Source organism: Salmo trutta, chromosome 1, assembly GCF_901001165.1.
Source record: "Salmo trutta chromosome 1, fSalTru1.1, whole genome shotgun sequence".
In the NCBI taxonomy this organism is placed as follows: Eukaryota; Metazoa; Chordata; class Actinopteri; order Salmoniformes; family Salmonidae; genus Salmo; species Salmo trutta.
Window position 1 is genome coordinate 39552131 of NC_042957.1, and position 126149 is coordinate 39678279.

Genomic DNA, 126149 nt, shown 5'->3' on the forward strand with positions numbered 1-126149 from the left:
ACCGCCAATGCTTGAAAATGGTTTTCGCAGATCAGGGGGCCAGCCAAATCGAACTCTATGCACTGTATTGTGACGTTTTATTGATAAAGGCCTATGCAACAAACTAAGAAAAATCTTTGCAATAAATCACTTGCACTGGTAGCATCTTGGCTCTGCAAGCATCTTCCTTCCTTTAAAAAATAAATCTTCCTTCCTTTTCCTCCCTTGCTGGTAAAAACTACACGGCGAGCTCTGATTGGACGTGGAGCGGCACAGCCTGCGGAGAACCAATCAGCGTGGGCCACGGTAAGATTTTGTCGCCCTCTCGTCTAGCGCTGCGCGAGACAAGAAATTGGAGAGGTGCACAGAGAACCATGAGACTTTTACTTGGTAAGAAAGTCTAAACAGCTTGTGTTCAGATGTTTTTGTATTATAACTAGGTTAATATCATGGTGGCCATAATACGATGTGTGCAAGATTGCTAACGTTAGCTAGCTATTGAATCAGGTTACATTTTGCTTCACTGTAGCTAACCATATGAATGTTCGTGGCCTTGTAAACTAACTAACAATGACAGCTACAAGATGGCTTAAAAGACGACCAGCAAAATGAATACCTGATGACGGCTCAAACAGCTCCTGTATTGTAAGCTAACTAACTAGTTAAATAGGTATTTGCAGTTTGGCTTGATGTGCCAACTTTTGTAGCGCTAGCTACCTATGCTAACAAGCTAGCTAGATAGATACTTATTTTTTCTGCTGAACTGTAGACAATGGAATTGTTGTGTTAATTTGCTTATGTATGCAATATGACAATGTGAACAGACGCATCTCACATTCAGCTCCTTTCCTATTTCCAACCAGTTCTGTTGGGGTGTTCCCTGGTCTTTATGGTCCAAGGCTTCTACTCTGCTAGCGATGATGTGGTTGAACTCAACCCCTCCAACTTCAACCAGGAGGTTCTTCAGAGCGACAGCGTATGGCTCATCGAATTTTACGCACCTTGGTGAGTGGTCGAATCTTCTCTAGGCCCAATGAGATACAGACAACTTGCTCGAGAGTGAAATTGCCACCAAGCAGTAGTTAGTGTTGTATGAAATCTCCTTATCCCAATAACCTGTCAAGGAGGGACACCCAAAACTGTTTGTAGACCTGGGGCGCATTCAGGAGGGTGTAACATTACTAAATGTTTAGATAGAAATGTCTGGTGTAGAATGGATTACGTTGTCTGTCAGGCAGAATAGGGAATTGTGTCAATTACATTTCTGCAGCTTTCTGATCACTTCACCTCACTGAATTACCCCCCAGTTTATAGGGGTCAATTATGACAATGATAAAGAAGTTGATATATTAGTAAACCCATATTCCCTTTGACATGATCTTGAAGCCACTGCATGCATCCTGTCTTAAAAAACATCTGTTGCAGGTCTTTGCAAAACCAGAATTACTCACTATCCTTCAGATTGTTATGAAAGTCTTTGATGGGATTTGTGTAGACTTCACTTTGCCGATTTGCGGCTGTGTGTAGTCTGGTGCCTCAGACGTAACTGTTTCTCTCCACAGGTGTGGCCACTGCCAGAGTCTGACTGCTGATTGGAAGAAAACAGCTACAGCCTTGAAGGTAAACTGCACATTTGTTATTGCAGTGTTATGACACTGTCTTTTGGTTTAATATCACCAAAATTAGTTAAACTTAAGATGTTTTATTACAGTGCTATGTCACTAGCGACATAGACTGCACATTACTACAGTGCATTCCACATACAGCGATCACAGCTGTGCAGGACAATTTGATCACTAACTGAATTCACAATAAGTGGAGTATACCTTTTCATGACAACTGACAACTTTGTGAGATTGCTATGGTTTGGGTGTATATCTTTCTAGTTTTGAGTACAAAACAAATAGAACTCACTAGCACTCTATGAGCTATACCAATGACAATAGCCTCTCACTGTTTTCTCTTCCCTCAGGGGATCGTTAAGGTCGGTGCGGTGGACGCCGACCAGCACAAATCGTTGGGTGGTCAGTACAGTGTCAGAGGCTTCCCCACCATCAAGATCTTCGGTGCCAATAAGAACAAGCCTGATGATTACCAAGGTACGCCTAGTAGCTTTTCAATTAATACAAAATCTGTTTCTTATTGGTTCAGGTAGTCCCTCCCTGTTTCAGTCCCGTTTTCTTCCGTTTTGTGCCTAATGAACACAACCCTGGGTTTGTATTCATTAGTGCACACCCATAGCAAAACGTTTTGCAACGGAAAACAAAAACAAGCTCAGTTTATCCATCCCTATTTTGGTTCGTTTTATTTATTTTGGTGTCTAGTGCAGTGGTTTCCAAACTGTGGGGCGTTTAGGAAACAGTGGTGTTAATAATCTTTCTCCCTCCCTCAGGTGGGCGCAGTAGCCAGGCCATTGTGGACGGGGCCCTGAATGCTCTTCAAACTCTGGTGAAGGACAGGATGAGTGGCAGGTCGGGTGGCTCTGACTACAGTAGACAGGTAACTACTACTTACACCTAGGCTGGGTCATGTTCAGTAGGAAGAAAATGTTTAGAAATGGCGAGGTACTATCTGATCTCGTCCAATAATTACAGATTGTTGTTTTCCGTTACAAAACGTTTTGCTACGTTGTACCCTATTGCACATGACTCCAGTGTCCTACAACATGCATTTAGCCACCTGTTGAAAGAATTGTAAAATGACAGTGTGTGTTTTAAGAATCATGTCAAGTCTCTTTTTGTTGAAACATACAGTGATCTATGTAATTATTTGGACAGTGACACATTTGTTGTTTTGGCTCTGCACTTCAGATTTTAAATGATACAATGACTATGAGGATAAAGTGCAGAATGTCAGCTTTAATTTGAGGGTATTTTCATCCGTATCGGATGAACCGTATAGAAATTACAGCACTGTTCCCCCCCCCCCCATTTTTTTAGGGGACCAAAAGTATTGAGACAAATTCACTTATCTGTATTGTAGTAGTCCAATTTTGGTATTTGGTCCCATATTCCTAGCACGCAATGATTACAGCAAGCTTGTGACTCTACACACTTTTTTGTGCCTAATAGAAATGAATGGTAAATAATGTGTCCTTTTGGAGTCACTATTATTGTAAATAAGAATAGAAGATGTTTCTAAACACAACCAAAACAAACAGCAAATGCATTTAACAGGATTGTAGAGTCAGTCACAAGCTTGATGTAATTGTTGCGTGCTAGGAATATGGGACCAAATACTACACTTTTGATTACTTTAATACACATATGTGAATTTGTCCCAGTTCTTTTGGTCCCCTAAAATTGGGGGATTATGTACAAAAAGTGCTGTAATTTCTAAATGGCTCACCTGTAAATGGATGAAATACCCTCACATTAAAGCTGACAGTCTGCACTTTAACCTCAGTCATTGTGTCAGTTGAAATCCAAAGTGCTGGAGTACAGAGCCAAAACAAGAATGTGTCCCTGTCCCAATAATTACAGAAGGCACTGTATATTTTGAGCAGAGTGTAAGTGGTACGTCTAAGTTAACGTATCTTCGTGGTTGTCTTTCTCTAGAGTGGAGGCGGCGGTGGTGGTGGCAGCGGTAGTAAGAAAGATGTTGTGGAGCTGACCGACGACAACTTTGACCGGCTGGTTCTGAACAGTGATGAAGTGTGGCTAGTGGAGTTCTTTGCCCCCTGGTGTGGCCACTGCAAGAGCCTGGAGCCTGAGTGGGCGGCTGCAGCCTCGGCCGTCAAGGAGCAGACCAAGGACAAGGTCCACCTTGGAGCAGTGGATGCCACCGTGCACCAAGGTCTGGCCAGCCGCTACGGGGTGAGCAGGAAACACCCACCAAAACACCACACCAGTCAGATACTATCAGTGTAGCTTCACCACTGATGTCTGTCTGTTCATCTGTACACAACAGCGGAAAGTTTAGATGGAACGAAAGATCTAGAAATTAAGGAATCACGTCCGCCTATTCATGACATCTCTATCGGCAATGTTCCACCAAGTTTGCCAACTGAACGTGGCCATGGACTGAGGTTTGTCCTGTTTCTCTCTCTGTATCTGCAGATCCGTGGATTTCCCACCATTAAGATCTTCAAGAAGGGGGAGGAGCCTGAGGACTACCAGGGGGGAAGGACCCGAGGTGACATCATTGCCGGGGCTCTGGACCTGTTCTCCGACAATGCAGCTCCTCCGGAGCTGCTCGAGGTCCGTGTCTACGAGTCCGTGTCTGCATGTACAATAAGATAATTTACTTTGATGGAGAGCATAAAAACAAATGTATATATTTTTTCTTTCCTCTACAATTTCGTGATTATGATCTTGTCTCATCGCTGCAACTCTCCAATGGGCTCAGGAGAGGCAAAGGTCGAGTCATGCGTCCTCCAAAAAAACATGACCCGCCAAACACCCGCTCGCTTAAAACCTCTCTGGGACATGTGGGACGCTGGCTTCCCGCGGTACAGCCAGTGAAATAGCAGGGCGGAAAATTCAAAACAACAAAAATCTCATAATTCAAATTTCTCAAACACACAAGTATTATACACCATTTTAAAGATAAGATGCTCCTTATTCCAACCACAGTGTCCGATTTCAAAAAGGCTAGATTATGTTAGATTATGTTAGGACAGCGCCTAAACATGAAAAACCACACAGCCATTTTCCAAGCAAGGAGAGGCGTCACAAAAACCAGAAATACAGCTAAAATGAATCACTAACCTTTGATGATCTTCATCAGATGACACTCCCAGGACTCAATGTTACAAAATACATGTATGTTTTGTTCGATAAAGTTCATATTTATATCCATAAACCCCATTTTACATTGGCCCGTGATGTTCAGAAAATGTATTCCCACCAAAATCTCTGGTGAATGAGCACATCAATTTACCAAAATACTCATCATAAATGTTGATAAAATTTACAACAGTTATTGAAATAATTACAGATACACTTCTCCTTAATGCAACCGCTGTGTCAGATTTTAAAATGGCTTTACGGCGAAAGCACACTTTTCAATATTCTGAGTACAGAGCTCAGCCATCAAAGCAAGCTATACAGTTACCCGCCAAGTTCTGGAGTCAACTAAACTCAGAATTAATATTATGAATCTTCCCTTACCTTTGCTGATCTTTGTCGGAATGCACTCCCAGGACTCCCACTTCCACAAGAAATGTTCTTTTTGTTCGAAATACTCCATATTTATGTCCAAATACCTCAGAGCGTAAAACCAGAGACAAAAAGTCAAAATGTTCCATTACCGTTCGTAGAAACATGTCAAACGATGTTTCCAATCAATCCTTAGGGTCTTTTTAACATAACTTCGATAATATTCCAACCGGACAATAGCGTATTTATTACAGAGGAAAAAGAAGGAGCGGCGCGCCAATGTGCCCGCGCAGTAAACAACTCACTGGTCCCAGGCAGTCCACTGATTTGACTGAGCTCCTATTCTCTGCCCAGTAACAGTAGAAGGATGAAAGAAGTTTCTGAAGGCTGTTGACAGCCAATGGAAGACTTAGGAAGTGCAAAATGACCCCACAGACACTGTAGTTTGAATAGGGATTAGATAGAAAAACTACAAGTCACTTCCTGGTTGGATTTTTTTTCTCAGGTTTTTTCCTGCCATATGAGTTCTGTTATACTCACAAACATCATTCAAACAGTGTTAGAAACTTCAGAGTGTTTTCAATCCAAATCTACTAATAATATGCATATCCTACCTTCTTGGCCCGAGAAGCAGGCAGTTTAATTTGGGCACGTATTCATCTGAATTTCTGAATACTGCCCCTATCCCAAAAAAGTGAACCCGGAAGCCAGCCACACCAATGTATCGGAGGAAACAACTGACAACTGGAGTCAGCCTGCAGGCGCACTGCCTGCCACAAGGAGTCGCTAGAGTGCGATGAGCCAAGTAAAGCGCCTCCCCCCCAACTCGGACGACGCTGGGCCAATTGTGGGGCGCCCTATAAGAATTCCGGTGACGGCCGGTAATGACACAGCCTGGGATCGAACCCCAGGCTGTTGTGATGCCGCAACACTGCGATGCAGTGCCACTCGGGAGGCCCTAAGATATTGTTTTATTGGGCTCTAACGGTACACATTCATACCAAACCACGGTGCACACTGTGAATTCGAATGAATACATATATACTGAACAAAAATATAAACGCAACCTACAATTTCAACCATTTTACTGAATTACAGTTCATATAAGGAAATCAGTCAATTGAAATTAATAAATTAGGTCCTAATCTATGGATTTCACATGACTGGGCAGGGGCGCAGCCATGTGGGGCCCACCCACTGGAATTCATTTTCCACCACAAAAGGGCTTTATTACAGCCCAAAATACTGTCTGGGTGGTTTATCTCAGACGATCCCGCAGGTGAAGAAGCCGGATATGGAGTGCCTGGGCTGGCGTGGTTACACGTGGTCTGCGGTTGAGAACCTGGTTGGACGTACTGGAAAATTCTCTAAAACGACATTGGAGGTGGCTTATGGTAAAGAAATGAACGTTCAGTTCTCAGGAACAACTCTTGTGGACATTCCTGCATTCAGCATACCAATTGCACGCTCCCTCAAACCTTGAGATATCTGTGGCATTGTGTTGTGTAACAAAACTGCACATTTTAGTGGCCTTTTATTGTCCCCGGCACCTGTTTAAGGATCATGCTTTTTAATCAGTTTCTTGATATACCACACCTGTCAGGTGGATGGATTATCTTGGCAAAGGAGAAATTCTCACTATGCTTTTTGTGCGTTCAGAACATTTCTGGGATCTTTAATTTCAGCTCATGAAACATGGGACCAACACTTTACATGTTGCATTGATATTATTGTTCAGTATATAAATCTGAACACCAGGCCTATAGCCTATGCCTACGCTGCGTTGTATGCCATTGCCTCATGAGTAAATTCTGCGCTGAAAACATTGTAGGGTGTTCTTTTAAAACAACTACAGCCTATGCACACGTTGTAATCAAAATTATAATCTTAATTGGTGATTTCAAACTATTCTTTTGTGAGGTGCAACCGAGACCAGTAGATGGTGGGATTGATAAACCAGAATTGGAGAGGATCCTACATCATTGTTTAAATCTACATATTTGGGAACATATTTTTTTTTAGGGGGTAGATCAGCTTTAATATTGCAGATTGTGCCTTCCATTAATGTCATTGTCTGCATCGTTCCCAATCCCCCATATTTTTTCAAATAGATTGTCCTTTATTATTTTCCTCTAACCCTACCACCCGTTCGGGAACATTTTGGCTGCACAGTCGATTACAATGGCGATGGACAGAGTTGTAGATAAGTTAATAGTCTGTTCTCCACTGCTCAACGAGAATAGCCTATGCAGCTTGTTGTCGCCAATCACAAGTCATCAAAGTGCCACTACAGTCATTTTTTAATTTTATTTAACCTTTTATTTAACCAGGTAGGTCAGTTGAGAATAAGTTCTCATTTACAACTGCGACCTGGCCAAGATAAAGCAAAGCAGTTCGACACATACAACAACAAAGTTACACATGGAATAAGCAAACATAGTCAATAATACAGTAGAAAAAGTCTATATACAGTGTGTGCAAATGATGTAGGATAAGGGAGGTAAGGCAATAAATAGGCCATGGTGGCGAAGTAATTACAATATAGCAATTAAACACTGGAATGGTAGATGTGCAGAAGATGAATGTGCAAGTAGAGATACTGGGGTGCAAAGGAGCAAGATAAATAAATACAGTATGGGGATGAGGTAGTTGGATGGGCTATTTACAGATGGGCTATGTACAGGTGCAGTGATCTGTGAGCTGCTCTGACAGCTGGTGCTTAAAGCTAGTGCAGGAGATACGAGTCTCCAGCTTCAGTGATTTTTGCAGTTTGTTCCAGTCATTGGCAGCAGAGAACTGGAAGGAAAGGCGGCCAAAGGATGAATTGGCTTTGGGGGTGACCAGTGAGATACACCTGCTGGAGCGCGTGCTACGGGTGGGTGCTGCTATGGTGACCAGTGAGCTGAGATAAGGTGAGGCTTTACCTAGCATAGACTTGTAGATGACCTGGAGCCAGTGGGTTTGGCGACGAGATGAAGCGAGGGCCAGCCAACAAGAGCGTACAGGTCGCAGTGGTGGGTAGTATATGGGGCTTTGGTGACAAAACGGGTGGCACTGTGATAGACTGCATCCAATTTGTTGAGTAGAGTGTTGGAGGTTATTTTGTAAATGACATCACCGAAGTCAAGGATCGGTAGGATGGTCAGTTTTACGAGGGTATGTTTGGCAGCGTGAGTGAAGGATGCGTTGTTGTGAAATAGGAAGCCGATTCTAGATTTAATTTTGGATTGGAGATGTTTAATGTGAGTCTGGAAGGAGAGTTTATACAGAATGGTGTCGTCTGCGTAGAGGTGGATCAGAGAATCACCAGCAGCAAGAGCGACATCATTGATGTGTAAAGAGAAGAGAGTCGGCCCAAGAATTGAACCTTGTGGCACCCCCATAGAGACTGCCAGAGGTGCGGACAACAGGCCCTCCGATTTTACACACTGAACTCTATCAGAGAAGTAGTTGGTGAACCAGGCGAGGTAATCATTTGAGAAACCAAGGCTGTTGAATGTGATGATTGACAGAGTCGACAGCCTTGGCCAAGTCGATGAATACGGCTGCACAGTAATGTCTCTTATCGGTGGCGGTTATGACATCGTTTAGGACCTTGAGCGTGGCTGAGGTGTACCCATGACCAGCTTGGAAACCAGATTGCATAGCGGAGAAGGTACGGTGGGATTCAAAATGGTCGGTGATCTGTTTGTTAACTTGGCTTTCGAAGACTTTAAAAAGGCAGGGTAGGATAGATATAGGTCTGTAGCAGTTTGGGTCTAGAGTTTCTCCCCCTTTGAAGAGGGGGATGACCGCGGCAGCTTTCCAATCTTTGGGAATCTCAGACGATACGAAAGAGGTTGAACAGGCTAGTAATAGGGGTTGCAACAATTTCGGCAGATAATTTTAGAGAGGGTCCAGATTGTGTAGCCCAGCTGATTTGTAAGGGCCCAGATTTTGCCGCTCTTTCAGAACATCGGCTATCTGGATTTGGGTGAAGGAGAAATGGGGGAGGCTTGGGCGAGTTGCTGTGGGGGGTGCAGGGCTGTTGACCGGGTTGGGGGTAGCCAGGTGGAATGCATGGCCTGCCGTAGAAAAATGCTTATTGAAATTCTCAATTTCAATCATAGAGCCGCCGTGTTTAGCAAAGCAAGTTAGGAGATGCAATTAAAAGTAAAATGAGAAGTATACGCTACAACAAACAATAGCCAACAGATAGGCTGCTATTTAGTAATTTGAATGTAGGTGTTATTTAACTGTAGGACAGGAAGAAAGTGCTTGAATATTAAATTAGCCCGGCTAGCTAACTTAACTAGCTGTTTTAGCCAACTAGCTTCTCTCGGTTTGTTGGAGTCAACCGGTACTACGTAAGCATATTGGATGATAAATAACCTAACTATGACAAGTTCGAAGTTAGTCTACTAGCGCAAGTTGGATCAGTTGGTTGCTGCCTCTACCTCCATCCTTGCTCTTGTTTCACTCGCTCACAGTACACACACACACACCGCAAGGCCCCACTTCCGCCTGCTCTCCCTCGCGCTGTATCAGCTCTGGTTAATAAAGTAGCTCACAAATGGACTCTTCTGCTGCTTCCCTTACTCTGATCCAACCACGTTTATACAGAACTGGTCGTCCTCGGGCCTGTTCGGAACGTGTCTCTATATTGAAAAATGTATTAATGCATATTTGTTCTGGTGGGAAAGCCCGCCGTCCATTTCGGAAAGGGTCCAACTTTATAAACTTCAACAGAGGCCCAATTTAACGACCCCTGTTACAACAGACCATGCCGGTGACTTCGTGAATGATGTCACAGAAACTGTACTTGGGCCACAAATAGGGTGCTTTTTTAATTTTGCCAAATAAACAACAATTAACTACAGTAACTGTTGGAATTTCATTTTTCCGCTGTACCACACCCGAACCGTGACCCCCAAAACATCAAAGTACTGAATCGTGGGTTTGGTGAACCGTTACACCCCTATTGTTTTATGCTCTGCAGCTGAAAGTTAATTAGAACAAAAACATATATTTTAAATAGAAGACATCTAATTTTGACGTTTAGTGTGTTTTTCTTCTGACAGATTCTGAATGTGTGTGTGTGTGTGTGTGACTCTCTCAGATCCTTAATGCAGATGTCCTGAAGAAGACCTGTGATGATTACCAGCTCTGTGTCATTGCTGTGCTTCCCCACATCCTGGACACAGGTTAGATGGAACTACTCTCTTCAGTTAGTCCCCTGATCACGTTCATGCTTATATTCTCAGGCTGTTTAATATGGCACGTGGAGTTGTACCTCATGATGCATTGATTTTGCCGTTTTGGATCTGTACAAGACTGACCTGTCCCTTTCTTGCCTCGTTGCAGGTGCAGCAGGCAGGAATGGCTACCTGGAGGTGATGATGAAGATGGCAGAGAAGTACAAGAAGAAGATGTGGGGGTCAGTATATAGAAAGAGGCATTTGAACACATCACCGACTGAGCAGACAGACTGATATACAAGTTATTTTGTCCTATATTACTACTCAATAGGAATTGTGGATTAGCCAATGCAATTGATCTCAAATGCACACAACTGTCTGTGTGAATGATTTTGATCTCTGACTGTGGATGAATTAATTTAACCCAATATAACTTTGTTTGATTAGCAATGCAAGTCTTCTCTCTCTCTAGCTGGCTGTGGACTGAGGCTGGTGCTCAGATGGAGCTAGAGGCGTCGCTGGGCATCGGAGGGTTTGGCTACCCTGCCATGGCGGCCATCAACGCCCGCAAGATGAAGTTCGCCCTGCTCAAGGGCTCGTTCAGCGAGACTGGCATTCACGAGTTCCTCAGGTAGGGGCGCCCTCTCATTTAGTGTTTTACACAGTATAGAGAATGCGTCCTAAATGGCACCCTATTCCCTATATAATGCACTACTTTAATAGTGCCTATAAAGGAAATAGGGTGCCATTTGGGACGCAGCCCTTACCCAACCCTCTTCCTGGAGAGCTACTGGGTCTAAAGGCTTTTGCTCCAACTTGATTTAGCAAATTACGGTCCTGGTGAGCAGCTAATCGGGTGTGGTACAGTATCATTCTAAGGAATCTTTTCTCTCTTATTTTTAGGGATCTGTCTGTAGGCCGCGGCTCCACTGCTACCGTTGGGGGTGGGGCTTTGCCTATTATCAACTCTGTCGAGGCCTGGGACGGCAAAGACGGAGAGGTGAGTGGGAGTGGTCACAGGGTGGATGAGATGCGGCGCTCCTCATACCATAATACAGTTTTGGCTGAACGAGGTGATTTGAGCTTTTCTTTTTAAATAGTGAAGAAGGGCTTTACCCAAGTCTTGCCTCGGGCCAGTTCATGATGATGTAACGTTACAGAACATCTAGATAGAAATAGTGTAGAACCGATATGATGGTATGTCCAACAGAATAGTTTCACCCCACTGAATACACCACAGGGTCGTATTCATTTGTGCACATCATTGGGAACATTTTCGCCACAGAATAAGTTGTGCAAAAAAGTTAAAAGTTTTGGTTTGCTTTCTTACGTTTGGTTTCTAATGAATATGTTATATTGTTTGTCTGCCTAGTCCTCAATCCTCTCTCTCTCCTCTTTTATCCCCAGCTTCCCGTGGAGGATGACTACGACCTGAGTGACGTGGACCTAGACGACAACTTTGGCAAGGACGAGTTGTGAGCCCAGCGTTCCGGTTTGACGACATCTTGTCTGTCTGGTCTACCTCGGCGTGGCCAGTCTCTCCTCTCCCGTGGAGCAAGTTGGAGACTGGGTCGCCCTGTTACTGAAATACCCCAGAAGATGAAATAAATTTAAGAGAGCGTGGCCCTGTTGAGAAATGCATTCTTCCCTCTGTTTCCTTTCAGGTTAACACAGATCTATAAGCGATTAGAGACGTGTTAGGAAGCTTACCACCCATTTACTTCCATCAGTCCAACAAATTCAGATCTGAGACCTTCAAAGAAGGTTGGAAAGACGCAAGGATGCATTGCTGAAGTAATTGAACCACAGGAGGCTGCTGAGGGGAGGTTGGCTCATAATAATAGCTGTAACGTTACAACCATGTGTTTGAGTTCGATACCATTCGAATTATAACGTTCCAACCATTACTATGAACCCGTCCTTCCCAATTTAGATGCCACCAACCTCCTGTGAATTGAACAGGGTCAGAAAGACACCTGCAGCTTCTCGCATCGGTCGAGTTCTACTGCTTAGATATTGCCAGATCTTACAACGCCTGGATAGGTAAAATACCTATGAGTTATCGATGTCTGTAAGATTCCGCCCTTGTGGATTAGCCAATGAAGGGATTTCTGAATATGGCTGTCCAGTTGGAACATTCTTTTCTGCAACCGTCCCCTCTTCCTTGTTTCGCCACTCTGACGTCAAGCTAATCAGACATGGTTGTATCCGATTTCACTTTCATGCCCGGCCAGATGTGACTATATATATTTTGGGGATTTAGTTGTCGTATTTTTATTTTATTCTGTCGGTAAGAACGTCAGTGTCTGTGCAGGACAAAGGACAATACCGTGGGACTTCTTGTTTTTCTTACAACTTTATTTAGATTGTGTGAAAACAAAATGACATTTTTGTTACAAAATAAAAAGAGAATACTGTTTCATCATCATTCATGTATGTGTATTCTGTGTTGGGAAAAGACAAGCTTTACTGTAAATGTAATTTTAGCTAGGAACACAAAATAAATCTTGAGTTTTTCACTTTAACAATGTACCATTGCTGTAGCACAGGTATTTTGAAAAATACATTTTTATTGCCCCCAACTGTACTGGCAGTTCCAGTGTATTAAAACCAGTATCTTGTAATCTTTTGCAGTTACTGGTTTGTTTAACTCCCATAGGGATAGAGGTCATTCACAGCCATGACCGTAGTGAATCTCTAACCCTGAAACTAGACTGCAAACGTTTCATATCCGTTTTTCAAACTTTAGTCGCCCGTAATGGACACGCTATCTACACAAACCATAGAAGCAGCATTTCACCAAGGCTTGTGTTGCATAATCTCTTTACATTACAAGTCTACTTCTAGCACAAAGACATGTGTCTGAGAAGTGAACACAACTCATAGTCGCTTATGTTCTTTTTTTCTCTTCTGATGCTTCTGGTGGAGCAAGCTAAAAACAACACACACATTTGCAGTGTAGTCTTCGGGGTGCGTATCCCCAGTGTTTCCTTATTGAAAATGAGTTTATCCCCTGTAGAGTTAAACAAACCAGTGACTACAAAAGATGACAATATCCTGTTTTTAATACACTGGAACTGCCTGTACAGTTGGGGGCAATAAAAAGTGAATTTTCAAAATACCTGTTCATTGTGAGAAACTTGTGTTCATAGCTAATATCACATTTACAGTAAAGGTTGCAATAATACTCAGGATGGTTAATATACAAAATATTAATTTTGTTTGATTTCTTCTTACCATAATATGTACAAGTGTAATACATTCATTACAAATATTAAGATATGGCACTTCACTTTGACTGAAGTAAGGCAAGTAAAAATAAAACCTTAAGCATTTAAACATTTGCACGAAAATGTAAGAGTATCAGTGGTACTGTGGATGTAGAATGGGATGTTTCATAACGGAAAACATTACTCGCTGTAGGAAGCATTTTTCAGACCGCTGCATTGGGATATGGGAAACTGCTAGTCTGGTCCCAGATCTGTTTGTGCTGTCTTGTCAACTCCATGCAAACAGATCTGGGATCAGGCTAGGGAACTACTGCTAATGTAAACAATAATACATGGAATAAGGTATGGGTGTTGTAACGACAACTGAACCTCTTCCACCTCTTTCTCGTGTGAACTATGTGGTTGGATGGGGGATGATACAGGGTCCATCTATCTGCTTTCCTGTGTTCAGGACTGTGTGCGGTTGTCCATTTGTCTTCAGAACTAGCGAGAGGTTCCCTGGTCAGATTGCAGGAGCCGGACGATGGAAGGGTCACTCTTGGCACCTTTGATGAACTCCTCCAGAGAGAGTTTGCCTGCAGTCCAGAAGAGACCCCAAGTTAGCAACACACAATAGACTATGAACATCAATCTCATTTGGCATAGCAGCAGGCAAAAACCTTTGAACGAGGACACCAGAAATCCATACTGTTTCAAAACAGAAATGTCATATAAGAGCCCAAGTGAAATACCCATTCAAGACAATATAGGCTTGGGGTTATGACAGTGGACTCAAGTTTACACTGTAAATTCGGTGCCACTTTACGTTCCAGCTCGGGAATAATGGGTAATAACTATGTATTTACTAGGTAATTAATGTTCTTAAGTGGCTTAGTTACAGGATGCACCTGAGCTCCATTTTGAGTCTCATAGCTAAGGGTCTGAATACTTATGTAAATAAGCTATTTCTGTTTTTTATTTTTAATACATGTCCAAACATTTCTAAAAACATGTTTTCGCTTTGTCATTATGGGGTGTTGTGTGTAGATTTATGAGGAAATACATTTTAGAATAAGGCTGTAACGTAACAAAAACTGGAAAAAGTGAAGGCGTCTGAATACTTTCCAAATGCACTGAATGTCTTTGTAAAATGACACAAAATTGCTATGGCGTGACAAACAAAGCCCAGTTGATAATATGGTTCTTTATTGACACAAAATAGACTCCGTATACCAAACTTTAGGAACATCTTCCTAATATTAAGTTGCACCCACCCCTTTTGCCCTAAGAACAGCATCAATTGGTCAGGGCATGAACTCTACAAGATGTCAAAAGTGTTCCACAGGGTTGCTGGCCCATGTTGACTTCAATGTTTCTCACAGTTGGGTCAAGTTGGCTGGATGTCCTTTGGATGGTGGAGCATTCTTGATATACACTGGAAACTGTTGAGTGTGAAAAACCCATCAGTGTCAAACCGGTGCGCCTGGCACACTACCATACCCCATTCAAAGGCACTTAAATATTTTGTCTTGAATGGCATAAATACACAGTCCATGTCTCAATTGTCTCAATTGTTCTTGAACCTGTCTTCTCCCCTTCATCTACACTGACTGAAGTGGATTTAACAAGTAACAATAAGGAATCATAACTTTCACCTGGTCAGTCTGTCATGGAAAGATAATGTGTTTACTGTATACTCAGTGTACACTACCGGTCAAAAGTAGTTCAAGGGTTTTTCTTTATTTTCACTATTTTCTACATTGTAAAATAATAGTGAAGACATCAAGACTATGAAATAACACATGTAGTAAGCAAAAAAGTGTTAAACAAATCAAAAAATATTTTATATTTGAAATTCTTCAAATAGCAACCCTTTGCCTTGATGACAGCTTTGCACACTCTTGGTATTCTCTCAACCAGCTTCACCTGGAATTCTTTTCCAACAGTCTTGAAGGAGTTCCCACATATGCTGAGCACTTGTTGGCTGCTTGTCCTTCACTCTGCGGTCTGACTCATCCAAACCATCTCAAATGAGTTGAGGTCGGGGATTGTGGAGAACAGGTAATCTGATGCAGCGCTCCATCACTCTCCTTCTTTGTAAAATAGCCCTTACACCGCCTGGAGGGGTGTTGGGTCATTGTCCTGTTGAAAAACAAATGATAGTCCCACTAAGCCCAAACCAGTTGGGATGGCGTTTCACTGCAGAATGCTGTGGTAGCCATGCTGGTTAAGTGTGCCTTGAATTATAAATAAATTACAGACAGTGTCACCAGCAAAGCACGCCCATACCATAACACCTCCTCATCCTCCATGCTTTACGGTGGGAAATACACATGCAGAGTTCATCCGTTCATCCACACCGCGTCTCACAAAGACACGGCAGTTGGAACCAAAAATCTGTAATTTGGACTCCAGACCAAAGGACAAATTTCCAGTAGTGTATCTGCACAAGATATGACTAATGATGGATATGACAAGTGACATGATGTATTCCCCCCCCCCCCCCCCGGTGATATCAATGTTATAGTTTTAAAAAATTATTTGAGGCTATAAAGTATTTGTTTACATTTATTTTGTTTACAAACATTGGAGTAAAACAAGCTTATTTTGGTTTCTGATGGGATATGACACTTGAACTAGGCTCATGAGGCATTTATAAGTTATATTCTTCAGGAATCAATTGGTACATATTAATTTATAAGCCAAAACATGACTGTAGCAACTGGATATTGCTCCTTTAAAAAATAAATAATAATAATTGGTACATAACCTTCACCACAGTGTTCTCCACTCAATATAATATATGTTTATAGATGTGTTGTTGTTTATTTGATGTATTGCTAAAATAAAGGTTCAATATAGTAAGTAATAAACTTGAGTTTTTACTGATTTCTTTAGTGGTAAAGACTGACTTCAAAGAGGGCATGTTGTAAGTACAGTCATTGTAAATATGTGTACATTTTATTCTTATTTTTTATTTTTTTACTTTGTGTTTGTGGTGTGTTCACTTATGACATTAGATCAGTGTTGGCTGCTAACTTGGCCCTTATCTTAAATATTTCACTGTGTATGAAAATATTGGATTAGCATTATTGTCGGGTCTCCTGTTAGTACATTTTATGTAGGGAAGCTAATGATCCATAATGTTTGACATTCCTGGGAGTGTGTAAACTTGTATTTTTTATTAGCATAGTATTTTTGTATGTTTTCTATAGTTATGTTCTTGAAAATGTATCAATTTACCAATTCGGCCACTTAGGTACATTTGGGCAAATCGTGATGGACACCTGGGTGATTTCATACTAAATGTCATGTATCTTGCGCATTCTTCAAGTTATCAGTCTGAAACTTTGCACATACACTGCTGCCCTCTTGTGGACACCATCCCAGACACACAGAGTCATTTCTAGACTTGTGACCTTTCACTTGAATTTTAGAGATGATGGTACTACAAAAATACAAAAAAAAACGTTTTTTTTCTTTGTATTTTCTTCTACCAGATCTATTGTGTTATATTCTCCTACATTCAATTGTCATTTACACAAACTTCAAAGTGTTTCCTTTCAAATGGTACCAAGAATATGCATATCCTTGTTTCAGGGCCTGAGCTACAGGCAGTTAGATTTGGGTATGTCATTTTAGGCAAAATTTGAAAAAACACGGCGCTATCCCTAAACATCTGTAACTTTCATTTCCTGAAACCTACAGACCCAAATTAAATAAGAAAGTTAGCTAACATGGCTAGTAACCTAATTGACAGTGTTTGATCCTCAAACTATTTGAGGTGGTCCCAATGACATCATCAAATTGTTCTAGGTTATGAGGTTAATGTTAATATCCTACAAATAGAAATAAAAAAGTCAGCAGTTTGGACACCTACTCATTCCAGGGTTTTTCTTTATTTTACTATTTTCTACATTGTAGAATAATAGTGAAGACATCAAAACTATGAAATAACACACATGGAATCGTGTAGTAACCAAAAAAGTGTAGTCCATGAGTTTGGTGACATTTGAAGGCAATTGGAGGGAGTTTTAATTGAGTGAAAAACTGCTTAGTATTTTCCCCATCGTAAGTAAAGGAGGTTGGCTAGGTTGCTAATGGTTTACATGTAAAATAAGGGATTAAGATGGCCCCCAAACTTTTTTCAACAACGTTTTAGCTCCAGTTTAGTTCAGGGAATATATGTAAATATGTGATGTGACGAGAAGATGTGTTAAAGTGTTGATATTTGTAAAAAAAAAAATATATATATATATATATATGTATTTAACAGTTTGTTAGCTTTATGCTAACCAAATGTAGCTTTCCTAAGCATTAGCTAGCTCTAGGCTAGTGGGTTTCAGCTACTGTTAGCTTAGAAGGTTTAGAAGGTAATGGTTGTAGCATTGTTTAGCAAAGGCCTCCAGTCATTTGTAGCTTTTGAAAATTGACACTGCTAGTATAGTAAGTTATATATATATATAATTTAATGTAACCTCTTTTGATGGTTTTTACAATGCAAATATATTTTGTTGCTAGATGCTAAATACTACTGATTGAATAGCCTCAGATTATATGGAATATTGATTTGAACATTAGTGATAGGTAATATGTGAATGTGTAGATGTATGGCGATAGTTTTTTGAACTTGTGACCTTTATTTTTCATACTGAAATGTGGAATGTAATGACGTAATACTACATTGGAATTGTAATGTGGAATTGATTTTGACAACAAAAACACTTACAAAAGAGAACAATATTTTAATAAATCTTGGAGAAGGCCTACTATTGAACACCACTACCGTTTCTCCGTCTCGTAATTTTATCCTGTAATTCATGTTTATTATTTGCTGACCATGTCCGAGGAGTGTAACACTTGCTGACTGTACACTTTACAGCATGATTATAGTGGGTTTACTAATGTGTTAGCTCTAGTAGCTATGTTGACTATGACGTTAGCTAAATATGGCTGTGTGAAGTGTTTAGCGGTTATGAGATGAAGGTTTTGCTTGGAATATTTTTTTTGCCTGGTCACAGACAACTGATGTGTAGTGCACTGAAGTCCACAAGCAAAGAGAAAAGGTGAGAGGAGCAGAGCGCGTAGATGCGAGAAGGAATTATGGAACAAGAAAAGTGATCATGCTGTTTGTATGTGGCTGCCATGAAAGTGTGTTTGTGTATGATCAAGGGTGTATTCATTCCACCAATTCCGTTAAAATGTTTATTAAATGGAAGCAAACAGAATGAAATGGGGATAAACATTAATTTGTCCAATAGAAACTCTCGTTTGCAACTGTTGTAATGATTACACCCTAGATGCAGGCAAGAGTGTGCAAGGTGGTATTGAATGGTGGTATTGAATGTGGCCCTACTCCAATTTTTCAATGGCTATAGTTATAACATGTTTTACGTTTAAGCTGCTTTTGAAAGCAAAAGTCGAATTGAAAACATTATTGGCATAGCTGAATTAAATGTTCATATTAGCAAGCTACGACTGAGGGTTTAATTAGCTAAACTAGCAAGTTGGTTTGTTTGGTTAACAAGGCAACTAGCTACTGTTGCAATCAAGTAAACTTGCTAGCTACTTCAGTGGATGTTGAACACATTTCTAATGGAAAATGTGTTAAATTTTAGTCTGATATGAAAGAGAAACAACTCGGGCCTCTTGATGTTCTCTGGAAAATAATGCAGCTCTGTGGAAGGTAAGTTCCATGACGCGCTACACCCTTCCACGTTGTTAATTATTTTCCAGAGAACGCATAGCCCCTTGTTGATTATTTACATTTACATTTTAGTCATTTAGCAGACGCTCTTATCCAGAGCGACTTACAGTAGTGAATGCATACATTTCATACATTTTTTTCCCCCCGTACTGGTCCCCCGTGGGAATCGAACCCACAACCCTGGCGTTGCAAACACCATGCTCTACCAACTGAGCCACACGGGACCCGGGATTATCACACGGGATTATCCCTTACATAACCTCTAATTCGCTAAAATCACAACATTAGGAAAGGATTCATGAAATTTACATAAACGTGTTCTAGCGACACTGTTTAAAAAAAGAAATAATAATAAAACGAGCTCAAACTGGGAAACATCGTTTTGAACGGTCATCCAACTCGGAATTCCAAGGGCCCGGTTTCCCGAAAGCATCTTAAGGCAATGTTCATTGTTAACTATAAGATTATTTGGGGAAACCAGGCCATGGTTGTAAACTGTGCTTTGTTTGTCATGTCATAGCAATTTTGTGTCACTTTACAAGGACATATATCACTGCTAAGTTATGTTTGTTATGGGGAAGGGATATAATGGTTTAACTATTTCCAGGTAACAACCATGGGCTGGTTGGGATATTTAAAGGGATATAACGGTAGAACTAAAGAGAAACAGGTAAAGTTGCATTTTCCAGCACTGTTCAGCGTTATTACATAGAACTACCATCTCTGTTTCCAGGTAACAACCATGGGCTGGTTGGAATGTCAGGAAAGAATATTGGTTAAAACAACATGGTAACTACTAATGGTAATTACATAGTTCTTACCGAGCTGGAATGTAAACTGGTACTGTAAATTCTTATGTCACTATGAAAAGTCGAATTAGAGGTTTAACCTCTCTAGGGTAGGTGGCACCAAATCGTCCCACCTACGTAACAGCCAGTGGAATCCTGTGGCGCGTTATTCAAATACCTTAGAAATGCTATTACTTCAATTTCTCAAACATGACTATTTTACAGCATTTTAAAGACAAGACTCTCGTTAATCTAACCACACTGTCCGATTTCAAAAAGGCTTTACAACGAAAGCAAAACATTAGATTATGTCAGCAGAGTACCCAGCCAGAAATAATCAGACACCCATTTTTCAAGCTAGCATATAATGTCACATAAACCCAAACCACAGCTAAATGCAGCACTAACCTTTGATGATCTTCATCAGATGACAATCCTAGGACATTATGTTATACAATACATGCATGTTTTGTTCAATCAAGCTCATATTTATATCAAAAAACAGCTTTTTACATTAGCATGTGACGTTCAGAACTAGCATACCCCCCGCAAACCTCCGGCGAATTTACTAACAATTTACTAAATTACTCACGATAAACGTTCACAAAAAGCATAACAATTATTTTAAGAATTATATATACAGAACTCCTCTATGCACTCGATATGTCCGATTTTAAAATAGCTTTTTGGTGAAAGCAAATTTTGCAATATTCTAAGTAGATAGCCCGGCATCACAGGGCTAGCTATTTAGACACCCAGCAAGTTTAGCCTTCACCAAACTCCGATTTACTATTAGAAAAGTTTGATTACCTTTGGTGTTCTTCGTCAGAATGCACTCCCAGGACTTCTACTTCAATAACAAATGTTGGTTTAGTCCCAAATAATCCATAGTTATGTTCAAACAGCGGCATTTTGTTCGTGCGTTCAAGACACTATCCGAATGGTAAATAAGGGTTACGAGCACGGCGCATTTCGTGACAAAAAAATTCTAAATATTCCATTACCGTACTTCGAAGCATGTCAACCGCTGTTTAAAATCAATTTTTATGCCATTTTTCTCGTAAAAAAGCGATAATATTCTGACCGGGAATCTGCGTTTAGGTAAATAGACGACAGAAAATAAAGCACGGGATAGACTCGTGCACGCGCCTAAGCCCATTATCCTCTTATCGGCCACTTGCCAAAAGCGCAAATGTGTTTCAGCCTGGGGCTAAAATGACATCATTCAGCTTTTTCCCGGGCTCTGAGAGCCTATGGGAGCCGTAGGAAGTGTCACGTTACATCAAATAAACAGAGACAAGAAATAAACAGAGACAAGAAAAACAAGATCTTGTCAGACAGGCCACTTCCTGTTCAGAATCTTCTCAGGTTTTTGCCTGCCATATGAGTTCTGTTATACTCACAGACACCATTCAAACAGTTTTAGAAAATTTAGGGTGTTTTCTATCCAAAGCCAATAATTATATGCATATTATAGTTACTGGGTAGGAGTAGTAACCAGATTAAATTGGGTACGTTTTTTATCCGGCCGTGTAAATACTGCCCCCTAGCCCTAACAGGTTAAAAACAAAAAAGACTCACCATCATTGTCTACATCCATCTGTCTGAAGATCTTATCTGTCCGTTTCTCCGGTGTCGACTCATCTTCTGGCATCTTCATCACTGAGGACACCATCTTGTAAATCGCCTGCAGAAGGAAGAACAATATTGACCTTGGGTAAGAGAGTTGCACTAAGCTCATAAGGCATTTAGAAATAACATTCTTCAATGTGTATACAATCTACCATTAATGACCATTAAACAACAAAGTAACTTCCAAATAGTGCCTTTAACAAATAATACAATATTCTCTGTCAGAATGGAACTATTCTCCTAGTTACCTATGCAGTCAGGTTACCGCCTGGAAAATTCATCACGATTCTCTGGCTTTATAAAAAAAACAAGGCATTTGAGCCTAACACCAATGAGACGGAACTGAAATTTCCATCCCTAACTATAACATTTTCCGACAAGATAGAACTGCCAAAGGGGGTGGAGTTGCAATCTACTGCAGAAATAGCCTGCAGAGTTCTGTCATACTATCCAGGTCTGTGCCCAAACAATTCGAGCTTCTACTTATAAAAATCCACCTTTCCAGAAACCAGAAAGTCTCTCACCGTTGCCGCTTGTTATAGACCACCTTCAGCCCTCAACTGTGCCCTGGACACCATATGTGAATTGATTTCCCCCCCCATATATCTTCAGAGCTTGTACTGTTAGGTGACCTAAACTGGGACATGCTTAACACCCCGGCCACTCTACAATCTAAGCTAGATGCCCTCAATCTTACACAAATGATCAATGAACCTACCAGATACAACCCCAAATCTGTAAACACGGGCACCCTCATAGATCTCATCCTGACCAACTTGCCCTCTAAATATACCTCTGCTGTCTTCAACCAGGATCTCAGCGATCACTGCCTCATTGCGTGCATCTGTAATGGGTCTGCGGTCCAACGACCACCCCTCATCACTGTCAAATGCTCCCTAAAACACTTCAGCGAGCAGGCCTTTCTAATCGACCTGGCCCAGGTATCCTGGAAGGATATTAACCTCATCCTGTCAGTAGAGGATGCCTGGTTATTCTTTAAAAGTGCTTTCCTCACCATCTTAAATAAGCATGCCCGATTCAAAAAAATGTAGAACCAGGAACAGATGTAGCCCTTGGTTCACTCCAGACCTAACTGCCCTTGACCAGCACAAAAACATCCTGTGGCATACTGCATTAGCATTGAATAGCCGCCGCGATATGCAACTTTTCAGGGAAGTTAGAAACCAATATACACAGGCAGTTAGAAAAGCAAAGGCTAGCTTTTTCAAACAGAAATTTGCATCCTGTAGCACAAACTCCAAAAAGTTCTGGGACACTGTAAAGTCCATGGAAAATAATAGCACCTCCTCCCAGCTGCCCACTGCACTGAGGCTAGGAAACACTGTCACCACCGATAAATCCACGATAATTGAGAATTTCAATAAGAATTTTTCTACGGCTGGCCATGCTTTCCACCTGGCTACCCCTACCCCTACCCCGGTCAACAGCCCTGCACCCCCCACAGCAACTTGCCCAAGCCTCCCCCATTTCTCCTACACCCAAATCCAGATAGCTGATGTTCTGAAAGAGCTACAAAATCTGGACCCCTACAAATCAGCTGGGCTAAACAATCTGGACCCTGTCTTTCTAAAATTATCCGCCGCAATTGTTACAACCCCTATTATTAGCCTGTTCAACCTCTCTTTCGTATCGTCGCCTTTCTAAGGTCTTCGAATGCCAAGTTAACAAACAGATCACCGACCATTTCGAATCCCACTGTACCTTCTCCGCTATGCAATCTGGTTTCAGAGCTGGTCATGGGTGCACCTCAGCCACACTCAAGGTCCTAAACAATATCATAACCGCCATCGATAAAAGACAATACTGTGCAGCCATATTCATCAACCTGGCCAAGGCTGTCGACTCTGTCAATCACCACATTTATTGGCAGACTCAACAGCCTTGGTTTCTCAAATGACTGCCTCGCCTGGTTCACCAACTACTTCTCAGACAGAGTTCAGTGTGTCAAATCGGAGGGCTTGTTGTCCGCACCTCTGGCAGTCTCTATGGGTGTGCCACAGGGTTCAATTCTCAGGCCGACTCTTTTCTTGGTATACATCAAGGATGTCGCTCTTGCTGCTGGTGATTCTCTGATCCACCTCTATGCAGACCACACCATTCTGCATACTTCTGGCCCTTCTTTGGACACTGTGTTAATTAACCTCAAGATGAGCTTCAATGCCATACAACTCTCCTTCTGTGGCCTCCAACTGCTCTTAAATGCAAGTAAAACTAAATGCATGCTGTTCAACCGATCGCTGCCCGCACCTGCCTGCCCGCACCTGCCCGCCCGTCCAGCATCACTACTCTGGAAGGTTCTGACTTAGAATATGTGGACAATTACAAATACCTAGGTGTCTGGTTAGACTGTAAACTCTCCTTCCAGACTCACATTAAGCATCTCCAATCCAAAATTAAATCTAGAATCGGCTTCCTATTTTGCAACATTGCATCCTTCACTCATGCTGCCAAACATACCCTCGTAAAACTGACTATCCTACCGATCCTTGACTTCAGCGATGTCATTTACAAAATAGCCTCCAACACTCTACTCAGCAAATTGGAAGCAGTCTATCACAGTGCCATCCGTTTTGTCACCAAGCCCCATATACTACCCACCACTGCGACCTGTATGCTCTCGTTGGCTGGCCCTCGCTTCATATTTGTCGCCGAACCCACTGGCTCCAGGTCATCCATAAGTCTTTGCTCGGTAAAGCCCCGCCGTATCTCAGTTCACTGGTCACCATAGCAGCACCCAACCGTAGCATGTGCTCCAGCAAGTATATTTCACTGGTCACCCCAAAGCCAATTCCTCCTTTGGATGCCTTTCCTTCCAGTTCTCTGCTGCCAATGACTGGAACGAATTGCAAAAATCACTGAAGCTGGAGACTCATATCTCCCTCAGTAACTTTAAGCATCAGCTGTCAGAGCAGCTCACAGATCATTGCACCTGTACATAGCTCATCTGTAAATAGCCCATCAAACTACCTCATCCCCATATTGTTATTTCTTTTTTTGCTCCTTTGCACCCAGTATCTCTACTTGCACATTAATCTTCTGCATATCTATCACTCCAGTGTTTAATTGCTATATTGTAATTATTTCACCACTATGGCCTATTTAGTGCTTTACCTCCCTAATCTTACCTCATTTGCACACACTGTATATAGAATTTTCTATTGTGTTACAGACTATACGTTTGTTTATTCCATGTGTAACTCTGTGTTGTTGTTTGTGTCGCACTGCTTTGCTTTATCTTGGCCAGGTCACAGTTGTAAATGAGAACTTGTTCTCAACTGACCTACCTGGTTAAATTAAGGTGAAATAAAAATAAATATAAAAATGGTCTGAGGACTTTAACAAGAGAATGTGTTCACTTCTATCACCACCACACACAATCGCCTGAGTCAACACTGATACGGGACTTGCTGCTCTGGCCACGGTGGTGGGGAGAGCAAATATGACCATGTTGATTAAGGGAAACAAAAATAGAATGAGCTGCAGCCAATGTCCATGCTGAAAATATGTTTACGATATCATGGACATGAGTAATAAAGAACGTATCATTCATTAGATAAATCACAAAGACAAGTAAAAAATAGGACGCTGAAGTGAGCAGAGAACATATTGGAGGGTGTTCTGCCTAAATCCACCTGTAAAATCCACCACAGGAAGTTAGCAAACACTTTTATCCCAAGCAACTTACACAACTGTAAACTATCCACAATGAACATATTCATAGTATGTGGTCCATGCAGGAATCGACCCCCTGATGATACCTGCACCATGCTCAGTTTCTAATCCATTGAACCAACTCATTCTCATCTCAACTCACCTGTACGATCTCCAGCATCTCAGCCCGGCTGATGTAGCCATTCCCATCCAGGTCATACATGCTGAAGGCCCAGCGCAGCTTCTGCTCCAGGCCGCCGCGCGATGTGACACTCAGCGCGATGATGAATTCCCGGAAGTCGATGGTGGCATCGCCGTTGGTGTCAAATGTCCGGAAGACGTGCTCAGCAAACTTGGAAGCGTCGCCATACGGGAAGAAGTTGGCGTAGATCTTCTTGAACTCTTCGACTGTCAGGTGGCCCGTTGGGCAGTCTTTGAGGAAGCCTCGGTACCACTCCTGGAGCTCATGGTCGGAAAACTCTGTGTTTTCGCGCAGGTCGTTCAGCACTTCAGGCCGCAGTTTGCTGTTCTGTTTCCCCATGATGGCCCTCTGGAATGGGGTTTCAAACCTCAAAGGCCTTTTCTGGTTAAATGAAGGTGAAATGAAATGTGGAGCCTCTCCCACAGTCAGCTCTGCTATTAGTCTTGGAACCTTATCTCCACCACACAGGACTGTAGGTCCCCTTCTGCTCTCCTTACGATGTCTGTCTGCTGGCTGGCTTGCTGGCTGCTCAATCTGCGTCCTCTTCCTCTGTTCCTACGGGAGATTGAACACTCTTATTATGAACATCAAGTGAAACACTCAAGTGATAAATTGGTTTAATCCAAACCTCATCTGGATGTTGCGTTATACTGTAACTCAAGAGGTAGAAGAACCACCTCAAATAGCCCAATGTTGTTTCATACTGAAATATGGTTATTATAACGTTTGACTGTAGAGGCTTTAAACAGCCTATGAGCAGCGGCAGAGTGAAACTGATAAGATGACAACTGAAATGTTCTGAGTGCCACATGGGATGGTGAGGCCTGGTCTCCGTGGACACCATTTACATCCCCTCGCACTGTGAGGATTTATTTATTGACCGTTCGCCAAGTGGTGGAGGGAGAGTGTCCGGGACCATTCTAGGCTTCAATAAGTCAGTCTCTTGTCTCCAAAGGTCAGCATGGCACAAGAAGCTAAGGTTGTTACCTCAGAACTCAGGTAACCATTAGAAAATCCAGGCAACTAGGTTAGGATGACACATGGGAGACAGTCACACACACAGGCATGGGTTTTCAGCTGTATGTGTATTAAATGTTACTGGAAAAGTAACACATAGGTGGGAAAACCATCATGCATGCACATGGCACACATTTAATGACACGATATACACTGCTCAAAAAAATAAAGGGAACACTAAAATAACACATCCTAGATCTGAATGAATGAAATAATCTTATTAAATACTTTTTTCTTTACATAGTTGAATGTGCTGACAACAAAATCACACAAAAATAATCAATGGAAATCCAATTTATCAACCCATGGAGGTCTGGATATGGAGTCACACTCAAAATGAAAGTGGAAAACCACACTACAGGCTGATCCAACTTTGATGTAATGTCCTTAAAACAAGTCAAAATGAGGCTCAGTAGTGTGTGGCCTCCACGTGCCTGTACGACCTTCCTACAATGCCTGGGCATGCTCCTGATGAGGTGGCGGATGGTCTCCTGAGGGATCTCCTCCCAGACCTGGACTAAAGCATCCGCCAACTCCTGGACAGTCTGTGGTGCAACGTGGCGTTGGTGGATGGAGCGAGACATGATGTCCCAGATGTGCTCAATTGGATTCAGGTCTGGGGAACGGGTGGGCCAGTCCATAGCATCAATGCCTTCCTCTTGCAGGAACTGCTGACACACCCCAGCCACATGAGGTCTAGCATTGTCTTGCATTAGGAGGAACCCAAGGCCAACCGCACCAGCATATGGTCTCACAAGGGGTCTGAGGATCTCATCTCGGTACCTAATGGCAGTCAGGCTACCTCTGGCGAGCACGTGGAGGGCTGTGCGGCCCCCCAAAGAAATACCACCCCACACCATGACTGACCCACCACCAAACCGGTCATGCTGGAGGATGTTGCAGGCATTAGAACGTTCTCCACGGCGTCTCCAGACTCTGTCACGTCTGTCACATGTGCTCAGTGTGAACCTGCTTTCATCTGTGAAGAGCACAGGGCGCCAGTGGCGAATTTGCCAATCTTGGTATTCTCTGGCATGTCGGGCCGTCATACCACCCTCATGGAGTCTGTTTCTGACTGTTTGAGCAGACACATGCACATTTGTGGCCTGCTGGAGGTCATTTTGCAGGGCTCTGGCAGTGCTCCTCCTGCTCCTCCTTGCACAAAGGCGGAGGTAGCGGTCCTGCTGCTGGGTTGTTGCCCTCCTACGGCCTCCTCCACATCTCCTGATGTACTGGCCTGTCTCCTGGTAGCGCCTCCATGCTCTGGACACTACGCTGACAGACACAGCAAACCTTCTTGCCACAGCTCGCATTGATGTGCCATCCTGGATGAGCTGCACTACCTGAGCCACTTGTGTGGGTTGTAGACTCCGTCTCATGCTACCACTAGAGTGAACGCACCGCCAGCATTCAAAAGTGACCAAAACATCAGCCAGGAAGCATAGGAACTGAGAAGTGGTCTGTGGTCACCACCTGCAGAACCACTCCTTTATTGGGGGTGTCATGCTAATTGCCTATAATTTCCACCTGTTGTCTATTCCATTTGCACAACAGCATGTGAAATGTATTGTCAATCAGTGTTGCTTCCTAAGTGGACAGTTTGATTTCACAGAAGTGTGATTGACTTGGAGTTACATTGTGTTGTTTAAGTGTTCCCTTTATTTTTTGAGCAGTGTATAACACTTCCACTCTCTCTGCTTTACCCATAAAGATTTTATTGGCCAGAGAGAGATAAAGTGAGAGAGAAAGAGAGGTAACGTGACCATTTCTCTCTCTGGTCAATAAAAGCTTCTGTTTGCCTCTCTTTCTCTCTCTCTCCGAGATTATTGGCCCAGGACAGATTATATCAGAGACCGGAGCGGAGGACAAAGGAGGACAGCAACTAATTGTTGGTTTGTGTCTGTGCTCTAAGAGGTTTCTAGAAAGTTCTCATCTTGGAAAGAGTCATGTCCACACTCCAAAATCTTTAATGTCATTTCCTGCAGTTTCCTCGATCTGAGTTGCAATACAATGCAAGATGAGAGCTCTAAGGGGGAAAGTGGACTGGGAGTAGCCTACACTCCCTCTGACACACCACCACCCCCCTTAGCTTGGTTTGCCAGACTTACAGGAGTGCACAGCTGGGAATGAGACATCACACACAAACACACACACGCACACACATCCAGAACCCGACCGCACCCCCTACGGTTTTTTACTGTACCCAACTTACGGCGTGCCATGTAAAAGGCACGGGGACGAAGACCAAACAAACACTATACAAAACACAGGGTAGTAACACAAAACAAAAGAGAGAGGAGTACCTTGAATAAATAACAAACTCGCACGATGATTAACACACGGGACGAGACCCGTAATCATCTGCGCAATCCACAAGGGTACGAAAGCCCAAAACACACAGAACAGGTACTCACACGCCCCAACGGACATTGTAACAATAATCGACCCCCAATGGAAACCAAAGGGCACATATATACAAATACTAATCAGTGGGAATAGGGGACAGGTGTGCGTGATGAAAGTTCCGGAGGGATCCGTGACATGTTTTTATAGCTGGAGCCTTAGCCTAATATTGGCAATTCCAATTAAGTATTCAGTGCAGTGAACAGCAGTTGGGATGGCAATCTAGCCCTGTTTTCTTGTCTATAGAAAGTATTTGGCCAGAATTCAAACAAACCATAATGTGCAAAAATGGCACTGCACTTAACAAATAATTCAAGCTTGAGCAGCCATCAACAGCTTTTACCACGAGAAATTGCCTTAAGTCAAGTTTAGTGCGACATCAGTCCAATGCGGTTTATTTGCATCCCAGTCTTTGTTAGAGAACGTGGGACTATAAGGTTCTATCTGTATTTTTGTTCTGTTAGACATAGCCTTGTTCTTTTCAATGTTCTCTACCTATATACAGTAGGACTCTTTCGTGCAGACGGTTTGTTGCGCTATCTGAGGTAAGATTATGCTTTTCCCCTCAATTCAATGTTTTGTTTGGTTAGTGTGTGTTTTCATTTGTGGATAGAACCACACTTTGTATATGTTAGGAGGAAAAGAACAGGCCTTACTAAATTCACATATGACCTCCACTGAAATCCATTAGGCCTTTGTTTTGAGATTGTGAAACAGGTTATCCCTAATGAGCCTAGATTCCTTCCTCAGCCCTATGGGCCATGGTCAAAAGGAGTGCACTACATAGAGAATAGGATGCCATTTGGGACACAGGCAACATCTGCTTATCCCCTCAGTTACACTGCAACAGTCTTTCCCTTGTCGGTCTGACTCTGCCACTTACTGTAGTCTGTAGAAGCCGCCCTGCCCCCATCCCTCTCAACCCTTCCCCAATAACTATGGCTGTTATGGTTCCACTTTTTCCACTAGCTAATGAGAATGTTTCACACAGCTTCCAGATTCCACACACTCACACGACATGTGTTTCCCCTAAGGCCAATTGGGAGTCCTTGCCCTGTCCCACCTCTGACTCCCCGAAAGTTCCACTCTCAGGCATACAAACATAGTTTTTCCCTTCAATGCCACCAACAATAGGATCACACCAGGCAATCATTAGCCTTAATGTGTCCAAGCAGCCAGAGCTAATTTATCCATGCATCCAGGAAAACCCCATGAACCTAATTTTAGTTAAAAAGTGTGCATGTTTGCGTGTGTGCGTGCTTGTGTCCGCATCCTCCCACACTGACAGGTATATGACAAATCATCATGTCCAGTAAATGATACATAAAACATGACTCTAGTAACCCCTAACCTCAGTATCGGCGACCGTTGCCTTAGAGCTTGCTATGCTACACATATCCCCAGGCTACAGGTAGGCTTAGTGACATCATGACATGACAGGGGAGACCCTGACTAGTGTCAAATTATCCCCCCCCCCAACGTAAAGCACCATATTTCTCTAGCTCCATTCAACCAGATGACCAGTTAAAACAAACAGCAGGCTGCATACCCCCGGAATAGCATTGTTGGTAATGGCGCTCCATTTAATGATGTCTGTCAAGGGGGTCAACATGTACATTTCCCATCGCTGAATACTGCTGCCGAGATGGATTGAACTGAGAAAATATTTGGGCCGTCTGTATTTATGGTAGCATCTTGATAGGAACACAAATGACGTAGTTTCATGTGATGTGCTTTGGGCAGAGAACCCAGCTTGACATAGCTAGAGACTGTTACTCAGACTAACATTCCAAAGAGACTGGCCTTTCAGCAATCTCAACGTTCAATATGCGCTGGATTTACAGTGGAGTTGCTCATTGGTTGTTGGAAATAACATTCATATTTTCCATGAAAACATGTGGAGCCTCAAAAAAAGGTTGGAATTGCAGTATGTATTTACTTTGAGAATTTAGACATGAGTTATCAACTTTTGACAGATTGGTTTCATCTAGCCTCTCTAGGGTAGGTGGGACGAAATCGTCCCACCTACGCAACAGCCAGTGTAATCCCGTGGCGCGATATTCAAATACCTTAGAAATGCTATTACTTCAATTTCTCAAACATATGACTATTTTACACCATTTTAAAGACAAGACTCTCGTTAATCTAACCACACTGTCCGATTTCAAAAAGGCTTTACAACGAAAGCAAAACATTAGATTATGTCAGCAGAGTACCCAGCCAGAAATAATCAGACACCCATTTTTCAAGCTAGCATATAATGTCACATAAACCCAAACCACAGCTAAATGCAGCACTAACCTTTGATGATCTTCATCAGATGACAATCCTAGGACATTATGTTATACAATACATGCATGTTTTGTTCAATCAAGTTCATATTTATATCAAAATCCAGCTTTTTACATTAGCATGTGACGTTCAGAACTAGCATACCCACCGCAAACTTCTGGTGAATTTACTAAATTACTCACGATAAACGTTCACAAAAAACATAACAATTATTTTAAGAATTATAGATACAGAACTCCTTTATGCACTCGCTATGTCCGATTTTAAAATAGCTTTTCGGTAAAAGCACATTTTGCAATATTCTGAGTAGATAGCCCAGCCATCACGGGCTAGCTATTTAGACACCCACCAAGTTTAGCCCTCACCAAAGTCAGATTTACTATAAGAAAAATGTTATTACCTTTGCTGTTATTCGTCAGAATGCACTCCCAGAACTTCTACTTCAATAACAAATGTTGGTTTGGTTCAAAATAATCCATAGTTATGTTCAAATATCCTCTGTTTTGTTCGTGCGTTCAAGACACTATCCGAAGGGTAAATAAGGGTGACGCGCCCGACGCGTTTCATGACAAAACATTTCTAAATATTCCATTACCGTAATTCGAAGCATGTCAACCGCTGTTTAAAATCTATTTTTATGCCATTTTTCTCGTGAAAAAAGCAATAATATTCCGACCGGGAGTCGTTGTTTTAGTTCAAAGACAGAGAAAATAAAAACATGGGGTCGCCTCGTGCAGGCGCCTCAGTCTCATTGTCCTCTGATAGACCACTTACCAAAGGCGCTAATGTTTTTCAGCCAGGGGCTGCAAAGACATCATTCAGCTTTTTCCCGGGTTCTGAGAGCCTATGGGAGCCGTAGGAAGTGTCACGTTACAGCAAAGATCCTCAGTTTTCAATAAAGAGAGTCAAGAAGCCCAAGAAATTGTCAGACAGGCCACTTCCTGTAAGTAATCTTCTCAGGTTTTTGCCTGCCATATGAGTTCTGTTATACTCACAGACACCATTCAAACAGTTTTAGAAAATTTAGGGTGTTTTCTATCCAAAGCCAATAATTATATGCATATTCTAGTTTCTGGGCAGTAGTAATAACCAGATTAAATCGGGTACGTTTTTTATCCGGCCGTGTAAATACTGCCCCCTATCCCTAACAGGCTAGACAAACAAAAAATGGTTGCTTAGCATACAGAGTTCAAATATTTGCATAATCGTTGTGATTGGAGAATAGCTTTAAAGGTGATCGAATCAGGATCAAATCCTCGATTCTCCTCGAGCTCATTAATTATATAATGTTCATACTTGAAGATGGCAGATAGGCCAGTCTTTTTGGCACATGACATGAAGTACAGGGAGTGGATTAGCTAAAGAGACTAGTACACAGGCTAAACTTGACAGCCTTCTGGCATTGAAAAGCTCATTACCATAGCGTGCTGTGAAGCTGACTGTGATTCAATGATGTAGGACTAGGATTTTATTGGTAATGTGTCGGCCTCTAGGGCCCGATTCCGACATAGGAAATTACGGCTTTCTTACACAAGCCTTTCCTACGCATTTCTCAGTAGTTGTATTCAGACTTACCTCATTAACATGTGTAATGGGCATTGCAGGCGTGGTTACCTTGCGTGCACTGAATAAATGTAATTAAATCGCTTAAAACCCTCCCACTTGCTGACCAACAGATTTTCTCGTGGAGTTTTCATTCAATAGGGTTTTCAGTATATTTATCGACATCCCTTTAAATACAGTGTACATTTAATTGCAATTTTGTTGACAGATTAGAATACATTGAGAGAACGGGTTCAGAAAATAGGGATCAATGAAAGAATGCCATCTATGCATCTTCGTCTCCGTTTCAGCACCAACTGGTAGATTTAAAAAATACTCTGATCTTGTAGATTATTTAGGCAAGTTTTAGGGTTAGGAAAGTATATACTGTATGAATCATTAAAGATGCCGAAATTGCTCCCGCCATTTCCTGGTTGCTAAAATTCTAATAGTTTGCCTAATTTCAGTTTGTGACAAAACAAGCAAGTATAGTGTAGACAATCGTTGTACCATCTAAACCACTGTGAAATACATTTTCCATAACCAAAAATATTGTATTTTTTAGCTGTTTGAAGCTGGTGTACAAACCTGAAAGTAAAAGACACAAAAAGAACAGGAAGCATATAAATAGTGCACATATAACAAATCTACTGCTTCTTAGACTTGCTTTCGATGAGAATGACAGATCTATAACTCACATTTCTATGGCAATTTGGTCAGGTCGCCAAAAAAGTTACACATTGCAGATAACAAAAAAACATGTTTGGAGAGCCTTTACATACAAAATATATTAATGAATAAATAAATACAGTGCTTTGATTCATCCTGAAATTTGTCATATTCAATTTCAAGCCATGAAATATTGGAAGGTGGAAAAAAGTGTACAATAGGGGTTGAACAATAGTCCTATAAATCTACCCTAATTCTCACGAATCATGGAACTGTATGACAACGGTCCAGTCATCGTGAACCGTGCACCAGGCTCCAGGTTTAACCTGCCACGTGTGGTCTGAGATCCATAATGATTCAAATAGGCTACTTATCCCAAATTATTGCACAATGTTAGCGTAAAATGATCCACTAATTCTAGCGACCCTGAGGAACAACTTGCATGGACGTGACAGAAGAAAGAAAGATGAACGGAACGTAATGGAAGGATGCAAATTGAAGAAAAGTAATACTAAAGTGACAGTTATAAATGTATGTGGGTATTACTGGCAGTAGCTCCCGATAGTGGCTAATAATTAACATGATTGTTTTACAAATTGTAAAAGAAAACGGAGAAAAGCCCGGGCATAGGCTATAAACATTCTAAAGCGCATACATCAACTCAGCAGGTTCAGCCATACATAAACCTAGAGCTTGGGTGTTCAAATTTCATCCATGCAAATTATGAAGGCACACAATTACAATTCGGAAATAATGGCACAGCTATTTAGAGCCTATTTCACTGTGGAGAAGGGGCCGCAATACATATCCTGTTGATATGATTTTCAGTTTGCTTCCATATGGCTGGTTTCACATTCGTCTCCAGTGATCATAAGGAAAAATAATCTAAAACAATTGCTATGTTTTTACAATCCCCTTCTCAAATGGATTACTTATTTTCCTAGCTCTTTGAAATGGCTCTTATCCATTTATAAATTACACTACATGGAGTATGCTGTTATTTCTATCAGAAAAAAATTGAGTAGAGTCTTTTTCCACTTGGAACCGGCAGGTTCGCTCGACCTTATTCATGGTTTGCTCACACATAAAGGTGGTGGAGTTATCAGGGAATTAAGTCAAGGTCAGAATAGACACACCTCCACCACACCTTCATTTCTTGGATCTCCATCCTGAATGAATAGCGGGGTGAATAGCACGCTATTCTAATGCTTAAGTTGTAGGTAAGAATATGCCTTGAGAGAAAAGTGCATAAAAATTGAATAATGTTCAATTTACATGCGCTTAACCAGGTCGGGATCGGGGCCTAATGAACTGTTTGTTATATGGAGCAAAGGAGGATGGTGGCACCTTAATTGGGGAGAACGGGCTCGTGGTAATGGCTGGAGTGGAATTTGTGGAATGGTATGAAATACATTAAACTGTTTCCATGTGTTTAATGCTATTCCATTCCATTAGTGCCATTCTATGCATTATTATGAGCCGTTCTCCCCATGGCAGCCTCCACTGATATGTAGGACTAACTTCAAAGTGACTTGGTCACACCTCTCCATCAACGTTGACTGTGAGGCAACTTTTGAGAAAAACTAGGGAAGGAGGTGACCTAGTATTTGGTTGAGAAGGAGAAAAGGCATTTCCAAATCATTCTCACTTCCAGTGTGAGGTTTACTGAGGCAGTGTCAGAGAGAACCATAAACTGTATTGGTAGTAGCCTATAGTCCCTTGACACACCCGTCTCCACGGCAACACCAGCAGTGCTAAGGCTGGTTTATGCAAGGGTAAGTGGCAGTAACTACCCCACTGGGGCACATCTTCAACAGGGCACAGCGTTCAAATCATTGCAGACAGAAATGGAGCGTATAGAACCGCATACACACTTCCATATTCCACTTGTTAGATGTGTTATTTCTATAAGTTCTACCTGTTCTGTCTCCAAATGAATTATAGTGACTTGAAAAAAAAACACTGTCGGATATGACACAATGTGACAATATCTGCTGGAATACGACACAAATCTTCATCAGTGAAGTGGTAAAAAAAATAGGTGGTTAAACTGATCACCGGTCGCAGATAAAAAAAAGTTACGCTCCCTATAGGCCTACTTTCAAAGCATTTTTCCCCAAAATGTGGATAAACGGTAGGTCAAAAAAGTGTGTAAACTGCATTTACCCTCCACTACACCACTGACTTCATCCATAATCTTCCCACATTTTGGGATTATAAATCAGTTAAAAATTCTGTCACGTCCTGACCATAGTAAGATGTTTTTTCTATGGTAGAGTAGGTCAGGGTGTGACAGGGGGTGTTTTTCTATGTTTTGTATTTCTATGTTCATGTTCTAGTTTTGTATTTCTATGTTGGTTTTGTTTGGGATGATCGCCAATTAGAGGCAGCTAGTCCTCGTTGTCTCTAATTGGAGATCATACTTAAGTAGGGTTTTTTTTTTTCCACCTGGGTTTGTGGGAGATTACTTTTGAGTAGTGTCTGTTTCATCTCTGCGTCACGGTTTGTTGTTTTTTTGTCATTCAAGTTTATTTATGTATTGCATAGTTTCACAGTATAAATAAAATGTGGAACGACACACACGCTGCACTTTGGTCGCTCATTCCTACGACAACCGTGACAAATTCCTGAAAAAACTATAACATAAATGTTGACCATTGCCACAACAGATAATATGCCATTCTATTTTCCTGGTCCATAACCCCATATGAGATTCTCTCTGCTCCAGGCAAAAACACCACTCTGCCAAGATAAGCTACATACGCATATCAGATACTGTTTCTAACCATGGCAAGAAAGTTTCCATTTTAAACTAGTCTGAAGGACGCGTAATTACGCACGTAAATGCATCGCCAAATTAGTCATCTGATTGAACCAACATCGAGTACATAAACCGACAAAAATAGATATCGAACTGTCAACAAATTCAAAGTTGTATACTTAGTCCTGGCTTACGATGTTGTATTATCCTTTGAAGACGGTTAGGGCTATCCAGTCCTGTCGTGTCCAAGATGCTGCTCAATAACGTTAACGTTTATTTCTAACGCTTCAATAGAAAACTCAACTTAAGCTACTGGCAAAAGTAAAGTAAGGTTACCCAATTACCTTGAGATGGTATAAGCAACCTTATACAACTATCTGTGAAGGAAGTTTTCAAATATATTCAGAGATCGGCATAAAATTCATTGTTCTTCATGCAGCGCAGTTTCATCATTTTACAGAGATTCGACGTACACGGCTGTTCGACTTTCACTGGACTCGCCCAGTTCTCTGGTGGGGGATGGCCGTTCCAACGAATTGCAGTCGTTTTTAGTTTAGCTGCCTTCGAGTGGCATTTGCTAGGCTATAATAAACGAGCATTTTCCGTCAATGGAATCTGTGTATTTATGTACGGGCGTACAATAAATACTCGAATATGTATGTCCAATAGGCCACTCATGCTTGGATATAGAACAATCCACACTCATATACAGATACAGTAGTGGGAACGTAATTGTAACTGCTGGGTCAAATATGTGGTCAAATGGCAGGTTAGCTGATAGGTGTGGGTATTTAATTGCACATTCTGGATTTGTTTAAACATCAGGTTTAGTCCTGCAACCGTAGCCAATTACACTCACTATTAATGTTATAAGTTCGGAATACTTTACTATACTAAATAATTAAAGACATGCTCTGGGACTTTGGAAAATTGTGCTAAACTATGTCAGTGTTTTTTAAACCTCCCGTTTTGGGCTGGGTGATTGTGTCAATGTGTATTTCATGCATGAGCAGATCTAAGAGCAGAATTACTGGGGTGTTCTGCTGCCCAGGCCCTGAAACTTGCCAGATCTTACAATGCCTGGATAGGTACAGTGCATTTGGGAGAAAGTATTCAGACCCCTTGACTTTTTCCACATTTTGTTATGTTACAGCCTTATTCTAAAATGGATTCAATTGTCCCCGTACTTTGCTCCGTTCATATTGCCTCGATCCTGACTAGTCTCCCAGTCCCTGCTGCTGAAAAACATCCCCACGTGTTGCTGCCACCTCCATGCTTCACCTTAGGGATGGTGCCAGGTTTCCTCCATATGTAATGCTTGGCATTCAGGCCAAAGAGTTCAATCTTGGTTTTGTCAGACCAGGGAATCCTGTTTCTCATGGTCTGAGAGTCTTTAGATGCCTTTTGGCAAACTCCAACATAAAGGCCTGATTGGTGGAGTGGTGCAGTGATGGTTGTCCTTCTGGAAGGTTCTCCCATCTCAACAGAGAAACTTTAGAGCTCTGTCAGTGACCATCGGGTTCTTCCTCTCCAAATGTCTGTCTCATCCTCTGCAAGCCCTCTCGACCGTGCATCTCGACCTAATAGAACACAGTAAATAAATGCATCAGTCTCAAGTCATGCATATTCATTTAATTCATATACAATCTGAACTGTACCCCTTCAAACACGTAATAAGGCCATGTATGCACCAGGAGTAATACAGGAGTAATAAACCTAGTGTTACACGGAAACTACTTTTATAAAAAGGCTTACCCGCGTTCTCCTTTGGCAACGCTTCTTTGCATTGTTTCCCAAAATAGTGTCTGTAAAAAGAGCATTAAGCCTTTGAGAGTATTACTCTTTTTCCATGTTTGAATGAACAGAGAAAATTAAGTAAAACATTAACATCTGGGGACGTGTTCGTTCACAAAGACACATTGTGTCGCTGTAGCACCTTCCACCTCAGATGCGGAAGGCCAACATAGGCAGATGTGGTGGATTGCGACACAGGCCATGCAAAAAACATATCTCCAGCTTAAATTGAATGATTTTGATGCAGATTTTTTTATTATGTAACTTACGTTGATGCTTGGGTGCATCAATAGACTATTTTTAACTGCTAATTGACTGACATGGTGGTGTAGCAGGAAGATCTGAATGTCATGAACCAAGAGGTTGTGAGTTCAAATCCCAGGTGAAGATGTGTTGAATCATAATTACTGTATAAATGAACATGCACAATGTAATCATGTATGTCAAAGTGTGTAAAATATGTATGATGAAAGCACTGTGTGTAGGTATCCCTTACCTTGCCAATAGACAGGTTCACCAATCAGGTCCATGATGGGCTTGGCAACAGTAACGAGGCGTAATGTGAATTAGATTTTTTTTGGTAGAACGTTTCTTTGGGACCATCAAGTGACGTCCTGACAACTGATACACAGAAGTGGTCGAGCAACGTTCCCATGAAACGTGTCTAGAACATTAATATCTTACATTCTGAGAGCATGGCAACCATGTTCTGTGTATGTTTGGTGGGATGTTGATGGAATATTCTCCTAACCCTTAGAAAACTGGACACATAAATGTTCTCACCACGTCCCATAAAATGCATCCAGAACATTAATGTTGTATGTTGTAACCATGTTCTAGACAAGTTCTTCTTGACATTAATGGAATGTTCTCTTAATTTTAACACCAAAACATGCAAAACAGTTTCTCAATGTTTTTGCTAACATAGAATGTTCCCCCAACTAAAAGCACGATGGGTACATTACAGGTAACATTACAAAAACGTTCTCTCTCCCTATAATTGTTAGCTGGGAGGTTCCAACTCATTTCCAATTAATCCAAAACCTCCAATAAAATAACTTGAGAGTTCTTGATTGCAGTTATTCACACACTTATTACTCACAAGGTCTAGTTTGTCACTCAGTTCTAAGGTTTGGGTAATGAAGACATTGATCGTAAGCAGGTTATTTGAAAAGATTCGAGAACGATAAATGATGAGAAAAAGCAAACTAAAAAACAGCACAAAATGACTCAACAAAAACGCTAAATGAAAACAAAACGTAAGATATGAAATTAAAAGGACACGGTTGAAAACGCTACCTCTGCTTGGCGTCTATGAAAGTCAGTTCCACCGGTTGCATTTATCTGATGGCAGCCCTCTTCCCAGTTATCCCATTAAATGAGGTTCTAAGTTGTGGTAACATAAATGGCCAGCAGGTGGAACCATAACAAGGTTTCTATGAACAAACATATTTACTTTTAGCAAATAATAGTCTAAATACATTTCATAACGAATTGTTAGACCTTTTATATAAAAAATGCTATTTACAGATCCATTCACAGCTCTTTGTCTGTTGGCAATGTTAGAGACACCCACACAAACAGTGCTTTTAACAACTTACATACTTTACACACTTTGACATACAGTTGAAGTCAGAAATTTACGTACACTTAGGTTGGAGTCATTAAAACTCGTTTTTCAACCACTCCACAAATTTCTTCTTAACAAACTATAGTTTTGGCAAGTTGGTTAGGACATCTAATTTGTGCATGACACAAGTCATTTTCCAACAATTGTTAACAGACAGATTATTTCACTTATAATTCACTGTATCACAATTCCAGTGGATCAGAAGTTTACATGCACTAAGTTGACTGTGCCTTTAAACAGCTAGAAAAATTCCCGAAAATGATGTCATGGCTTTACAAGTTTGATAGGCTAGTTGACATAATTTGAGTCAATTGAAGGTGTGCCTGTGGATGTATTTCAACGCCTACCTTCAAACTCAATGCCTCTTTGCTTGACATAATGGGAAAATCAAAAGAAATCAGCCAAGACCTCAGAAAAAATTGTACACCTCAACAAGTCTAGTTCATCCTTGGGAGCAATTTCCAATCGCCTGAAGGTACCACGTTCATCTGTACAAACAATAGTACGCAAGTATGAACACCATGGAACCATGCGGCCGTCATACCGCTCAGGAAGGAGACGCGTTCTGTCTCCTAGAGAGGAACGTACTCTGGTGCGAAAAGTTCAAATCAATCCCAGAACAACAGCAAAGGACCTTGTGAAGATGCTGGAGGAAACAGGTACAAAAGTATCTATATCCGTAGTAAAACGAGTCCTGTATCGACATAACCTGAAAGGCTGCTCAGCAAGGAAGAAGCCACTGGTCCAAAACCGCCATAAAAAGCCAGACTACAGTTTTCAACTGCACATGGGGACAAAGATCGTACTATTTGGAGAAATGTCCTCTGGTCTGATGAAACAAAAATAGAACTGTTTGGTCATAATGACCATCGTTATGTTTGGAGGAAAAAGGGGGAGGCTTGCAAGCCGAAGAACACCATCCCAACTGTGAAGCACAGGGGTGGCAGCATCATGTTGTGGGGGTGCTTTGCAGCAGGAGGGACTGGTGAACTTCACAAAATAGATGGCAACATGAGGCAGGAAAATGATGTGGCTATATTGAAGCAACATCTCAAGACATCAGTCAGGAAGTTAAAGTTTGTTCGCAAATGGGTCTTCCGAATGGACAATGACCCCAAGCACACTTCCAAAGTTGTGGCAAAATGGCTTTGGTATTGAAGTGACCTCAAATACTAATTCAATTTTGTATTTAGTTTTCAGTAACAGTAGTTTTTTATACTATTTATACATTTGTATCACATAGTTTGTAAACATTTATAAACATTTTCAAGCATTTCTAACATAGGTAATAATAATATATGAAATATTTATAAGCATTTATACATATAACCAAGTTTTCTAATGTACCTCTCACTGCTATGTTTTAACAGCAGGAAGTGTCCTTCATGCCCTCTGTGGGAGTGGAGTTCGTCACCCAGATGGGAGTCCACATCCCAGAGTTCGTCATCTCCGCTGTGGAGATTCACACTAACATGTACCACGAGAGCGCCGCCAATGCCAAGATCACCATGGAGCAGAACCAGATCAAGCTGAGAATTCCCGCTCCTCGGGGCTCCACCCAGCTCATCAGAGTCAGGTAAAAGAAAATGTAACTCAAAAAGTAAAACAAAAATTGCTTGTTTTCTATTGAGTAAATGTATCAAAAGTCATATGATTTGTCAGTGATTTTTGTTCATCTGCACTTCTTCAACAACAGTAACAGAATGCTGACAGTGACCTCTGGTCAGGCTACTCTGATCCCCCCCCCCCCCCCCCCCCCCATGGATGAGGGCAGGACCAATGTCATGAATTGCAGCCCTCTCTTCTCTGTAGTGAAGTACTGCACCACCGTCCGTTACAACATCGCTGGTGACAACGCTGCCGCTCCCTATTTCCCTCTCAATGGAGAGACGAAGTAAGTACAACATTTGAGGGAGTTTGGATGTGTTTATCGAAGGTTATTGCTAATCTGCCATATTTGAAGGTCACACTAGCATCATACTAAACAACAGTCTCTCTCTTAGGTTTGCTGTTGACATCCAGCGCACTGGCGAGGTCTCGGAGTACACTGCCACCTTCGCCTATGAGCTCCTCAGCGAGGGCAAGGAGGGACGTCAAAAGGTTGACACTGTGATGATGATCCTGAGAAAAGAGGTTAGGAACATATCTGTCTAAGCACTACATTGTCCCTGGTTCATGCTTTGGTATTTATCAGCAATATATAGCAGTGGTATGAATCAGCTCACTTTGTGTGGTTAACACCTTTAGACGGAGCAAACCTAGAAAGAGCCTCGGCCCTTAAAACATAGCTAGCCGCCTGCTCACCTGAGCAGAGCAACTAGACCCTATCTTTAATTATGTCTTTAAGTTGTCACTCAGCCAGCAGAGGGTACCAAATCTATGGAAACAGTCTACTGTGATCGCAGTCGCCAAAAACAACCACCTAAAGGTTTTTAATGACTACAGACCAGTCACCTTGCCCTCCTCGGTCATGTCCTTTGAGAAACTGATTAAGAAGGAGATTTTGAATAAGACACAACACCTTCTTAATCCGTTTCAGTTTGCATATAGGGCTAAATGGTGTGTACAGGATGCTACTGCCACACTACTTGACCTTCTATGCAAACATCTAGAGTTCTGCTTTTAACACCATTCAACCCCACCTGTTAGTGAACCAATTCACTAATCATTTTGGTGTAGGCTCTCATGTAGTGGGCTGGATTCTTGACTTTCTAACCAACAGAATCCAGAGGGTAAGTGTGAATGGGTACTTGTCAGGGGAGCTGTCATGAACAGGCTCACCCCAGGGGTGTGTCCTCTCAGCATTCCTCTATATCTTATACACTGATGATTGTCCTAGCCAGTACGAGAACCGACACATACTGAAGTTGGATGACTAAAATGGACGACTCTGTAATAGTCAGTCTCCTTCATGCCGATGAAACTGCCCACGGACCTGTTGTTGATGATTTTGTACATTGTTGCATTCTTGCAGCTGTATTGATTTGAGGCATCAACCCCTTACCCCTCAGAACCCTATCATCAAGGGCCAGGTGGTCGACACTGTAGACAAATACAAGTATCTTGGCACAATGATTGATAATACATTGAACTTTGAGTGTAACACTGACATGTTGTGTAAGAGGGGCAATCAATGCCTTTTTTTGTCACAGGAAACTGGCAAAGTTACAGGTAGACAGGACCTTGATGACTCTCTATTATAAGTCGTACATAAAGTCTGCCTTAACATTTTCTTTGATTTGCTGGTACGGCAACCTAGGTGTCAAAGAAAAAATGCACTAGCTAGAATAGTGAAAGGAGTCCAGCAGAGTAGTCAGTCTGATCCGTACAACAGATAAGTGGTGAGGAAGGAAGAATCCATCCTGTTTGACTGTGCCCACCCCCTACACTATGACTTCCAGGACCTACACTCTGGCTTCCTGTTTAGATGACCCACTATTAAGACTAACAGATACAATAACTCCTTTAACCCCATGACCATTGCCATTTTGAATACAGGGAAGAGAAGAAGATAGGCTAGGGATTAGGATGATGTTGAGGATGGTAATATGTTGTTGTTGATATTGATGATGATGATTTTTGTTTTAGTCAGCACATTGTTCATATGTTGTTGATGAGATTATCTAAGAATCAGTGGTGGAAAAAGTACCCAATCGTCGTACTTGAGTAAAAGTGAAGATACCTTAATAGAAAATGACTCAAGTAATTGTGAAAGTCACCAAGTAAAATCCTATTTGAGTAAAAGTCTAAAAGTATTTAGTTTTAAATTTACTTAAGGATCAAAAGTAAAAGTATAAATAATTTAAAATTTCTTATATTAAGCAAACCTGAAGGCACCATTTTCTTGTTTTATTAATTTATGGATAGCCAGGGGCAGTATCCAACACTCACACTGTTTAGTGAGTCTGCCAGTTCAGAGGCAGTAGCGATGACCAGGGATGTTATCTTGATAAGTGTGTGAATTAGACAATTTTCCTGTCCTGCTAAAATTTCAAAAGGTAATGAGTACTTTTGCATGTCAGGGAAAATGCATGGAGTGTTACGGGCGTCATACAGAGGAGACCAAGGCGCAGCGTGTAGAGTGCTCATCGTTATATATTTTAATGGAAACGAACACTAGACAAAATAACAAAATGACAGCCAACAGTTCCGTCAGGTTTACAAACTAAAGAGAAAGCAACTACCCACACAAACCAAGGGAAAAAGGCTGCCTAAGTATGGCTTCCAATCAGAGACAACGATAGACAGCTGCCTCTGATTGGAAACCATACCCGGCCAAAACATAGAAAACAAAAACCTAGAATGCCCACCCCCTATCACACCCTGACCTAACTAAACATAGACTAAACAGCTCTCCTAGGTCAAAGCGAGATATCGAGTAAAAAGTACAAAATTGTCTTTAGGAATGTAGTGAAGTAAAAGTTGTCAAAAATATAAATAGTAAAGTACAGATACCGTGAAAAACTACTTAAGTAGTAATTTCAAGTATTTTTACTTAAGTACTTTACACCACTGCTAAGAATGCACAGAACACTTTAATTATTACGCAACTTTGGCTTGCTCTGCTTTTTTGCTGCTGCTAATGTCGATCACTAGTAGGCCTACTGTATATACATACACTATATATACAAAATTATGTGGACACCGCTAATTAGTGAATTTGGCAATTTCAGTCACACCCATTGCTGACATGTGTATGCAATCGAGCGCACAGCCATGCAATCTCCATAGACAAACATTGGCAGTAGAATGACCTTCTTGAAGACCTCAATGACTTTCAACATGGCACCGTCATAGGATGCCACCTTTCAAAAAAGTCAGTTAGGCAAATTTCTGCCCTGCTGTAGCTGCCTCGGTCAACTGTAAGTGCTGTTATTGTGAAGTGAAAACATCTAGGAGCAACAACGGCTCAGCCGCGAAGTGGTAGTCCACACAAGTTCCAAACTGCCTCTGGAAGCAACGTCACCACAAGAACTGTTCGTCGGGAGCTTCATGAAATGGGTTTCCATGACCAAGCAGCCGCACACAAGCCTAAGATCACCATGCACAATGGCAAGCGTCAGCTGTAGGGGTGTAAAGCTCGCCGCCATTGGACTCTGGAGTAGTGGAAATGTGTTCTCTTGAGTGATGAATCCCGCTTTCACCATCTGTCAGTCCGACGGACAAATCTGGGTTTGGCGAATGTCAGGTGAATGCTACCTGCCCCCGATGCATAGTGCCAACTGTAAAGTTTGGTGGATGCGGTATAATGGTCTGGGGCTGTTTTTCATGGTTCACAGAGAAGGGAAATCTTAACCCTACAGCATGAATTACATTCTATACGATTCTGTGCGATTCTGTGGGGAAGGCCCTTTCCTGTTTCAGCATGATAATGCCCCTGTTCACAAAGCGAGGTCCATACAGAAACGGTTTGTCGGGATTGGTGTGGAAGAACTTGACTGGCTTGAACTTGTGTTTGCGTGGGTTGAACAGCTCTCCTCCAGGAACGCTGGAGGAACGCTTATTTTTTTTTTTATATCAATGTATTATTAATGTGTTACTCATTGCATTGTTTGGGTGATTTGTTACGGTTTCCTAATACGGTAAGATTTATTTTTGTTACGGTTTCCTATTACGGTAAGATTTATTTTTGTTACGGTTTCCTATTACGGTAAAATTACGGTAAGATTTATTTTTGTTACGGTTTCCTATTACGGTAAGATTTATTTCGTTTCGACAGCTCCAATGAGTTGTCGAAACGCTAAAGAATGAAGAAATCGCAGGACCGAAGCGAACGAGATATGAACACGCGAGCAAGAGTAGAAGGGGTGCAGGCTGAGCATTTCATCTGACCTCAACGCCATCGAAAACCTTCTGGGTTAATTAGAATGCCGACTGCGAGCCAAGCCTAATCGCCCAACATCAGTGCCTGACCTCACTAATGCTCTTGTGGCTGAATGGAAGCAAGTCCCTGCAGCAATGTTCCAACATCTAGTGGAATGCCTTCCCAGAAGACTGGAGGCTGTTATAGCAGCAAAGGGGGACCAACTCCGTATTAATGCCCATGATTTTTGAATGAGATGTTTGATGAGCAGGTCTCCACATACTTTTGGTCATGGTGTGTATTTGTATTGATGGCTGTCAGCCCTATGACTTGATATACTAGCTCATTGTATTCAGTATAACTGTGTGGCATTGTGGATTTTTTATGTTCAATGTTGTTTTTTATGCTCCTTTGCGGCAAAACCAATTGCCCTCTGGGCTAAACACTCTCCTCCTCGTCCTGACCACAAACATCCAGATCCCCAACTACGATGTGGAGGCAGGAATCAGGGTTGATCTTACCGACAGCACAGCCAATGGAAAGTCCATCACCATTGACATCACCAACAAGAACATCCCTCAGCTGTCTCTGATTGGCCGCGCCAAGTAAGTAATCACAAAATCCCTCCCCATTAGCCACATTCATTGGTCCTTGTCTTCATAGATCAGCACACATTGGAAATGAATTGAATCACTAAGAGATTCTGATGGTTTTCTTTCCTCCAGGCTTGAGACTATAACCGACAGTATGGTGCACATCCAGCTGGTTGTTCCTGCACCCAAGACTGACGCAGCTATAATTGCCACCATGAAGAGTGCAGAGGAACTCACCCTGGAGCTCAGGAGCGACGTCAAGCTCCCCGAGACCACCTGCATTCAGGTAGTCATTTTAAAATATGGTACGCTAATTCTCCAAATTAGTAACACACCACTGTGTGGGGTGGAGGGCTGATCTTTATGTGATATGTTTATTTCACTTGTATGAATTCAACCAAGACAAAAGAAGCAAGACAACAAAATGGCTTCAAAGTTGAATGCACTAATAATACAGCATGTGTTCCTTTTAGATGAGAACAAGGTTCAGGTTCAGCTGGTGTCCAACATGGGCTCCGAGATCCAGAATCTCATCCCTTACACTGAAGCCCTTCAGGCTTGGCTGAAGCAGCTCTCTGAGGACATTCTGGACCAGCAGGTGGTCACGACAGACATGAAACTGCGTCACATCTTCATCAAGTCTCTTGAGGTAAGACATAACACCTAAATCCTTTTCACACAGTCACCTCAATTCTTTTCATTTTTTATTCTTTCATAGAAGTTAAACCAATGGTGGCGGAGAAACACATAACAAAATGCAGAACATTTTTTAACAGGCCGGCAACAATTGGATGGACAAGATCACCATTGATGTTCCCATGGTTGAGACACTGAAGGACAACATGCCAGAGCTGGCAATGCCCGCTATGCCCGAGAGACTGGACCTGAAATCGTAAGTACATCTGAAAGAAGTTAACAATTTTTTTGTCCAATTTCTTTTGCCTGGTAATCTATGTGATGTCATTGTCCAAAAAGTCCATCCATAGTAGACATCTCATTAATAGTAACAAACTATTTCTTTCAACAGTGAGAGCACATTCAAATACCAGTTCAACAAGGACCGTGTCATCCTCACCATCCCCATGCCACTCGAATGTCATCGGAGGAGTTAAGGATCCCTGCCATGCTGATCACCCAAGTCTGTCTGTGCCCCAGGTCGGTCATGAGCTTCATCCCCTCCAACTATGACCTCTCTGTGCCACTCTTCGGAATGGTCGAAGTGTCTACTAAGGAAAAGAGCAACTACTACAACTGGGAGGGCATGGTCTCTGGTGGCAACAACTCTGGAGTACTCCAGCTACATTGCTCAGTTTAAGGTGGTCGCTGACAGTCCAATTGAACTCCTTGCTTTCACATCTGAAGGTAAACGTTTTCTCATAACTTTTTTTAACCTTTTGTATTTTTTTATAACCTTATCAAAAGCATATACAGTGGGGGACAAAAGTATTTGATCCCCTGCTGATTTTGTACGTTTGCCCACTGACAAAGAAAGGATCAGTCTATAATTTTAATGGTAGGTTTATTTGAACAGTGAGAGACAGAATAACAAAAATATCCAGAAAAACGCATGTCAAAAATGTTATAAATTGATTTGCATTTTAATGAGGGAAATAAGTATTTGACCCCCTCTCAATGAGAAAGATTTCTGGCTCCCAGGTGTCTTTTATACAGATAACGAGCTGAGATTAAGAGCACACTCTTAAAGGGAGTGCTCCTAACCGCAGCTTGTTACCTGTAAAAAAGACACCTGTCCACAGAAGCAATCAATCAATCAGATTACAAACTCTCCACCATGGCCAAGACCAAAGAGCTCTCCAAGGATGTCAGGGACAAGATTGTAGACCTACACAAGGCTGGAATGGGCTACAAGACCATCGCCAAGCAGCTTGGTGAGAAGGTGACAACATTTGGTGTGATTATTCGCAAATGGAAGAAACACAAAAAAACTGTCAATATCCCTCGGCCTGGGACTCCATGCAAGATCTCACCTCGTGGAGTTGGAATGATCATGAGAATGGTGAGGAATCAGCCCAGAACTACACGGGAGGATCTTGTCAATGATCTCAAGGCAGCTGGGACCATAGTCACCAAGAAAACAATTAGTAACACACTACGCCGTGAAGGACTGAAATCCTGCAGCGCCTCCACCATCCTCCTGCTGGAAAATGGAGACTCCGTCGAGACCAACCTGGACAACAAGATCACCAGTAGTCAGACTCCTCAGGAGCAGTATGCCTCAATAAAGATGACATCCAAACTGAAAAACCATGAATTCAACCAGGAACTTAGCGCCATGAACAATGCTGAAATTATGGGAATGGATATGACAGGAGCTGTCTTCACCACCATCTTGAACAAGGCCAGTGAAAACCAGGAATATGCCATCTCTGGCTCCCTGAAGTACAAGAAGAATAGTGACAGCCATTTCATTCAGCTGCCTTTCGTTGAGCATATGCCTGCAGTCATTTAACAAGTCAAAATTGCAATGATGATGATGACGATGGAGAAGAGCAAAGGCCTGCTGCTGGATATTGACACCAAGTATGAAATCAGAGCCAAGATCCAGGGAAAAGTGAGTGAACTGAAACAAGTTGTTGAGAGCTTCGACATCAACCTATTCATTCAGGACCTGAAGAACTTCATCAACTCCCTTGAAAGCCACATTCCTACACTGATGGCCAAAATTCCCACTGAATAAATCATGAGTGTCCTGAAGTTAATCAGGGACACCGTTGTGAGTTGGATGAAGAAAAATGACATCACTGGCAAGATGAATGCTATTTACACCAAAATGTATGAGATCCTGTCCAATTATGAGGTTGAAAAGATGGTTTAGAACATCATGGATGAGGATGTGGAAATCATGAAGTCCCACCAGCTAAGAGAACACATTCCGTCAGCAATCAATGATCTTAAGTCTATTGATATCCAAGCCCCGCTGAAGAAAATCATGGCACACGTGAACAAATTTGTAAATGAACTGAATGCCTTTTACTTCAAGCAAATGGTAAACGACATGAGTGTATAGTTTGAGAAGATCATGTCTTTCAAATATAACACATTCGCAGAAGAGCTGAAACAGAAACTCATCGAACTGAGCAGGGTCCCCTGTTTCGGAAAACTCAACGGAGGGTTCAGAGTCACCTCACCTGACTACAGCATGAGCACCACTGTAGAGTTCCGAAACGGCACAACTGCCAAATGACGCCAGAGTTCTAATTTATCTTCAACTCTCAGGCCAGTTCTAGCTCTGATCTGCTTGACTACACCCTGGATGCCAAAGCTGACATTGCTCTGCCCAAAATGAGCCGCATGTCTCTCTCTGAGAACATCAAGTTTGTGCACACCGCTTTCTCCTTGGACCATCAGGGAACAGTTGCTTTTTACGGTGCACCAGCCCAGGCTTCATTCAAGACCAATGCCAAGGCCATCACTGAGTCCTACACTGCTGAGCTGGTTAATAGAGAATGGAGTCTCTACCACACTGGAGACTACCTACAACCACAAACCTGCCACTTCTCACCATCTTCAATGAGGCTGCCATGACTCAGAAGGCTGTTGCTCTCCTGGAAGCTGGCATTGTCACTCTGACACTCACCAATGAGGGCAACGGGAAATCTGTCATCCAGGATTACTCTGATGAAGGAACCCACAAGTACGTTATGCAGATTGTCATGAACCTCAACACTGTCAAACACGACTTCACTGGGGCAACTGACACCAACAAGCTGAAACTGAAGCATAAAGTAAATGTTGAAACTGCCATTTTCAGTCACATCAACACTGAGACTGAAACTCCCTTCATCAAGAGCAATGTTGCTGAGCTGAATGCAGAGGCTAATGTGCAGGATCTGCACATTAGAGCTTGTAGGTGAAGTTGAGGGAATTATTTCCAACTCAATCAACTTCGTCGCTACACCCTATGAGTTTGTGTTTGACACCAAGAACAAGGAAAACACCTAGGTTGCACTCCCCTCCAAACTGACTGGAAAGATTGATCTTCAGAATGACTTTGCCATTACTCTCAACTCTGGAGTGCAGCAGGCTAGCTGGACTGGACTGGCACGATTCAACCAGTACAAATACTCCCATTACTTCACAATGGACAACGATGAGCAGGAAATCCAAGTCTTCACCCAGATCAACGGAGAAGCAAATCTTGATGCGTTGAGGGAGCCCATCACCATTCCTAAAAGGTCTGATAAATTCATCAGTAGGACTGAGTTCTCTCTGTGGGAGGACACTAGTCTGAGTGCGCTCTTGACCACACCACAGCAGACCTTTGACATGGATGCCAAGCTCACATATAAGAAGAACCCTGAGATTATCACCATTGACATGGAGCCAATTGTCAAAGCCATCAACAAGCACACCAAGAGTCTGAACAAGAACATGATCGTTGGAAGGGACAAGGCTGTTGCCCTCCTCTTTACCTCATTTGACCAGGCAAAGGCAGAGTACGAAAAATACAACATTGAGCTGCCCAAAACCCTCAATGTTCCGGCATACACAGTTCCAGTGCTAAATATTGAGGTGTCTGGATTCAACATTCCAGTGTCGGACTTCTGTCTCATCTCAATGCCTAATATGCACGTTTCATCTGCTCTGAGCAAGCTGACCCTGCCAAAAAACATCATGATCCCTGTCTTCGGCGACCTGACCTACGAGTTCTCAATGAAGACAGCTGTGCTGACAGTGAAGGCAAATGCTGGCTTCCTCAATCAGGATGATATCATTGTCTGATTTGACGCTTCACCTCTGAGTTTGATGTTCTGAAGGCCAAGATTGATGGCATCAGCACCTTCAACAGGAGCAATGGAGTGAAACTGGCCTCTATCCTGAATTTGGAAGCCATGTGTGTTGAGGGCAGCCATGACAGCACCATCAGCCACAATGGGGAAGGTATGGATGCTTCCATCACAAATACAGCTAAGTTCAATGTCCCTACCCTCTGGACTCTGGAAGTCAACCAGGAGGTCTTTGGAAATGGCCAGGAGGGCCTCATCCTCTCTGTCCTCTCCAAATGCCGGAATCCTCAGAGTCCAGCTGCAGGCCAAGAAACCAGCCCAAGTGAGAGGAAGACTATACGGCAGATACCCGATAAAACTCATGTATATTTCAAGGACTTGATAAGTACTATTGCAATGCGTTTATGACAACCAGGTAGAGCATGTTACAATCCTGTTTCAATCTCCTATTTCTGTTTCTGTTCGGTTTTCATTGTCTCATGCAGTCTGAACCCACCACTGATGTGGATATCATGGCCCTGAAAATGTCTGTGATCAACTCTGAGAAGCGAAACCTTCAGACCACCTGGAATATGGAGGTTCCCACTGAGATGCTCCTGGTAGTGAAGGAGAATGTGCCTGAGATCATTTCAGCAGTTCCTATTCAAGGATATCCTGTCTGCTCCCCAGAAGATGGCCAACAAACTTGAGAGTAGCATGGATCAGGGCAAGGTCATGTACAAGAGGGCTGTGGAAAACGTTGCAGTTATGGACGTTACCGTGGTCACTGAAAAGCACTCGGTCAGCGTGATGTTCATCCTCAGGCAGTACCAGAAGAACATTCAGGTTTGGCTCGATGCTGCCATCAAGTTCCTGAGAGAGACCCAGTTCCATATACCTGGACTTGAGGGGAAAATGTCTGATCTTGAGGCCTACCAGAAACTGAGTGGATGCTTCACTGAATTGGTTGAGGAAGCTATCAGGAAGGTTCCAGAATTCTTCACCTTCTACGGTGCAGCTATCCTTGAACAGATCAGAAACATTGAATTCAATCTCCCCGGCTCCAGCAATCTTGTCAGCGGGAGAAAAATCTTGGATGACTTGATGGCCATCATGGAGATGATACAGGAGCAGTTGATCGTCATTGTGAAGAAAGTTTGAGATATCACTCTGGAAGATATCATATGCAGGCTGTCTGTATTCCTGCGCTTAACTGTGGAGAAAACCAAAGAGCTCATTGTCTCCCTGAAATCCCAGGATGTGGAGAAACTCACCATGTGGATGAGGGTCTACAGCGGCACCATCAACTCCTGTGCCATGTCTGATATCACACAGCAAATCAAGGAAGCCAAGAGAATCATCAGAGAATACTTCCACCCTGTCAAACTCAAGCTCGAAGACCTCTTTGCTGAAATGTCCATTGAGCAGCACAACGCTGATATCCAGTCCTGGATTGACTCCATAATTCACCGCATTAATGCCATCTACACCAAGGTCATTTCGGTTCCTTCAGCACATTACCATAAATGCTGAATCTTTTGTCACAGTGAGTGACAAACACATGGAAATTGAAATTTGTATTCCATTCATTGCACAGCTTGACATGTAAAACATATATGCTCAGCATACACACATAACTGTTATTCTCACATACAGTGTAGCCTATTCATATTGTAATGCATTTCAATTTATTTTTTGTAAATTACTAATTTAGTTTATTATTCACAAGGAAAGACAGCCACCTTGACTGGTCTTACTTTGCTGCATTTGTATCTTGTTCTATTTAAAAACTTAAAAGAAAAACATGAATAAAGACCTTTTGTACTGCAAATGACAAAATACATTTTCTATATCACTCCCACGCCCATTCATATCCTTTCATCCATCTTCTTTGACCACTATCAATAACAGCAACCGCGTAAGCCTATGTCATCTTATCCTACACAGTAAATGGGACTGATGGGATCTACACAATCTAATATGACCCCCTAATTAGAACAACATAAAGTAAGCAAAAATGCTGAGTCATCAAGCTAGATAAGAGATCATTCTTAAATGTTAAAGTGATTGATAAGACTGAACTAGATCAATGATGATTATTGAATTAATATTGGGTTGCAACTTGCACCTTTAACCAATAGCCAAACAAATGAACAACTTACACATAAAGTACAAATACTTTTGATTGTCTTTATTAAGACACCCTCCATATCAAATTCGTGGGCCATGAGTCTAGCCAATAACTCAACTCTCTTCCTTTCAAACTTTTTTTTCTTTATGTCTCAAGGAAAGGTCTGGAAAACAAAACTTTTACAAAAACACAAACACCTACACATTAACACACAGAAAAAGTAACCCTCCATATAATTCATATAAAATCAAAGCAAAGTTTATTTGTCACGTGCCGAACACAACCGGTGTAGACCTTACAGTGAAATGCTAACTTACAAGCCCTTAACCAACAATGCAGTTTAAAGAAAAAAAAGAAGTAAGAATAACAAATAATTAAAGAGCTGCAGTAAATAACAATAGCGGGTCTATATACAGGGGGTACCAGTACAGAGTCAATGTGCGGGGTCACCAGTTAGTCGAGGTAATTGATGTAATATGTATATGTAGAAAAGTGACTATGCATAGATAATAACAGAGAGTAGCAGCAGGGTGGGGGGGTGGGGGTTGGGGATGCAAATAGTCTGGGTAGCCATTTGATTACCTGTTCAGGAATCTTATGGCTTGGGGTTAGAAGCTGTTTAGAAGCCTCTTGGACCGAGACTTGGAGCTCCGGTACTGCTTGCCGTGCGGTAGCAGAGAGAACAGTCTAATACTAGGGTGGCTGGAGTCTTTGACAATTTTTAGGGCCTTCCTCTGACACTGCCTGGTATTAAGGTCCTTGATGGCAGGAAGCTTGGCCCCGGTGATGTACTGGGCCGTACGCACTACCCTCTGTAGTGCCTTGCCGTCAGAGGCAGAGAAGTTGCCATACCAGGCAATGATGCAACCCGTCAGGATGCTCTCGATGGTGCAGCTGTAAAACCTTTTGAGAAGCTGAGGACCCATGCCAAATCTTTTCAGTCTCCTGAGGGGGAATAGATTTTGTCGTGCCCTCTTCACGACTGTCTTGGTGTGCTTGGACCATGTTAGTTTGTTGGTGATGTGGACACCAAGGAACTTGAAGCTCTCAACCTGCTCCACTACAGCCACATCGATGAGAATGGGGGCGTGCTCGGACCTCCTTTTCCTGTAGTCCACAATCATCTCCTTTGTCTTGAACACATTGAGGGAGAGGTTGTTGTCCTTGCACCACACGGTCAGGTCTCTGACCTCCCTATAGGCTGTCTCATCGTTGTCGGTGATCAGGCCTACCACTGTTGCGTCATCAGCAAACTTAATGATGGTGTTGGAGTCGTGCCTAGCCGTGCAGTCATGAGCGAACAGGGAGTACAGGAGGGAACTGAGCACGCACCCCTGACGGGCCCCCATGTTGAGGATCAGCGTGGCGAATGTGTTGTTACCTACCCTTTCCACCTAAGGGTGGCCCGTCAGGAAGTCCAGGATCCAGTTGCAGAGGGAGGTGTTTAGTCCCAGGATCTTTAGCTTAGTGATGGCATTTGAGGGCACTATGGTGTTGAATGCTGAGCTGTAGTCAATGAATAGCATTCTCACATAAGTGTTCCTTTTGTCCAGGTGGGAAAGGGCAGTGTGGAGTGCATCATCTGTGGATCTGTTTAGGCGGTATGCAAATTGGAGTGGGTCTAGGGTTTCTGCGATAATTGTGTTGATGTGAGCCATTACCAACCTTTCAAAGCAAGGTTGCCTTTGTGTTCTTGGGCACAGGGACTATGGTGGTCTGCTTGAAACATGTTGGTATTACAGACTCAATCAGGGACATGTTGAAAATGTCAGTGAAGACACCTGCCAGTTGGTCAGCACATGCCCGGAGCACACGTCCTGGTAATCCGTCTGGCCCTGCAGTCTTGTGTATGTTGACCTGTTTAAAAGGTCTTATGGAGAGCGTGATCACACAGTCGTCTGGAACAGCTGATGCTCTCATGCATGCCTCAGTGTTGCTTGCCTCGAAGCGAGCATAGAAGGGATTTAGCTCGTCTGGTAGGCTTGTGTCACTGGGCAGCTCGCGGCTGTGCTTTCCTTTGTAGTCTGTAATAGTTTGCAAGCCCTGCCACATAAGACAAGCGTCTGAGCCGGTGTAGTATTATTCAATCTTAGCCCTGTATTGACGCTTTACCTGTTTGATGGTTCGTCACAGGGCATAGCAGGATTCCTTGTAAGCTTCCGGGTTAGAGTCCCGCACCTTGAAAGCGGCAGCTCTACCATTTAGCTCAGTGCGAATGTTGCCTGTAATCCATGGCTTCTGGTTGGGGTATGAACGTACAGTCACTGTGGGGACGACGTCCTCGATGCACTTATTGATAAAGCCAGTGACTGATGTGGTGTACTCCTCAATGTCATCGGAAGAATCCCAGAACATGTTCCAGTTTGTGATAGCAAAACAGTCCTGTAGTTTAGCATCTGCTTCATCTGACCACTTTTTTTATAGACCGAGTCACTGGTGCTTCCCGCTTTAATTTTTGCTTGTAAGTAGGAATCAGGAGGATAGAGTTGTGGTCAGATTTACCAAATGGAAGGCGAGGGAGAGCTTTGTACGCGTCTCTGTGTGTGGAGTACAGGTGATCTAGAATTGTTTCCCCTCTGGTTGCACATTTAACATGTTGATAGAAATTTGGTAGAACTGATTTAAGTTTCCCTGCATTAAAGTCTCCGGCCACAAGGTGTGCCGCCTCTGGGTGAGTGGTTTCCTGTTTGCTTATTTCCTTATACAGCTGACTGAGTACGGTCTTAGTGCCAGCATCTGTCTGTGGTGGTAAATAAACAGCCACGAAAAGTATAGCTGAAAACTCTCTAGGCAAGTAGTGTGGCCTGCAATTTATCACAATATACTCTACTTCAGGCGAGCAAAATCTAGAGTTCCTTAGATTTCGTGCACCAGCTGTTTACAAATATGCACAGACCGCCCCCCCTCGTCTTACCGTAGTGTGCTATTCTATCTTGCCAATGCAGCGTATATCCCGCTAGCTGAATATCAATGTCGTCATTCAGCCACGATTCCGTGAAACATAGGATATTCAAGTTTTTGATGTCCTGTTGGTAGGATATTCGTGAATGTACCTCGTCTAATTTATTGTCCAATGATTGCACGTTGGCGAGTAGTATTGACGGCAACGGCAGCTTTCCCAGTCGCCTTCTCCGGGTCCTGACCAGGCACCCGGCTCTTTGTCCTCTGTACCTGTGTTGCTTCCTCTTGCAAATAACGGGGATGTCGGCCCTGTGGGGTGTTTGGAGAATGTCTTGTGCATCGTCCTTGTTGTAGAAAAAATCTTTGCCTAATCCGAGGTGAGTGATTGCTGTCCTGATATCCAGAAGCTCTTTTTTGCTGTAAGCTATGGTTGCAGAAACATTATGTACAAAATAAGTTACAAATAACGCGAAAAAAAACACAATTGGTTGGGCGCCCGTAAAACTGCTGCCATTTCTAGGTTTGTAGGCCTCCTTGCTCGCACACGCTTTTTCAGTTCTACCCACACATTTTCTATAGGATTTAGGTCAGGGCTTTGTGATGGCCACTGCAATACCTTGACTTTGTTGTCCTTAAGGCATTTTGCCATATCTTTGGAAATATTCTTGGGGTCATTGTCCATTTGGAAGACCCATTTGCGACCAAACTTTAACTTCCTGACTGATGTCTTGAGATGTTGCTTCAATATATTGTGGCGCACAGCAGGTCAGCCACCAGGGGGAGACTCTTCGAGGCCTGGTAACAGATAGAGCCATCGCCTCGTGATGTATACTCCATCTGCTGGACGTGCTAGGTCTCGATGGGCTCTTCAGCCAGGACTAATTGGGGCTGATTGGGAGCTGGTGAGTAATCAAGGGCAGATTGCTCACCAGCTGTGCAAGGCCCATAAAGCTGCCATAAGGGCAGCACACAGGGAGATTGGGGGAAGAAAGGACTCCTGTGTTATTGTTGAGTTCAGTTTTGTGCCCGACAGGATACAGCCAGACCCAGAAGACGGTGTCCCGGAGAGGGTCTCATGGAGGAGACCTATCCTTTTCTTTTTGATCTATTATTTAAATAAACACCCTTGAAACTGAGCTAATCCTTCTCTGTCCGTGTCTGATATGGGTAAACGTCTTGACCAAACCCCCTGGTCTGCCACAATATCCACATAATTTCCCTGCCTCATGATGCCATCTATTTTGTAAACGTCTTGACCAAACCCCCTGGTCTGCCACAATATCCACATAATTTCCCTCCCTCATGATGCCATCTATTTTGTGAAGTGCACCTTTCCCTCCTGCAGCAAAGCACCCCCACAACATGATGATGCCACCCCCGTGCTTCACGGTTGGGATGGTGTTCTTCGGCTTGCAAGCCTCCCCCTTTTTCCTCCAAACATAACGATGGTCATTATGGCCAAACAGTTCTATTTTTTTTCATCAGACCAGAGGACATTTCTCCAAAAAGTATGATCTTTGTCCCCATGTGCAGTTGCAAACCATAGTCAGGCTTTTTTATGGAGGTTTTGGAGCAGTGGCTTCTTCCTTACTGAGCGGCCTTTCAGGTTATGTCGATACAGGACTCGTTTTACTGTGGATATGGATACTTTTGTACCTTTTTCCTCCAGCATCTTCACAAGGTCCTTTGCTGTTGTTCTGGGATTGATTTGCACTTTTCGCACCAAAGTACGTTCATCTCTAAGAGACAGAATGCGTCTTCTTCCTGAGTGGTATGATGGCTACGTGGTCCCATGGTATTTATACTTGAGAACTATTGTTTGTACAGATGAATGTGGTACCTTCAGGCGTTTGTAAATTGCTCCCAAGGATGAATCAGACTTGTGGAGGTCTACAATTTCTTTTCTGAGGTCTTGGCTGATTTCTTTTGATTTTCCAATGATGTCAAGCGAAGAGGCACTGAGTTTGAAGGGAGGCCTTGAAATAGATCCACACGTACACCTCCAATTGACTCAAATTATGTCAAATAGCCTATCAGAAGCTTCTAAAGCCATGACATCATTTTCTGGAATTTTCCAAGCTGTTTAAAGGCACAGTCAACTTAGTGTATGTAAACTTCTGACCCACTGGAATTGTGATACAGTGAATTATAAGTGAAATAATCTGTCTGTACACAATTTTTTGAAAAATTACTTGTGTCATGCACAAAGTAGATCTCCTAACTGACTTGCCAAAACTATAGTTTGTTAACAAGAAATTTGTGGAGTGCTTGAAAAACGAGTTTTAATGACTCCAACCTAAGTGTATGTAAACTTCCGACATCAACTGTATGTAACCTGACTGGGCATCCAAGAACTTCTGTGTCCTACAAAAAAAGTCCCCCCTCTATGTTGTTCCTGCATTATGTTTTTCATGTCTCTTTCTCCACTGCACCTGTTTCTAGACAATGTATTGTAGTTTTACAATTATTGTGTAATATCCTGACAGTTCTCTTGATAGAACCATCCCAAAACATCCCCATTTTAGAAACAAACTGTCTAATCTCCCCAGTTTAAACCAATAACGTAGACAATACAGTAGAAGGGGAAAGAATTGTGTCATTGTCTTAAACCACTAAGCTGACCACCGCAGTCCACCTTCACATTTAGTAGGCCTACCAGTGCTTCCAGTCGTTTCTATGTAGTTGGGGTGTAATGGAAAGCAGTCTCCCAGTCATCCTGTTTGCCCTGTCTTTATCTGTGTTTTCTGTCCTCTGAGCTCATTTCCTCTTATTGTGCTGTAATACTATTTCCAGTATTGTTTTTTTCTGTTTTATTTCTCCTCTTGCTTTTGATAGCTTTCCACACCACCCAACCCCTTCCTGCATCAGGGGTAATTGGTGTTGTCCTGAATTGTGTTGCCATTTATCCTAAACAAGGCTGGAGTGAAAACATGCATGATGTGGGTGAGCTGCCGCTAGCAGTAAGCTATAGTTGCATTGCATAAGTTGATTGCTTTGTGACCCTGAGGAACACGAGACACATAGGTCAGCGTTGAAAGATTATTATTTATTTTTTTAAATCTCTATATTGATGGATTCCTGACTTTGGAGTTAATTCTTGCTATGATGATCCACTATGAAACTGTCCCTATCAATTATGGGACAGATAGTTATACACAAAAGTAAAATAATTAGGTTTTACCCATGTGCATTTACAGTTTACATCACCAGCAGAGGCCAAACAAATGGAATTCAACTGGCAGTAGGCTATACATTATGATCATATCTTTATTTAAAAATAATTGAAATAACTGGGACACAAACTTGAAAACATAAAAATATATTGCAGTATTGGGGTCTTTTTGAAACTCCATATACAATATGTGAAATAAATGCATTCATTCTTTACCCAGTGCTGCAGACCCTGTCATCTTAATGCAATGTCAACAATTTACACAAAAAAACCCACTGGAGGCAGGATGGACAGCCTTTTTGATCAGTATGAGAGCAACTTGGCCAAAAAAATGTAGTCTAAGGCTTACTCTTCAAAACAGTCAAGTAGCCTCCAACACTTTGAGCAAGTAGAATCTTGGCTTGGAAGTTGGGCAATAACCTCTTTCACATTAATAATGCAATGTGACCATATAAGGGGATAAAGCTTCAGTAAAACTCGAGGTTGTACGTTGCTTTTCCCTTTTGAGCACTGCTTTCTGCTATAGGGCTACATTTCCCTCCACAGATTCCATAAATTGCCAAACACACTGGTTGCTTATCAACAAGCCTTGGCCCCCGACACTCAAGTAGGCTACTTGGAACAAGATCCTCAAAGACTACAGCATCATTTCTGGCAGAAACTTGAATATTTGACAAACGTATTTCTTCAGTAAATTATAAATCACAGGGAGTGTCCGTTGTACTTGATTGTATATTCGAATCAAATAAGGTACATTGGTCAGAATAGATCCAGATGATGATCCATAATCAGATTATCATTTATTTTGAACATTATGCTACTGGCTCGCAAGAAAGTCTGATGGGAGACACGCACAGTTGTTTTTTGTTTCAAGCACAAGGACAACAGGTCTTGATGGTGTTGGCAGCCGTGGGGCTACATTATCGCGTACGTCAGCTGTTCATTCAATCACAACAACAAACAGCAGTTTACACAACCGCTGGAGGGTTTTGATCTCTTCTGTAAAGCTGCACGTGTCGCAGTGTCGAACACCTCCCGAATACCATCCTTTGTTTTAGCAGAACACTCCAAATAGTCATATGCACTAATTCGCGCGGCCATGGCGCGCCCGTCCTCTGTTTTCACGGGTTCCTGTTTCATTCTGGACAGCTCGGTCCTAACATTGTCGTCGTTACGCAAGTCTCTCTTGTTGGCAACTAAAATAATTGGCACTTTGGGACAAAAGTGCTTAACCTCTGGCACCCATTTCTCGGGGATGTTTTCGAGGGAGTCCGGGCTGTCCACGGAAAAGCACATCAGGATGACATCGGTGTCCGGATAGGACAGCGGGCGAAGGCGGTCGTAGTCCTCCTGTCCAGCCGTGTCCCATAGTGCTAGTTGGACTTGCTTGGTGTCCACTTCAATGTCCGCCACATAGTTGTCAAATACAGTTGGCACATAGACCTCAGGAAACTCGTCTTTGCTGAATACAATCAGCAAGCAGGTTTTCCCACACGCGCCGTCACCGACGACGACCAGCTTTTTTCGTATCTCTGCCATTTGTTGCTTTCGACACAGATAGACCACTTTCCCTTGATTCTAGCTTTTAAACAAATATGACATTCGAAAACAATTATGTATCAGCTGTCTTTGTGTTAGCTAGCTACGAATTCTGGCTATGAGTCTTGTTAAACTTCCCTGAATGTATGCTAGCGCGTTTAGCCGCTCGACTCGATAATTCCCAAATATTTTCCCCTGTCCGACCGCTGAAGCGCTAGCTTTATAAAGAGCACGGCGCTTTCCTAATATAGCAATCCAATCGTAACTACCGATGTGATATCATCATTTCGAAAAAAGCAGGTGATTGGATCCCAGTCCTGCTTTGTCGGTAGGGGAGGGTAGTGTACCACGAGGATCATGTCTCGCCCAGATACCGACCTGGGATCAACTAATTTGGCAATGTCTTTGGCATATTTCCTACATTTTTTTTCAATAAATGTTTCCTAATTCACAATCACATAACTTAATGTATGAATAGTCATTTGACATAGGCCTATATGCCACTATCCATCTGACAAACACAGAAGGCCTATACTAAAGTAGAGCCAGCTCTAGGCCTACAAAAAAAAAAATGTTTATATTTCAATAAATTGTGGCTCGCAGCTGGCCATCAAATAACACGATAACAATTCCCAATGCGACGTTTTTTCCCCCAGGGCCTAAGCACGGGCAGGCCTATGTCCCACATGAAACAACTTGCTTTCTTTCCCCATGAAACAAAGGTGATAAAATATTGCAAAATTGCTCAAACCAATAGGACTATTTGAAATTAGCTCATGTAGAGTATGTTTCCTACTGCGTCTGCCATGATGTGTTCCCATTCACAATAATCATGTTGGCGTTCCAAAATACCTAGCTATTCATATACATCATATTGTTGCGATTTAAGTACAATTGATTGAGATAGGAGCATATGACGTTGAGTATTAATTGGTTTTTGTTACACCCATGGAATTAGTCATATTGATTAAACATCATGAAAAATATTGATCAGCATTGCTGAAATTTTACACTGGACTGACTCCCTAGTGGACTTTCATTGATACAGAGAAATCATGCATACTACATGGGAATAATTGAGAAATTATGAGTTGGCCATTTTTCATAGTCTATTTTATTATAATCGCAAACATTGGCTTGTTTGACATGTTAGTGCGCAGGTCTAACGTACAACATGCATATAGACTGCAGGGAGGGCACTAGCGTGATAGTCAAACTCCTTCATTGCACGTTCAATCGTAGCTAATCATTAAAACACCGATCTCCACGGAAACAAAACAATATACATTTCAACCACTGACATTTTGTACAAACATCGCTCTTCACTCTAAAAACAGCGCGTGAGTATCTAAGTTTATATAATGCGATGTATTACGCATTCTCACTATTTTAAGTCTGGATTATTGCCTTGGTTGTTGAGTATTTCCCCTTTTGTTTAGCGGGTAAGGCCCCTCTGGAACTTGGAGGGGGGCCATGTTGTTAGTGTAGCTAGTTACCCAATGGTGTTTTGTTAATACAGCTCACCAGACGGCATTTGTATGTTTCACTCGGTTAACAAGGTTTGCTTACTGTTCAACGGCGTGTGCACAACGGAGAGTTATGCCTTCATTGTATGCATTTATTAAACTACACTAGTGATTTTACAGCGCTGATTTGATCAAACTGAAAAGGTAAGGGGCCTCCCTTACTCTGCCTAGCTAGCTAGGCTAGTAGCTAACGAACAAATTTAAACGTTGACGCTAGATTTGCAAGTGAACTGGTAATGTTAGCTAGTTAACTTGGCATCTGTCTACTGTTAGTTTAACGAACAAATGTGATAGCCAGGTAGCTAGGCATTATAGCTAATTAATATAGCTAATTATCTAGTTATCTAACTAGTTCACGAACGGTTGTTTTGCCAGTCAATTACTGTTGTCATGAGCAGGGAAGTCGTGGACGTAGCTAGCTACTGTAGTTAACTGTTCTGACGTCAGTTTCATGCTAAACTAACCGAGTCTGCAAGCTATACAGTCGACATCGTTTGTAGAGTTGGTTTTGCTAGCTAGTTAAAGTAGCCAGCTAGGTACCTAACTACTCGTGGTATTCAACATTTTCGTGAAAGCAATAACCACACAACCAACATTTAACGTTCGCTAGCTAGTAATCTAGAGACTCTTATGCGCCGAAATTGCCAGCTAACGTTAGCTAGCTAGCGAATGTGATCAATTTCGCGTAAAACGTGTTTGAATGACGTTAATAACTAACGGTAGGTAGTTATACTAACGTTAACGAAATAGATACAATATGTGGTTAACGTTAGCTAGCTACTAACTAGGTACACCGGCATTCTACACTACTACCGTGTGTAATATTTATTTAGCTAGCAAAACACACACATCCGACAACGGCGACTTCAACACTCCAGCCAGACATTCATTGTTCGATTGGCTACGCTAACAAGTTAGCTAGCTAAGTAAGCTAGCAACGGTAGGCAAGCTAGCTATCCATCTAACTTAACATTGTTTTGCTAGCTATATCAATACCGTTACATTGGTTTCCTGCTGTCTGTGATGTAGGTAGCGTATGTTCACGATTGATGTTAACCGTTAGTTAGTTAACTTTAGCTGTTTGGCTAAGAAGGCCAAAGCGCATGTTACACGGACTTTCGGGACACTTCTACAACGTAATGGAGTTAGCTAGCTAACTTTTCATAGTTAATTTAGCTTAAAATACGTTCATGTTAGCAATGTATAACAATGTAATAAATACGTTGTCTAGATAGCCAGGAAGCTAAGTCAAAGAAAGGGCATGTAACCGTCCCCAGAGAACATTGTTGCTGTTGCTAGTTAGACGATGCTTATTTATCACGCTGACAGTGCTTCTGCTGCAGTTCTGCAGACATTTCAGCTAACTTATTAAACAAATAAAATAACGGAAACTGTCTTAACGTTAGGGACCGAAAAAGTATATATCGTTATTTATTTTACTAGCTACAGTTAATACACGTGTATGTTTGGTTGATTCAATATCAGAAACCTCAGCCTAATGTTTGACAAGTGCTATCCATAACCAATGTAAAGCAACCCTCCTCTGACATGTTGTACTATTTCCCCCTTCCATAGGCTTCCCCGTGGAATGAGCATTCCATGCAGCATCCTAGGTATGAATGACGTGGCCTGGCAGGAGACACGAGGTGGGATGCTGCACACAAACGGTGCCTCTGAAGCTGGGGGCGTCAGAGTTCATGGAGGGGGTTCCCTGGCAGCCGTAGGGGGAGCAGGGCAGGGTCCCGGAGGGCCACACCCTCTGCAGGGCATGGATAGGGGCCCCAACCCCACCCCAGGCACCCCACAGCCTCCACTGAGTGGGCGCTCTCAGGACGATGCCACAGTTGGCTACTTCTTCCAGAGGCAACCTGGTGAGCAGTTGGGAGGTTGCACCCCTAGCAAGCACCGTTGGCCTACAGGAGATGGCAACCACATTGACCAGGTACGGTGATTTTGTCAGGGCCAAACTGCTTTCTGTTTGGTAAAGGTACAATATTTGAATGAAGCAACCCTTAGACCTTATGCTGTTTCAGCCCCGAGCATGACTGAAATTTTACAGGTCATGCTTATGTCTACAGGTTAATTTGCATAATTTAGCGCAATTAAGTTGGCACGTGTGCATTTTCGTTACTTTATCCTGTGTCTTATTTATCACACATGCACAGCGTATAGAGCCTAGTTTGAGCAGAATAATACCACCCGTCAGACAGCGAGAGCTGCTGCTTGAGTGGAACGCGTTCTTAGAAACCCAGTCATTGCACTGCAAATTGTAAATGCAATCGTGTGTTAACACTCTTGATGGCCACGGCTAAAAAGGGGATCTCAGCTTTCTAATGCTACTATTTTTATTTCTCAACTCCTAATTGAAGCCCGTGCTCCATTCGAGTGCCTAGGCAATGAATACGGTAGGTAGGCTACCAGCGCGTCACCAACCACCTTGCAATTGGAGTATGCATTGTTTGAAACCTGGATGTTTTTTACTTCATATTATGAGGCATGTCTTACCTTGCTCCAAAGTAGACAAGCCAAAATCCCATGACAGAAACATGGAGTTAATTATTTTATGAAGACTTCCTCATTTGCCATTGAAACCAGCATTTATCTCCTGTTCTATTGGTTTTCGTATCAACTTTCTTTCGTTGTCCAGAAGCCAAAGGCACAATTCTAGTTATTATTTTTGTTGCATCTTTAGATTCCCCCTCTAATTTTAATCTCACATATGGAACTGTTTGCATCAGGTGCGCTATTTACAGTGCCTTCAAAGTATTCACACCCTTGACTTTTTCCACATTTTGTTAAAGCCTGAATTTAAATTTGTTTCAATTGTCAAATTAGAAATATGTATTTAGACCTCTCCAAAAAATGAAAAGCTTAAATGTTTTGTCAATAAGTATTCAACCCTTTTGTTATGGCAAGCCTAAATAAGTTCAGGAGAGTTAATTTGCTTCACAAGTTGCATGGACTCAATCTGTGTAATAATGGTGTTTAACATCACTTTTTTTAATGGCTACCTCGTCTCTGTACCCCTCACCTACAACAATCTGTAAGGTCCCTCAGTCGAGCAGTGCATTTCAAATACAGATTCAACCACAAAGACCGGGGAGGTTTTCCAATGCCGTGCAAAGAATGCCATCTGTTGGTAGGTTGATAAACAAATAAAAAATACTTTGAATATCCCTTTGAGCATGGTGAAGTTAATAATTACAATTTGGATGGTGTATCAATACACCTAGTCACTATAAAGATACAGGCGTCCTGCCTAACTCAGTTGCCGGAGAGGAAGGAAACCGCTCAGGGATTTCACTATGAGGCCCATGGTGACTTTAAAACAGTATAATGGCTATGGTAGGAGAAAACTGAGGATGGGTCAACAACATTGTAGTTACGCCACAATACTAACCTAATTGACAGTGAAAAGAAGGAAGCCTGTCTAAAATACAAATATTCCAAAAGATGCATCCTGTTTGCAACAAGGCACTAAAGTAATAATGCTATAAAAAAAAGTGGCAAAGCAATTAACCTTTTTTTTTGTCCTGAATAAAAAGTATTTTTGAGACGAATCCAATACAACAAACAGAGTACCACGCTCTACATTTCCAAGCATAGTGGTGGATGCATCATGTTATGGGTATGCTTGTTAAGGACTGGAGAGTTTTTCAGGAACAAAAAAAACTGAATGGAGTTAAGCACAAGCAAAATCCTAGAGAAAAACCTGCTTCAGTCTGCTTTCCACCAGGCACTGGGAAATTAATTCACCTTTCAGCGGAACAATAACCTAAAACACAAGGCCACATCTACACTGGAGTTGCTTACCGAGAAGAAAGGAAATGTTCCTAGTTAGTTTTGACTTAAGTCTGCTTGGAAATCTATGGAAAGACTTAAATAGTTGTCTAGCAATGATCAACAACCAATTTGACAGAGCTTGAAGAATTTTGAAAATAATAATGTGCAAATATTGTACAATCAGGTGTGCAAAGCATTTAGACTTACCCAGAAAGACTCACAGCTGTAATCACTGCCAAAGGGGATTCTAACATACACTACATGTCAAGTTTGGACACCTACTCATTCAAGGGGTTTTCTTTATTTTTACTATTTTCTACATTGTCAAATAATAGTGACGACATCAAAAACTATGAAATAACACATGGAATCATGCAGTGACCCAAAAAGTGTTAAACAAATCCAAATATATTTGAGATTCTTCAAAGTAGCCACCCTTTGCCTTGATGTTTCTTTGCACACTCTTGGCATTCTCTCAGCCTGCTTTATGAGGTGGTCACCTGGAATGCATTTCAATTAACAGGTGTGCCTTGTTACTTTGGAATTTATTTTCTCCTTAATGTGTTTGAACCAATCAGTTGTTGTGACAAGGTAGGGGTGTTATACAAAATATAGCCCTATTTGGTAAAAGACCAAGACCATATTATGGCAAGAACAGCTCAAATAAGCAAAGGGAAACGACAGTCCATTACTTTCAGACATGGTCAGTCAATCTGGAAAATTTCAAGAACTTTCAAAGTTTCTTCAAGTGCAGTCACAAAAACCATCAAGCGCTATGATGACACTGGCTCTCATGAGGACCGCCACAGGAAAGGAAGACCCAGAGTTACCTCTGCTGCAGAGGATAAGTTCATTAGTTACCAGCCTCAGAAATTGCAGGCCAAATAAATGCTTCACAGAGTTCAAGTAACACACATCTCGACATCAACTGGTCAGAGGAGACTGCGTGAATCTGGCCTCCATGGTCGAATTGCGGCAAAGAAACCACTAAAGGACACCAATAATAAGAAACTTGCTTTGGCCAAGAAATGCAAGCAATGGGCATTAAACCAGTGGAAACCTGTCCTTTGGTTTGAGTCCAAATTTTCTCTTTTTGGTCACCCTGTCTTTGACGCAGAGTAGGTGAATGGATGATCTCTGCATATGTGGTTCTCACCGTGAAGCATGGAGGTGTGGGGGTGCTTTGCTGGTGACACAGTCTGATTTATTTAGAATTCAAGGCACACTTAACCAGCATGGCTAACACAACATTCTGCAGCGATACGCCATCCCATCTGGTTTATGCTTAGTAGGACTTTCATTTGTTTTTCAACAGGACAATGACCCAACACACCTCCAGGCTGTGTAAGGGCGATTTGACCAAGAAGGAGAGTAACGGCGTGCTGCATCATATGACCTGACTTTCACTTTTTTTTGGATGAGTTAGACCGCAGAGTGAAGGAAAAGCAGCGAACCGGTGCTCAGCATATGTGGGAACTCCTTCAAGACTGTTGGAAATGTATTCCAGGTGAAGCTGGTTGAGACAATGTGTGCAATGCTGTCATCAAGGCAAAGGGTGTCTACTTTGAAGAATCTCAATTACAAAATATATTTTCATTTTAACGCTCTTTGGGTTACTACATTATTCCATATGTTGTTTCATACTGTTGATGTCTAAATTATTATTATACCATGTAGAAAATAGTAAAAATTCAGACAGACCTACTCATTCAAGGGTGTCTGAATTTTTGACTGGTGCTGCTGTATATAAACTCAGGGGTGTGAATACTTATGTAAATGAGATTTGTTTAATTTTTAATACAGTTGCAAACATTTCTAAACAGGTTTTCACTTTGTCATTATGGGTTATTGTGTGTGTGTGTGTAGAGGGGAGATCAACTTGGATCAATTTTGAATTCAGTCTGGAACACGTGGAATAAGTCAAGGGGTATGATTACCTTCTGAAGGCACTGTATAGAAAGGTATTCTCCTGCGAATTGCATTTTGGCAAATGTTTGAAATTCTTTTACATTTGCTGCGTCATTACAGTAGTTCTATGTTCCATAATAAATCCTTTTGGCTGTGAGACAATTGGCTTGCCACTGCATGTTTCAATTAACCTCTGAAAATGTTAAATTCCTTGTATGTGTCTATGCATAGTGTTTTCAATTGGTCACATTATTTTACTATTTGCTAAAAAATGACCTGTTAACAAGGTTAGGTTAGTCGGCAGCAAAATTGACTGAAATTTGTATCCCTAGTTAAAATCTTTTTCAAAGTTGAGTGCAAGTTTTTTTAAAGTTTAGGTTCCATTCCCAGGAAACACCCAGCTTGTAGACAACTGACTTTGGTTGTGTGTAAAGGGGGAGGGGGGTCTCAGTCAGTGATCTCTCACACAAAGATATAAGACAAGCCTATACCCAACGCGGAACCCAAACCGGCTGCGCCATCATGCGCAAATTTATTTTGTCCCCCTACACCAAACGCGATCACGACACGCAGGTTAAAATATCAAAACAAACTCTGAACCAATTACATTAATTTGGGGACAGGTCGAAAAGCATTAAACATGTATGGCAATTTAGCTAGTCAGCTTGCACTTCCTAGCTAATTTGTCCTATTTAGCTAGCTTGCTGTTGCTAGCTAATTTGTTCTGGGACATAAACATTGAGTTATTTTACTTGAAATGCACAAGGTCCTCTACTCTGACAATTAATCCACACATAAAACGGCCAACTGAATCGTTTCGTTTCTAGTCATCTCTCCTCCTTCCAGGCTTTTTCATCTTTGAACTTATATGGTGATTGGCATCTACACTTTCATAGTATTACCACGACAACTGGCAAAACAGTTCGTCTTTCAATCACCCATGTGGGTATAACCAATGAGGAGATGGCACGTGGGTACCTGCTTCTATAAACCAATGAGGAGATGGGAGAGGCAGGACTTGCAGCGCGATCTGCGTCAGAAATAGTAATGACTTCTATTTTAGCCCTTGGCAACGCAGATGCTCGTTGGTGTGGGTGCAATTTTATATACTGCTCAAAAAAATAAAGGGAACACTTAAACAACACATCCTAGATCTGAATGAAAGAAAATCTTTTTACATAGTTGAATGTGCTGACAACAAAATCACACAAAAATAATCAATGGAAATCCAATTTATCAACCCATGGAGGTCTGGATTTGGAGTCACACTCAAAATTAAAGTGGAAAACCACACTACAGGCTGATCCAACTTTGATGTAATGTCCTTAAAACAAGTCAAAATGAGGCTCAGTAGTGTGTGTGTGTGTGGCCTCCACGTGCCTGTATGACCTCCCTACAACGCCTGGGCATGCTCCTGATGAGGTGGCGGATGGTCTCCTGAGGGATCTCCTCCCAGACCTGGACTAAAGCATCCGCCAACTCCTGGACAGTCTGTGGTGCAACGTGGCGTTGGTGGATGGAGCGAGACATGATCTCCCAGATGTGCTCAATTGGATTCAGGTCTGGGGAACGGGCGGGCCAGTCCATAGCATCAATGCCTTCCTCTTGCAGGAACTTGCTGACACACTCCAACCGCATGAGGTCTAGCATTGTCTTGCATTAGGAGGAACCCAGGGCCAACCGCACCAGCGTATGGTCTCACAAGGGGTCTGAGGATCTCATCATGGTACCTAATGGCAGTCAGGCTACCTCTGGCGAGCACATGGAGGGCTGTGCGGCCCCCCAAAGAAATGCCACCCCACACCATGACTGACCCACCGCCAAACCGGTCATGCTGGAGGATGTTGCAGGCAGCAGAACGTTCTCCACGGCGTCTCCAGACTCTGTCACGTCTGTCACGTGCTCAGTGTGAACCTGCTTTCATCTGTGAAGAGCACAGGGCACCAGTGGCGAATTTGCCAATCTTGGCTGTTCTCTGACTGTAAGCACAACCCCCACCTGTGGACGTCGGGCCCTCATACCACCCTCATGGAGTCTGTTTCTGACCGTTTGAGCAGACACATGCACATTTGTGGCCTGCTGGAGGTCATTTTGCAGGGCTCTGGCAGTGCTTCTTCTGCTCCTCCTTGCACAAAGGCAGAGGTAGCGGTCCTGCTGCTGGGTTGTTGCCCTCCTACGGCCTCCTCCACGTCTCCTGATGTACTGGCCTGTCTCCTGGTAGCGCCTCCTTGCTCAGGACACTACGCTGACAGACACAGCAAACCTTCTTGCCACAGCTTGCATTGATGTGCCATCCTGGATGAGCTGCACTACCTGAGCCACTTGTGTGGGTTGTAGACTCCGTCTCATGCTACCACTAGAGTGAAAGCACCGCCAGCATTCAAAAGTGACCAAAACATCAGCCAGGAAGCATAGGAACTGAGAAGTGGTCTGTGGTCCCCACCTGCAGAACCACTCCTTTATTGGGGGTGTCTTGCTAATTGCCTATAATTTCCACCTGTTGTCTATTCCATTTGCACAACAGCATGTGCAATTTATTGTCAATCAGTGTTGCTTCCTAAGTGGACAGTTTGATTTCACAGAAGAGTGATTGACTTGGAGTTACATTGTGTTGTTTAAGTGTTCCCTTTATTTTTTTGAGCAGTGTATATATATATATATTCCTAAATTTATTTTGCAATGTTCGGGCAACGCGACGCGAGCGGTTTAGTCAGGGTATAATGTCAAGGACTTACAAAGGGGAAAATAACATCTATTTTGTCTAGGGATGTTAACTGCTAATCGGTCTATAGTTTAATTTGCACAATTTAGTGGAATTAATTTGCCTCGTGTGTTTTTCATTAGTCGTCATGTATCTTATCACTCGCACAGCATAGAGGCCATTCCCCTCCTCAAACTAGGCTGTCACTTGTTTTGACAGTACGAGAGCATCCTCAAAGCTAGTACTGGAGTGAAATGTACTTCTATAAACCCAGTCATTGCACAACAAATAACAAATCCGAGAGCCCTGCTTGAATAATGCAACGCGGCATGTAAAAATGTTGCAACTGTTAATTACTGTTTGCAAAACTAGATTCATTACAGGCTTGAACACTTTACAATGCAAGAAGATACCAGTAACTTCCAGTTTTGTAGACTTACCTACCTTAGTAGGTTTCAGCTGAAACCATCATCAATTCACTACCCTAGTACTTTAATAATAGACATAATTCAAAATATGGTGATTTCAAAGCTGATTGTCATTGCCACTAACTTTATTCATTCACTTCGTCTCCCTCAAGTCTCTTCTGTCTCTAAGACCTAATGATGTCCTTCAGTGAGAAACACTTTATTTTTATTTTTTATAAAACATGCGGTTGTTTCATATGAAGAAATGTTGATCAGTACAATAAGTCCCATATGGAAGGGGAACATCTGTAGCCCCATGAAATCAGCCAAAACAAGCAAAATAACTTGATGCATGCACACTCGTATTGAATATGCATTCAACGGTATTGTGAATTGGCTAAGCTTCATCTTGATTTACCCAGTTTATCAATACAGATTTACCATTAACTATGAATGTACTTTGTTTATACAATCAATTTGACTTTGGTAAAAAAAAATGCCACGGGTCATGTCCTTGTTGGTGCGACCAAATCATGTGCTGGTGCCATCAACTGAAAGTTGGTAGCACCAGTGGCAAAGGTTTGCCTCGAACCCTGGTAAGTGATTTCTATATTACTTTTCAATGAACAGGTTAATTTATGTAGACTCTTAATGTTGACCAATAAAATGTCAATGCGTGACGTTTTATAGGAACCTTGCAAGTCTACAGGAGTTGGCATTCATTTGCTTTCTTCCAATTTTGTTATGGTGTCCTACATAAGGGATGCGAGTGGCATTTCCCGTATGATTGATTGAGGATCTCCATATTGCAAATGTACGGTCCCTTACCCAAACGTCCGCGGGTGTTATTAAAATAGGCCGACGACCGCAGGTTGTCCCCCAGGGCCCGGTCTTCTGGGAAGTCATCAAATAAAGTCTAGGACATTTAGTTTCCGCATTACACATTTTTTATATTTTGACATTCTTCTGCTGTACTGGAAAAGGCTGTATATTGCAAATGGACATGGCTGTTTTCTCAAACGGAAAAGACTTTGAAGACAACTTGGTGAGCACAGGTTTGGCCAAATGTACTTTCAGCCCAGAACCAAGATGGAGTCGGTCTCAACGCTCTGAGTTAATCACATTTTCTGGGATTAAAGGTAGAAATCGGTAATACAGCACTAATTTGACCGCTTCACGTCAAAGTACATTAACCTACGGTGTAAGGAAAGATAAATGGCTGGTTCTCTTTATCGTAATTTAAGCGAAATCGTTAAACAAGTGTTTATTTTGTTGTTTTCCCCCCAAAAAAATATATAGATCCAGTTGCGGCGCGTTAAGGTAGGTTTCGTAGCTCGACGTGATTTTCTGTACACACACTCAATGTGGAGTGACACAGTGTGGGTCTTAGACACACAGAGCCTGCAATAGTTACCTGTGTTCGAACCATCAAAGAACCGTCAGACCTAGAGCTCTGAAACTTTATGAACCTGTTCTAGAGCTTAGGTCGGTTGTGCACGGTGAGTTATGTGGCTCTAGAAGGTTCTCAGACCGAGAAACAGCCTAGTCCATTTGCAATAACTTCAAATCATTTTTAATGTCGCGAAAATGACATTAGAAAAGTCCCAGAATCACAAGACTAGGTGCATTGAAACCGCCTTAGCCCATAGACGACCCTAAAGTTTCTGTCCGATAGCTCTTTCTGGGACCCCGAAGCAACGCCCGGGAAAAAGGGAATTTTCAGCACTAATTAAGGTCGCTGCTCGGGCTCCGAATGACCTATTGACCCGACACTCCGGATTCGGGGTCGCCTCAGCTAGGCCTACACACAATGTCAGAACTGGACCCACAGCTCGAAAATAAATAACTTTTTGAAATATATATATATATATATATATCTTTTTAAATGGTTTTAACAGAAGGTGCTATGAATTGTGGGCTGGCTCTGAAATATGTGAGTTGGCTTCTAAAAGAGTTGGACAAAGTGAGTTTGGTGTCAGTATGTCTTATTGACTGACTGAATGGCTGACTTGATGGCAGTATAATATGTTGGCATTGTACATTTTTATAATCCAATTGGACAGTGTCCATTACACACATGCTATATTGTCAGTGTGAACATGCTCTTCTGCAAGTTGACCGTGTCCATTGCCAATATATATCCATAAGGACTTCCCATTACCAAATGGACATGCTGAATCAACGACAAATTCTTACTTCCTATGATCAAACATGACAAGTAGACTTTCTAGGTTGGTTCAGGGCTTAATGTATATGCCATTTGGACATGGTTCGTTGACTTTTCGGTTCGGAAGCTGACTTCCTATGATAATATACAGTGAGGGGGGAAAAAGTATTTGATCCCCTGCTGATTTTGTACGTTTGCCCACTGACAAAGAAATGATCAGTCTATAATTTTAATGGTAGGTTTATTTGAACAGTGAGAGATGGAATAACAACAAAAAAATCCAGAAAAACGCATGTCAAAAATGTTATAAATTGATTAGCATTTTAATGAGGGAAATAAGTATTTGACCCCCTCTCAATCAGAAAGATTTCTGGCTCCCAGGTGTCTTTTTATACAGGTACAAGCTGAGATTAGGAGCACACTCTTAAAGGGAGTGCTCCTAACCGCAGCTTGTTACCTGTATAAAAGACACCTGTCCACAGAGGCAATCAATCAATCAGATTCCATACTCTCCACAATGGCCAAGACCAAAGAGCTCTCCAAGGATGTCAGGGACAAGATTGTAGACCTACACAAGGCTGGAATGGGCTACAAGACCATCGTCAAGCAGCTTGGTGAGAAGGTGACAACAGTTGGTGCGATCATTCGCAAATGGAAGAAGCACAAAAGAACTGTCAATCTCCCTCGGCCTGGGGCTCCATGCAAGATCTCACCTTGTGGAGTTGCAATGATCATGAGAACGGTGAGGAATCAGCCCAGAACTACACAGGAGGATCTTGTCAATGATCTCAAGGCAGCTGGGACCATAGTCACTAAGAAAACAATTGATAACACACTATGCTGTGAAGGACTGAAATCCTGCAGCGCCCGCAAGGTCCCCCTGCTCAAGAAAGCACATATACATGCCCGTCTGAAGTTTGCCAATGAACATCTGAATGATTCAGAGGACAACTGGGTGAAGGTGTTGTGGTCAGATGAGACCAAAATGGAGCTCTTTGGCATCAACTCAACTCGCCGTGTTTGGAGGAGGAATGCTGCCTATGACCTCAAGAATACCATCCCCACCGTCAAACATGGAGGTGGAAACATTATGCTTTGGGGGTGTTTTTCTGCTAAGGGGACAGGACAACTTCACTGCATCAAAGGGATGATGGACGGGGCCATGTACCGTCAAATCTTGGGTGAGAAGCTCCTTCCCTCAGCCAGGGCATTGAAAATGGGTCAGCATGACAATGACCCAAAACACATGACCAAGGCAACAAAGGAGTGGCTCAAGAAGAAGCACATTAAGGTCCTGCAGTGCCCAAGCCAGTCTCCAGACCTTAATCCCATAGAAAATCTGTGGAGGGAGCTGAAGGTTCGAGTTGCCAAACGTCAGCCTCGAAGCCTTAATGACTTAGAGAAGATCTGCAAAGAGGAGTGGGACAAAATCCCTCCTGAGATGTGTGCAAACCTGGTGGCCAACTACAAGAAACATCTCACCTCTGATTGCCAACAAGGGTTTTGCCACCAAGTACTAAGTCATGTTTTGCAGAGGGGTCAAATACTTATTTGCCTCATTAAAATGCAAATCATTTTAACATATTTTTGACATGCGTTTTTCTGGATTTTTTTGTTATTCTGTCTCACTGTTCAAATAAACCTACTATTAAAATTATAGACTAATTTCTTTGTAAGTGGGCAAATGTACAAAATCAGCAGGGGATCAAATACTTTTTCCCCTCACTGTATGGCACATGGACAAACTCAATGAAATAAGAGACATGTCCATACGGTTACTACATATGTGTAATTTTACAAAAATATCGGTCCAAAAAGCAGTTTTTATCAGGGTTTAAAATTGTGAAAAGAAATTGAGATTTTGACCATTTTACCCTTAGGACTTGACTTTGTGACCATTTCCCATATGAAATCCTATGGTGGAGTGCTCGTCACCTTTGCGATTTTTGGAGTATGGCATTTGCCATGTTGCGCTTGCAATGTGTTTTTGATGAACTGCCGTCCATTTGAGTGGTATTTGCGATTGTGTATATGGTTTGCCCAATGCCAGTAAGATGCCATTCATTTTTGTCCATTTCATGGGGGTCTTTCCAAAACTAGCCTATTACGAATAAGGATACCATATTCATCGGGTCGAAGTGTGTGTGTGTGTGTGTGTGCTGTAACTGTCTAAAGGAAAAAAAAATGTTCTTCCTATTTCAGGTTCGCACTGTGGATGAGATGAACTATGGTTTTCAAGCCCTTGCTTTGGAGTCCAGGGGCATGGGTGAGGTAGGTTGAGATATGCCACATTGCAAGTTTCTTCCCCATAAACTTAGGATAGGTTCTGTGCTACATCTTCCATTGAAGTCTTCCAGAATGTTGAATGTTCAAGTTGCCTTTTTGCCTTCTCTTTACAGATGCTGCCAGCAAAGAAACTGTGGGATTCGGATGAATTGGCCAAGGATGGAAGGAAAGGGATGCTCCTTGGAGAGGAGTGGAGGGTGAATGCCTGGGGATCTTCTCGTGAGTAGTTTTCTGTGCCTCTGCTTGTCTTACTATGCGTTTTACCCTCAGGTTTTTGAGAACCGCAATGACTGGAAGTCTGTCGATCTGCTAGCAGATAGCGCAATGACTTGAAATCTGTGGTTAACGCTTGTTAGCATTGGATCGCAAACATGCATAACTTTCTTCATACTGGACACAGAGACATACACATGGTATCTATGAGTTCATCTGACTCAGGGGTAGTACCAAAATTGCCAATTCAACCCAAAATCAAAATATCCTATGCATAAATAGATAGTAGGCTTGGCCCGTATCCAGCTTCATTACCGAACTTTTGCCATCTAGGGATATCCGGAAATACTGGCACTGAACGCAAGTGCCACTGTTTACAAACCGCACTGTCTGTAGATTTTCAATACCTTGCTGGCTTGTGTGCTATGCCGCTGCTGCTGCTGCTGCTAATAATAATAATAATAATAATAATAATAATAATATTATTATTATTATTATTATTATTATTATTATTATTATTATTATTATTATTATTATTATTATTATTATTATTATTATTATTATTATGTCATATCTAGCTCAGGGTTCCAGATATGCATTTGAAGGTCTCTATGCTGACCTTTTTTACAAGGAGCATGCATGCGCCTAAAGTAATAAAAAAAAGTTTTTATTCCATACTTCTAACTAGATCACCTGGCGCATGCTGCACAACCATGAGTGACTCACAAGGCTCTGGTCTTGCATCGTTGTGTGCTTGTAAACAAAACGTGACTGGGGACCACTGGTAAACTTCAGAATAAAAAATTGTGACCAGTGAAATGAACGCGATCAGTTTTATCTCCTAATGTTGTCAATGAGTTGACTGCAAGTATTTACTTAAAGTAGCAAAAAAATATTCAAGTGAATAAAAAAAACTTCAAAGAAATAGTTTCAACGGTATTGATGATATGGAAAAACCATCCCATGTCTATTTCCAAATACCCCGGTACACCGCCCAAGCCTAACAAATAGCCTTACAGTTTAGTGCGTGAAATTGAAGTACTGCATTTACTACTCAGTTCAACTGGTACCATCAAGACCATGCAGATAGCTTTTTCAAGAAACATGCTGAAACTCTAAATCTCCTTTTGTTGAATGCTTGGTCAACGCTGTCTTCCTATTATGATCATGTGTCAGTCCTTGATGTCTCTATTCTTTGCTCCACCCCCATTCCTCTGATGAGCAGATCACTCAGTGTCCCAGCCTATCATGGTGCAGCGGCGACCCGGACAGGGTTTCCATGGGAACGGAGATGCCAGCTCTGTGCTGTCCCCTCGCTCTGAGGGCGGAGGCCTGGGAGTGAGCATGGTGGAGTACGTCCTGAGCTCCTCCCCTGGCGACAAGATGGATGGCCGCTATAGGAACGGTGGCTATGTAAGTCTTTCTGCCAAGGTCTCTTTTGCTCTTTCCTTTTCGCCGATCCACTCAGAACCAAGAGAATACCTACATCAGGCTCAATGTCACAAATGATGTACTCGCTTCAATGGGGCAGAAGTCTTTGTTATGATTATGGATGACCGCATGGCTAGCAACAAGGACAAGCTGCCATGTGGGAAATCGTAGGTAGCTTGTTTCTGCTACTTTTTGATAGCATCTTGTTCTTGATACCATGTCTTGTTTTCAGGTGTTTTGACTGTCACATCTATGCCAATATGGCCCAAAATTTGCTAGCGAACCAACAGCTAATGATGTATTTGAGACAACGTGTGCATGTTTATTTGTTTTCAATAAACATTGGAATCAAAATATAGTTTAAATGTTGTCAACAATCTAAGCCAACCTCATCTGTGTTTCCCCCATAGTTGTGCACGTGTCGGTTTTGTGCCTAACCAATCAAACATGTTAGTTAATGTGATAACATGTTAGTTAATGTGATAATATACAAACGTGTTAGTTAATGTGATACTATACAAACGTGTTAGTTAATGTGATAACATGTTAGTTAATGTGATACTATACAAACGTGTTAGTTAATGTGATACTATACAAACGTGTTAGTTAATGTGATACTATACAAACGTGTTAGTTAATGTGATACTATACAAACGTGTTAGTTAATGTGATACTATACAAACGTGTTAGTTAATGTGATACTATACAAACGTGTTAGTTAATGTGATACTATACAAACGTGTTAGTTAATGTGATACTATACAAACGTGTTAGTTAATGTGATACTATACAAACGTGTTAGTTAATGTGATACTATACAAACGTGTTAGTTAATGTGATACTATACAAACGTGTTAGTTAATGTGATACTATACAAACGTGTTAGTTAATGTGATACTATACAAACGTGTCAATTTGTAAGTCGCTCTGGATAAGAGCGTCTGCTAAATGACTTAAATGTAACCAGTCTATAGTGATACAAAAATTGTTAAGAATTATTCCAGAAATGCAACTTCAAATTATCTTATTGCTTAGTGTTTGGCTCTGCTCTCATGTTCTCCAATGGAGTATTGCGTCACTTTGGAGAAACAAGCCTCAATTTTTGGGTGGTTTTGCAGGGCGGAGTGGACGTTGACACGGACAGGAGGGAGAAGGGCGACGCGCAAGACAAGACGTCTCCGTTTGAAGAGGACAAAAGCCCTGAAATGAAAGTGGGGGAGGAGAGTGACGCCAATGGGAGAGGCCTGCTCAACGGCATGGACAGAGACTGCAAAGACTTCAAGTACAGTTCCCTGTTAATGGTTATTTGGGGGTGAATGGGGGTCATGAAATAATCATAAGATGTATTTACCAATCCTTCACTGCACTTGTAGTTTCCTCTGGAAAATGAAATATATATTTTAATTGAATTATGCAGATAAGACATTCAACTCACTTCCAAGCTGTATTAGATTATTATTTTTTTGGTTCAGGCAGTCAATGTCATTGAGACTTTGCATGGAGACAGTTGTGAACAAAGCCTCAAAGACCATATCGTCACATGTACTTCTCCAGCCCCACCCCAGGAAGTCGCCAGGCCTCCCCGATTGAGGCGGTGGAGAGGATGGGTCCCGGCCAGGCCGGGCTGGAGATAATGACTCAGCACCAGCACCACGCACAGCACCATGCCATGCAGCCCCAGAATCCAGCCCAGAACAAGCCCCAGCAGCAGGAGGACTTCCAGAGCCAGGAGACTCAGAACATAGGCAGCATGGAGCAGCAGCAGGGCGTGGAGTCCCTCCAGTTCGACTATGCTGGCAACCAGATCCAGGTGGACTCCTCTGGCACCCCCGTCGGCCTGTTTGACTACAACTCCCAGCAGCAGGTGGGTTGAGCTAGGGACCAGATTTCTATCAATGCATAGATAAACCTGCTTGAGAGGTGTGGAAACTGCCGTAGAACAAGTTACACACTTTAATGTCTGTTTTCCAGTTGTTTCAGCGGTCCAACCATCTGACTGTCCAGCAGCTCACTGCTGCCCAGCAGCAACAGTATGCCCTGGCTGCTGCCCAGCAACAACACCTTGGTAAGTTGTAGCTTTATTACTATAGACAGTGTATGTACTGTGGATTTATTTATACATCTACTTGGCTCCAAACGGTACACATGCAGACAAGGATTAGAGCATGTTTGTGCAAGATTTGGTAGTCATAGTTTTTTGTAAGTGAAAAATGTACAGAATGCCATACTAGTTTGAGTTTGACGGCTTTTTGATGTGTTATTCAATATGCATGCATGGCTTACTGTTTTCTCCAGCCGGCCTTGCTCCCGCGTTCGTGCCTAACCCATACATCATCAACGCTGGACCCCCTGGAGCCGACCCCTACACCGCTGCAGGACTTGCCGCAGCAGCTACACTTGCCGGTTAGCAATCCACACACACATACAGCGGTGGGAAAAGTACCCAATTGTTATACTTGAGTAAAAGTAAAGATGCCTTCATACAAAATGACTCAAGTGAAAGTCACCCAGTAAAATCTTACTTGGGTAAAAGTATTTAGTTTTAAATATACTAAAGTATCAAAGTACAAGTATAAATAATTTCAAATTCTTTATATTAAGCAAAGCAGACTGCCACATTTTCAATTTTATGTACAGGTGGCCAGGGCCAACTCCAAAACTAAGACATCATTTACAAACAAAGCATGTATTTAGTGAGTCCGCCAGATCAGAGGCACTAGGGATGACCAGGGATGTTATCTTGATAAGTGTGTCAATTAGATAATTTTCCTGTCCTGCTAAGCATTCAAAATCTAATGTACTTTTTGGGTGTCAGGGAAAATGAATGGAGTAAAAAGTACATAATATTGTTTAGGAATGTGGTAAAGTAAAAGTTGTCAAATATGAATACTTCCCTTTCCCTCAAAAATACTTAAGTAAAAATATTTGAAAGTACTACTTAAGTATTTTACTTCACTGCACACATGCACTGTACTCATACATGGCACCTTTTTCACTCAATGTGTATCGTTAATAGCTTCTTGATCCACACTAATGTAGCAATCTTCTACTTTAATGAATGCAACAATTGTATCAAATTGTTCATGCCACAGGTTTGGTAGTAGTAACTGAGGACTCCCTTCCCTTAGGGCCTACAGTGGTTCCCCCCCAGTACTATGGTGTTCCTTGGGGCGTGTACCCTGCCAACCTCTTCCAGCAACAGGCGGCGGCTGCGGCTGCCAGTCACAACGCTAATCAGCAGGCATCCAATCAGGGACCAGGGCCGGGACAGCAACAGGTAAATTAATTCTCCAGTTACCTGCTGTTAGTTGGTGAAATGCTTAAGTATCAATGAGTTAATGATGGAGAATTTAAAGGGATAATGATTGTATTTGGCACATGTGACAAATTGTTTGATTTGATCTTATTTGTCATTGCAGTCATTTTTTTATTGAGGTTGGGTTGCTCTTCTCTCTCCAGGTGATGCGTGCTGGGAACAACCAGCGCCCCCTCACCCCTGGTCAGGGCCAGCAAAGCCAGCAGGACTCCCTGGCAGCAGCCGCCGCCAACCCGGCCCTCGCTTATGCTGGTATGCCAGGTCGGTGACACTATACACAGAGTAGCGTTAGTTTAGGAGCAGACATAAGGACTTTTAACACTGCCAAACCAAGCTGTACTGAGCAGGCCTGGTTAAGCATCTACTTAGGCCGTGTCTAGACTTGACAGTTCATGCAGCTTTATTTTTCTGATCATGGAATTCCCAACGCATCATGCTACACCTACATTTTAAATGTGTTTACGGTGTGTCCGGATTCCCTTTCCCCACGCTATATTCAAATGCCAGTATGCATTCTACAAAAGGTGCGATAAGGCTAAAAATGATAATAAAACGACTACTGATGGCAGTAGCGAACTACTGTAGCTTACTAGCCAGCTAACCTCTAAAGCTAGCCAGCAAGTTAGCAAGCAGCAATAAAAGGGATTGCAAATGGGTTAGAATAACTAGCCCAAAACTTTTTATTCTCTAAATATTAGCTAGCTGGCTCGCATTTGACGCCAGCAAACGCATTCCTCACATGCTAGGAACGCATTTCTTCCATTATAATGAAAGATGCCTCTCGGTCCCAAAACAGGTTTTCTGGATGAGGTTTTCTGGATGAGTTCTGATGACGTCGCTCACTGTATTCGCTTTCGGTAGCCTGATTGCTTCCAGACTGAGAATATTCATTCATACTGTTGGAATACCTTTTGTGTGCATACTCCTTCAACCTGCCTTTCTCTTGCTAATGATTATGGTGCAATAAGATAGCTCCTCTTCAGTGCCCTCACGCTCCCTCTCATAGATCACACACTCCTGGCTGGTTTTCATAAGTGCGTTTCCCCTCAGTGTGTCTGTCTCCTGCCCACCCAGGTTACCAGATGCTGGCCCCCGCTGCTTACTACGACCAGAATGGAACCCTGGTGATGGCCTCCGGAGCCCGTGGCGGTCTGGGAGGGCCTGTCCGCCTGGTCCAAACCCCGCTTCTCATCAACCCACAGGCCGCAGCGCAGGCTGGTGAGTACCAAGGGTTGTCTGGCACCATGCTTTCGTAATGTTGCAGTGTGGGAAATTGTGTATTTTAAAGGAGGCTTAGCAGCCAGTGGAATGAGTGCCACATTTAGTGTGAACACACTGCTTGTGAAAATTTGTCAGGATTTTATAATCTCCAGACTCACACTTGCAATGACGAATTAATTGCTAATGCCGATGGGGCTGTCCCACAGTTTTATGGCACTAACCCACCTCCTGTCCTCTCCCAATGGGCACCACACTGAGCCATGTTGACCTAGTTTTGATCTCTTTTCATCCCTCTCCCCCCTCCCTCCATTTAGCCGCTGCGGCGTCAGCGTCAGGCTCGGGCAACAACATGTCGGGCCCTCAGCCCAACGGCCTGTACCGCTCCATGCCGCAACAGCAGCCCCAGAACCAGGGCCTGCCCTCCAGCTCCTTCTATGGCTCCGCGTCGGTGCCGGCCAGCTCCCAGAGCAGCTCCCTGTTCTCCCACACATCCCAGGCTCCGCCGCCCACCTCCTCCCTGGGCTTTAGTGGCACCGGCGGCTCCCTGGGCCTGGGCTCGGCGCTCGGAGGCTTCGGATCCTCAGGTTAGTGGAGAAGGAACTTGCAGCTTCAGGTTAATCATTGTACATATGCAAAAAGCATGTATAAAATGTTATGTCATACACCACAAAAAAAGTATACTTTTCTCTTGGCAATTAACTAAGTTTTTCAAGATAATGCATTCGTCACAGTGAGAAATGTAAATATCTGTTCCCCCGCTGTGTTCTTTCTCTCTACTCCCTCTTTTTTTTATATAAAATAAAACCCCCCCTCCTAATTTCAGTCTTCATCTCTCTCTCTCTCTCCCTCCCGTAGTGTCAAGCTCTACCAGCAGCAGCGTCTCTCGCCGAGACTCCCTGCTGGCAAGCTCTGACCTGTACAAGCGTGGCGGCAGCAGCCTCACCCCCATTGGCCAGCCCTTCTACAACAGCCTAGGCTACTCCTCCTCGCCCAGTCCCATTGGCCTAACTCCGGGCCACTCCCCCCTCACACCCCCACCTTCTCTGCCATCCTCTCACGGCTCCTCCTCCAGCCTTCACCTGGGTAAGGCCGCAAGTAATTATTATATTTTTTTTATTCAAGCATATACAGTTGCGGCCAAATATATTGGCACTTTCCTTAAATAATTCACTATTTCTTCGCAAATAAGTTGAAATTGGAAGAAACTTTTGGTCTCCTCGCCTTATTGGATTTAATATTGCAGGAACACATTGTATTTGGGGGAACTTGGGTTAACCTTTATTTTCTAAAAAAAAAAAAAAAAGACAAATGGCATGGATAACATTATTAGCACCCCGGAAGTAGTACACCCCAGAGGGGAGCACAGCCTTGGCCCAAAATAACTGCAAACAAGCACTACTTGTCGCTTTCAATGAGCTAGCTACTCCTTTCTACTGGCAATTGGGTCTACTCTTTAACAGCAGCAAACAGTGCCTTCAACCAACTGCTGTTTTCAGATTTTGCCATAGGGTTTTGCTGGCCATTTCAGAACAGTCCATTTGTTTCTTGAACCATTCCTGGGTGCTTTTGGATGTGTGTTTGGGGTCCACAGAACATTTTCCCAGGATTTAAGCTTTAGGTGGGTTTTTGGGACAAGAACTTCTCCTTCAGCAGTGGGGTTTACCAAATGAAGCATTCAAAGAAAAGAACACCCAATGCTTTGGAAAATTATTTGACAAATATGGAATTAAGAAAAGTGCAAGGGTACCGATTTATATTTTACAGTAAACTATACATGAACTTCACTCAACCACTACTCTGTGTGACTGTGCTGCTGTACATGCAACATCTGTAGAAATGGGACTAGAGTGGGAATTCAAGTTAATGTAGTGAGGGTTGAAAAATTATATTTCTATGGCAACACCTATTCATCGTTTTGTTCCGCCCTGGCATCCCCAACCCCCAGGCGGCCTGACGAACGGCAGTGGGCGCTACATCTCGGCGGCGCCGGGTGCGGAGGCAAAGTATCGCAGCGCAGGAGCCACCTCCAGCCTGTTCAGCTCCAGCAGCCAGCTGTTCCCCCCGTCGCGGCCCCGCTACAGCCGCTCGGACGTCATGCCCAGCGGGCGAAGCCGCCTGCTGGAGGACTTCCGCAACAACCGCTTCCCCAACCTGCAGCTGCGTGACCTGCCCGGCCACATGGTGGAGTTCTCCCAGGACCAGCACGGCTCCAGGTGGGTGATAGACGTACGGCTCAACGGGGACACACACACAAAGTGATACACAAACACATCCTCTGCTGCATATTACGCCCTCCTATCATGCTCTTGAGACACTTCCTTATCACTATATGATGTTTGTGTTACCACTAAAATTCCCTTCCCATGTCCCTCCTTCCTCTTCCCCCCTCTGTCTCCAGGTTCATCCAGCAAAAGTTGGAGAGGGCCACCCCCGCCGAGAGGCAGATGGTGTTTGGGGAGATCCTGCAGGCGGCCTATCAGCTGATGACCGACGTGTTTGGCAACTACGTCATCCAGAAGTTCTTTGAGGTGGGGACCGTTGTCACAGTTGTAGGGTTACATTTGATGGTACTTGGGATACTTGTGTCATCATTGAATCATAACCATACCAACTTTTAATGTTGCCTTCAACCAGTATGTGTCTGATTTTAGCTTTTTACTAACACCAATTTTGCTGATTTTTATATACGTGTGTGTGTGTGTGTGTGTGTGTGTGTGTGTGTGTGTGGTTAATCATGATGTGGTTGTCTGAATGACTTGGGATGCACCTATTGTAAGTTAATGTGGATAAGAGCATTGCTTTGAAATGCATACGGTACTAGCCAAAAGTTTGGACACTTACTCATTCAAGGGGTTTTCTTTATTTTTACTATTTTCTACATCGTAGAATAATAGTGCAGACATCAAAACTATTAAATAACACATGGAATCATGTAGTAACCAAAAATGTGTTGAACAAATCAAAATATATTTGAGATTCTTCAAAGTAGCTACCCTTTGCCATGATGAAAGCTTTGCACACTCTTGGCATTCTCTCAACCAGCTTCACCTGGAATGCTTTTCCAACAGTCTTGAAGGAGTTCCCACATGTTTAGCTCTTAAGCTGCTTTCCCTTCACTCTGTGGTCCAACTCATCCCAAACCATCTCAATTGAGTTGTGGTCGGGTGATTGTGGAGGCCAGGTCATCTGATGCAGCACTCCATCACTCTCCTTCTTGGTCAGATAGCTCTTACACAGCCTGGAGGTGTGTTTTTGGTCATTGTCCTGTTGAAAAATAAATGATAGCCCCACTAAGCGTAAACCAGGTGGGATGGCGTATCACTGCAGAATGCTGTGGTAGCCATGCTGGTTAAGTGTGTCATGAATTATAAATAAATGACTGACAGTATCACCAGCGACACACCCTCACACATCACACCTCCTCTGAACCACACAGGCTGAGATCATCCGTTTACCTACTCCGTGTCTCACAAAGACACGGCGGTTGGAACCGGTCTAATGTCCATTGCTCGTGTTTCTTGGCCCAAGCAAGTCTCTTCTTAGTGATGTCCTTTAGTAGTGGTTTCTTTGCAGCAATTCGTTCATGAAGGCGTGATTCACACAGTCTCCTCTGATCAGTTGATGTTGAGCTGTGTCTGTTACTTGAACTCTGAAGCATTTATTTGGGCTGTAATTTCTGAGGCTGGTACCTAATAAACTTATCTCCTGCAGCAGAGGTAACTCTGGTTCTTCCTTTCCAGTGGCGGTTCTCATGAGAGCCAGTTTTGTCATAGTGCTTGATGGTTTGTGACTGCACTTGAAGAAACTTTAAAAGTTCTTAATTTTCAGTATTGACTGATCTTCATGTCTTAAAGTAATGATGGGCTGTCGTTTGTCTTTGTTTATTTGAGCTGGTCATGCCATAATATGGACTTGGTCTTTTACTAAATAGGGCTGGCTTCTGAATACCACCCTAATTGGTTCTGACTCCTAAACTTTAAATATTGTTAATTATCAGGTCTCCTATGGAAATGAGTGCCATTGTCTGGTTTCTACACCAGAAGTTAATGGTTATCTGTAGGAGGAATGTATATGGTGAGGAATGTATATGGTGGAGACAATTAAGCTTGCAATGTACTGAGTAAAGGAAATCGCATGGTTGCAGTCACTGATAAGGGTGGGGATGCGGTCAGGTCCGGTCACTTTAAGGGAGAAGGAACAGTTTATTGCCCGCATCACTTAACTTCCTGCTTAGCAATAAAGATGTAATGTTTAGAGGGAAGGAGGATACTTCACCCAAATTGGGGTGTGTATATATATACTTGTGCTGGTGGAAGCAAGTCTTTGTCTGTTCAGCTGTCTGACCCTTTGGGTGAATACAACCCTAACCTTGTCACAACTGATTGGCTCAAACGCATTAAGGAAAGACATTCCACAAAATAACTTTTAACAAGGCACTCCTGTTAATTGAAATGCGTTCTAGTTGACTACCTCATGAAGCTGGTTGAGAGAATGCCAAGAGTGTGCAAAGCTGTCATCAAGTCAAAGGGTGGATACTTTGAAGAATCTCAAACAAATCAAAATGTATTTGATATTTAACACTTTTGGTTACTACATGGTTCAATGTGTTATTTCATAGTTTTGATGTCTTCACTATTATTCCACAATGTAGAAAATAGTAAAAATAAAGAACCCCTTGAATGAGTAGGTGTCAAATTTTGACATACTGTATATTCAGCAAACACTTACCAATAATATATGCCATTTACCAGACTTTTTGAATGTTTTTATTTTTTTAATCCAAAGCGACTTAATCGTGCTTTCATACATTTTCATGAATCGAACACACATTGTAGCGCTGCAAGCACCATGCTCTACCAACTGAGCCAGAGAGGACAGGTCGTCATAATTTTGCATCATTGAAATGTTCTCTGTGCAGTTTGGCAGTGCAGATCAGAAGCTGGCTCTGGCTACCCGAATCCGCGGCCACGTGCTGCCCCTGGCCTTGCAGATGTACGGCTGCCGAGTGATCCAGAAGGCCCTGGAGTCCATATCCTCCGACCAGCAGGTAATTGTAAGTGGATCTTCACTTCTCTTCCGATTTAAGATGGGTTTTTTTGGGGGGAGGGGGGGCGCTTCTAGGAAGAGTCCCAAAGGGCACCCTATTCCCTATATACGATGCACTACTTTTGACCAGAGCCCCATGGGTCCTGGTCAAAAGTTGTGCACTATAAAGGGAATAGGGTGCGGTTTGAGACATTGCCCTGGTGTTATTGTTAGCTGGTTTTCTGAGTGTGGTGTACTCTCCAGTAAGCATGGGGGATGGATCGATGGATACCTATGTAGTATGGTCCTGTTGTCGTCCTCTTTGAATTGCCCTTTACATTGAGGACTATGGGTGACAATCTATCAACGAGCCATTAGAAGGAAAATGGATGTGTACTGTAGAAATGACTTGGTCATTCTATTTCCATGGGATTAACATAGACAGGTTGAAAATGTTCAGAAGATCTATGGAGGGAGAGATGGATGAATTACTCCACTCTCTATCCCCTTCCTCAGAGTGACATAGTGCGGGAGCTAGACGGCCACGTGCTAAAGTGTGTGAAGGATCAGAACGGAAACCATGTGGTACAGAAGTGTATCGAGTGTGTTCAGCCCCAGGCCCTGCAGTTCATCATTGATGCCTTCCAGGGCCAGGTGAGAGCCAAATCATTAGGTCATGCAATGGAAAACTGTTTGCAACAGTAAAGGAAAATGTTTCTGATTGGAGAATTTCATGTTGTCCCTTCCTGTTACGTAGTTTTTTTCTATGTTTAGTGCTTAATGTACACGACCCAGAAAACATCAACCCAACCGTCAGTCACATTGTGTTCAGCAGGGCAAACTGCATCAAAGCATTTTACAACAGGGAAACAATAATATATGTTCTCATTGGACTAGTTCCAATAGCTTTACCTGCCCCTTTCTGAATGTTTTTCACCTACTGAAAACGACCCAGACACGCACATATTATTCAGTTTCCCCCCAGGATTCAATATATGGACCAGCCGATTTGGGCCCTTTTCAAGTGTTAAAAAATGTACAAACATTTCCTAACATCCACATATTCCTATTATTTAATACATCTTCCTAAATGCTTTACTTTATTTCCCACTTATTTAGGCTCAAGGGGGCCTGTAACACATTTTGTTGACGTTTGTCGTCTCCCCTGCAGGTGTTTGTGCTGTCCACCCACCCTTACGGCTGCAGGGTGATCCAGCGGATCCTGGAGCACTGCACCCAGGAGCAGACCCTGCCCATCCTGGAGGAGCTGCACCAGCACTCTGAGCAGCTTGGCCAGGTAAATGCAGCCAGGCGAGCCCTAGTCTCAACTCCTATCTAGACCCCAGTCGCTCACACATGGCCAATGTAATGCTTTTCAGGGTTTTTACTGGATCAAAAAGGGGCAGGTGGTGGGTATAGCATGGGCTGTGGTTGTATTTTAGAGGCCCACATCTTGGCTGTGTAGATGTTTTCATATTTAAGCCAATTTCCTGCAATTCTACCTATTTCTCCATGGAGCTGAGAGTTTCAGTTTTAAAGCTAGTTACCTGAAATTCTACCAACTTTGTCATCTGGCTGAGAGAGAAAAATCAGGAGAAATCAGCAGTTGCTATGTCCATTTTTGGATGTATAAATTAATGATATGTACCCATTGACTATTAAAGAATAACTTAGAAATGCCTCGAACTTAGTTCAACTGTCATACCCAATCAGAATCCAAAATATTAACTTGTTTTACACCAATGTTTGTAAACATACACCAGTGGTGGCTGCTGAGGGGAAGACGGCTCATAATAATGGCTGGAACAGAGTGAATGAAATGAAATCAAACACATGGAAACCATGTTTGTATTTGATACCATTCCACCTATTCCGCTTCAGCCATTACCACAAACCCGTCCTCCCCAATTAAGGTGCCACCAACCTCCTTGACATACACTATATAGACCCCATACTCAACAGGCGGAACACTGACTGGACCCAGAACAGAGTCAATACGGACTGCAGGTCCCGAGGGGAGGGAATAAAATGTAAAATTATGTACTTATTTTTTATTCAGTCGGACTTTGACCCCTGGTATCAAATAAACACACAAGACATGGAAGAATACATAGATTTGCAGGATATTAAAACTGAAACATATTTTCTATCTGTCAACAAGAGGGGTGTGAACAGTTTGGGGTTGCATGGGTTGTGAGGTGGGGGTTTGTTACTACTCTGATAAATTACATTATCCATCCGGACCTTTGCCACCTAGGAAATTTGTGTGACCGGACTTTCACAAATAGTACTTGAGTACCCCAGCTATATAGCCTCAAAACATAGTTAAAACTATAATAGTGATATCCTGGATGATTAGTCCATGCATCCATAGTGCGGTCTATGAATTTTAGGTTACATTTCTCCAACCCCATCCCTCCGCTTTTTACCAAAACGGGTGGGAAAATTCTTTGTTTCAACTGCTGAGTGCTGCTTTAATGCAAATTTCCTGCAATTCAATTTTTTTTGCGATGGCTTTTGCTGGGTTCTTATGCTGGGTTCTTATATTTGAGTTACTCAAATAGCATAACAGAATCAGTGGTGGCCTCATGACATTTTAGATTCTCACTGTCTAGTTTTTATTTTGGTCATTGTTAGTTCTCAAATATTATTGTTATTATAATATACAGTACTAGTCAGGTTTGGACACCTACTCATTCCAGGGTTTTTCTTTAATTTTACTATTTTCTACATTGTAGGATAATAGTAAGACATCAGCTATGAAATAACACATGGAATCATGTGTTAAACAATTCAAAATATATTTGAGATTTTTCAAAGTAGCCAACCTTTGCCTTGATAGCTTTGCACACACTTGGCATTCTCTCAACCAGCTTAATGAGATGGTCACCTGGAATGCATTTCAATTAACAGGTGTGCCTTGTTTGTGGAATTTCTTTCCTCAATGTGTTTGAGCCAATCAGTTGTACCAAGGTAGGGGGGTATACAAAAGATGGCCATATTTGGTAAAAGACCTAGTCCATATTATGGCAAGAACAGCTCAAATAAGCAAAGGGAAATGACAGTCCATTACTTTACTTTAAGACATGAAGGTCAGTCAATGTGGAAAATTGTCAAGAACTTTGAAAGTTTCTTCAAGTGCAGTCGCAAAAACCAAGCACTATGATGACACTGGCTCTCGTGAGGACCGCCACAGGAAAGGAAGACCCAGAGTTACCTCTGCTGCAGAGGATAAGTTCATTAATTACCAGCCTCAGAAATTGCAGGCCAAATAAATGCTTCAGAGTTCAATTAACAGACACAGCTCAACATCAACTGATCAGAGGAGACTGCGTGAATCAGGCTTTCATGGTCCGAATTGCTGCAAAAAAAGCCCTACTAAAGGACACCAATAAGAAGTGACTTGCTTTGGCCAAGAAACTCGAGCAATGGACATTAGACCGGTGGAAATCTGTCCTTTGGTCTGAGTCTAGGTTTTTGGTTCCAACTGCCGTTTCCTTGTGAGACGCAGAGTAGGTGAATGGATGATCTCAGCATGTGTGGTTCCCACTGTGACGTGTGGGGGTGCTTTGCTGGTGACACTGTCAGTGATTTATTTAGATTAAGGCACACGTAACCAGCATGGCTACCACCGCATTCTGCAGCGATACGCCATCCCATCTGGTTTGCGCTTAGTAGGATAGGGCAATGACCCAACACACATCCAGGTTGTGTAAGGGCTATTTGACCAAGAAGGAGAGTAAGGCCAGATGACCTGGCCTCAGTCCAATTGAGATGGTTTGGGATGAGTTGGACCACAGAGTGAAGGAAATGCAGCCAGCAAGTGCTAATGCATTCCAGGTGAAGCTGATTGAGACGATGTTCGTGCAAAGGTGTCTACTTTGAAGAATCTAAAATATATTTTGATATGGTAATACTTTTTGGGTTACATGATTTCATTGTTTTGATGTCACTTATTCTACAATGTGGAAAGTAGTAAAAATAAACGCTTGAATGAGTAGGCGTGTCTGAACTTAGGACTGGTACTGTGGTGTGTACACTACTGTTCAAAAGTTTGAAAAATAGATTGCCGTGTTTCAGAAGACAGTTCTTTTGTTTCTGGACATTTTGAGCCTGTAATCATACCCACAAATGCTGATGCTCCAGATACTCAACTAGTCTAAAGAAGGCCAGTTGTATTGCTTCTTTAATTAGAACAACAGTTTTCAGCTGTGCTAACATAATTGTAAAAGGGTTTTCTAATGATCAATTAGCCTTTTTTTAAATGATAAACTTGGATTAGCTAACACAATGTGCCATTGGAACACAGGAGTGATGGTTGCTGATAATGGGCCTTTGAACGCCTATCTAGATATTCCATTAAAAAAAATCTGCCGTTTCCAGCTCCTATAGTCATTTACAACATTAACAATATCTACACTGTTTCTGATCAATTTGATGTTATTTTTATTGACAAATGTGCTTTTCTTTCAAAAACAAGAACATTTCTAAGTGACACCAAACTTTTGAACGTGTGTGTGCGCATGTTTTGTTCTTGTGGTGATTTGTTTTCATTGTTAATGTGGCTGTGCAGCATGTCGTGTTCATTAGGGCACGAAAGGGTGACTGGAAAAATGTTTATAAAAATGGCCGATTCTCATTGAACAAGTCAGGACAGCCCCTTCCTGTTTCAGTACGTTTTCTTTCCTATGGTGCCTAATGAACATGACCATGCGCAATGTCCATTTTTATCCTACGGTTGATGATACATGTATTCATGCTGGAAATGACTTCTACCTATGATGTTAATTTAACCCCCCCGCCCCCCACTTATTCCATCTAGAAATATCAAGGCGTTTCATTGGAGATGACACCCAAAACATATTATACAGTGTCCAGCGATGCACTGTTCAAGGTCAGCAATTCGCCTCCTACGCGGACGTCCTCCTCGTGTCGCCTCCCTCACTCCTCCTCCATATTTCTCTTTCTCAATAACCAGTCTGCTTTAACACCATAGAGGCCTTTTACCTTCACCAAACTCTCTATCCCTCTTTTCAGACCGCCTCCCTCCTCCTAAACTCAGAGCACGCCTCTTCCTTCTTCCGCCGCCTCCCTCCCTCCTCCTTTTCTTGTTCCTTTGTTTAGAATATATATGTCTGTCCTGTCACATAGAGGATTCGCAGCACCCCGCTTCTCAGGTCTGTTTGGATAATCCCTCTGGTCACAGACGCCTCCTGATTCTGTCTTTTTTCCCCCCACCTCTCTCCTGCCTGCCTTCTCTGATTTTAATTATCAATACTTGCTAGAAAGACTCCCCAAGTCAAGAGTTTTTATTTATTTTTTTGCCACAATTTGGACCCTCAACATTGACATATTGTCCCATATGTTCTTGAACTTGACTGTGGTTTCTTGGAATTTAGGGTTAAAGTCCATCAGACCACGTTGAGCAATGAAGCAAAATGGTTGGGCAAAGTTTGTAAATCAAATCATGTAATTTGCTTCAAATCAAACAAGTGGGATGGGGACAGCTGTAGTATAATAAGGCATGCTACTAATTTCAGGTGGTCAAATGTTGTCGAGTCACTATTGATATCTGGTCAGGTGAGTTTGTTCGTTTTCCTGCACAGCTTTAGGTATATTAAGTTATTTTCCCCTTAAAACCACACCCATAACTGTCTTATCACCTATCCCTGAAGGGGCAAATATGCTGCTGGTTCCACATGGACCTGAATAGGCCTGTGTCTAATGCAAATCAGAAGTGTTTTGTTGTTTGACCTTCAGCAATCTGCGGTGACGGCTGTGATATTGAATAGCTTTATAACATTTCAATGGTGCTTTTCATAAGATTCTCAAAGCTTGTCAAAAACTAAAAAGCAATACATCATGAGTAGACTAGTTGTAGTTGGATCAACCAATAGAGGCCAAGTCTGAGTGCATCCTCCCAAAGATGGAGGGGGACAGTTCATCTCTTGATCAGAGGAAGATGGTCAGGGAGATGATAGATGAAGAGTCTGGTGACGATCGTGTTGAGGACTACTCAGGGAACCAGCCGGAGTTGTGTAGTTACTGGACTTCTCCTCCTTCACAATGTGTAGCACCCACTTGGGTGATGTCTCAGCAGCTCTGGGCCCCAGAAGCTCACTACACACAGTTTAGAGTAGTAGCCAGTCATCCTCACAATGAGCCCTCTGCCTCCGTACTGCATTCCTTTTACTGTATCTCCCATGCCTCTTAAGCTTCAGGTGACTCTTCAATTGAATTGTTCAAAGGTCAGGAACTAGCAGGCAGGTGAAACAAAGCTGGTACCGTGTCCAGATGCATCAGTCAAACAAAAACAATTAGCTAGCCAAGTCAAAGTGTTGACCTGCCAGTCAATCTGCACATTCTGGCAAACAACCACCAGAAATATTATAATAAATAAAATGGCTGATAAACATTACAATTTAACACTTACCAGTAATTAAATGTGGACAACTGCTAGTACTAAGTAAAAGGGTCTGAATACTTATGTAAATACATTTTTTTATTTCTTTTTTATTAAAAAGAAAATGTAAATGTATATATTTTTTATTTATTTAATCAGGCAAGTCAGTCAAGAACATTCTTATTTACAATGACAGCCTAGGAACAGTGGGTTAATGCATGTTCAGTTGCAGAACGTCAGATTTTTACCTTGTCAGCTTGGGATTCGATCTAGCAACCTTTCTGTCACTGGCCCAACACTCTAACCACTAGGCTACCTGCCACCCCATATAAATGTCCCAAGCATTTCTAAAAACTGTGTTCGCTTTGTCATTATGGGGTATTGTGTTTAGATTGAGTACCTTTTTTTGTATTTAATCCATTTTAGAACAAGGCTTTAATGTAACAATGTGGAAAAAGTCAAGGTTTGAATACTTTCCGCGTGCACTGTATGTGACCCATCACCTGGATTCGGTCCGATGTAGCAAAATTTGATTGTAAAAAATATATTTTTTATTTTTATTGATAAAAGGAGACTTAGTGCTAGAAATGGTATCATACACTACAGTTGAGGAAGAATGGGGAAGTAATTCTGCTTTGAAAGTTGCTACATTTGTAACCCTACTTTTGAGAAAAATGGCCCTTGAGTGTTTTGGTACATCTACTGGAGAGCTCTTCGTCTGCACCCATTCAGCCTCCTTCACACCCTCATAAGCTTTAGCCCCACCCATCTCTTTAAGGATTCACATGAGGCCATGTGCTAAACCGAGTGAGTAGTAGTAAAAACCCAAAGATTTCAAGACTAAAAGTAGTAGCCTACAATAAGGAAACTCCAGATAAAAATACATTATCTTGGCCTATATCCTAATCTGACTTTGGTGCAGGTCATGTTCTTCCCATTACCTCATTAGTCTCTGGTAAACACACCCTATATCAAGGTTTATTTGTCACATGCACAGGATACAGAAGGTTACTTGCATAGTAGCAATATAAAAAACAAGGTGTCCAGATGCAAGTATTTTATAATATTAACCTCTCTGGGCTAGTGTCCCACCTACTCAACAGCCAGTGAAATCCCGTGGCGCGATATTCAAATACCTTAGAAATGCTATTACTTCAATTTCTCAAACATAGGACTATTTTACAGCATTTTAAAGACAAGACTCTCGTTAATCTAACCACACTGTCCGATTTCAAAAAGGCTTTACAACGAAAGCAAAACATTAGATTATGTCAGCAGAGTACCCAGCCAGAAATAATCAGACACCCATTTTTCAAGCTAGCATATAATGTCACCAAAACCACAGCTAAATGCAGCACTAACCTTTGATCTTCATCAGATGACACTCCTAGGACATTGTTATACAATACATGCATGTTTTGTTCAATCAAGTTCATATTTATATCAAAAACCTGTTTTTTACATTAGCATGTGACTCGCATTCCCACCGAACACTTCCGGTGAATTTACTAAATTACTCACGATAAACGTTCACAAAAAAACATAATTTAAAGAATTATAGATACAGAACTCCTTTATGCAATCGCTATGTCCGATTTTTAAAATAGCTTTTCGGTGAAAGCACATTTTGCAATACTCTGAGTAGATAGCCCGGCCATCACAGGCTAGCTATTTTGACACCCACCAAGTTTGGTACTCACCAAACTCAGATTTACTATAAGAAAAATTGGATTACCTTTGCTGTTCTTCGTCAGAATGCACTCCCAGGACTTCTACTTCAATAACAAATGTTGGTTTGGTTCCAAATAATCCATAGTTATATCCAAATAGCGGCGTTTTGTTCGTGCGTTCAAGACACTATCCGAAGGGTGACGTGCCCGGCGCATATCGTGACAAAATTTCGAAATTTTCCATTACCGTACTTCGAAGCATGTCAAACGCTGTTTAAAATCAATTTTTATGTGATTTTTCTCGTAAAAAAGCGATAATATTCCACCCGGGAAACCCTGTTTTCGTTCAAAGACTGAAAATGTAAACATGGAGTCGTCTCGTGCACACGCGCACCAGTCTCATTGTTCTCAGATCGACCACTTACCAAATGCGCTACTGTTTTTCAGCCAGAGACTGGAGAGTGATCATTCAACGTTCTGCCGCCTTCTGTGAGCCTATGGGAGCCGTAGAAATGTCACGTTACAGCAGAGATCTTTTGTTTTGGATAGAGATGATCAAGAAATGGCGCTTCCTGTTTGGAATCTTCTCAGGTTTTGGCCTGCCATATGAGTTCTGTTATACTCAGACACCATTCAAACAGTTTTAGAAACTTTAGGGTGTTTTCTATGCAAATCAAACAATTATATGCATATTCTAGTTACTGGGCAGGAGTAGTAAACAGATTAAATCGGGTACGTTTTTTTTATCCATCCGTGCAAATACTGCCCCCTATCCCCAACAGGTTAATGTCGCTTACCCGACACGTGTAAATTGTACACGTGTTAATGAAATAAAATAATGGCCATACACACCTGTCTAACTTGATGGGTCATCTGGAATCTAGCTAGCTACAATGAACAGGCATAATCCCAACTCCCTACCAATACAAACACAGCGAACCAACTAAACTAAAAAGTCCCTTTTTCAGGACCCTGTCTTTCAAAGATAATTTGTAAAATATCTTTATTGTAAAGGGTTTAAACATTGTTTGCCATGCTTGTTCAATGAACCATAAACAATTAATGAACATGCACCTGTGGAATGGTCGTTAAGACACTAACAGCTTACAGCAAGTAGGCAATTAAGGTGACTGTTCTAAAAATTTAGGACACTAAAGAGGCCTTTCTACTGACTCTGAAAAACACCAAAAGAACGATGCCCAGGGTCCCTGCTCATCTGCATGAACGTGCCTTAGGCATGCTGCAAGGAGGCATGAGGACTGCAGATGTGGCCAGGGCAATAAATTGCCATGTCTGTACTGTGAGATGCCTAAGACAGAGCTACAGGATGGACAGCTGATCATCCTCGCAGTGGCAGAGAACGTGTAACACCTGCACAGGATCTGTAAATCCGAACGTCACACCTGCGGGACAGGTACAGGATGGCCACAAGTGCCCGAGTTACACCAGGAACACACAATCCCTCCATCAGTGCTCAGTGTTCGCAATAGGCTGAGAGAGGCTGGACTGAGGGCTTGTAGGCCTGTTGTAAGGCAGGTCCTCACCAGACATCACCGGCAACAACGTTGCCTATGGGCACAAACCCACCGTCGCTGGACCAGACAGGACTGGCAAAAAGTGCTCTTCACTGACGAGTCGTGGTTTTGTCTCACCAGGGGTGATGGTCAGATTCGCATTTATTGTCGACGGCATGAGCGTTACACCGAGGCCTGTAGTCTGGAGCGGGATCTATTTTTTTTTTTTTTTTTTTTTTTTTTTTTTTGAGGTGGAGGGTCTGTCATGGTCTGGGGCGGTGTGTCACAGCATCATCGGACTGAGCTTGTTGTCATTGCAGGCAATCTCAACGCTGGGTATTACAGGGAAGACATCCTCTCTCATGTGGTACCCTTCCTGCAGGCTCATCCTGACATGACCCTCCAGCATGACAATGCCACCAGCCATACTGCTCGTTCTGTGCGTGATTTCCTGCAAGACAGGAATGTCAGTGTTTTGCCAGCGATGGACCCTGATCTCAATCCCATTGAGCACGTCTGGGACCTGTTGGCTCGAAGGGTGAGGGCTATGCAGTTGACAGTGCGAGGACGTTTCTTTTTTTTTTTGCTGAGTTTAGGTTCAATGTTAGCTAGCTAACATTAGGCTATAACAAGCAATGCAAATGGTTTTCTGATTCTAATATTATTACTACACAGATAAAACGCTTAACGTTCGCTAGCTAACAGTATGCTTTAACTTGCAATTAATAAAATTGCTGACAAAATTAGAAACGTATAATATCTGAATGTAGCTAGACTCTTACCTGTATACATGGATGAACGCTTCACGGCAGAATGGAACCAATTAACGCCGTTTTGGTTGTAGGTACACCTTATTTGGCCAGCATTGTCAAGTCACTCTGGTTCTCACTGACTGTTTTCTGTTGATAGCGCCTGCTAAATTCAGGCTTTTAATGAGCAGCTCATGTTATAGACAGAAGCACGCTACATGGCAGACCTATCCAAATTCATCTTCTGGCATGTCCAGCCCATCCATTACTTCAGCCAATCGTAGCTAGTGGGAAGGTTTTTGTCTTTTTTCCATGGCTAAACCAACTTTGCTTGTAGTTAAAGAAAATATTTGTATTTATGGATGGAATACAAGTTTGTTATTAAGGCACACGAGGGTTCACATGCATTTTGATAAAAAATAAAACATCTAATGCCTATCCTGTGAAGTAATGACGTGCGACATAGGCCCAGCTTCCTGAGACTGGTCACATATTTACAGGAGCTCTCTGCTTAGGTTGCTACTAAGGTGCCTTGGTCACTACATAATTAGGGCTATTGCTACTATGGGGTGTCTTTTATAGATGTCTGTGTCAAAGGAAAATCTCTCGACTATCTGAACGTCATTGAATCCATAGTGTGGGTTATCTAAATGATATTACAAGATGGTGAAATTTACTATTTTCCTTTTGTTGTGAATGAGAAATGTGATCCCACACTGTCTTTTGCTTCCATCGCCCCCTGCAGGATCAGTACGGCAACTACGTCATCCAGCACGTCCTGGAGCACGGCAGACCCGAAGACAAGAGCAAGATCGTGGCAGAGGTCCGCGGGAAGGTGCTCCTCCTGAGCCAGCACAAATTTGCGAGGTAAGGCAACACAAATCGACCCCTTTCTTTTTATAGCTGGTGAGAGTGAGACTCATGAAGACGTGCTTTCCAGTTATGCCATTCCAATGACGCCCACCTCCAATTTTAAAGTGACCCTAGTCTCGACTGAGTGAGACGAATTACATTCATGGGCGGTTTTCCAATTAAGGTTTTCCCCCGGACTCTCAATGGAGATGCTCCATTGAGTTAAGACGGGCGTACATTACACGTTTTTTTAGCCCGATCTGCGGGCTTCCGATCAGCTCCCGACTTATTTTTTTCTAATCAGAGCAAACCCGACGTAAAACTTAATGCCACAACCCATAAAGTGTAAGCACTTACCCGATTTGTAGTTGATGGCTGGATCCGGGCACTTACGGCGTTTCTGATGATTTTCAAACATATTGAATATATTTGGCCATTATCGCCAAGTGTGAGCAGTGCTCAGAGCAGATGCGAGCATGTCCCACTGTCAGCCAATCAGCTACTCAGAACTAATACAAAGATTCTGGCAGATGCTATAAGGTCCCCACATGTAAGCTGAATAGGTATAAGCATTTATTTTATTCCCATGTCCAACAAATACCTAAACAGCAATAAGTAAAGCTGTGCCGTGTTAGTACACCACTGACAGAATAAGGGAATATGCGAAGTGTTAAGAATGGGGCTGTATGACAAGGGTAACGTGCAATTTGTTATGTTGATTGTCTTTTGTATACAGCAGTACTGTGTGTCTAAGACAATTTTCCCCATGGAACATTGAAGTTCATCCTACCTCAAGTTAATCTCTATCACTCACAAAAAAGAAAGCTGGGCTAGGTTACAAGTCGCATATAAAGCTGTTCTTACCTCAACTCTTTCTGCAAAATCGTTAATCCATATTGTCCTCTTTTCCAGTACCAGTCACGTGCCCAAATTTGCTGCTTTCTTGCCTTTGTCTAACTTTATCTGAGCATCTCAATCAGTGATCTAGTGCTATATATTTAAGGACAGAATTGCATTTTATTTCATTTGTATTGTCATTTTTCTATTAAAGTTGTTACCGAAATGTAACCTATTGAACTATGCAATTTTAGAATATACATTGCCTGCAATGTATCACCCAAGTATAATGCCTATTCCTACACATGGCTCAAATACATTTTTCTGTTTTTAAAATCCTCAAACACCAAATTAGGCCTACCTTATAAAAAATGATATGCTATCATCACTGTCAATCGTGAATGATAATTCTTCACATTTTACTGGTGCAGCATCCATGCTGCATCTGCATGCTGACTATTTGATCCCAATCAGTTTCATAGAAATGCAAATTCCCATCTTCTTGAATGATGTAGGCCAAAACTTTGCTTAAATCCCCCAAAAGGCTAGGTTGTGACTGCATGTGTCAGTATACACTCATCTCAGCCAATCATGGTTAGCGGGAAGGTTGCTGCCTTTTTTCCGTGGCTAAACCAACTAGGCTCGTATTTGAACAATTTTATTCATATTTACAGATGGCATACACGTTTGTTATCAAGGCACATGAAAGTGCGCATGTTCCAGAAGGCATTTCGGCCAACAAATCCATTTTGATAAAAAAAAAGTTCAAATGGCTTTCCTGTGAAGTTGTGATGTGCGACATACACCTAGTTTCCTGAAAGTAGTCACGTTTTAGCTTTTTAATTAAGGACTAGGCTGACTCTGTGTTCAGGACACCGGCCCGTACAGTTTGTTTTTAACTGAGCCCACGTCTCTCCCTAAGTAATGTGGTGGAGAAGTGTGTGATCCACTCATCCCGTGCCGAGCGGGCCCTACTGATTGACGAGGTGTGCTGCCAGAAGGACGGCCCCCACAGCGCCCTCTACACCATGATGAAGGATCAGTACGCCAACTACGTGGTGCAGAGGATGATCGACATGGCCGAGCCCGCCCAGCGCAAAATCATCATGCACAAGGTGGGTTGACATATACCATCTAGTGAATTCACGGTAAGTTTGCTACATAAACAGCCATTTCTCATTGGAGAAGTTCAGTTTAGTCCCTCCCTGTTTCGGCCTGTTTGGTTCCTCGTGAGTACACCCCACGTTTCCCATTGTTTGTTAATTCAGATCAGTTTAATTTAGGCCAGGTTCATGTATTGCCATAAAACCAAAGGTTGGTGGTTCTTTTGGTACAGCATTTCTAGTTATTCTAATTGTTACCCATAGCAGTCTCCTTTCCATGTGGTGTGAAAAGTATTTTACACTGAACAAAAATATAAACGCAACATGCAACGATTTTACTGAGTTACAGTTCATATAAGGAAACCAGTCAATTGAAATAAATTCATTAGGGCTTAATCTAATCTTTGGATTTCACATGACTGGGAATAGCTGTACAGTTGAAGTCGAAGTTTGCAAACACTCGTTTTTCAACCACTCCACAAATTTCTTGTTAACTTCTTGGGGCTATGTGGGACGTTAGCGTGCCACCCGTGGCGCACCCTATCAACAGCAGGTGCATTTCAAGAGCGGCAAATTTGAAACCAAATAAATGTCAAAATTCAAATTTCTCAAACATACAACTAACTTACAGCCTTTGAAAGATAAACATCTTAATCTAACCACGTTGTCCGATTTCAAAAAGGTTTTACGGGGAAAGCATAAAGTTAGGTTATGTTAGGAGAGTACATTGATAATAGCTGTGTGTAATGCATTGTCGATTCAAAGACAGGCGTCACCAAAACCATAAAATCAGCTAAAATTATGCACTAACCTTTTACAATCTCCATCAGATGACACTCCTAGGACATTATGTTAGACAATGCATGCATTTTTAGTTCTATCAAGTTCATATTTGTATCTAAAAACAGCGTTTTACTATGGCGTTGATGTTCAGGAAATCGTTTCCCTCCAATACCGGCAGTCAAGTCATGACAACAAAATAATTAATTAATATTAGAAAACATTGGTAAAATATTATATTGTCATTCAAAGAATTATAGATTTACATCTCTTGAACGCAATGGACTTGCCATATTTAAAATTAACCTTACTGGGAAATCACACTTTGCAATAATCTGAGCACTGCGCCAGAAAAATACGCATTGCGATACAGACTAACCGCCATGTTGGAGAGATCTAAAATCGAAAATACTATGTAAATAATCCATTACCTTTGATTCTCTTCATCAGATGTCACTTCCAAAGAATCCCAGGTCCATAACGAATGTAGTTTTGTTCAAAAAAGCTCATCATTTATGTCCAAAAACCTCTGTGTTGTAGCACATGATCTAAGCCAGCCGGACTTCACTTCACTTCAAGAACGGAAAAAATATATTTACGTTCGTTCAAACATGTCAAACGTTGTATCGCATAAATCATTAGGGCCTTTTTTAACCAGAACATGAATAAAATTCAAGGCGGACCATTGGGTTCTCTTTTAAAACGTTTTGGAATGAGAGTACCCACCATCAACTCGCGCGCCAGGTGTCTAATGGGCCATCACGTTCCAAGGCTCTTCAGTCAGATCTCACTGTAGAAGACTCAAAACACTTTGTAAAGGCTGGGGACATCTTGTGGAAGCAATAGGAAGTGCCAAAACATTCCTCACCCCCTTTGTTTTTCAATGGTATAGGCTTAAAGTCAATTCAACACATCAGGTATCCACTTCCTGTCAGAATCTGTCTCAGGGTTTTGCCTGCCAAATGAGTTCTGTTATACTCACAGACACCATTCAAACAGTTTTAGAAACTTTAGGGTGTTTTCTATCCATATATAATAAGTATATGCATATTGTAGTTACTGGGTAGGATTAGTAACCAGATTAAATCGGGTACATTTTTTTATCCAGCCGTGAAAATACTGCCCCCTATACCCTAACAGGTTAACAAACTATAGTTTTGGTAACTCGGTGAGGACATCTACTTTGTGCATGACACAAATAATTTTTCCAACAATTGTTTACAGATTATTTCACTTATAATTCACAATTCCAGTGGGTCAGAAGTTTACATACACTAAGTTGACTGTGCCTTTAAACAGCTTGGAAAATTCCAGAAAATGTCATAGATTATCAGAAGCTTCTAAAGCCAATTGACGTCAATTGGCGGTGTACCTGTGGATGTATTTCAATGCCTACCTTCAAACTCAGTGCCTCTTTGCCTGACATATTGGGAAAATCAAAAGAAATCAGCCTAAACCTAAGACTTTATTATTCGTTTTTTTTTTTTTTTACCTCCACAAGTCTGGTTCATTCTTGGGACCAATTTCCAAACGCCTGAAGGTACCACGTTCATCTGTACAAACAATAGTATGCAAGTATAGTGAGGGGGAAAAAGTATTTGATCCCCTGCTGATTTTGTACGTTTGCCCACTGACAAAGAAATGATCAGTCTATAATTTTAATGGTAGGTTTATTTGAACAGTGAGAGATGGAATAACAACAAAAAAATCCAGAAAAACGCATGTCAAAAATGTTATAAATTGATTAGCATTTTAATGAGGGAAATAAGTATTTGACCCCCTCTCAATTAGAAAGATTTCTGGCTCCCAGGTGTCTTTTTATACAGGTACAAGCTGAGATTAGGAGCACACTCTTAAAGGGAGTGCTCCTAACCGCAGCTTGTTACCTGTATAAAAGACACCTGTCCACAGAGGCAATCAATCAATCAGATTCCATACTCTCCACAATGGCCAAGACCAAAGAGCTCTCCAAGGATGTCAGGGACAAGATTGTAGACCTACACAAGGCTTGAATGGGCTACAAGACCATTGCCAAGCAGCTTGGTGAGAAGGTGACAACAGTTGGTGCGATTATTCGCAAATGGAAGAAACCCAAAAGAACTGTCAATCTCCCTCGGCCTGGGGCTCCATGCAAGATCTCACCTCGTGGAGTTGCAATGATCATAAGAACGGTGAAGAATCAGCCCAGAACTACACGGGAGGATCTTGTCAATGATCTCAAGGCAGTTGGGACCATAGTCACCAAGAAAACAATTGGTAACACACTATGCCGTGAAGGACCTGAAATCCTGCAGCACCCGCAAGGTCCCCCTGCTCAAGAAAGCACATATACATGCCCGTCAGAAGTTTGCCAATGAACATCTGAATGATTCAGAGGACAACTGGGTGAAAGTGTTGTGGTCAGATGAGACCAAAAATGGAGCTCTTTGGCCTCAACTCGCCGTGTTTGGAGAAGGAATGCTGCCTTTGACCCCAAGAACACCATCCCCACCGTCAAACATGGAGGTGGAAGCTTTGGGGGTGTTTTTCTGCTAAGGGGACAGGACAACTTCACCGCATCAAAGGAACGATGGACTGGGCCATGTACCGTAAAATCTTGGGTGAGAACCTCCTTCCCTCAGCCAGGGCATTGAAAATGGGTCGTGGATGGGTATTCCAGCATGACAATGACCCAAAACACACGGCCAAGGCAACAAAGGAGTGGCTCAAGAAGAAGCACATTAAGGTCCTGGAGTGGCCTAGCCAGTCTCCAGACCTTAATCCCATAGAAAATCTGTGGAGGGAGCTGAAGGTTCGAGTTGCCAAACGTCAGCCTCGAAACCTTAATGACTTGGAGAAGATCTGCAAAGAGGAGTGGGACAAAATCCCTCCTGAGATGTGTGCAAACCTGGTGGCCAACTACAAGAAACGTCTGACCTCTGATTGCCAACAAGGGTTTTGCCACCAAGTACTAAGTCATGTTTTGCAGAGGGGTCAAATTCCCTCATTTAAATGCAAATCAATTTATAACATTTTTGACATGCGTTTTTCTGGATTTTTTTGTTATTCTGTCTCATTTTTCAAATAAACCTACCATTAAAATTAAAAACTGATCATTTCTGTCAGTGGGCAAATGTACAAAATCAGCAGGGGATCAAATACTTTTTTCCCTCACTGTATAAACACCATGGGACCACGCAGCCATCATACCGCTCAGGAAGGAGACGCGTTCTGTTTGGCCGTAATGACCATCGTTATGCTTGGAGGAAAAAGGGGGAGGCTTGCAAGCTGAAGAACACCATCCCAACCGTGAAGCACGGGGTGGCAGCATGTTGTGGGGGTGCTTTGCTGCAGGAGGGACTGGTGCACTTAACAAAATAGATGGCATCATGAGGCAGGGAAATTATGTGGATATATTCAAGCAACATCTCTAGACATCAGTCAGGAAGTTAAAGCTTGGTTGATCTAGATAACGTTTCTGGCCTCTCTGGACAAACCTAATTATGATAAGTATACAATATTATGTATTGGATCTTTTAAAAAATACAACTTTTACAATACCCTGCAGTTTACCAATAATATGGGCTGACGGTGAAGTAGACGGACTTGGAATTCATATCACAAAAGATATAAGCTCTCCACAAAGAATTTCAATAGAAAACTTGTAAAAATAGACAAGATCCTGCAACCGTGGAGAGGGAAATACCTGTCTACTTATGGAAAAATTGCCCTGAATAACTGTCATATCTCCGTTTGCTCACTTATGGCGCTGCCTACTCCTGTTTTTATTTTTTGCTCATATGATTTGAAAAAAAAAATGTTTTCCTTTATCTGGGACGCTGAACCAGACAAAATAAAGCGTGCCTGTCTATATAATGAATATGAATTGGGTGGGTTGAGATTATATATAAAAGCACTAAACCTCTCTCTAAAAGCTTCACTTATTCAAAGTTTTACTTGATCCCTAAATTGTTCTCAAGTAGATTACTAAAAGCTCATCCTTTGTGCAGATTGCCATGTCTCATTTTCAATTAATTGAAAAGGGTACTTTTTTCAAACAAGCATTGCAGAGCTGGCTACAATTTCAACTTCATCCCCCTGAAAAGAGAACATGTATTACAACAAATATTATGGCTTATCTCAAATGTGCTGGTTGATAAAATACAGGTGTTTATGGGAAAGATGTTTGAAAAGGGTATTTTGTTCTTAACTCCAACATCACAATATAATTTATCAGAATTGTGCATTTTTAGAGGGAGGCAGATGAATGGCACGACAATGGGCTTCAGGTTCTTATCACTGTATCTCTGTGCATTCAAATTGCCATTTGATCAAATACAATTGTTTTTGTTGTCCACAACTTATGCCTCTCCATAACATAACCCCACCGCCACCATGGTGCACTCTGTTCACCACGATGACGTCAACAAACCGCTTTGCCTGTACATTTGAAACCAGGATTCAGACGTGAAGAGCACACTTCTCCAGCGTGCCAGTGGCCGCCGAAGTTGAGCATTTTCCCACTGAAGTCGGTTACGACGCCGAAGACCCTGATGAGGACGACTAGCACGCAGATCAGCTTCCCTGAGATTGTCCGTACAAACAGTCAAACATTCTTCAATTGTGAAAACCCAGTTTCATCAGCTGTCCGGGTAGCTGGTCTCAGACGATCCCGCAGGTGAATAAGCCCGACGTGGAGGTCCTGGGCTGGTGTATAAACGCAACGTGTAAAGTCTGGGTTTCATCAGCTGAAATATTGGATCCCATCAATTTTCCATTGACATAAAAAGCTTATTTCTCTAAAACTGTGCACAAATTTGTTTACATCTGTTTTAGTGAGCATTTCTCCTTTGTCAAGATAATCCACCCATCTGACAGGTGTCCTATCAAGAAGCTGATTAAACAGCACGATCTCTACACAGGTGCACCTTGTGCTGGGGACAATAACGGTCCCGTGTGGCTCAGTTGGTAGAGCATGGTGTTTGCAACGCCAGGGTTATGGGTTCGATTCCCAAGGGGGACCAGTACGGGGGGGGAAAAATGTATGAAATGTATGCATTCACTACTGTAAGTCGCTCTGGATAAGAGCGTCTGCTAAATGACTTAAATGTAATAAAAGGCCACTCTAAATGTGCAGTTTTATCACACAACGCAATGCCATAATGTCAAGTTTTGAAGGGAGTATGCAATTGGCAAGCTGACTGCAGAAATGTCCACCAGAGTCGTTTCCAGATAATTTAACCAGCCTCGCAACCGCAGACCACTTGTAACCACGCCACCCCAGGACCTCGACGTCCTGCTTCTTCACCTGCGGGATCGTCAGACCTGCCAGCTGATTTAAACTGAGTATTTCTGTCTTATTAAAGCCCTTTTGTGGGGAAGAACTCAGGCAATCAGAATGTCTCCCCAGTGGGTTGGCCTATGCCCACCCATGACAACTTGTATGGAAAATTACTGAGGATAACGGCGGACGATATTGCCGCTCCTATTTGCCATATTTTCAATTCAAGCCTGCTAGAAAGTATGTGCTCCCAGGCATGAAGGGAAGCAAAAGGCATTCCGCTACCTAAGAATAGTAAAGTTCCCTTTACTGGCTCAACGAGCCGACCAATCAGCCTGTTGCCAACCCTTAGTCAACTTTTGGAGAAAATGTTTTGACCAGATACGAACCAAATTTTGTCATGCACCGAATACAATGGGTACAAGCACTGCTCTACCTTAATCTTGCAGATCAGTGGGACGCTAGCATCCCATCTCGACAACTTCCGGTGAAATTGCAGAGCGCAAAATTCAATTTACAGAAATAGCAATATTTAACATTCATGAAAATACAAGTGTCATACATCAGTTAAAAGCTTCACTTCTTGTTAATCCAGCCTCTGTGTCAGATTTCAAAAAGGCTTTACGGTGAAAGCACACCATGCGATTATCTGAGGACAAACATTTTCCAACCAGGCAGATGCACCACGAAAGTCAGAAATGGCAATAAAATAAATCACTTACTGTTAAAGGAATTCCTGCTTGAGAGTAATGATTAAATAATTCTACCCTGAATTTATGGATATGGTCTATATAGCCTGTAGAATAAGTAACTAAAGGGTTAAAGCATAAGTCTCATGAGATTGACTAGGATAGGAGAGGAATGGGGGTCTGTGTGTTTGAGTAAACACCAAGAACTGTTAAACTGTGGGTGACCTGACCTAGCTAGGACTCTGAGGGTTTAAAATATGAGAGGGAGTCCCCCTCAAGGTTTCCCTAATCTCAGAGGAATGAAACTGTCGGCTGGGTAATGATCTACAGGTTTAAGGGATCTTGGCCTTAATGTTTGTGTGTGTGTGAATACGGAGCCTGGTATATAATGATGTCTCTGTACAATGGACTTGAGCGCTCTCCTGAATAAACAATTCTGATTCTTGTAAGCTGGTCCTCTGTGTTATTCAACTAGAATCTTACACATTCTGGGTGGCAGACTGAGTATTTTAATTGAAGTTAACTTTGAGAACATAATTCTCATATCACTTACCTTTTGAAGATCTTCTGTTGGCACTCAACGGTCCCAGCTACATCACAAATGGTCGTTTTTGTTCGATAAAGTCCTTTATATCCCCAAAAACTCAGTTTAGCTGACGCGCTTCATTCAATAATCCACCGGTTTCCCTCCTTCAAAATGCATACAAAATGAATCCCAAACGTTACCAATAACCTTCTCCAAACAACGTTTATAATCAAACCTCAGGTACCTAATACGTAAATAAATGATCAAATTTAAGACGGAGAATCGTTATTATCATTACCGGAGATAAACAAAGTACGCGCATTCACCAGAACGCATAATAAACACTACAGCCAAAATGGGAGCCACTTAGAAAAACTACAAATTGTAGCAAATTTTTCAAAAAACAAGCCTGAAACTCTTTCTAAAAACTTGACGTCTAGTGGAAGCCCTAGGAACTGCAATCTGGGAGGTTTTCCCTTCATATTAAAAATGACAGCCATAGGAATCAATGGTGGGCTGAATTTATTATTTAAAAAAATTCTGGATGGTTTGTCCTCGGGTTTTCGCCTGCCATATCAGTTCTGTTATACTCACAGATGTTATTTTAACAGTTTTAGAAACTTTAGTGTTTTCTATCCAAATCTACCAATTATATGCATATCCTAGCTTCTGGGCCTGAGTAACAGGCAAGTTTGCTTTGGGCACATTTGTCATCCAGATGCCCCCTAGCCCAAAGAGGTTAACAGAACTAACATGGCAGGCCCTAGTTTTGTCGCACCTAGACTACTGTTAAGTCGTGTGGTCAGGTGCCACAAAAACGGACTTAGGAAAATTGCAATTGTCTCAGAACAGGGCAGCACAGCTGGCCCTTTGATGTATACAGAGAGCTAACAGTAATATGCATGTCAATCTCTCCTGGCTCAATTTGGAGGAGAGATTGACTTCATCACTACTTGTATTTGTGAGAGGTATTGACATGTTGAATGCACCGAGTTGTCTGTTTGCACTACTGGCGCAAAACTCGAGACACCCATGCATACCCCACAAGACATACCACGAGGTCTCTTCACAGTCCCTAAGTCCAGAACAGGCAATGGGAGGCGCACGGTACTACACAGAGCTATGACTACATGGAACTCTATTCCACATCAAGTAACTGATTCAAGCAGTAAAATTTAGATAAAAAAAATCTGAATGCACCTTATGTAACAGTGGGGACTGAAGCAACACACAACATGCATACACACGATAGCATACACACTACAGACATGTATACATGGATTTTGTATTGTAGATATGTGGTATTGCTGGAGTAGAGGCATGAGGGCACACTCTGTATTGTAATGCTTTAATTTTGCTGGACCCCAGGAAGAGTAGGCAGCAGCTAATGGCTACACCCCTGCCCAGTCAGTTGAAATCTGTAGATTACAGCCTAATTTATTTAAATTGACTGAGTTCCTTGTGAACTGTAACTCAAAAAATTGTTGCATGTTGCTTTTATATATTTATGTATATTTTTATGTACCTTTTGCTGTTGTGAAGCACTTGTGAGTCTAATCGACACTGACATCGAGTGGTGACATTACGAACTGCTTTTCACTGCAAAGGTTGAATTTGTGAACTGTGCCATTTCAGATTGAGACAGTTTAATTCCTTCAGCCTGTGTTTATTAGTGTGCTTGTGGTGCTTCAGCACAAACACTTCTGCATTCTTAACCACTGACATAGATAGCCTTCTTAGATTTGTCAAACTGAACAAGTGTTTTGTATTTGTGTTAATTGTGTAAACCTCAAGTTTACACATCATTTATAGTGTCTGATTCTTTAAGCACAATACGTTTGGTTTTTATATTCATTCCACAAAAAAATATATATTGGTGTGTGTGTGTAATTGGTGACTTTTCCCTCCCTAAAATCTGTAACAGACCTAAGTGCCACATCGGTTGGTTTAGCCCTAACACAAAAAAACATTTGCTCCATTAATACATTACAATTTCATGTACAAATGTACATTTGTAATGAAGGATCAATGTACAATACTCCATTAATAAGAATGTGTGTATCCACAGTCTGTGTTGTCCTGTTATGTGGAATGTTGGCGAGATTGACTTGCTGTCCTATCACTTTTTTTTTTTTTTTTATCTTTTAGAATCTTTCAAGGACAATGTTTAAGTGGGAGGCAGGCGGCTTAGTTCTTTAAAATCAAAACAAGAACTTTTAAACCTGATTTGGCCAGTACCACTATAAATGTTAATGATTTCATCTTTGTTCTCTGCTATCCCAGATCCGGCCCCACATCGCCACCCTGCGCAAATATACCTACGGCAAGCACATCCTGGCCAAGCTGGAGAAGTACTACATGAAGAGTGGCTCTGACCTGGGGCCCATTGGCGGGCCCACCAACGGCCTCATGTAGACCTATCCTCTCGTGTCCCTTGACTAAAGAGCAGAGTAGGAGCCCCCACCCCCTTTTTTCTAGTGTTGTAAAGAGGTGCTCCATCAGGGCTGACCTTTGACACACCCTTTGTGTCCCCCATTTTGGGGGAATTACCCCAAATTATTAAACTTCACCTAAGAAATGCAGTGACATCTGACCCTGACACTCTAATGCCATCCTCGGAGCTGGTCCCCTACGTGGGGGGTGGGGGGGGGGGGGGGGGGGGGGGGGGTGCAGACTGTCTTGCAGGCAATCTCTTGCGGGTAAAGCACAACCCGCCCCCATTGTTTATGATGTAATAGATATAACTGGCTGGTTTTTGGTATATAATCTTGTACATTTGTTTTTTTACTTTGTAAAACCCTCTAGGGGGAAAAAAAGAAAGGAGAACCGCATTTGCTGAAAATGTACAATTCTTACAATTACACCAGCAAGTGACTTTATAAGGCCAAATTTGAGTGATCCTTTTAAACAATTTTCCATTTGTTTTTGTACCCAAACTTACTATCAGCTGTTCTAATTAAAAGCCAGGTGTTTAAATATAATATACAAAATTATCTTTCTACTATCACACCATGATCCCAATGCAAAAGCAGCTAATGGATCCATTTCTACTTATAGCACTGCATAGTATGGATAGATTATGAAACCCATCTTTCCCACCGGTTACTATGTCTTTCGTGTCAATGAGTTAGTTACCCATTGGTCTGTATTGGACCAACTAAAGCACTTTGCTTTGGAAAGCTCTGTGCTTACATTTTTGGGATTGTGTCATCCAGTTGGCTGCTCGTGATTGTCTCGATTTTGTTGCCTCTGTTTTTTTTCGCAGACCGGGGTGTAAGGCCTACTCTCCGTCTCGCGCTGTTGGTGAACAACTTGCAGTTGGCTTGATTTGATTAGTTGGCTCCAGGTGATGACTGGCATCGTTACTAAACGGTGTACTTTGAGAAATGAAAACATGGGCTGTTGCATCCATAGGCAGTGATTCCACTATACTCCACCTATACCGTCTTAAGCAAAAAAATGTTTTTGCCGCCCACTCAATGGCTACGCCGGACGTTTATTCTCTTTCAGAAGCAAAGCATGAGGTCGGGTTATATAGTGAAAGTTTAACCTGGCTGTAATATTTACATGAAATGACCGTGGGAGGGATGGATGGGAGCAGGTTAAGCATAGGCATGCTGTGACAGGTTTTTATAACTTGGAATGATTTTTCTTTATCATGTTATGTGGGACATCTTATCGGTCTTGTAGTTTGAGATGAACACTGCCCTAGAAAAGGTATCTTTATGTACTGAATATTCATCTCTTGCATAGAAGTAGCTTAGCAAAAATGTATAGCATCTTTATGTATGAGTAAATATTAAATTGTTGCTTTTTGGGCAGGGGGCTTTGGCCTAATGATGGCACCCTCACCACCTGCAGTTCAGAGCAGTAGGAAGACTTTATTATTTTTAAGTGGCTCATTCCAGGTGTGTAAAGCGGAGAATAGATTTCGGGATGAGCTGAGAAAAAGATCCTTGTTTATAGGATTGTGAGACCGTCATAGAGGTGGTTTTAATTTCGTTCATCTTTTATTATTTTTGCAGTCTGAATATGCAAGCGATTTGGGTAGTGGGGCTGTCTAAAAAGCTATACAACTCATCTGTAATACTAGTAGTATTGGCTTTTGTTTTTTGCTTCATATGAATAATTGTAGAATACATGTAGTATATGTGCAGTTAATAAGTGTAAGTTTATTAGTTGACAAAAAAAATTATAGTTGTGATGTTTGACAGGCCTTGCTAAATTGGTAGTGATGCTTTTATTTCGTCTGTACAGTTGTACATTTGTAAACGTTGATGCTGTAAATGGGATGTCTTTTACACTTTGGGGGGGAAAAAATTGCAAAAATGTGCATTTTGATGTGTGTGTATATTCATCACTCCTTTCCCCTAAAATATAATGTATACAGTTTTATTTGATCAAGCGTTATTTTAAAACTATTTTTATGGCTTCACAATCTGACTTGTTTTTTGTTTTTAATCTGTTATGAAAAAGGTTGGCCTTGTTTTGTATGCGGAGCTGTATAACATCTCCTGTTGATATTGTCTTTCTGACATGTGACAGTTTAAAGGAACACCAATGCTCTGTACTTAAAATGAGGCTGCTTCTGGTCCTCTCTGCTACCATGGAAAACTTCACAGGATATGACAGAATTATTTTTGTACAGAAGAGGGCTGTATTTTGGAACAGCTACTACCTTGTAAGTGAAAGAAATGTAAGATATTGTCAATTATATAAATATGAACATATGAGTTTTGTCACACTGTCAAAGTCATGTACATTTTCAGGTGGCCTTATGTACATTTCCAGATGTTAGATGAAGAAAAAATACTCATTTTTTGGGGGGAAGCAGAATTGTGACTATGTATGATTAAACCGTTCTAACATTTGATAACTTCGTTCTGTGCCTGTCATTTCCATATCTTATTTATGAAGCTGTGCAAACTGCAGTTCATTAATTGGACTTGAAGTTGTTTTGAAATTAACCTGTTTCGAGCAGCAGATGCTGTTTCTCAGTCACCAGTTAGCCTCCTTCATTATCAATTGTTTTATAAAAGAGATTCTAACGGGTTGCTGAATGTTCACATTCCCTAGAACAGACCATTTTAATTTGCACGATATAGCCTATATCTACAAGGAAGAATAGTTGTCTGACTCTCACCCTGTGTCTAACGGTGACATGATCACTGTACTACAGTTATTTTTTTTATTTAACCTTTAACTAGGCAAGTCAGTGAAGAACAAATTCTTATTTTCAATGACTGCCTAGGAACAGAGGGTTAACTGCCTTGTTCAGGAGCAGAATGACAGATTTTTACCTTGTCAGCTTGGGGATTCGATTTTGCAACCTTTCGGTTACTAGTCCAACGCTCTAACCACTAGGCTACCTGCCGCCAAAATAAAGGAAACGCCTTAATAGGGTATTGGGCCACCACAGCTTCAATGCACCTTGGCATAGATTCTACAAGTGTCTGGAACTGTTTCGGGGGGGATGCGATACCTTTGTTCCATGATAAATTCCTTCATTTGGTATTTTGTTGATGCGTTCATTTGACTGGTAAGGCGAAAGCAACTGGGGGAGGTGCATCTGCGACAGTCTGACACTGATGTGGTTTTCCAACAGCAAGGCTCGGTGCCTCCAAATCTCCCCCCCAACCCCCAGTTGGTGAGAGACTGCCTCAAATCATGTTAATTTGTAAATATTCTCTATACACTAATTGTGACAAAGTTGGTTCCTGTTTCAGTCACATCTTTGGTCACGTTCGTGTGGGTCAAACAAACACTAATGATTGGTTGACAATAGAGCTGCACACAATGCAGGCGACGGCTGCAGGATGAAGTTGAAGAGCTACTGCAGAAACTTGCAGTGAATACTTCATGACCTTTGATCACATGATTTTTGTAAAGTTCATGCAGTTGACATGTAGGCGAAGGTCAGACAATTTGTATCCCCATAATGCAACACACTTTGAAAGTAGGACTGGAAATAGCCAAGGACCTCACGATAAAATATCGCAATACTTGTGCCGATACGATATGTATTGCGATTCTATATGTATACTGTGATTTTATTGCGATTCAATGTCCCAAACATATTGCTAACCATATGTCTTTTATAAAGAGACAAGAGAGCATGAGGACATTCATTTTGATCAGTCATGGAAATAAATGTGCTGTAAACAAATTGTCTCCCTATTTTAAAAAGATGGGAAACAAGCTATGAAGGAAAAATTCTCGTTTTGGTGCAGCCAACTAGTGCAAAAATAATATTGTGGTATTAAAACGATATAGTCAAAAATAATATCCCGATTATATACCGTAAATTCCGGACTATAAGCCGCAACTTTTTTCTCAGGCTTTGAACCTCGCGGCTTAAACAATGACGTGGCTAATGTATGGATTTTTCCCGCTTTCAATTATTATTATTTTTTTTAAACACATTCTGTGACGTGCTCAGTTTTCTGGCAGCATGAAGCTTTCATTAGACCAATGAAATTGCCGAACGGGTTAAGGTCAAACTACTTTTTTGTTTACTGTTTAGATAAAATCGCAGACTCTCAAACTTCCCATCATTCTGATTACGGTAGTCATTTTGTCACCCTCATCATGGCAAAGACACGGAGAAATGCATATGATGCAGCTTTCAAGTTGAAGGCGATTGATCTGGCTGTTGGAAAAGGAAATAGAGCTTCTCCACGAGAGCTTGGTCTTAATGAGTCGATGATAAGACGTTGGAAACAGCAGCGTGAGGAATTGACTCAGTGCAAAAAGACAACTAAAGCTTACTGCTAATTTTTTGTTACAAGCCGTGTTTCGTTAAAGCCTATTTATTTTTGTTACAAGCTGTGTTTCGTTAAAGCCTGTGTAAAGTTCATTTGTTTCAATGTACCGGTAGGCACCTGCGGCTTATAGACATGTGCGGCTTATTTATGTTCAAAATAATCTTTTTTTTAAATTCAGTGGGTGCGGCTTATATTCAGGTGCGCTTAATAGTCCGGAAATTACGGTAACTATTTATTTTTTCCCCCATCACTATTTGAAAGATGGTGGTCAACGATGGTCACCGACTTCACGAAAGTGTTCCGCTCGAATACGGCAACTGTCCAGAATTTATAAGTGTTCAATTGGTTTGAGACGGCCATGGCATATGGTTTACATTGTTTTCATGCTCATCAAACCATTCAATGACCACTCGTGTTTTGTGGATGTGGGTGTTGTCATCTATCTGTGCATAGCAGGGGGAAGACTGCCCCCTCTAATTGAAGCCACGGAAGTTCAAGGCTGACCGCAGTACTGCAGGTGTTGTTTCCAGAAAACATCCCCCATTATAGTGAATGGAAAAATGTCAATCTCCGTGTAAATAAAACATTTGAAGACCATCATGGTACCAATAATTGCTTCTAATACACCATGTCCTAATACACTATGTCCTTGAACCGCTTATTTTAAAAATCACACACGGAAGAAATGATAAGGATAATTTAGTTGCTAATGGTAGCCTGCAGTATCCCGGTCGACCTTCAACTTGAGTTACTCAATGAGGGGGGGCATCACTGAGCTAGCCTGAAACGTCACTTCCTGGAGTAGCTCAAACTGTGCATATTATGTCTCCATGAGATGCAATCTTAACTCACTTCATTTGGCTTTAATGCCCCATAGACCCACAGTGGAGGTGTCATAATACCCATAAAATCTAGTCAAAAACGTAAATGGTTCCAATCGTTTTTCCACTATTCGTTTTTCCCATTGGGGATTTTAGATGGGGGCTGTGTTTCGTGTAGGCTTACCCTGCTGTGACGTTTGGATAACCATGTAAATCTCTCTTGGACAAGGTGATTTTTGTCAATATATTCGGCTATATTTACTCTCAGATTCGAAAATGCTAATTAGCATCAAAGTAAACATGCAAAACTACAAATCTCTGCCAGCTCCTGCACGTCATCTCTAGCTGACACCTTTGCTAACAGGTTTTGTGTCAATTAAAAACTTGCACAAGACAGTTCACAGAATTGTCCAGTTAAAGTAATGTAACCAATTTATTAATTACTACATTTTGTTAATATTAGATAGTTCATCCAGAGATTCTTACCTTTGCTTCGATTCGGCAGTTTATAGTTTTTTATGATAAACACATTAGCAGTTAATTAGCATTTCCTTTTCGGTGGGTAAATACAGGAAAATATATTGATAAAAGTCACCTTGTCCTAGAGCGATTTACATGGTTATCAAAACGGCACGCCAGGGTAAGCCTACACAAAACCCACCCCTTTAAGTGTTTAAAAAATTCCCTATTGGAAAAACAGATGGTGTAAAAACGATTGGAACCATTTCCCTGTTTGACTGCTAGGTTTTATGGGTATTATGACTCATACTATGGTACTCTATTGAGTGTTCACATATGAATGAATGCTGTCACTTAGTCGATGGCATAGTCCATTCATACAATATATACAGTCATTGGGGCATAGCCACAGTAGCCAAAATAATGGCCTGCCCAGCATTTTTATGCATGAACCTAAGCGTGATTTGATGTTAACTGCCGTAATTAACCACACCACTCCCTCATTTACTCCAAGTGTTTCCATTATTTTGGCAGTTACCTGTATGCCTGTGCTTCTGTAAACAGAGGGCGGGACTTTAAGAATCCCGCCACAGGTAGGTTTAACTCACACCTGTACTACTATGAGATGGAAAATACGATTTAAGAGCTACAGTTGTAATAAAACCACTGCAGACGAGATATAATAATGATTTCATTTTTTACCCCACTGTATAACATAGCCGCATGTTTACCTGCAATAACTACGTTGGTGAGTAGCCTGGTATACTTTTCTCATGAATGTCAGTGGTTGCGTTTACACAGGTAGCCCAATTCTGATCTTGTACCCAATTATTGGCAAAAGAGCTGATCTGATTGGTCAAAATAAAAAAATATGAAGTAAAAAACACAGCCAAAGTGATTTACATGTTATGAATGTAAATTTGAGCAGTGGACATTTCTCTGTCACCTCTGCTATGACGTTGCATTGAATGAACATAGGCTTCAGCATAAATATATGCAGTGTGAAATATGAAATACCTTGTGATCGATTGCTTGTTATTAATCTTTTATAAGTATTCACAGTAGGCCATTGAAATTCTATGTATTTTATCATTAGGCCTATGAGATAGTATATGGAGGATCAGCTCTCAGACAGGCTTTCAAGAACATAAAAAAATATGTTGTTGAAAAAAGCAGCAAGCTATGGTATTGCACAATACAGCTGTCTGGCAGCCCACCTTTTGTGTGTCTGTCTGGGCCCGTATTCATAAAGCATCTCAGAGTAGAAGTGCTGATCTAAAATCAGTTTTGCCTCCTAGGTCAGCACTCCTACTTTGCTTTATACCGACCCTTATTTTCACGTTTAGATCCCACCATCTATGGTTCAGATAATTGTCCAACGTGGTTTCCATATGTTTGATAGCTTTCTATTGATTCCATTCACGCGGAACGAGGGAGAGCTTGGTTTGTTGTTTTGGAAAGTTTGTTGTTTTGAAAGTGTAAGGCCATCAGATTGCTAAACAGCAATCACTAACTCAGAGAGGCTACTGCCTACATTGAGTTCCAATCACTGGCCACTTTAATAAATGGAAGTCCTGCTGGCTCTAGTTTTGTCTGATCTTGATTATTGTCCAGTTGTGTGGTCGAGTGCTGCAAGGAAAGACCTGTTTAAGATGCATTAATATGTTGAAAATCCCAAATTGTTTGCATCGTCAGCTTACACACAGCTCTGACACACACACTTACCCCGCCAGCCCTGCCACGAGGGGTCTTTTCACAGTCCCCAACTTCAGAACAAATTCAAGAAAGCGTACCTTATTATATAGAGCCATTATTGCACGGAACTCTGTTCCATCTCATATTGCTCAAGTGTCATGGCACAGCGCCGCTCCCCTATTTGACCGATATAGTTTGTCTGTATGTATTAATATGTAGGCTACGTGGGCCTTTTGTAAAAACATATATATATGTGTGTGTAGTTCTGTCCTTGAGCTGTTCTTGTCTATTAATGTTCTGTATTATGTCATGTCTCATGTTTTGTGTGGACCCAAGGAAGAGTAGCTAGTGCTTTTTTAACCGCCAGTGGGGATCCTAATAAATTACCAAATACCAAAAAATGGTGTATTCAAAGTAGTCTACCAAGGCCTCAAAGGTAATTAAACACCTAAACACACATCCTAATAACTGCAGGCAGGGCAGAGATAATGTGCACTTAAACACATATCTCACCTTTGTTTGTGTGTGTGTGCGTATGTGTGTATGGATTGGGGGGGGGGGGGTTGTCATGAAACAAAAATAGAACTGTTTGGCCATAATGACCATCGTTATGTTTGGAGGAAAAAGGGGGAGGCTTGCAAGCCGAAGAACAGCATCCCAACCGTGAACCACAGGGGTGGCAGCATCATGTTGTGGTGGTGCTTTGCTGCAGGAGAGAATGGTGCACTTCACAAAATAGATGGCATCATGAGAAAGGAAAATTATGTGGATATATTGAAGCAACATCTCAAGACTTCAGTCAGGAAGTTAAAGCTTGGTCGCAAATGGGTCTTCCGAATAGACAATGACCCCAAGCATACTTCCAAAGTTGTGGCAAAATGGCTTAAGGACAACAAAGTCAAGGTATTGGAGTGGCCATCACAAAGCCCTGACCTCAATCCCATAGAACATTTGTGGGCAGAACTGAAAAAGCGTGTGCGAGCAAGAAGGCCTACAAACCTGACTCAGTTACACCAGCTCTGTCAGGAGGAATGGACCAAAATTCACCCAACTTATTGTAGGAAGCTTGTGGAAGGCTTCCCGAAACGTTTGACCCAAGTTAAACAATTTAAAGACAATGCTACCAAATACTAATTGAGTGTATGTAAACTGAGTTTAAATGTATTTGGCTAAGGTGTATGTAAACTTCCGACTTCAACTGTATATCTGTATACCAGATGCAGTAGCCATCTGACATAAAGAAATGCATGTTGGCCACCTGCATATCTCTAAGAATGGCTGGCCCGCTCATTTGGCAGGATTAGGCGGCCGCCTATGGCGGCAGAATGATGAGAGCGGCCTTTTCTGAGCTAAACTGACTAAGACACACAACAATAACACATAAAACCTCACATAATTATGCCCAAAAAACAATGACAATCTCCCTCAACCAGTGGCATATGGGCTTTTTAGGTTAGGTGGGCACTGATAAGCAGTGCCCACTTTCTCAAAGTCAGGGGCACAAAATATGTTGCTTGTCCATTCACAGCCCGCCTCTCTAGACTGCTGTTGGAGAAATGAATTGCTGCAGCGCTCCACCAACTTTCCGTCAAAGAAAAATAATCGAACATAAATCATGTAGCAGATATAGGATATGGTAGAAAGAGTATGTGGCCTTTTCTGTAGTCTACAGGCTGGAGATAAAATGTATGACAATGTAACGAGACTGACACTTTTTACATCATGCAGGTTTCTCCGATCAAATAGCCTAACCTAAATGGCGTCCATCAAATAAAAAATGTGTTGTCATGTTAACAAACAACATATCCTAAAAACAGGGCAGGTCAAAGTAAAATGGACAATATGGAATGGCCAATCACAACTGCTGTCCAGGAGATTCACCCCATTGTCATGATCAGTGGTTTCAAGTTAGTATCTGTCAATTTTTGACAAGCTGATAATAGCTAAAAAATAAATAAATAGGCCTACTTCTGCATTTCCCGCTGTGTAAACACATTTCAAATAGGCTCACGATAACTCCTGATAAAGTTGGGTAGCTGATATTCAAAACTTTAAAAAACAAATTGATTAGTCACAGGAATCAGGACTAATAAAGCCAATGCAGCAGCCTGTTTTACAAATGGTGGGTCTACCACATGGATGGGCATTCATAAAATTCCGTTGCTAGCGACATAATAGGCTATTCCCCAGTAAGCAAGATCCGACGTCTTTTGGAGGTCTTTTTTTGGTGTTTTACAAATGGGCATTCATAAAATTCAATTTCAGGCAATACAGTAGGCTTAGGGTTGCCAACTGTCCCGTATTAGCCGGGATGTCCCTTATATTGGGCTAAATTGGTTTGTCCCATACGGGACCTCCCTTGTCCCGTATATTCATCCAATCACAGTATGGTGTAAACGCGCCAATTCCTGCAAAGTCTAAATAATCGATAATATTTCAACCGGACTAGAGCGTCGTCAATATAAAAGAAAAACAAGAAAGGCGCGCTCTCGGTCGCACGCAGAAAACAGCTCTGGGGACATCCCGCTATCCACTCACTCAAAGTGGTCATTCTCCCTAATTTTTCTGAATAAAAGCCTGAAACAATGTCTAAAGACTGTTCCACAACTAGTGGAAGCCACAGGGAATGGAATCTGGGTCCTGTCCCTTTAAATGGTGGATAGGCTTTCATTGGAAAAACAGCAATTTCAAAATAATGGCACTTCCTGGATAGATTTTCCTCAGGTTTTTGCCTGCTATATCAGTTCTGTTATACTCACAGGCATTATTTTAACAGTTTTGGAAACTTTAGAGTGTTTTCTAAATAAATACAACCACTAGCATCAAAAATAACTTTTTTACGCAATGAGGCTGACTCAACCGATCAGCACGTTTAGCTTAAAATGTCGATAAACTATTAGGCTATTTCTTCACATTTTAAGCGCAGCAATGCGCACACCACTGTAGGCAATAAGTGCAAATGTTCCATTAGCGGGAAAACACCATTATCAAAAGTGACCGCAAATGTGATTATGCATGTAATGCTTTTAGTATAAAGGTGCATTTTTATGTTGAAAATTATCTTCCCCAAACTTGAAACTCATGCGCTGCTTATGTATGCCAGTTAGGCTCTACAACCCTTGTAACGCGGATTAATGTGCTTAATTTTAAGAAGTTATTTGGCCACTTTAGTCGTGATACAAACCTTATCAAAACATATCAGCCTATGGGCTAGGCTACATGAGGTGTGCGACTATGATTAGAAAAGGTCGGCAAAAAAATGGCTTTGTTTTTTGCCTTACGCTCTGCATCATTCACAAATTATAATATATAATTCAGAAGTGATAGTGTAATATTGTCACCCATATTCTTGATTTAATTTTGTCTTTACATATACTAAGTAATATGTGTGAATATTGTTTTGAAAATACGTATTTTCAACTTGAATTCAGAACTGAAAACTAATCTGAATTCAATGTACAGAATATACATATTTTTCAACGTCCGGAAAATAGTCATTTTACCTTTAATTCAGAACCCCAAATTTAACGTATCTTCAACGTCTGGAAAATATGTACGTTAGATGTCTTTTCAACGTAATTTTGCTTACTGGGACTATTCTAGTTTTGCGGGGGCAGCATTCGTTGGTCCTGTCTAGGGCAGCAAAACAGCAAGGACCGGACCTGGGCCTCTCTTCTTTTATATAGGATATGTTATTATTATTTATTAAAATATGAATGTCATACATGCCCTGATACATTTAGTGCTCAAATCTCTGACAGCTGAACCGTGAAGTAGACAATTATTGTTTTAGGAAAGTAGCCCCAAAAAATAAAAGAACATATTATAGGCTGTTTTTAAGGACACGTAAACGTGGCTAATTTGGCCAACATCCCACGTTTATTTATGGCGCTTGCTGCGCCAGGTTGGATCTGAATGTCCGTAACATTTTTCAAATGTCTGGTAAATTAAAATCTTCCCTGTCATATTGTTCTGCGCCATATTTTCCTGAAAGAAACTGAAAGGGTATATTGTTTTTATGAACATTTTTGAATATTCACAAAATATCTATTGCTTGGAAACCAAGCAATAGACACCCTAAAGACTGGCAAGTGTGCTCGTCCAGTGTCAATTGTATTATGCTTGCACATCATGGTTCACCAGCAGCCCCAAACATCTAAAGAATAAGCTACCAGTCAAACAAGCTTGTAAGAATTGTACTTTAACTCCCCCCTCATACTCATCTGGAGGTTGAGCATTTTTCGTTTCTATTTCTGCTATGTGTCTGTCCATGTAATTGTCAGTAGCAGTGCGTGGGTGAAATCACTGGGGAAGTCAAGTCCCTACCCCCCATATTATAACCTATGTGTTCTGATAATTGCTTTGCTTGCTCTATAACCTGTTAATTCATAAGCCTTAGGACTGTGATATCTAGGCAGAGACAATAAGAAGACACAGTGGCAGAATAAATTCACACCTTTGTTTTATCACAAAACGGATAGCAACATCTGTCCAGTGTCCATGTAGAGTAACAGATGGTTACATGACCTACAGCATGGTCAAGCAAGTTAATGTTTCCCACATTTTCGGACCACTAAACAACTAGTGTTGGAAAAAGTACCCAATAGTCATACTTGAGTAAGAGTAAAGATACCTTAATAGAAAATTACTCAAGTATAAATGAAAGTCACCCAGTAAAATTCTACTCGAGTAAAAGTATTTGGTTTTAAATATACTTAAGTATCAAAAGTAAAAGTATAAATAATTTCAAAATCCTTATATTAAGCAATCCAGAACTATTTTATTTATTATTTATTTATTTATTTATTTATGGATAGCCAGGGGCACGCTCAGAGGCAATAGGGATAACCAAGGAAGTTCTCATGATAAGTGTGCGAATTAGACCATTTTCATGTCCTGCATTCAAAATGCAACGAGTACTTTTGGGTGTCAGGGAAAATGTATGGAGTAAAAAGTACATAATTGTCTTTAGGAATGTAGTGATGTAAAAGTTGTCAAAAAAATGAATAGTAAAGTACAGATACCCCAAAAAACTACTTAAGTAGTACTTTCAAGTATTTTTACTTAAGTACTTTACCACTGTAAACAACTATTGATTTAGGACCACAGAGAGTTACCGCAAGTCGCAAAGAAAACAGGAGCTGCCTCCACTATTCCAGCACCATTTCAACTTCAACATCAACAAATCACCTCTGCTTAGTCTAATACATCGACAACTAAAAGATACCAAAAAGTATTTAGTCCAATCAAAGTAAGCTATATATGATGTGGCTGTCCATGGTTCTGATTTCTGTGTGTGTGTGTGTGTGTGTGTGTGTGAGTGCGTGTGCGTTCGTGCAATGACTCACCCTACTTGTAGAGAAACGCTAATGGCATCCTCCTCTCTTTCATCTTGAAGAAACAATATACCACTCTGTCATACAGTACACACTTGTATTTTTTGTTGTCCTAGGCTACCTGGTTAAAATGCTTGCTCGCTAGCCTAACTTCCATTCATGGGCAACCTTAGCTAGTTAACATTAGCCCTCTACATCTAGCTACATATTGAACTTCCATCCTCTCAGGCCTGGGGCACAACAATGTGTAAATTAATAGTTGGATCAGAATCGCCATTATAATCATTGGCCAGTATGGAGAATTAAGAAAACCACACGTCCAAATCTTTATCTCCATCCATGGCTAATTTAGGGCCAATTTTATCAAGCTGGCTAGCTAGTCACCAGAGGACAACAACACAACGAGATGCAACAATTTTGTCACGCCTGCTCGCTCTCCCCCTCCCTGGCGCTCGAAGGCCCCAGGCTCCCCAGCATTACGCACTCCTGCCACCATCATTACGCACACCTGCCTTCCCCCCGTCACGCGCATCAGCGATTATTGGACTCACCTGGACTCAATCACCTCTGTCATTACCTCCCCTATATCTGTCTGGATCCCCGCTCTGTACCCTGCTTCAGCATTTATTGCTGTTTGTTGTTGTTTACCCGTGTGCTGATGCTGTTCCTGTTTTGTTACCTGTCTGTTCCTGAATAAATGTTGACTCCCCGTACCTGATTCTCCGGCGTCGGTCATTACAGAATGCTGAAGCCATCATACGAAGCATCGGGGAGTGCTGGCGTTCTGGTTGGTGGTGACGTCGGGTCCGGGGGCCGCCACCGATGGAATCGGGGGTGCCTAAGCCAGCTCGTCGGGCTGTCACGCCCTAGCTGGCTCGAGAGGTTCTTTCCCCAGTTGGCTCAGAAGGTGCCCATCCCACGTCGGGCCTCAGCTGGATCATCAGGTTTTTACGCCCAACCGGCTCATCAGGCTGCTACGCCTCTGCCGGATCATCGGGCTCCCACACCTCAGCGGGATCGACAAGCTTTCATGCCTCGGCCGGATCGTCGGGCTCCTATGCCTCAGCCGGTTCGCTAGGCTCCTATGCCTCTGCCGGTTCGTCGGGAGTTTATACCCAGCCGGCTTGTCCAGCGCCCGTGCCTCGGCCGGCCCGTCAGACTCACCCAGATGGGATGCCGGGTGGCGCCCCTAGAGGGGGCGTACTGTCATGCCTGCTCCCACTCCCCCTCCCTGTGCCAGGCTTCCCAGCATTGCACACTCCTGCCACCATCAATACGCACACCTGCCTTCCCCCCGTCATGTACATCAGCGATTATTGGACTCACCTGGACTCAATCACCTCTGCCAATCACCTCCCCTATATCTGTCTGGTTCCCCGCTCTGTTCCCTGCTTCAGCATTAATTGTCGTTTGTCGTTGTTTACCCGTGTGCTGACGCTGTTCCTGTTTTGTTACCTGTCTGTTCCTGAATAAATGTTGACTCCCCGTACCTGCTTCTCATCTCCGGCGTCGGTCGTTACAAATGTAACTTTTTCTGTCAGTGACGTATGCTCTCAATGGGATTTGATAGGAGTGATGCCAAATCTAAGCTAACTTCCCTTGACACTTTGTTTTGAGTAAACATTTGACAAAATTTCAATCTGTCGTTTGGGGTAAAGGACTAATATGAGAAATATTTTGCATCTTCAAAGTGGTAGGCATGTTGTGTAAATCAAATGATACAACCCCCCCCCCAAAAAAATCTATTTTAATTCCAGGTTGTAAGACAACAAAATAGGAAAAATGCCAAGGGGGTGAATACTTTTGCAAGCCACTGTAATTTCCTGACTTTATTGTGCAATCCCGGTCATTTGAAAAAATCTTTGTGTGTATATGTATGCACAAAGTCGGGATGCTTTGTTAATTGGTTGTGTGGTGCATTGGCACAGAAACCTGTTGGTGGAACATTTGTTGCATATTTTTTATAGAATTATAAATATGGCATCAAAATGTTGAAAATCTGATTCCTCCTAGCTGATCATTGTCTGCAGCCGGCTCTGACCGAAGTGTAATGAAACAAGCAGGGAGAGTGAGTTCGTCTGTGGTGGTCGGCGGAACCCTCAACCTCCTGGCCGTAGCCCTGCGTGGAAAAGTCAATATCCACGTTTATAAACACAGGGTCCCTACAGTTATTGTTTTTTGTGGTCATAAACCTTATTTTGAGTTAATTCTAGGAGGGGGGAGGGTGATCAATTTATTTGACAGTACAAGGGGAGGGGGGGTCATGTGAAAATATTTGTAACTTTGGGGAGGATGGTGCATTTTTTTATGACACCTTGAGTTGGACCAGTCCCTCTGCCCCCCAAGTAAATTTCGATCTGTCGTTTGGGGTAAAGGACTAATATGAGAAAGGAAAGGGGCATATCATTGTGGCCCTGGTGGCACAAAATCAAAGGTCTGAGTGCACGGAGATGCTTGGGAATATGGTCACTACGGGGGACCATGTTGTGGGTGTATATCTGACCTCCATCATCTAGGACGTGACAATGCTTAATCAAATCTCCCCCGTTTCTGCACATTTTTTGCGCAGTTTTGCAGGCCTTCTCATACAGCTGCAACTGTATATGCATTCGTAAATCAATACCTTTCTTGAGTTGGGCTCTGGGATGGTGCAGCTGTTGAGAATCTGAGTCTATGGTTGTTGTGGGGGGAAGGGGTTGAGTGGGTGTGGGTGTATCCCACAACTGTTGCGAGGGAGTAAAAGATGTTAGGGACAATATAGGATGATTCACAATAATTGTTTTGTAATATAATAATTGCTTGCCATAATGTAATTTTGGTAATGGCAAGACTGGTGAGAGGTAAAAATCCTTTGCATAAATAGCCTACATACTACATATATTAATAGCTAATTATATATAATACAAATCGAGGTGAGGGTGATGGAAATGCATTTGGCGGTTGATCTGCTTCTGTTTTGTGGGTGGCACTGTGTGCTCTTTTCGAAGGATGGGTCCCGGTCTCTCCGGGGCTATGGGATCCGGGTGGTTGGGGGTGGTCTGCCGGGCATTGCCCAACTTGGGATGAGGAGGGCTTTTAGCGGGTGGAATAGGGGGGACAAATTGGAGGTTTACTTAGTAGCAATGCAAATATCATGGTACAGCTATATAGATACTCAATCATCATGTTACTTTTTAATGGTACGTTTACAAACATATATTTTCATAAATAGAATTGAAACCTGTGTCTCATTATGGTAAGTGGTGAAATAAGTATAGCAAGTTATAATTGTAATGGCTTAGCAGATAATAAGAAAATATCAGTACTTACCTGGCTAAAAGAGAATGAATATAATATCTATTGTCACCCCTTTTGAATTTCTATGCCCATGGGAGAAATAGATTTCGCCCCCTCAGTCCTTTTTCCACAAAACTTAATTTAAAATTGTTAACAGTAATTATGATCCAAATGTGCAAATTGTCCAAACAGAGCACCAAGGTAGATGGATTATTTTAAATATGTTATTGGACAATAAACAGATATGGCTTATTAACCTATACGGTCCAAATAATGATGATCCAAGCTTCTTTGAAAATATATATAAGAATTTATCAACTCTACAAGCAACACTAGACTCTATTATTATGGTAGGAGATTTTAATACGGTCTTAAATACCTCTATGGACCATAAAGGAAATCACACTACAAACTATCACCCTCAGGCACTTAAGGAAATCATGAATGTCATGCATATATTGGAATTTGTGAATATATGGAGTCTTAAATACCCTGACCTAGTGAGATATACATGGCGGCTGCTTAATCAAGCTAGTCGCCTTGATTACTTTCTTATGTCATTCTCTCTGGCACAAAAAGTTTAAAAAGTGTTGATAGGGGACAGAATGCGGTCGGATCATCACATAATTTGCATATATACACTGCTCAAAAAATAAAGGGAACACTAAAATAAAACCTCCTAGATCTGAATGAATGAAATAATCTTATTAAATACTTTTTTCTTTACATAGTTGAATGTGCTGACAACAAAATCACACAAAAATAATCAATGGAAATCCAATTTATCAACCCATGGAGGTCTGGATTTGGAGTCACACTCAAAATTAAAGTGGAAAACCACACTACAGGCTGATCCAACTTTGATGTAATGTCCTTAAAACAAGTCAAAATAAGGCTCAGTAGTGTGTGTGGCCTCCACGTGCATGTATGACCTCCCTACAATGCCTGGGCATGCTCCTGATGAGGTGGCAGATGGTCTCCTGAGGGATCTC

General features: G+C 42.0%; 4 protein-coding genes and 1 pseudogene across 19 annotated transcripts; 3 read left to right on the top strand and 2 right to left on the bottom strand.

Annotated features, from left to right (window-relative positions):
• Positions 1-267: 267 nt before the first annotated feature.
• Positions 268-12683, top strand: LOC115195649 (protein disulfide-isomerase A6). Its single transcript, XM_029755741.1, has 12 exons — positions 268-369; positions 843-984; positions 1542-1599; positions 1952-2078; positions 2372-2478; positions 3537-3794; positions 4038-4178; positions 10177-10261; positions 10422-10494; positions 10728-10886; positions 11159-11255; positions 11663-12683. The coding sequence occupies exons 1-12, from the start codon at positions 354-356 to the stop codon at positions 11732-11734; spliced, it is 1335 nt and encodes a 444-aa protein (XP_029611601.1). The 5' UTR covers positions 268-353; the 3' UTR covers positions 11735-12683.
• Positions 12596-36686, bottom strand: LOC115195659 (hippocalcin-like protein 1). 2 transcript variants are annotated; one of them, XM_029755752.1, is made up of 4 exons: positions 36494-36686; positions 25427-26020; positions 21541-21646; positions 12596-14060 (listed from the first exon to the last, which is right to left on the bottom strand). In XM_029755752.1, the coding sequence occupies exons 2-4, from the start codon at positions 25802-25804 to the stop codon at positions 13969-13971; spliced, it is 576 nt and encodes a 191-aa protein (XP_029611612.1). In that variant the 5' UTR covers positions 25805-26020; positions 36494-36686; the 3' UTR covers positions 12596-13968. The 2 variants fall into 2 exon arrangements, with proteins under 2 accessions (XP_029611612.1, XP_029611622.1); XM_029755762.1 differs by lacking the exon at positions 36494-36686 and adding an exon at positions 36344-36483.
• A 12701-nt stretch (positions 36687-49387) lies between these two features.
• Positions 49388-52305, top strand: LOC115192314 (apolipoprotein B-100-like; annotated as a pseudogene).
• Positions 52306-58753: 6448 nt separating this feature from the next.
• LOC115195733 (rho-related GTP-binding protein RhoB) lies at positions 58754-60705 on the bottom strand. The gene has a single exon (XM_029755907.1). The coding sequence runs from the start codon at positions 60437-60439 to the stop codon at positions 59849-59851; it is 591 nt and encodes a 196-aa protein (XP_029611767.1). The 5' UTR covers positions 60440-60705; the 3' UTR covers positions 58754-59848.
• A 921-nt stretch (positions 60706-61626) lies between these two features.
• Positions 61627-109459, top strand: LOC115195665 (pumilio homolog 2). 15 transcript variants are annotated; one of them, XM_029755808.1, is made up of 23 exons: positions 61627-61779; positions 63541-63907; positions 75134-75202; positions 75331-75436; positions 76656-76843; positions 77980-78143; positions 78416-78725; positions 78833-78926; positions 79157-79264; positions 79990-80138; positions 80321-80438; positions 81228-81395; positions 81713-81982; positions 82254-82481; positions 83344-83611; positions 83797-83926; positions 86317-86445; positions 86940-87077; positions 87595-87720; positions 91246-91317; positions 97505-97626; positions 99371-99563; positions 109090-109459. In XM_029755808.1, the coding sequence occupies exons 2-23, from the start codon at positions 63554-63556 to the stop codon at positions 109219-109221; spliced, it is 3636 nt and encodes a 1211-aa protein (XP_029611668.1). In that variant the 5' UTR covers positions 61627-61779; positions 63541-63553; the 3' UTR covers positions 109222-109459. The 15 variants fall into 15 exon arrangements, with proteins under 15 accessions (XP_029611668.1, XP_029611712.1, XP_029611720.1 ...); XM_029755775.1 differs by having other exon boundaries at positions 61628-61779; positions 86317-86451; XM_029755835.1 differs by having other exon boundaries at positions 61628-61779; positions 81252-81395; positions 86317-86451.
• Positions 109460-126149: the final 16690 nt, after the last annotated feature.

Bases quoted from the DNA above. Each gene is read 5' to 3' on its own strand.
- LOC115195733 (XM_029755907.1), bottom strand. From the start codon at position 60,439: ATGGCAGAGATACGAAAAAAGCTGGTCGTCGTCGGTGACGGCGCGTGT.
- LOC115195665 (XM_029755775.1), top strand. From the start codon at position 63,554: ATGAGCATTCCATGCAGCATCCTAGGTATGAATGACGTGGCCTGGCAG. The intron at 81,396-81,712 runs GTGAGTACCAAG...CCCTCCATTTAG, and splicing joins ACAGGCCGCAGCGCAGGCTG to CCGCTGCGGCGTCAGCGTCA. The intron at 87,721-91,245 runs GTAAATGCAGCC...TATTCCATCTAG, and splicing joins ACTCTGAGCAGCTTGGCCAG to AAATATCAAGGCGTTTCATT.
- LOC115195659 (XM_029755752.1), bottom strand. From the start codon at position 25,804: ATGGGGAAACAGAACAGCAAACTGCGGCCTGAAGTGCTGAACGACCTG. The intron at 21,647-25,426 runs GTGAGTTGAGAT...TTCCTTCTGCAG, and splicing joins AGATGCTGGAGATCGTACAG to GCGATTTACAAGATGGTGTC. The intron at 14,061-21,540 runs GTGAGTCTTTTT...TCTGGACTGCAG, and splicing joins GATGGATGTAGACAATGATG to GCAAACTCTCTCTGGAGGAG.
- LOC115195649 (XM_029755741.1), top strand. The intron at 2,479-3,536 runs GTAACTACTACT...GTCTTTCTCTAG, and splicing joins GCTCTGACTACAGTAGACAG to AGTGGAGGCGGCGGTGGTGG. The intron at 4,179-10,176 runs GTCCGTGTCTAC...TGACTCTCTCAG, and splicing joins CTCCTCCGGAGCTGCTCGAG to ATCCTTAATGCAGATGTCCT.